A 144,179-nucleotide genomic window follows, 5' to 3' on the forward strand; every position below is an offset into this window, starting at 1 on the left:
TGCTCAATGTCATGAACGACATTGAGCACAGCCTGCCGGGGACACACTAGACGATATCGCTCAGGGAGCATATCGTCTAGTGTGTATGCACCTTAAGTCCTTTTAACAGAATATTACAACTTTCGCACATTTAGTTATTAAAGATTCCACATATATCTCTCTTCTGTGCTCCTGTAACACTTTCATGGGTGCTCTGATGTCCTACAATATGACTTGCAGGATCACGCCACCTATATTAGAGCTTTAAATACTAGGGAAAAAAATACAAAAGAATTGAACAGAGGTACAGGAAAGTGAGAAAGATGTAATTATAAGGCAACCTTGTGAGAAGTAGCGTAAGCCTCCACAACTCTGTGTGTGAGATGTGATGTGTGTAGTGTATGCTATAGTAGATGACTTGGGGGGTGATGTATCAAACATTCTAAAGAGTGGATAAGTTGGGCTTAGCAACCACTCAGCTTCTACCTATCATTTTATAGAATATACTAGATAAATGCTACCTCGGAGCTGATTGGTTGCTATGGGCAACTTCACTTGTCCACTCTTTTTAGAGCAGGGGTTGGCAAAAAAGCGGCCCTCCAGCTGTTGTTACAATGCATGCTGGGATTTGTAGTTTAACAGTTTTAGTAGGGCATGCTGGCATTTGTAGTTCTACAACAGCTGGGGGGCCGCTTATTGCCCACCCCTACTTTAGAGGGTCTGATTCATTTCCCTCTAACAGTCATAAGTCCTCCTTTTTAATTAATTGTATATCAATTTATGTGGTATGAATATTTGCATTTCCTTACAGTGCATAATTGCAGGCTATACAAAGTTGGATGGAAGCGTAAATACAGCTAATTCAGACAATTCTTTTACCCCAAGTATAGGCTGGTGCACGTGTGAGCTGATGTTGATAAGTAATAAGCTACGCATATGGATAGTGGGCAGGGCAGAGCACAGATGCGTACAGCTCTGCTTCCAGGCGAACATACGCATCCTTTTCCATGCACGTAAAGAGGGAGCATCTGCGGTAGAGTTGCGTTCAACTCTGCATTGACCCTGTAGTTTGTGTAGGAGAACTATCTCCTCTATAGACCATGGGGTACATTTAATAAGTGGTGGGTTTGGTTCTGGTTCTGGTTGCGATTGTGGTGGAAAATGAAGGGAAACAACAGATCTGGTATTCTGCCTTTTACAGATACATTTTTCACATAAAAAACACTCACATTTACAACAATAAAATATAGCCCTGCATAAAATCTTTGTTCTCTCCAACCATAGTAGTGCACATCTTCCTACCAGAGAGCAGGGTTATGTCCTGCACCACTAGGAGATTCCTCAGATTCGTTTCCTTTGTCATCCACATAAGTACAAGTAGTGAGATCTGCTTCTACTGTGCTGTCATTCATTTATACTTCAAGTTGGAGGCACTCATGTATATAAAGTGTGGTTTTAAAATTGGATCCTTCTAGTGTGTTAAAGCATAATACTGTGAGTTCTATTCGCTGAAAAACTTACTATGGCTTTCCTTTGTTTACCTCTTTTTCTTGTTTGTTGGGCTTTTAGTATATTATTATTATTTAATATATCATTAAAATTTGTATTGCAGTATATAATTAGTGGGTTACTTATGTACACCACCATAGTATAACTTCCTTTCTCATTTCATTGAACATGATCATGTTGTAGTTATTAGCGGTAGCACCCTATGAGTTGAATATAAATCTGTTATAGTGTCAATGGTGAAGTTATTTAATCGGAGGGGGATATCATTGCCAACAATTATTATTGAAAGATAACAGCAGTGACTACTCCCTCATAGGACTCTAATTCATTTACCCATCCATGCTGAATCCCTCAATTACACTGAAGGACAGTGTTATGAATTGAGCTGTTGGAAAACCTGGGAGTGCTTCATAAAATAACAAGAGGTAATAACTATTGAATATCTCCTGGAACATATAAGAAACAGACCACTATATATAACAATTATCCTGATGAAAATGAGTAACGTGTGCAATTAATAGCAATAGACAGATTTTTGCATTAAGATGTTAATGATTAATTCCCACAGTTCCTCTTAACACATAAAACATTAGATTATCCATCATTTCAAGTTCTCAGCCAAAATGATGTCCGGTAAGCCTCATCCTCTCTCTCATGTAGTAGTAGATTGTAGTAGAGGACCATTAGCCGGTGCTACTAATGGCTGAACAGGCAAAGTACTGTGTGATCTCTGGATCCGTTCCCTAGAACAACAAACAGTGGAATTAGAAAATATAATGGCCGTCAGAATGAGAATTCAAGTCCATCTTCTTGTAGGGCACAACTTACATGTTAAGAGGATGTATAAACAATACACTACTGAGGGGGACATTTCTGAGACTGATGCACAGATAACAGAACACAAAAGTTGCTGTAACTCAGCAACCAATCAGTTTTTCTAGTACAGTTTGAATAAATTAAAGGCAGCATCTAGAGCTCTTTAGCCTCAGTGAGCCCACTGGTTGCTAATCACATGTTAGTATATATTATACTAAGGATGTGGTTCCCAAACTGGGTTCTGTGGTACCTGGGGTGCAAATAAATTACTTGGGCCACCATATTTGTAGGCTGGGCCATGTGCTACCTGTTAGCCTTAGAACGTCAGAGTGCAGCCAATTACACAGGCTGCACTACTTGTGTGTGGCTGTGCTGTACAGCCCCATCTGTCTTCTCATTTCTCCTCCCTCCTTCTCTGTGCAGCAAAGTGAGAAGAGGTTAATGAGCACCAAATATTTGCTGCCAATACAACAAGGGTGAATGAGCGCTCTGCACAGATTCCTGTCCTGATGGGAGAATTCATTGTTGTCTCTTCTTCACCAGTCCAGCCCTGACTTTGGTCCACCCACCCAAGTTTGTCACATCCTCTGTGTGCATCTCTGCTCCCTCTCTGTGTCCCTATCTGTCCCTCTCTATCTCCAAAATGTAATATGTACCTGTTTCTCTGTCAATCCTTTGTGGGTATATCTCCCATTGTCCCTCATCCCAGCTATTCCCCCTATGTTTTTTTGGGGGGAGATTCATTTAAGTATGAAGTTCCAACTGTGCACACAGCAGGTTATTACTGATGAAAAGTCTAGCTTACTCTTGCTTGCACCTCTATGGGGTGCAAGAAAAAACGTGTTAGGAATTCCCGTCATAGGACCCACATTGTATTAGTGCACAAGGTTCCAACAGAACCTCGAAGCTAATGGAGGAGTCTATTTACTAAGCTTTAGATGGAGATAAAGTGGACAAAGCTAAAGTACCAATCAACCAGCTCCTAGCTGTCATTTTTCAAACACAGCAGTTAGGAGCTGATTGGAATGCACTTGATCTTAGTAAATAGCTCCCCCCTGGCCTAGGGATGCTGTGAAAAAAATGCTGAGGACCTAAGGGGACCATGTACCAAACAAAGTTTGGGAACCACTGTACTAGGGTATGTTAACCATTGAATGCAAAAGAACCAAATTGTAACTCACTTGAAAGCTTTTTCTTTTTCCCGATCAGAGAAAGAGCGTGCGGTTTTTGAGAGAAATGCGGATCGGTAAGTTTTGCCACTTGTGGGTTTGTTGATATCGTATCGACCAACGCCGACTGGGTTCTGCAATGTGACAAGTACAGTAGATTAACTGAATGTGAGAAACAAGGGGACTGGATAATCCGGAGGTTCTAATACTCTGTCTAAGACATAAGCTTTCAATTTGAAGACAGTACTAATTCAGGGTCCATATTCATAAACGTGGCGAACAGAAGGAAAATGCTAAAAGTATTTGAAACTATTTTTATACTATAAAGCAAAAAAATAAAAAGCTTGCTGTAAATGTGAGTGCGAAATACCCATAGATCTCAGGGAGTTACTGTGTAAGTTTGTGCAGAGCAACCCAAAATCTTAGGAAGAGCTAACTTAGGCCGAGTCAGCACCAGTAATGCAGAAATAAAAAGAACATCTATATTCTATGCACAATAAACTTACATTACTTCCAAAGAGGACTCTGCATGACTTTCTGTCAAATCGCTTAGCAGAGGTCAGGAAGGGAACCGAGGACTGCCTCACAGAAGCGAACACTGATTTTACATCATAGGAACCAGGACCTGGGGAATGCTATCATGAAAAACAATAGATCAAGATGCAGTGACACACAGTATATTAGTATAACACAGGCATAACAGGCCGCACAGACACTTCCTGTAAGAACTCTTGCTGCGCGTACATAAACATTGCAGATGTTATTGCCTAGGTGTCATTAGTATTGATACTGGAAGCTAGTCACTAGGAGGACTGTCACAGATCACCCCACTAACCATGTGCACTTTATTGCTCCCTCTAGGGACTGATTCTGAGCCAGACAAAGTGGCGTACGTGTTTGCGCTCTTCTGTCACAGTCTCACCTGTGACTTTATGCTAATTCTACAATAAGCACTTGGTGTACAGCCGTGCGCAGGAATGTGCAAGGACTGAGACAGCCACTTTGTGCATCTGTAGGTGCTACATTACTGCTTGGTGCGTCACTGCTAGGTGCAGATTCTCCGTCAGAGTGTGGCCTCCAATGCACGCAATTAAGCATCTGATTCCAAAACCCCTCCTGCGACACACCCGCAAAACTCCCATAACACACCCATAAGATGCATCTTCCTGTGTCAGAAGAGCCACCTCCCAGTTACCGTTCAGGAATGCCCAATACATTTCTGATTCCATGCAAAGGTATCATTGGGTCCTGCGACTTTGTACCCACATACTGTGGGACGCTCAAGCTGAAATTTAAACGCATGCAAAGTTGAAAAAACATTGACCAATGCGAGAATATCGGCATTGGAACATACTCATAATAGGGCTCAATGGGTACATTTACTCAAGTGAGTTTTTAGAAGTGGAGATGTTGCCCATAGCAACCAATCGGATTCTAACTATTAGATTCTAGTTAAATGTTAAGTAGAATCTGATTGGTTGCTATGGGCAACATATCCACCTCTAAAAATTCTCACTTTATTAAATATATCCCCTAGTGTCTTCATTTACCTTTATGTAGCATATGTGGTGTAGCACTTGCATGAAAGTACGTGATCACCAGCCAGCATCAGTGGGCTACTATAATTATATATGAGACGCAAGAGTGGGATGGCCAAGTATAAGCTTCCCCAATATATCATTTCTGCACGATTCATGCTGCCCAATAGACACCAGCACAGCAGTTCCAATGCCTTATTTAGCCCCTCAGTTCCTTCCATCTTTAACATACTGTATGTGCAGTCCTTTTAAATAACCAGCTCTGGAAAGCTGTGTTCTATATGTACAGTACATACATTTTGTATTAAGGAATGTATCAAATTCAGGATTCTGTTGGAGACTTGGATGGACCTTAACAGCAACTCAAACATTTGGGATTCATTTAGATCCATGGGATTCAGCCAACTAAACCCAAATTCTGAGCTTACAGGAATGTTAGTGCACAAAACACTTGTTACAGCCAGGAGTCAAAATACTATTTTATCATGCTAAGTCTTAATATGCAATTAAGTAATGGAAACATATTATATGGCCCATCCATAGTTGTGTACATTTGCATAAAGGGTGCATTTGTATACATTCACACCCATCCAAGTTTCCATGGTAATACAGGCTAGATTTTGAAGCAGACATCCTGCAAATGGTTTGTACTGGATAATCAAATCCTGAATACTGACAAGTGGCCGGGGACAGTGGGCAAGCGAGCTGTAGAATATCCTGTCCGTTGGAGTTTTTGGAAAGCGATGAATTGTTCCAAACTTGCCATGTTTCTTTTTTTGATCATTTTCAAGATCTTCAATGAATGACTTTGCATCAAAGTATCCTAGCTCTGTCTGATAACATTCCTAGGGATATAATGAAACAGACATAAATACACACACAGAATAACCACCATATTCTGGCCACTTGTTTTTGCCTTTTTGGGAGAATGTAGGTGGGTTGAGTCTAGCACGTGATGTTCTGAAACTATATCATGTGCACTGTGAATATATTTCATACACTTCTATTAGCACATTCAGTCATATTTTTAACCTCCATCTGTATTGAATCAGGAATACTAGAAGCAGAATTTAGGGTTGGCCATCGACCATTGATGATTGGCAACCATCGATGGTCTGATGTCGATCATAACTAGTTTTACCGTCAATCGGAGGCCACCAATGGTGAACATCAATGGCAAAATCCAAATGGCTAATGCCGGCTGTGTTCAGCGCATGCGCAGAGTTAAACCATTGATGGCTCAATCATTGATGGTTTCTTACTGATGGTTTGAAACCATTAGCCATGGATAACAGAGCCGTTGTTGGTCGACCCTAGTAGAATTTTGTGCACATGATTGGCGTAGCAGCACTGATAGCAGAAAGGCCGAGTTTTGCATAAAAAAAAAATCCTGTGGATATTCATGTCCCTGATGTCCACTCAAAGCACTAATCTTATAGGTAGGCATGGTATGTAAAACAGTATCTATGCTTATAAAGTAAATGCAAAAAAGATGAGGCAGTTTGTGTCCAGTTCTCCAAAGAACAGGAAACCCAATGTAAGGGCCGATGCAGATTTGAACGTAACTTTGTTTTGCAATTGGCTTCTGAGTGTTTTTGTGCTGTGTATGCTCCATAGCTGAGTCCTATGCAACTCAGTCGCATGACCGCTTCGCAGGCCTATCAACAGAATTGCGTGCTATGCAGAGTAGTGTGTACACAGCGATATGGCTGTTATCAGACTGGTGCATTCATAACAATGGTGTCTATGAAAGCGAGCAAATGCATAGGGACAGTGGGCTGAACAGATGGGACAGCACAGTTGGTATAGTGGTTAGCATTGCAGACTCACAGTTCCAAGATCAGGAGTTCAGTTCCTGACCAAGGCCTTCGGCTCTCCCAGTTTCCTCCCAGACTCCAAAAAACATAGCGTAGATTTACTGACTTCTGATAAAAAAGGACCCTAGTGTGTATGTATGTTCATGGGATACGGACCATAGATTGTAAGAACCATTGGGGCAGTGAAGGACTGAATTGTTCTTTGTAAAGCGTAGCATTATATATTCTAAATGTAAATAAATAAATGCGTACAGCTCTGCAAACAGGTGATCAACCACATTAGTTTCCTGTGCGCACAGTAGCGTATAACTGCATCCAACTTACATTCAACCCCTCATCGGCCCCATAGTGTGAAACTTGTGAGATTATTATATATATAAATAATATAAAATAAGAGATATGGTAAGAACTTACCTTTGATATCTCTATTTCTGCAAGGTCCATAGGGTTCCACAGGGATACCTTGGGTTATAGTCATGGCTTGGCCATCGGGCACCACACAGTTAACTTTGTGCTCCCAGTATGCACTGGGTCCCCCTCCCCCAGGCCAAGGCACCTCAATTCAGTAATAAGCCAAGGCCATAGGAGGAGAGAAAAAGAGAGAAGGAAGTCTGGAATACACAAGAATCACATTCTCACAACAGGGAGACGGAAAATCGGTGACCAGAACCAGACCCATATGAAGCACAGGGCGACAGGGTGGGCTCCTTGTGGAACCCTATGGACCTTGCAGAAATAGTGATAACAAAGGTAAGTTCTTACCATCTCTCTTATTTTCTGCAGCAGGCTCCATAGGGTATCCACAGGGATACCTTGGGAGTTCCCAAAGCAGTATCCTCAACGGTGGGGGCGCTCCTGTGCAGAAAGGAGCTGCCCATGATGGACCCACAGACCTCATAGAATGAGCAGTAACAGAGGGCGGAACAGGAATGCCCTCATGACTGTAAGCCTCAGAAATCGCCATGCGAATCCACCTGGCCAACGCTTGCTTGTTGGCCGGCCAACCCTTCTTATGGAAACCATAGAGGACGAACAAAGTGTCCGACTTCCTAAGGGAACTGGTATGGTAAAACCGTAGAGCTCGTACCACAAGGTCTTGTGAGTTAAAGGCCGGCACTACAATTTCCCCATTAATGTGGAAACTATAGACCACCTTAGGCAGGAACCCAAGGCAAGTCCGAAGCACTGCCCTGCTGCTGTGAAAAACCAGAAAGAGCCCCCAAATCTGACACCCTCCTGGCGGAAGCAATAGCCAGGAGAAACACAGTCTTAGCTGTGAGCCATTTGAGATCCACTGAGCCCAGTAGTTCAAATGGAGGTCAATTCCCAAGGAGCCACAGTAGGCACAAAGGGAGGCTGTATGCGAAGAGCACCCTGCATAAAAGGTGCGAACATCCGAGAGTGGAGCAATCCTCCACTGAAACCACACAGACAGTGCGGAAACATGTACTTTCAATGAGGCTAGACGAAGACCCTTATCTAATCCTGCCTGGAGAAAAGCCAGAACCCTGGATATCCGAAATACCTGGGAATCGTACCCCCTGGGGCGACACCATTCAAAGAAGGTATGCCATACCCTGTGGTAAATCCTGGCAGAAGCAGGTTTCCGAAGCATGGATGTCTCAAGACCCACGCCGTCAAAGACAGACGACTCAAATCCGTGTAAACACAAGGACCCTGAGACAACAGGTCCGGACGTTGAGGAAACAGCAACAGAGCGTCTATGGAGAGACTCTGAAGATCTGAGTACCAGTGACGTCCGACCACACTGGAGCCACCAGCAGGATCATGCCTCCCTCTTGCTTGAACTTCTTCAATACCCGAGGAAGAAGGGAGAAAGGAAGAAACAGGTACGCAAACTGGAAGGTCCACCGAACCGACAGAGCGTCTACCAGGAGAGCCTCTGCGTCTCTTGTTCTGGACCCGTACACTCTTAGCTTGCATTTGTATCTGGAGGCCATGAGATCTATCTCTGGAAAACCCCATTTGTCCACCAGGAGTTGGAAGACCTCCTGGTGAAGTGACCACTTCCCTGGATGTACATCGTGTCGACTGAGGAAGTCCGCTTCAGAGTTGAGTACTCCTGGAATGAACACTGCCGTATGGAATCTCATGCATGAACACCACACATTATGCACAGTTAAGCTGCTAACATGACGCTCAGTAGCGAATGCACAATATCCTGCATGCGAACGCTGTTTATTAGCTGCATGCGTGCACATTTGCCCCAAATCAGATAAACCTAACTAGCGTCTTTACATCAAACCCCACATACTCACACATTACATATTCACATACAAGGTTCCAAAAGCTTTAAGGTATAAGATTCAAGTATGCACATTTACTATAATTGCTATGAAATAAAGATTATTTTGTAACTAAGGTTTTATATGTGATAAGTAAGCCATGTTTGGTATTGTACTGATGCATACTCTCTCAACAGTATTCCGGTAACATCGATGTAGAGATCGCAACAGGCATTCTCAACTAATGGACCGCAGAGACTTCAAGCAACAAAATGAACATTATATGACCAACCATTAGGATTTGCATGAGGTGGGAAACCAGAGACCACCAGTTGTTAGAGGCTGGACTGTGTATATTTGAACCAACCTGTTAAATGCCTTGTAACATATGCCCTCTCCTTTAGGACCAATGGTATTAGCAACAAACTTCTCTATTGTGTTGTCTATTTCTGGAGGGTATAAATATGTGTGCTCTGACCCTGGGTTTCGAGTCTTCGTGCTGAATGCTGATTGACGAGGGGTTTCTTGCTGATGCCTACATCTGGTCCAGAGCGCTGCGTATGTATAACTGTACTTGGGTCTGTATAATTCCTTTGCGCTAAATTTGTACTTATAACTAGCGTGTAACTGACTGTACTTTTGCTTGAATAATATTTTGTGCTTTGGAACCACAGGTTCTAGGTCTGGAGTCTTTATTTACTGTATAACTGCGTACGCAAAATAGCGTCGTCCTTAGAGGTTTATAGGCAGGATATCAGAAGGTATAGGCAGGGGTGTATAGAGGTTCAAAGGCAGAATCCTTAATCCGACCATGTGATCCATCCCATCTGAAGAGGATCAGCCTCTGTAGAGGTCTTGAACGAAACTGGGCATATTCCACCATGTCGAATGTCGACACCATGGAAATCAGTAATCTCAATGCCAAGTGAATGAACACCTGGCGACCCTGGAGACAGGAACGTAACCTGGTATGTAGGGCTGAGATCTTCTCCTCTGTAAAGAAGATTCTCTGCTGCTGAGAGTCCAACAGTGCTCCCAGATGCATCATCCTCTGAGATGGCATCAGTGAGGACTTTTTCCAATCGATCAGCCGTGAGTATGCAACACCGATATTGTCAGTTGCAGATGATTGCGAAGTACCTCCGGAGACCCTGCTAGGAAAAGCAGGTTGTCCATGAAAGGTAACAGGCGAACCCCCTGTAACCGCAGGCGAGCCGCCATGACCGCCATTACCTTGGTGAACACCTGCGGAGCCGCGGAAAGAACAAACGGCAGCGGTTGAAACTGGTAATGGTGATCCAATACAGCAAATCTGAGAATCCTCTGAGGAGCCGTAGCAATGGGGATATGCAGGTAGGCATCCTGAATATTCAGGGACACCATGAAATCCCCAGGTTCCATAGTTAATATAATGGAACGTCGAGTCTCCATACTGAACCGAGGGACCCTCAGAGACTTGTTGAGAGCCTTGAAGTTGAGAATAGGACGGACAGAACCGTTCGGTTTTGGTACCAAAAAGAGATTGGAATAAGAACCCATCCCCCTGAGGGACGGGGGGACTGGAACTATGACCCCGTCTTGGAGCATAGAACTTACCACTTTCTGGATTTCCAGAGCCTTTGTGGAATGAAGGCCTACCTCCGGAGTGTAGGAAACAAAACTGATGGGGAGGCCTTCTGTTGAAGGAGAGGGTGTACCCGTGAGAAACCACTTCTCTGACCCAGGTGTCTGTGATAATCATCCACCAGTGCTGGGCAAACCAAAGAAGTTGGCCTCCCACCCTGGGGTTCCCCAAGGGGAGGCCCAACTCATGCTGAGAGTTTGCCCTAGGCTTGGTGACAAGGCGTCCAGCACTCCAAGGTCGCTTCTTGGACTAGGGTGTCTTCCTGGTGGCTCCTGATGGCCTGGGAAAAGACTGCACCTTCTGCTTACCTTGAGGACGATCGTCTTTTCAGCCTAAGTAGCAGTCCTAGACGGAGCCTGAGGCGATGGCAGACATGCAGACTTTGCAGCTGCCAATGTACTTACAATTTTATCCAGGTCTGGGCCGAAGAGGACCAGACCATTAAACGGCAAGCCTTCCAGGCCCTTCTTTGAATGCAGACGTGGAATCTAAGAACGTAACCACCACGATCGGCAAGCCGAAACTGCTGCTGCTGAAATCCTGGAAGTAAGCAGGCTAACATCCAACGCTGCTTCGCTAATATAAGTAGCAGAATCACGGATACTACCAGCACCGTCTGCTCCTCAGAAGCATCAGAGGAGAATGACGATTAAAAAGCATCAGCCCATTTTTCCATGGCCCAAGCCACCCAACAGACCGCCATGAGCAGTCTGGCGGATCCCCCGGCCAAAGAGTAAATGGATGTTAAGTAAATCTCTACCTTGCGGTCCGAAACGTCCTTAAATGAGGACATAGACGGCATGGGTAAGATTGCACTCTTAATCAGGCGTGTCACATGGGAATCCACCTGAGGAGGGGTGTCCCACTTAGTGAAGTAATCCTCTGCAAAGGGATAAGAATATGAGTCTCTTTTGGGGCTGAAACATTCTGCCTGGGAATTTCCACGCTTCCTCCATATGGTCCACCAGCTGACCAGAGAGGAAAAACTGACGCCTTACCTTTTAAAGTATGCGTAAGACGATGCAGTCTCAGGGAGACAGTCATCCTCCATAACCCTGCGGAAAGCTTTAATTAGCCCGGATACATAAATCCTGCACTTATACTCAACCGCTTAAGTGGGTCGTTCCGAGTCAGACTCCGGGAGCTCCCCTTCATCTGACATCATCATCGTCATAATGTGGTAACAGTGGCGCTACTAATGGTCTCTCAGCAGGCCGTAGAGCGGGCACCTGCAAAACGTCCGTTAAGTTCTGTACTGTGGCGGACCGAGGGCCTGATTCAGAGACGGATGCTCTGAAAGAGCGCTCGCTCTGATTCAGGGCGTTTTTTTTTTTGTGCGGCCTCCAGGCAACTCGCATAGCTGTGGGTGACCACCCACAGCTATTGCGACCGGCCAGGCCATCGCGACCATCGGGGCTTGTGGTAGGGTCTTGTGGACGCAAGCCTCAGAGAGCTTCCGGCTCTAATAGAGCCGGAAGCTCTCCCACTGACATCACTGGTGATGTCAGTGGGGCCACCCACAAACGGCAGGCGTTCGCTTGGGAACGCCTCAGTTTGTGAAGCCACCCCCCCGCCACGCCTCCAAAATGGTGCGAGCTGTCGATCAAAATTGATAGCCGCCCCGTTTTGGTGCAAGACCCGGAGCAACGGAGCGCCCGTCGCTAGCCGGGTCTCACGCGTGCGCACGTCAGAGCCGGCGCTTGCGAGCGGGTCTGAATCAGGTCCAGAGTGCTCACCCAGGCAGGTTCCTCTTGGGACAGCCTCTGAGGAGGAGGACCCTGTGCCACCATCAACTGCCCCGGTGCCCCAAGTACAGGGGAAGGGACTGCCGCCTGATGCGTGAACCCCAATTGATGGAACGCAGGAGGAGCGGACAATCGCCCTACCAAGGCTTTAACAGCTAGTTTAAGCGCCGCCCAAGGAGGCTCCTGGGACGTGCTGGCCACTACAGGGGTGACAGGCAGGGACAAACAAGTGCTGCATATCCCATCCTGCGGAAACTCTCCCTCCCCCACACATGTTACACCTGGAACAGTGAACCGGGGGTAGCACTATGTGCGGAATCCTCACTACCAGATATGTTAGTATATGACCCCTTACAGTAAGTAAAACACTACCCACTGTGAGGTTTAATATCCACCCTGACAGTAGTGTGCACCAATTAGGGTAGAACAGAGCAGAAAACAGGGACAGTAAAAATGGATGACAGAAGAAAATATACAGCTTTGCTAGCATAAAGTCACATACTGTGCAGAAATAAATGCCTGCACTAACAGCGCTATCATCAACCACTCAGATGCTAAGTCTGAAGTGGGAATAGCGCTACCTGACCAAACATTAAGCTGTAGGAGAGGTAGGATGGTGGGGGACCCAGGCTCCACATTCCTACTCAGCGTTGCTGTGCATCCAAGATGGCCACCGTGCGTTCTGTAGGCGGAGCCGTGGGGAAGGATCCCAAGCACCAGCGCGCCAAGCCTCAGTAGAAAGGCAGCTGGTGCAGTGAGAGAGGGGTCTTTCTCATAGTCTAAAACCGGAAAAGCACCCTCTCTGGCAGGCCATTAACCCTCAGGATGCTGGAGCGCTTCCTTAATGCTCCAGCCCCATATCCCTGGTGGTCTAGTGGTAGCGCAGGATGAGTACCTGGCTCCACTAACTGCACCCCTCAGGTAGCCCCCAGCCCTGAGGACACTGGACTGTGCCACAGTGGGCTCCGTCCGCAGACGCCCCCTGTGCTTACCTTGTTGCTCCCTGTGCACCTGACCACAGTCCTGCTAGCTGGGACCCCCAGAAAAGCCTGCAGAGTTCCCTGGTTCAGTACCGGTGGCTCAGCGCCAGCAGGGGTGTAGGTGGGGTAGTGGGGGCTTCCGCTGGACTGTCCCCACTAGCCGCACTTGCAGTCTTCTTAACTTCGGGGCTGTTTTTGCCAGCAGCCCCCATGCAGTGACCCGACTATGGCCGGGTACCAACTGAAACTGAGGTGCCTTGGCCTGGGGGCGGGGTTATAGGAGGGTGGCCCAGTGCATGCTGGGAGCACAAAGTTAACTGTGTGGTGCCCGATGGCCAAGCCAGGACTATAACCCAAGGTAACCCTGTGGATACCCTATGGAGCCTGCTGCATAAATATATTTTAAATAAACAAATTCAAATGTTTTCTGTATTAGTTCCCTAATCGTAAACAATTATAGACATTCCACCCATAACTGCACCAAGTGGGACAATAATAACACCAATTTGACCTACAATGTTACAAGTTTCTCCAGATAAAGTTGGCCAAATCTGGCAATTTCCACATACAATTTATTCATTTACCACCCCTGCAGTGTCTTTGATCAAGAGGTCATAAAATCTTGTGGGTGGCTGTATTTTATTGTACTGTATTGTATAGGGTGCAGTTATTCAACCTCACCTCCTGATGGTCAGATCTGCCTTATTCAGAGATGTACGCAAACCCAATGGTGTGAGATCTGTGCATGTGCAGATCTCGTTCTGAGAGATCGCTAGCAGTGCCCCCTAAGCCACAACATGAATGACAAGCTGCGGCAGTTTGGGGACTGGGTGGTCTTGAAAACAGATGTGTCGGCCCCATTTTTGAGGCACGCCGTGGCCAGTGTCTGCGTCTTGCAACACAGGGTTACTCAGATGGCAGATGTTCCCACAGAGTGAGCCGATGCTGCACCCCTCGGATCTGCAATGCATACAGTAGGCGTCATTTTAAACTAGACGCCACCTGTGGCATAAGCATATTATTGCACAGCCGCTGCATGCAGAGTCGCAGTCTGTGCATTATCACCCATCTCTGATCAGGCCCAGAGTCTTCTGGATTTCCAAGTTGGCCACAGAACAGAGAAGATTGCTTTTTCTTATTTTTTTAAACAAGGGAATATTGTGATCATTACATGGTAGCCATAAATCACAAACAATACTTAAAGAGAAGTATACCATTTATATAATAATTGAAAATAAAAAAGTACAGGCATATACTATTGTATACCTCCTGTACCGTTCGTCATATACTGGTTCCCTAATTTCTTATATTCAGTTTTATACATGTACATACTATATGTGGTCAGCATCTTCCATTCAATGACCTCTAATGGAAGCGTTCCACTTTGTAGCATACTTACAGGTGTAGCAAAGTGTCCGTACAGGATGTGCTGTGATCTTGGCCCGGTGAATAGGTCATAAGGTCCTCTTTTACCCACAACGTGCTTCAAGGTTTCATCTATGGAGCATTTTAGGTTGTAGGTTCCTGGTCCCGGCACACATTCCTGAAATATGAGCAGTGCATTAGGAAAGCAATGACACACGGCCCCTCTCATCCCATAATCACTTACATTGCTGCTTGCTGAGCCACATTTAGTCGTTTCGCTGTCCATTATACCCTTGGAGCTGGCAGACTCTGAAGCCCTCTCTTCTATGAGTGTGTGGATTCCCTGCTTTGCCGTAAGTTCCAGGTCCTGGGGTACAATTCTGTGTGGAGGACAGAAACAGGAATCATGAACAAAATAGATCACATAGCAAACATTCATCTGCATGTGACATCATTCACACACTGCCAGGAAGGGGGTACAGAACTGATTCAGGTGTCTATTTATTAAGATGAGAAAAGTCCTTTCTCTGGTGTTTTCACCAAAGGACTTTTCTGTGCTTTTATTACATTATTAACAGATTGGCACCAGTGAAATCAGTTTGTGAGGCTTACCCCCGCCCCTATAAATCTCTATGGAGATGGCAGCTTACTGTAATTTATTCAGATTGCGTTACACTGTACCCGACAACGGGGACATGCAAAAATGGAAATACTTTGCTTCGCCAGCGTCGGGTCAAGCTACCGTGTAAAACAGAGGGGGCGCTGCCAGGGCATGCTTATATTACTGTGACCGTTCGCCGGCAGCACTAGGCTGGGAATTGGTTAATCGGTCCCATAAATGCACAGTGTGTACCTAGAACTAGCCTACAGTTTGGCTGACCCACAATGTGTAGAGGATCATTGTGCATATTCCTAGAACTCCTCTATCACTGTTTAACATGCTCTACCTTTAATTCGTCCTTGAATCGCACATCTTTAGTGTTACACAGTCCTCGCACGCTGGCAGGTTTCTTTTCCATTAGCTCCAGAAATGACTTTATGTTGTATCGACCCGGCCCCATGTTTTGCTTCTAAAGTAATCAAGCATACAAACGTTTCAGAAAATTGATTCATGTTTCCCAGAGTGTAAATTACAGCTTCACCTCACCAGCAAACGGTTCCTCTCCCATGTTTCCTTGTACAGGACATGTGGCATCACAGTCAGCCGTTCTGTTTCTTCTGCTCTTTTCCATCCAGGCGTAGATGCAACTCACTCCAGAACGAAAGGATTATAGGGATTATAGGTTCCAGGCCCTAAACGTCTTGCCTGGATTAAATCACAGTCTTTTTACAGATACAATTTATGTCCAACATTCACATTCTTACTTAAAAATAAGAAAAAACGTGAAAAATGTTTTCTTTCTCAAGAAAAACATATAGAGAAAACCAGTCTTACCCTATAAAATACAGCCCTGCAATCAACAGAGGCTTAGGTAGATGAGGGACAGAGGGGGTAAGTGGTGTCCTGTGACCTCTAAAAGGACATTATTGTTATTCGGATGTAGCCTTGAACTGTACATCTTTCATAAACTTTCTTGAATCTAAAATCAACTTCATCAACTAGATCTTATTTAATAACATGGTGCAATGAGCATGAACTGTTTCAATCCACAGCAACCAACCAGATATCACTTTACAGGACTCTAGAGACACAAATTAATTTATGTAGTTGCCATTGGCTACTGCATGTTCCCCTCCTAATATTTTATGAAATATGTTCTTTAGAGTTTCTTAGCCAGTGGTGTATCATATATGTACTCACTGTCTCTGAAGTTGCCCTCTTGCAGTAAGGTACTTGTGTGTAGGAACCAGGTTTCTTAAATTCAGGATAAACCGCAGATACATCAAATCTATGGGATAAGATAGAAAATCTAAATGTAACTATTTATGTAAAAAAATGTATTTGTTGTTCACTCATTGGTTCGTGGCTAAAAAGTGTGTAAACATTAAAGAACAGTGGGGCCTGATTCACTACGGATAACTATTGCAATCGCGGCTGCGATTACGCACACAGGTGTGCTGAAACAATATGCTAATGAATGCTATCGCAATGCCGTCGCACAGCCAACATAAAGACGCCCACTACCGCTATGTCACATCCGTAATACCTTGCAGTGCTGTGTATACATCGGGAACATCGAGTAACATCGGCCCCTCACGCACAATTACAGCAGGTATGACCTTACTCATAAATTGCTCGTTGCACGCAGTGAGTACTCAAGCTGTGTATGCCGTCGCAGTGGACAATTTATGCACGTCCATGCAACGGCGTTCAAACGGACAGGCACGCCAACGTTTCTCCAGCCACTCCTCCATCACCACCCCCAAACACCCTCCTGTCCTTCAGTCTGTGATGGCTTTGTATCGATCGCAATGCTAACTCACGTACGCGCACTGCAATGCATACGAAGTACGTACCATCGGCCGATTTGCGATCCGTAATGAATCAGGCCCAGTGACCGCAAACCATGACTGATTCTACATAAGTAACTAATTGCTTCCTGACCATATGATAGAGGTTCCCAAACTCCGCCATACAGTCCATGTTTTAAGGATATCCATGCTTGAGCACAGGTGATCTACCGTATATACTCAAGTATAAGCCGAGTTTTTCAGCACAAAAAATGTGCTGAAAAAGTACCCCCTCGGCTTATACCCGAGTCAAGTGTAGCGCTGACCGGACGGAGTTCGGTCAGCGCTACACACTGCCAAACACACAGCCGCCGGAGCCGGCTGCTGCGTGTTTGGTGTAATCAGCAGCGGCTGAGAGTCTGTCAGACTCTCAGCGGCTGCTGCTGCTCCCACTGCGGGAGCCATCTTCCGGCTCCCGCAGTGGGTGATGGGAGACAAGTCGTCATGACGACGTCTCTCCCATGAAAGCGGCCGGAGGAGCGGACAGCGGCGGGACCAGGAGCGGGATTTTCAGGTAAGTGGTTTTTTTTTTTATTCTTGTTAAGTCTCTCTCTACTGCGGGGGGGGGGGAACTGTATAAATCACCGGGACTCTTGGAAATGGTTGCACCAGTTGTTTAGCAGATTAGAACTTAGATGCTGATTAAGTACCGCCGTGTGTAAAGTGGAATCCAGTTCTGACTTATATATTAAAGTAGGGTCATATGTTAATTTTTCATATACTGCAGTGTCCAAAAGTTGATTATCTAATTCCTGTTTGTACTGGAGAATATTTTGAATATTCAGGATTGAGGATGTTCATGGACACCATTGTTAATACACCGCTATTTAAGGTAAGCTTCCTTATTTGTCACACTTTTACACCCTGATGACAAGACCGCCCAGGTCTTGAAACGTTGGCGAATAAAGTCACTTTTCTTCATTTATAAAGACCGTGGAGTGCCGCCTGTAGCTGTTTTCTGACAGACATCGCATTTTTACATACATACACATATATATATATATATATATATATATATATATATATATACACTGTACAAAAAAAATAGGCAGCACTCGGAGACTGGATAAGACTCGTGAAACCCTCAGCCGAGGGACTTTTAATCAATCATAGGTCGACGTTTCGGGGTCTTGCACCCCTTCCTCAGGACAGCAGAATAACACAATTCAAACAAACAGACATATTTATATCATAACTACTCACCACTAAACAGGCGCCATGCACACCTGAGCTCCGTCCAGCAGCCGCACTTCCGGTCGCGGCAAGTCCGCAAAAACCGGAAGTGACAATTAGATATCAGGTCTAAAAAATTTGAGAGGAGAGGGTATCCGGTGGAAGAATTGATTAAGGCTAGACAAAAAGCATTGTCTGAGTAGGGAAGAGTTATTGAGAATTGATCCTAAGGACAAAAAGCTAAATCAGCTACCATGGGTCCATGAATACGATGTTAAGAGCAAATATACCAACAAAAGAGCTAAGAAGTTATGGCCCATTATTACATCTGATCCAGAGCTAAAGTGTTTGCAGAATACTAAACTATTACCTAGCTATACCAGAGGGAGAAATATCAAAGATCTGGTGGTTAAAACTGATGTGACAAATTTTTTAAAACCTATGCCTAAGCCCAATTTCTTGACACGTAAAGATGGATGTTTTAAGTGCCTAGGGTGCACGACGTGTTCATATCTTGAGACCGGGGATACCATACTCCATCCATACTCGGGGAAAAGATATAAAATTAAGTGGCCTTTGACATGTACCTCTAGATTCATCATCTATGTTATTATATGCCCATGTGGCCTATATTACATAGGCAAAACTGAATGCCAATTTAAAATCAGAATGGCTCAACATAGATCGGCAATTAGAACAGCTATCTCCACTAATGGTAGTGAACAACCGGTAGCACGCCACTTTGCGCATAACAAACACAGTATAGCGACCCTCAGATATAAGATTATTGACCATGTACCCTTGTCACTAAGGGGTGGTGATAGAGGAAGGAAACTCCTGCAATTGGAGACACAGTGGATCTGTAGATTGGATACTCTTTTTCCTCGAGGGTTAAATGACTCTTTGGGTCTTATTAATTTCTTATAAATTTGTGTAATTTTGGATGGCTTTATATGCCAATGTTGTGGATCTTCTATGACATGAATATGTTCATTAAGGATTGTATATGCATTTAAATTTGGTAGTAGTGGTGTTTTTTTGCCCACTAGATGGCTCCATTTCTCCATTATGTAGTATTGATTTTTTACTTGTCATATTGATGACAATAAGAGGCAATGTCATTAGTGGCAAAATGTTTTTTATAGTGTTACTAATGCATTTTTTATCTTTAGTTATATGTCCACGTTAGAATATGTGTATTTTATTTGAGTATTTATATGTATGTGTATTCACTTTACACTTTTTGTAAGTATCACTTTTTATACACAACAAAGTTTGTATAATCCTTTCTGTGCATGATATTTGTACGCAGATCTTATGTTTTTTACACAGTGTACATGTGCTGAGATATATACACTTTATGGATCTATTGCATTATGATAATGACTAAGTTTGTTCACGATCGCACTGTGTATGTTATTGCAGGTTGCCATGGCGCTGGGTCCCGCCCGGGTGACGTCACTTCCGGTTTTTGCGGACTTGCCGCGACCGGAAGTGCGGCTGCTGGACGGAGCTCAGGTGTGCATGGCGCCTGTTTAGTGGTGAGTAGTTATGATATAAATATGTCTGTTTGTTTGTATTGTGTTATTCTGCTGTCCTGAGGAAGGGGTGCAAGACTCCGAAAGGTCGACCTATGATTGATTAAAAGTCCCTCGGCTGAGGGTTTCACGAGTCTTATCCAGTCTCCGAGTGCTGCCTATTTTTTATTTTTTTGTACAGTGTGTATTGGGGGTGCTGTCCTCCTAATAAGGAAGGCACCGGAGCAAGGTGTGGGCTGTTTGTCCAAGTTACACTGCGTGAAGGAGTGCCGGAGTTGTTGCTTATATATATCTATACACACACACACACACACGTATAATACGAGGGCAAATAGCACCCTGCCCTCCAGGAGGGCAAAAAGCGCCCTGCCCTCACAGCCTGCGGGTGCCGTCTTCACCCGCGGGACGCAGTGTCCCGCAGGGGGAGAAATGTGCGGTGACCCAGTCACCGCCGGAGAATAGACGCCGGGTAGCATCTATTCTCCCTCTCTGCAGCGCTTGGGGGCTGCCCGGCGTGTCCGTAAGTGCCGGGCACGCCCCCAAGTATGACGAAAAGGGGACGCGTCTTATACACACACCCCCTTTTTGGGCGCGCGCACAACGTTGCCCTCTCTAGCTCCGGCACCCTGCCTGCCGCCGGAGCTAGAGTGAACACTAGGACACTAATATATATATATATATATATATATATATACACACCCACACAGGACACTATAGAATTATATATATTTCTGCTGGTGCCTACCTGGTGCTGCAGTACTGTACAATAATATTGGGCAGTTTGCTGCTGGGCGCTGGCAGCCTGGCTCAGTGCTGCATTACATCTGCTGCCTGGTCTGAAGTCTGAGGCTGACGGCGCAGGGGCTAGAGACAGAGCAAAGGCTCCGTCAGCCATTTTTTTTTTTTAACTCCATCAAGCATCCAGCTGCCTGATCGCATGGAGGGGGATCAGATATTGAAGGGCGGGCTGAGTGTGAACTGACCTGGCGTCCCGGCAGCCCAATCCACCCCCATCCACCCCCGAAATCAGTCCAGGAGGGGCGCATACATAGCACCAGGACTCAGGGAACATTGAAGACTGGAGGCGGAGCAGCAGACTGGGCCGGCCAATGACATCGCCGGCACAGGACCCAGGCAGCTGCCGCAGCCTCTAGCATTGTGAGCCATATTCAAGTAGAGGTGTAGTTTTCACCTGTCCGACTGTTCGCTTCATTCGCCTGTTTCAGAGGCGAATTTATTCCATGCTCGTCCCCGCTTTTCGCCTAATTCAATTGCAAGACAGGCGAAAACGGAAATAGGCGACTGCGGAACAGGCGAAAAATACTGAAAGAATTGGGGAAATGAGTCTGTACCCCAGAAAAAGATATATTAACCTAGGGAATCAATATAAATGTGTACTAATAGCCCTAATAAGACTATTTTGGGTACTTAAGTTGTGTAAATTGCTTGCTATTAGCGTCTTTGTAAAAGTGGTGAAGAATGGCATAAAGCTGTATTTTTTGGTGAAATTAAGTAAACCAGTCAAATTTGGGGTGCTTGAAAAGGGTGCTAGCATGTTTTTATGTCTCTAAAGTGAACTTTTAAAAAACGTGAAAAATCCACCTGCTGCATGCACCTGCAATCCCAAAACCCCTGACCCATACTTGGGGACCCCCAAGAAGTCTATTTCGATACTTTTAATGTTTATCCCCCCACTTTTTAAATTCTCACCCCAAAAATGACATGTCTTTTTTGGGGTGTTCTTAGGTTTTTGTTTCTGTTTTTTTTGCAGATTTGTCCTTTGGTGGGCTGTCCCAAGGGGTCTGAGTTTTTTCACCACGTTTACACCCCAAAATAAAGATTTTGCATTTCTTTTCACCAGCTATTGATTGGAGAATCATTTTTGGAGAATTGTTTCCACTTAGGCGAAATTGTCCTGGAATTGAATTTGGCGAATTTTTTTTTAGGCAAATTTTTCACAAAAAAACAGGTGAATATGGCTTTTCGCCTCTAATTGAATTCCCCTCTATGTGTGTCTGTTTAGTTTGTCTTCTCCGCGGTTGGGTGGGAGGGAGCGGGTGTAATGGGCGCCGCCACTGGGATTCACCGGGTCTCAGCCTGCAATAGTGGCTTCTAAGAGAGGGAAGGCAATGCCCTCTCTCCAAGACAGCCTCAGCGGGCCGCCCATCAGGTCCCGACGCTCTTAGGCAGCTGCCTAAAGCTGCCTAATGGAAGCGCCGGCCCTGGAAGTGTCAGCTTATAAAACCTGCCACTACGTAAATAAAGCCCCTATAGTGCGAAGTTAGAGTTCAGCTGGAGACTATGGTGTATCCCTTCATGAGTGTTGGTGCAGTATTATATACATCAATTACCAGACCATATTTCAGTTTTTCGGTTATTCCAAAAAAATATATTTTTTAAAATGCTTTTTGTGCCCTGTTGTATGACACCTGACAGGAAGATCTCAACAGAAGGACAGCACTAGAGCATTTCATGGTAAAAAAATATTTTTCTAAGTTGGTTTAATTTCACTTTATTTTTCTATAAACATTTAGTTCTAATTTTAAGTTGCATAACATATCTGCAACTGCACGTTTAAATGTATTAACATGGGTGGGAGCTTTCATACTGCTAATCCTGCCACTAGCTAAAATACACTATAGGATTTGACGGCAGATAGGAACCACTTGGCCCATCTAGTCTGCCCATTTTATTTTGGTAAAAGAACCGTATATGATGATTTAGAAACATAGACTCTAGGGAAATAGATAGTGCACATTTATCAACAACATAAAAAATTATATTTCCATTTAAAATTCGATTCGCTGTTTACCAAACATGAAACTGGCATTTCACCTAAAAATTTTCAAAGTGTATTTTCAAGGTCATCAAGGCAAATTTACATCATTATTGGTAGAGTTCAGTATAAATGGACTGTGTCATTGTGTAATGTCAAAATGCCAAACTATTGGAACAGTGTGGAGGGTCAAAGAGCCTGATTCATTACGGATTGCACAGCGAAAATATGCTAATGTTTGCAATCTCAGTGCCATCGCAGCCTAAAATAAGGATGACCACTTCTCCTTACTCACATCCATAATACTTTGCAAATCTGCATAATCATCGGTAGCAACGAGTACCATCAGACCCTCACGCACACTTGCACAAGGTCAGAATTTGCTAACCTCATCGCACGCAGTGAGATCCCAAGCTGCATATGCCATCGAAGTGGCATTTATGCACGCCACTGTAATGGCGTTCAAATGCACTGGCATGTCTGAGTTTTGCCGACCACCCCCCCAATCACCACTCCCAAACACTCACTCTGTTATAGGCCTGTGTAGTCACTGCGATCGCAGTCCGATCGCAGTGACATTTGCGCACTGCAATGCAAACGCAACAATCGGCCGTCTTCGTGCATAATCGCAGTTGCGATCAGTAACGAATCAGGCCCAAAGTGCAAATAGGGGTGTGTTTACTTAATACAGAGTATTATCCTTTATTTCTTGCGCTGCTTATACATGAATGACTTACACCAATATTGTACCGTGTAAACCTTTTTTTTATCAGGAGACATCTGGGCATTATAGAACAGTTCTCTACTTGAAAGCAACTTCTATTACTATAATTGATGCTGCTATTATTCTGGTGCCATTTCAATTATAATCTATGTGATTCCCACTGTTGTCACATTCTCATTATTGCATATATTTTGCCACATTTTGGACTCAATTACTAAACATTATTTGTCCATATTATCTATTGTAGGCATTATTATTCTTTATAAATGATTGTCTATCTCCCCTTTAAAATACCTTGGGCTCATTTCAGCCATCTACTTAACGCAGGGGTGTATCTAGGGGTCCGAGCACCCCTGGCAAAGTAAAGGACCTGCGCCCCCCCTCCCACTCCCCTCCTTTTTATAGGAATAATTATACTTTCTGGAAGACTGCTGGGCCCTGTCACTGGTAAGCGGGCTGCTGGGCTCCCTGGCTGGTGCTGGCTGCTGGGCTCCCTGGCTGGCAGGTTGCTTGTCTAACCAGATGCAGCATGCAGACTCAGCATAGGGAAGTAGAATCCATGTGCAGGTGGAACGCATAATTCCTTTCTACTTCCCTTCCTGTGTACACACAGCACAAGTCCACTCACCACTATACAGGCAATCATTTGTCCAGTAGCCTGTCATTTAAAGTTTGTCCCACCCCCACCATTGGACCTTATCCAATCAGCGTGGGGTGTAGTGGACGGGTGACAGAGAGGACAGAGACAGAGACAACTTCAAGTACTGTATGTAATTTATGTGTTTAACACTTTGCTGCCAGCCAATTTTATGCGTTGGGGAGGAGGATTTGTGCTATAGAAGCTGCTGCCTGTGACTAAGAGCAGACGCTGCCTCTTGCCTGTCTGCTCTAAATCAGTGATCCCCGCAGCAGCAGTACACACACGATACACAGAGCAGTCAGGGAGGAGGGAGGACGGGCTTAGGCTGCTCAGCTCCAGGACAGCGTGTCCTGTCATGCTGCAGCTACATTGTTTCACATACATGATAGAAGAACTAACCAGCCAGCTGCTGTGTGTGTGTGATAGCGCTGGATGTAGATACGCCCCTGACTTAACGATACATTAAAGAAAGTTAGGCTGTAACATTATAGACCTTCTCATACACCAAGGTGTGCTGTTATGTCTCTGTTTGCTTTAGTTTCCCACTGTCCCAAAAGCATTATATTCCCGCAGCCTGTGCGTCCTGGGCTGGACATTTGTACCTGGCCTCCTGGCTGCCGAAGGGAGCTCCACTAAACTTCTTCTTCTCCGCCATACCTGCGCCTGGTCACCATAACAACGGAGACGCCTGTCTCCTTCCCTGCTACTACCGCATCACGTGATGACACTCACTAGCCAATCAGAGCACTGGCACAGTGGTGTGACGTCAGATGCCATGCAGCGTCCTGTGTGTGTTAGCGCCTGTCTCTTCATAACCTGCAGATGATGTCTCCTCCTGCCCTGGCTAGTGGCTACCTGTCAGTGCATTTTACTGTGATTGCTCTACAGAGAATATGAACTGCTTTATGTACCTTCCCACAAATACTGAGCCGGCCCTAGGCATACTAAGCAAATGCCTAGGGCGACTGAAACGCCTTGGGGCGGGGAGGCATTCCAGGGCTCTGATGCTGCCCCCACACCCTTCGCGACGCTGCCTCACCCCCTCCCCTCCCGTTGCAGCTCCGATCGGGCACTACAGTACGGTAGTCAGCCAGTCAGGTGACTGACTGTGAGCCAGGTCAGAAGAATGAGCGTCTGCATAGAAGCTCATTCTGGCTATTGGCTGCAGTAGGAGAGAAGATGGCCGCGGAGGGTATGCTGCGCATGCCCAGTCACGGCCACTCTTCCCATGTGCCTTTGCGGAGCAGAGCCATGTGTGACCTCACGGCTCTGCTCCCAGACTAACCGCCGGCACTCCACCCGCATTGCCCAGCGCCCAGCCCTTGCCCAGCAGCATTACCTGCATCAAAAAGTAAGTGTAACCTGCGTAGGCAGGCAATGTTGGCAGAGAGGGGGGCTGAGCTGTCATATATATATATATATATATATATATATATATCCCAAAAAAACAACAATGTCATAGATATGTGTGTGTGTATTTATATCTATCTATATATAGATAGATATACATACACACACACAAACATATCTATGATATCTTTGTTTTTTGGGGGATATATATAGATATATATCTATAGATATTTATAATATATATATATGTTGACAATGGATCAGCGGCACTCAGGAGTCTTTAAAAGTTAGTGAAGAAAAGGTGTCTTTATTTCGACGTTTCGGGGGTTAAGTGACCCCGTCTTTAGGAACCTGTGTGTGTTCCTGAAGACGGGGTCACTTGACCCCGAAACGTCGAAATAAAGACACCTTTTCTTCACTAACTTTTAAAGACTCCTGAGTGCCGCTGATCCATTGTCGACTTCATTGAAGGGAGTGATCTCTACCCTCTGAGGGCACCTGGAGCAAGGTATATACCCTGACTAGGGTTTGCAGAGTGCCGGGCCATTTGCATATTATATATATATATCTATATAAATATATATAATGTATCTCAAATAGATATATCTCAAATAGATATATATATATATAGATAGAGATCTCTCTCTCATCTATCTCAAATGAAGTAATTGCAGCACTCTGTGGACTTCAAGGAAATAACCACGGCACAAGGCATAGGGCCGTATTCAATCACCCGATTTTTCGGCGATATTATCGCCATCATGTAAAAATGGAGAAAACTTTCCTTCATTTTTAAAAAGGTGGAAAATGGGCAAAATCCCTATTTTTGTGTAAAAATGTGGGGATTTCTTACAGAGCCCTTTGGACAGCCCCCCCAATGATACTTTGGCAAAACATTTTTACATAAATTGCGTGCTTTGGCGAAAAATGACAGCTGAAATTTATTTATTTTTTGTGAAAAATGCATTTAATGTATTGGGACTGGTATTTTGAAGGGACATAAAGATGCGCCAAGTGTTTTAAACATCGTACGTTGCCGGCACAGGTGGTTTTTTAGTGGTTTTAAAGAACCACCTGCGCCAGCCACGTGCGATGTTTAAAACACTTGGCGCAGCCTTATGGCCCTCCGAAATACCAGACCCGATACGTTAAACACATTTTTTACGGGGAAAAAAAATTTAGACTGAAATTTCAGCGCCTGATTTTTGACAAAGTACGCAATTTACGAAATATGTTTTCGCTAAATTATCATTAGGGGGGCTGTCCAAAGGGTTCTGTAAGAAATCCCCACACTTTTACCCAAAAATAGGGATTTTGTAAATTTTTTCGCCTGCCCTAGGCTGGAGAAAAGGTTTCTCCAGTTTTTAGGTGAAAAATGTCAGTTTTTCGCAGTTTTTCACAAATCGGCCGATTCGCAAACGAAGGCGAAAACGGCCGATTTCGCCTCTGATTGAATACGGCGCTTAATGTTCAGAAAATTATGCATTGTGCTGTGGTCATTTCCTTGAAGTTCATGGAGTGCTGCGCTTCTCTGCGTTTGGGGTCAGCTTTGGTCTCTGGATGTGCACCCTTGCCGTTTATATTTTGTGGCGCCGACCTCTGTCCGTATAGTATATACATACATACATACAATACTGCGCACCGGCACTCCCACTATCCGTGTCATAGGGCAAGAAGCCCAATACTTGCTCTGGTGCCCTCCAAGGAGGACAGCACCCCCAAAATGTAATAGTAACAAAAGTCAGGCGGCACTCAGAGTCTCAGTAAATCCAATACCCTCACCAGAGGGATTTAATGGTCAATGGTCGACGTTTCGAGGTGATCCACCCCTTCCTCAGGACAACATAACAAAGTGAAACACATACAACAAGGCATATAAACACATAAAACAATATGCACTTACCCCACTGTACAACCATGCAACCATGGATTTACTGAGACTCTGAGTGCCACCTGACTTTTGTTACTAATATATATATATATATATATATATATATATATATATATATATATTGTATATGTATATATGTAAATGTGTGTATATATAAAAGATAGCGAGAGCTATAATGACAAACAGCGGTAATCTTTGATTATAACTGTTTTCTCTAGAAAAGATGGCATAACCCCTTTAGCAAGCGCTAAAGGGGTTATACTTCATTGATAAATAGGGGCCTTAGATTGGTGGTGGGATTATTTGATAGGGAGACCAGTCAAAATTTTGCCTAGGGCACCAAATTGGCTAGGGCCAGCTCTATTGTGCAGCCTTAGAAAGTTTACCTTATGTACATATGCTTAGTCTGGGAGCCTCTGTCTGGTCTTTCCTACTGTTAGAATTGCTAGATTACATGTGACAGAGCTAACAGCATCTGACATCTCCTGAGACAGATCTCCCTTGCAGCAGCAATGTCTGTAATAAATCCCTGCTGACAAAAAGTGCTAAAACTCATGGGATAGATGCCTAGTATCGTGTAGAAAGCCCTCTAGACTGGTGAAGTGCAGCAACTCGACATGACATCGATTTCACAAGTGGACGGAAGACTTCTGGAGAGATGTGACCCATGCTGTCTGGATAGCTTCCCACAACTCCCTGATATTTGTAGATGCAGGAATGAACCTCTCCACCACGTCCCATAAATGCTAGATTTGATTTCATGTTGGGAGAACATGGTGGCCACACCATTTGTCAAATCTCTCCAGAATGCTCCTCGAACCAATACTAGACGACTTGGGACCGATGACACGGTGCATTATCCTGCTGGAATATTCCATCATTGTGGGGGTGCATGAAATCCATGAAGTGCTGCAGATGGTCATAAAGCTATGCAACGTAGAGGTTAACGGTCAGTGACATTTTCAGGTGGCCCCAACCCATGCTAGATGAACACACCACACATCATTATGAAACCACCACCAACCTAGACGGTACCTTGTTGACAACTGGGGTCCATGGCCTCATGTTGTTTGCGCCATATCTGAACCCTACTATCAGCCCGAAACAACTGGAACCGTGACTCACCGGACCACGCCACATGTTGCCAGTACTCCAGTGTCAAATTAGCTACAGTCAGGTGGATAAATATTGGGACATTGACAGAATTTTCATATTTTGGCCTCTATTCACCACCACAATGGCTTTGAAATGAAACAAACAAGATGTGCTTTAACTGCAGACTTTCAGATTTAATTTGAGGGTAATTACATCCAAATCATGTGAACGGTGTAGGCATTACAACGGTTTCTATATGTGCCTCCCACTTTTTAAGGGGCCAAAAGTAATGGGACTATCAACTCAAAAGCTATTTCATAGACAGGTGTGGGCTATTCCCTCATTATTTCATTATCAATTAAGGTCTGGAGTTGATTCTAGATGTGACACTTGCATTTGGAATCAGTTGCTGTGGACTCTCAATATGAGATCCAAAGAGCTGTCACTATCAGTGAAGCAAGCCATCATTAGGCTGAAAAATCAAAACAAACCCATCAGAGAGATAGCAAAAACATTAGGTGTGGCCAAATCAACTGTTTAGAACATTCTTAAAAAGAAAGAACGCACCGGAAAGCTCAGCAACACCAAAAGACCCGGAAGACCACGGAAAACAACTGTGGTGGATGACAAAATAATTATTTCCCTGGTGAAGAAAAACCCCTTCACAACAGTTAGCCAAATCAAGAACACTCTCCAGGAGGTAGGTGTATATGTGTCAAAGTCAACAATCAAGAAAAGACTTCACAAGTGTGAATATAGAGGGTTCACCACAAGATGTAAACCATTGGTGAGCCACAAAAACAGGAAGACCAGATTAGAGTTTGCCAAACAACATCTAAAAAAGCCATTACAGTTCTGGAACAACATCCTATGGACAGATGAGACAAAGATCAACTTGTACCAGAGTGATGGGAAGAGAAGAGTATGGAGAAGGAAAGGAACTGCTCATGATCCAAAACATACCACCTCATCAGTGAAGCATGGTGGTGGTAGTGTCATGGCGTGGGCATGTATGGCTGCCAATGGAACTGGTTCCCTTGTATTTATTGATGATGTGACTGCTGCCAAAAGCAGCAGAATGAATTCTGAAGTGTTTCGGGCAATATTATATGCTCATATTCAGTCAAATGCTTCAGAACTCATTGGACGTCTCTTCACAGTGCAGATGGACAATGACCCGAAGCATACTGCAAAAGCAACCAAAGAGTTTTTTAAGGCTAAAAAGTGGAATGTTATGCAATGGCCAAGTCAATCCCCTGACCTGAATCCGATTGAGCATGCATTTCACTTGATGAAGACAAAACTGAAGGTAAAATGCCCCAAGAACAAGCAGGAACTGAAGACATTTGCAGTAGAGGCCTGACAGACCATCACCAGGGATGAAACCCATCGTCTGGTGATGTCTATGCGTTCCAGACTTCAGGCAGTAATTGCCTGCAAAGGATTTGCAACAAAGTATTAAAAGTGAAAGTTAGATTTAGGATTGTTTAGTTTGTCCCATTACTTTTGTCCCCTTAAAAAGTGGGAGGCACATATAGAACCGTTGTAATTCCTACACCATTCACCTGATTTGGATGTAATTACCCTCAAATTAAATCTGAAAGTCTGCAGTTAAAGCACATCTTGTTTGTTTCATTTCAAAGCCATTGTGGTGGTGAATAGAGGCCAAAATATGAAAATTCTGTCAATGTCCCAATATTTATTCACCTGACTGTACGTCAAGAGCCCAGGTGAGGCGCTGTGTCTGGTGTCGTAGTGTTAATGGGCACTCTGGTGGGTCTTTTGCTGCCATATCTCACAGATGCTAAAGATCGCTGCATTGACCTTCTGCATTTGCGTGTCTTCTGCCAGGGGTGGATTGGCTGTTGGAGTCAGCAGGAAGATTCCCGGTGAGCCGAGGCAGCCTGCAGTGGGGCCGGACCACATTAAATTACACACGGCAGGCTAAAGTGTGAGGCCAGGCATATATTACAGTCTGCAGTCATCCTGCGGGGCTGAGGGGCGGGCTGACAAATGAGGTGGGCGGAGCTAAGTGGGCCGGAAAGTGCTCTACAAAGCTCCGTACACACGGACCGATCAGCCAGCGATAACGATATCGCTGGCTGATCGTCCTGGTGTACTGGATGATCGATATCGATCATCCAGCACACCAATGACTATAGCGAGGTCCCTATAGTAACCTGCTCGATATCGAGCAGGTTGGCCAGCATGCATGGCCGATGGACGGTATCGCTATCGTCCATACGTGCCCGCACATCGCTGATCGTTGGTAGGCAAAAAATGATCGATAACGATATGAACGATATCGTTATTGTTCAAATCGTTCATTTAAATTGCTGCGCGTATACGCAGCATACGTCAGTCAGCCGGTTGTGCTGGGAGGCCACGCTGACAGATGAGCTGGGCGGCAGATGGAGCTGAGGGGTATAAAGGAAGGGTAGTGGATAGATCCCTTTCATTATTTGTACCCTGACATTAGTTACTGTCCAATGTCATTCCTTACTGCACTCAATCCACGTCACTTCCATAGTGTTCACTCTAGCTCCGGCGTGACGCAGGGCCGGAGCGAGAAGGGGGCGTGGTCATCAAAAAGGGGGCGTGTCTATAAGACGCGTCCCCTTTTCGTCACTCTTGGGGGCGTGCCCGGCACTTACGGACACGCCGGGCAGCCCCCAAGCCCTGCAGACAGAGAGAATAGATGCTGGGCGCATACGCCCGGCGTCTATTCTCCGGCGGTGACCGGGTCACCGCAAATTTCTTCACCCGCGGGACACTGCGACCCGCGGGTGAAGACGGCTCCGGCAGGCTGTTAGGGCAGGGCGCTTTTTGCCCTCCTTCTGGAGGGCAGGGCGCTTTTTGCCTTCCAGAAGGAGGGCAGGGCGCCGCGCCCCGCTAAAACAGCCTAGCGGGAACGCTACTTCCAAGTACATATATTGAAGGGGATCTAAACACTCCCATAAAGGAAAGTAAAGGAAGCGCCAGGGCACAGATCTGACAGATGGGCTGCTGGTGCTGATGATCGCAGCTGCAGCCTGCCTCTCGCTCACAGCCACATGTCTCTGTCTGTGAGTCAGAAGCCGCTTGGGCTGGGATCGTTAGCACCAGTGGCCCCTCAGTTTTGATCATTAGACCCAGCCAGATTTTAGATGGGGGCATTGGTGGTGTGTGCTCTCCTCCCCCACTCTTGCAGGGGACTTTAGTCTCACTGTCCGGCTGAGTTTCACTTTCCTCTCCCGACTACTCTGCATGATGCCCCACCCCAAGGTCCCCCACAGCTCCTCCTTTCTCCTCCGCCCCCTGCTTCCCCTCGCTGGGCTAAATAGAGGCACTCAGACGTTCCTCACCTGTGCCTCTCCACCTACCCACCCCACGTGTTCCCCTAAACCGCCACCAATGTGTGCCTCTGCCACCGTTATATGCTGTGCCTCTGCCCCTCCCCTTACAGGTATGCCTCATTCCTGTTTCCCATCCTTTGCCACATTTTCCTTCTGTCCTCCTCTATCTGTGCCTCTGATACTTCCCCCTGCTATGTCTCTGCCCCCTTTGTCATCTGTACCTCTGCAACCATCTCCATTTGTCCCTATGCTTCTTTCCCCATCTAGTACCTCTGCTACCTCATCATGTGTGCATATTCCACCTCCCCATGGCTGGTGTCTGCCATCAGAAGTGGTGCAGACCATAGAAATACAGGTGTGTACAGCACCACTTCATTCATCTAAAGGATGGCAGCTAAGCACAATGTTATGTTAATAATAATTTTATATTTCTATTTTATGTATTTAATTATTATTATTATTATTTTATGACCGGACAGGAAAATTAAAGGAAAGGATGGCGGTCCACAGATCAGCCATCCGGGCAGCACTGGTGTTAGTGAACAACCGGTGGCAAGCCACTTTCTAGAATATAATCATTCCCTTACATCGCTAAAATACAGAATGATAGACCACATCCCTCCACTTAAACATAGGGGTGATCTGGGCAAGATGCTGCTTAGACGGGAGGCACAGTGAATTTTAAACTCGATGTTGTCGCTCCTTGGGGCCTAAATGTAAGTATTTCGTACTCATGTTTTCTGTGACAGTTAGACTGGCTTGGACGGCTGGGTTGCAGACCAGAGAGAGGTGCCTATGGATGCAGTCTCCTGGTTCGGTCCCCATACATACTTCTGGCCAATATGTTTCTTCTGGGACTATTCCCTCATTGACATCAATGATAGTGACATGAATATGTGTTGCTTTCCTCATATGGTGTATACTACATACTATACTTTTTGATATTATATTTTTCTTTATGGCTGCTCTATCCTATTGACAGGACCCCCGGCAGGAGGCTGAGCATGGTGAAGGGGAGCACATATAAATGGTGAATACACACTTATTCTTTATTTCTGATGAAAATGTTGGTTTAAACATTGAAACGTTGACATACCAAAGGCTGCTGTTTTATTCTTTTGAGAAACCCTGAGTGCCGCAGTCAATACCTGCATACATCCTCATGTTGGAGACATGACATAATGAGAGCAGCGGGGTGAAGTATAGAATTAGAGAGAGTGCCGGTATGCACTGAAAAAAAACAGCACTTCAAATAACTATGCCAAAATGTAATTTATATATAATGCATGCTCATAAAACAGCCTCCAGTATGATTCTTCAGTCACAAATCAAAGTGCTACATGCAGAAAATACCAGTTAATACTTAACGGACTTCATCTGCCTGGAGCCGATACAACAGCAATTGATCATGATATATAGATAGCCCGACGGCCGCTTCGGTGGCCACTGGCATATTCATCACGGGGCAAATCACAGTTAAACAATAACACACACTACTTGTTTTTAGTGCATACCGGACTTTTTCATTTATCACCTATGACTGAGCACCCATCATTCATTTGATTATTGAGTATGCAGGATTTGACTGTATCTTTATATATATCGTGGTCTGGCGCTTCAAATACCAAACCTTTAACTGCAGACGGTGCCTTCACATAAAATCCAATAAGTATGTCATAGGTGCAGCACTCATCCATAAAGAACCACTCCACTCACAGTTCGTTTCAGTGCTTTAATGCACTATCTTCAGGATGCAAAAGAAGACTAATATAGGGTTAAGGTGCATACACACAGTCAGATCTTCCTTCAGATCTGTACAATAACGATTTTAAAAATCGTTCATATCTGAAGGAAAATCTGACATATCTGACATGTTGGTCAGATGAACGATGCGCGTTCCCGCTTGTCAGATAACGATATCTGACATCTGATGTCTTTGCAGTCAGATTTGGACGATTCCATTCATTTTAATGCAGTCAGAAATCGTTCAAATCATTGGTAAAATCGTTTAATTGTTCATTTGACACATCTGACCGTGTGTATGCACCATTAGAATACCTAGCGTTCCCGCTAGGCTGTTTTAGCGGGGCGCGGCGCCCTGCCCTCCTTCTGGAGGGCAAAAAGCACCCTGCCCTCCAGGAGGAGGGCAAAAAGCACCCTGCCCTAACAGCCTGCGGGAGCCGTTCTCACCCGCGGGACGCAGTGTCCCGCGGGTGGACAAACATGCGGTGACCCGGTCACCGCCGGAGAATAGACGCCGGGCGCATGCGCCCGACGTCTATTCTCCCTTTCTGCAGCGCTTGGGGACTGCCCGGCATGTCCGTAAGCGCCGGGCACGCACCCAAGTATGACGAAAAGGGGACGCGTCTTATAGACACGCCCCCTTTTCGTAACCACGCCCCCTTTTCGGACGCGCGCACCTTCGTCGCGCGCACAACATTGCCCTCTCTAGCTCCGGCGCCCTGCCTGCCGCCGGAGCTAGAGGGAACACTAAATACCATAGATTATTATGGTACCATGATGGGATGGAATTTATCCTTATCTTTTCTCTGACTATTACCCTAACATACAGGTGTATTCAGGGGGTTTCCAATGCCTCACTTCTATAGAACTAAGTATTTGTGAGGTTTGTCACATACAGGAGTTCGTTGCACTGTGCCATATTTGGGCTGTGGGCTCATGCTGCTTAGCCAAGCATAAGACAAGACCAGTATTTTGCATTGCTACTAGTATCCTACAATAACACAGAGGTTGCATTATACCCAGTGCCATATTGTGTGCAATTTACTCTGCAGCTATGTTTAGCAAAGGCAAGAGTAACAACAGGCATCTGCTCACATACTGCTATCTTGCAAGTTATGTGCTGCAGGCTTAAGTGAGGAGGATTTCATACAAGATGGGCTATGTAGTAAGTATTATACTCCACCTGGCCCATCAGACAGAGCCGGTGCTAGGGCCCTCCTGAGCTTAATTTTCTCCAAGGTACTAGCCACTATTGCGGACCGCATAGCGGATCTGGCTGTAATTCCCCCTATGGGGTTATCACAGCAGGCAGTAATGTCCCCTTTGGGGTTGCCTCAACAGGTTCAGGCGATACAAGCCCCCTGTACTGCCACCATGGGTAGATGTACTTTCTAACTCGGTGCAGAGTCTGGTGGCTACATCTAATGGCTTTCACTCCATGTTGCAGGGTAAGAAGCCCCTTCCCAGTAACCCCTTTAAGCGTCCTGTGGTATCGTCACAGTCCACGCAACTTTCAGATTCTGAGGTATCATCCGATGAGGTAAAAGATGCTGATCTCTTTAAACCTGACTCCCTTCTGGAGGAGAATGAGAGTCGGTCAAAAATAATATTCCTGCTTTGGTGCGAGCTGTCAGATCCATCTTATTAATAGAAGATGACGAGCCAGCCCCTAAATCCAAGCACCCGCTGTTTAAATGGCAGAAAGGGACTTCAGCAGATTTCCCTATATCGGATCAGCTAGCTGAACACATGGCTGCAGCCTGGCAATCGGTCTGGTAAGAGGTTTCAACCACAAAAATAGCTAACTTCATGTTACCCTTTTTCTGTGGCTCATTGTGCAAAGTCAGAAACACCCCCTGTGGATTCCCATGTTACGTGTTTAATTAAAATACGTTGCCTATTCCTACAATTACTTCCTTGAACTACATAGGAAGGTGGAAGATTGCCTGAAATCGATATGCTCTCTTTAAGGGACTGTTGCCCGCCCACCCATGGCTATCACATGGGTAGCTAAACCTATAGAGAGCTGGGCTGACGCACTTGAAAACACTTTTCCCTCAGAAGCTTCTAGGAATCAGATGTCTTTTGTTGCTCACATTCGAGATGCAGCTTCCTATATTGGTGAAGCAACCTTAGATGCCAGTCTCCTAACCTCCACAGTTTCGGCCGCCTCTTTGTCTGCCTGCCGTACCCTGTGGCTGTGATCATGGAAGGCAGATGTGGATTCCAGGAAAGGCCTTGAAGGATTACCCTATAATGGGGAGATCTTGTTTGACCCATTGACAAATATCGTAACCACGTTGGTAGTATCAAAAGCGGCATTTCTGCCTTCAGCTACCTCTACTACAAGGCCTCGGACTATGGCCCTGATTCAGAGCCGGACGCTCTTTCAGAGTGCTCGCTCTGAATCAGGGCCTTTTTCTTTTATTTGTGTGTGTTGGCCTCCTGGCCGCTCGCATAGCTGTGGGTGACCACCCACAGCTTTTGCGAGCGGCCAGGTGATGGTTGCGACCATCGGGCTTGTGACGAGACCCTTGAGGTAGGGTCTCGTCCATCGCAAGTCCCAGTGGACTTCCTGCTCTAATAGAGCAGGAAGTCCACCTACTGACATCACTGGTGATGTCAGTAGGGCTGCCTACAAACGGCAGGTGTTCCCTTTGGAACGCCTCCGTTTGTCAAGCCAACCCCCCCTGCCCACCTCCAAAACAGGGCGAGCTGTCAATTATAATCAACAGCCGACCTGTATTGGTACCAGACCCGTAGCGACGGAGCACCCGTCATGCGCAGGGGCCAAACATCGACCCGCTTGTGAGTGCTATGCGCTCGCGAGCGGGTCTGAATCAGGCTCTAAATCTTTTTAAGTCCTTTCCTCCTCAAGGAAAGCCTAAAGGAAATCCTTTTCTAGGCATTTGGCTTCCACGAGGGCTCCCCAAAACCAGAACCAAGCAGACGCCCTGCTTCAAAACCCGAGGATAAACCCCTTAGCCTGGTGGGACGGGCCTCCCTCTAGGGGTTCCCAGAGAAGGAGGCCGACTTCTTCAGTTCGCCCAGTATTGGTGTCAAACCACCACGGATGCTTGGAGACCATGAGAGAAGTGGTCTCTCATGGGTATGCCCTCTACTTTCTCAGACTGCCTCCCCACCAGTTTTTATACAAATCCAGAAGGCCATACAGTACTTGCTGCAAGCAGGGGTAATTGTGCCAGTCCTGCTATCTCAGCGAGGGACTGAATATAATTCTACTCTTTTTGGTTCAGAAGCCGAATAGGTCTCATCGGCTTATCCTCAAATCCCTGAACAAATCCCTAAGGGTGCTAAGGTTCAGGGTGGAAACCATATGCTCCATCATCCTAGCTATGGAGCTGGGAGACTTTATGGTATCGCTGGATATTCAGGACGAGTACATACATGTACCTATAGCGCCCTCTCATTACCGATATCTCCAGTTTTCTGCCCTTTGAACTGTCCACAGCTCCATAGGTGTTTCCAAAAATTATGGCTGTCATAGCAGCCCACCTGCATGGTCAGGGTGTCCGACTGCTACCATATCTGGGCGACTTCCTGCTATTAGCAGAATCCCCAGAGGGGCTTAAAAAGCCATCTATAGCTAATCATTGCTTTCCTTCACAAGCACAGTTGGTTAATCATCTGGAAATAAGGGCCTCCCTGAATCCCTCACATAGAATGATTCATCTGGAGGCCCTGCTGGATTCTCAGGATCAGAGAATCTTTCTGAAATCAGACAAGATCTCCACACTTCGAGTACGAGTGCACAGATGTCTTCACAATCACCGAGTGTCGATCTACTCAGCAATGCAAGTTCTGGGATCCATGTTGTCCACCTTCGACATGGTGGAATATGCTCAGTTCCATTACAGGCCTTTGCAGAGGCTAGTTCTCTCCAGATGGAACAGGTTAAGACATCGGATCAAAGCTCAAACGATGGTGCTCTCTCCGGAGGTGCTTCTGTCTCTATCTTGGTGACTACAGACATCTATTCTAATCAAGGGTTCGCCCCTTTTGGATCCCGGACTGGGTAATCCTAACAACGGACTCTAGTCTCCGGGGCTGGGGCGCAGTGACCAGTCCGCATTCCTTTCAGGGCCGTTGGACATCAGTCCAATCAACCCTGCCAATCAACATATTGGAACTTCGAGGTGTCTACTGGGCCCTCAAACTAGCCCAGCACATACTTCACGGAAAACCTGTACAGGTTCAGTCCGACAATGCCACAACAGTGGCTTACATCACTCACAAGGAGGCACTCAAAGTCGGGCAGCAATGACAGGAGTGTCACACATTCAAACGTGGGCTGAGGGTCACCTTCCAGCCATCTCTGCTGGGTTTCTTCCGGGAGTTCTCAATTGGAAAGCAGACTTCCTCAGCCGTCACGACGTGTATTCCGGGGAATGGTCTCTTCACCAAGTGGCATTTCAACTCCTAGTGAACAGATGGGGCCTCCCAAAGGTGGACCTCATAGCCTCCCGGCACAGTCACAAACTGCCAGTGTACGGGTCCAGAACAAGAGATGCCGAGGCAACCTTTGTAGACGCATTATCAGTGAAGTGGACCTTCCAGTTTGCGTACCTATTCCCTCCAGTCTCTCTTCTTCCTCAAGTTCTTCGCAATTTCAGACAAGACGGAAGCACTGTCCGGCTAGTGGCTCCAGCTTGACCCAGGCGTCATTGGTACTCATATCTTTGGAGTCTCTCCATCAACACAGTTCCTGCTGCCTCAACGACCGGACCTGCTGTCTCAAGGTCCTTGCCTTTACCCGGACCTGGGTCGTCTGTCTTTGACAGCATGGCTCTTGGGACATCCCTCCTAAGGTCCAAAGGATTCTCTAGCTCTGTCATCAACACGATGCTTAGAGCACGTAAGCCAGCTTCTGCTAAGATCTATCACAGAGTGTGGCATAGGTATTTCCAATGGTTTCGTCCCAGAGGTTACGACCTCCAGGTGTTTTGGATTTCCAGAGTCCTGGCCTTCCTTCAAGCTGGATTGGACCCTGGTCTCATTGAAAGTGCTTGTCTCTGCTCTGTCAGTATGGTTCCAACGTAGACTTGCTCCGCTAACGGATATCCACACCTTCCTCCAAGGTGTCTTATGGATTCAACCTCCCTTTGTCCCCCCAGTGGCTCCTTGGGATTTTGCAGTAGTTCTTTGGGCCCTCCATTTGAACCACTAGAGTCGGTGGAATTCAAGTGGTTGACGACTAAGACTCTTTCTCCTAGCAATTGCTTTGGCCAGGAGGGTATAAGAATTGGGGGCGCTTTCCTGTCGTCCTCCCTTTCTGATATTTCACCAGGACGGTGCTTCACACTCATCTTGGTTTTCTACCTAAAGTTGTTTCTAATTTCCATATTAATCAGGAAATTGTTGTACCGGCCTTTCAGTCACCAGACCTCACAGCTGGTGAGGCCTCCTTGGATGTGGTCCGTGCTCTCAAAATTTATGGGACCGGACCGGTTCCCTTCGGAAATCTGATTCCTTATTCGTACTCTTTGGATTTCACAAGAGGGAATGGCCAGAAAACAAACACACTTTGGCTAGATGGCTTCGTTTGGCTATCTCTGAGGCTTATACACAGACGGGCCTGCCTGTTCCAGTTTCTGTTAAGGCTCATTCTACTCGGTCTGTGGGCTCCTCGTGGGCAGCTCGCCGTGGTGCCTCGGCTGTCAGCTGTGTAAGGCGGCTATGTGGTCTTCCATCCAGACCTTCCTGAGGTTCTATGCTTTTGACACCTTCGCCTCTCAGGATGCTTCCTTTGGGCACTGGATTCTACTCTCAGCGCAGGAGCGTCTCCATCCTTAATTGGACTGCTTTGGGACATCCCCAAGGTCAACCCTGTGGACCCCCTATGGACCCTGAAAAAGAAAATGAGAGATATGGTAAGCACTTACCCTTGTTATCTCTCTTTCTTCGAAGTCCATAGGGTCCACAGGGCACCCGCCTTGACGCACCTGGCTTCATATGGGCTGTGTTACTGGTCACTGGTTTTCCATCTCACTTTCTGTGAGTATGGTTCTTGTGTGTTCCAGTCTTCCTTCTTTCTGTTGTTCCTCCGCCGGCCTTGGCTACTTATCAACTGAGGTGCCTGTGGCTCGGGGGCGGGGTAAAAAGGAGGATGGACCAAGTGCATCCTGAGAGCTAAAACTTTTAACTGTGTGGTGCCCGTGGATCCAGATCCAGCTATACCTAAAGGTCAACCCTGTGGACTTCGAAGAAAGAGAGATAACAAGGGTAAGTTCTTACCATATCTCTCAAGCGGGTGTAGCCAGGCTGTATACAAGGTGACTATGCTGGGAGGGTATGGTGAAGGTGTGTAGCCAGGCTGTATACAAGGTGACTCTATGCTGGGAGGGTAGGATGAAGGGGTGTAGCCAGGCTGTATACAAGGTGACTCTAGGCTGGGAGGGTATGATGAAGGGGTGTAGCCAGGCTGTATACAAGGTAGGGTCTTGATCATCGCGACCATCAACCTGGTTGCTCGCTAGAGCTGTGGTGGTCACCCACAGCCCAGCGAGCGGCCAGGAGGCCGGCTCATAAAAAAGTAGCGGCCTCCCTCATTCAGAGCGAACACTCGCATTTTGCGAGCGGCTCTGATTGAGGTCCAGTGTTTCGGTCAGCACTGATCGGGAGGAGGCCCGCCCTCATATCATGTTCCTTAGCTGGAGAGAGGCCTGCCTCCAATGAATTCAGCAGCCTCTGTTCAGACAGCTGCCTTAGACTGACGGCTCGGCAGTCCCACCCCACCGGGCCACAATGCCACCAGTGCTCCCGAGAGGGGGGGGAGCGGGTACTAATTACCCGACCCCTGCCTTGATGGAGGGGCCCGGTGCTGCCTCCCCCTCCCTCTTACATTAAAGCAGCAGCCACAGCAGTCTCCAGTGCCTGTGGGGAGAGCAATCATACTGATTGCACCCCCCTCCACTGGCTATGTGCCGGGTCTCACAAAGCCCACCTCCGTGGCGCTGCAAAACTGTGTTGTTTTTTTCTCTAAGGGGGTGTGGCCATGCCTCCCGCAGTTAGGCCACACCCCTTCCCCATGGCCCGGTGCGGCTCTCCTGACCGCCACACCATGCCATGCCACTCCACTCTCAACTCTGCTCCTGGACCTCAGCTCCTGCCTCCCAAATCCCAGCTGAGGTGCTCTGGAGGCTGCTGTGGCTACGGATGCTGCTCCAGTGAGTTTGCGGGGACCAGGCATGCTCAACAACCCAGGTAAGTACTCCCTTCCCTGTGTCTCCACCCCCCTTCAGCCAAGTGTCTCTCAAACCCCCACCATCTCACTGACCCCTTCACCGTCCCCAATCCCATTGTCTCCCCTTTCCCTCCACAACCATCTCCCCAATCACTGCTCCACCTCTTAAAAAAACCCAGCCAGCCCAGTAACAGTGCCCACCCCATTGAGTCCAGTGTTCCCCTTCCCACCCCCAATCTCACTGCCCTTCATTCCCGTCTAGACAGGTGCACCCCCATCTCACTGTCCCTTCTTCTAGCCCAGTGTCCCTCCCATATATCACTCTCTCTCTCCGCCCCACCCGATCATTAGGACCACTTGGTTGGGCACGGATCCCGGCGGACAAAATCCCAACGCCGGCATCCCGACAGGGTTAGGATACCGACATCGGTTGGTCTGTATCCTAACCCCCCCTTTCCCTACCCCTATACCTCCCCCTCCCACCCCCGCACCCTAAACCTAACCCTCCCCCTAGCGCCTAAACCAACCCCTAACCCTCCCCCAATGCCACTACTTACCTTTGGGATTCCAGCGCCGAGATTCTGTCAGGTGTTGGGATTCCGGCGCCGGCATTCTGACCAGCGGAATACCCACAGTCGGTATTATGACCGCATCCCGGACCGCTGGTAGGATTAGAAAAAAAGGCCAGCGGGTCAATAATCTTCATTAAAACATCAATTCTTAAAACCATATATACAAATGGCACCAAATTAGCAAATATATTTTATTAATATAAAATTGTTAGATCAGAGAAACTCACATTTTGCCCTGCCCCAAAACTTCTGTTATTGTGGGATTATCTGGTTGAATCGCTATTGCATGATGATGATGTTGGCTTTATTCCTAGGCAATCGGGCGGCTTCCGCACCATTTGAACACCTGCATGGATAGTGAATACCGACACTGCCAGTCCAAGAAGGATCTATTCTTCAGAGGTTCCCCCGTTGCAGAGAAACCACAATACAATTAAGGTGTATTTTTATTTAGTACACACAAAAAATAGTTAATTTTTTTTCCTTAAGACATTTCACCCCCTGGCTCTACTTGGTGTAGGCCCGTCCATGCAAGTAGTGAATAGTGCTGGTTGCTATCACTGTTAGCCAACGTGTGCCACTTTATAAAAATTTTCCAGGGTCACTTAAGTTTTCCAATCCGCCCCTGCACTTAGTACACACTAATAGGAATAAACCTATTGTAATAGGTAGCCTATTCAGCTTGTAAGAGTCTGGTAGCATGAACTATAATAATTGTTTTTCTTTTCCTTATGTAGTGCATAACACAGTTCGTGGGCATATATTGTCCTGATGAAAGAATACACCAAATGCCTTTAAACTGAATATTTTATATACTGGCAGAGATTATGGGCTTCATTCAGAGGCGGCCGTACGGTCTACTAGTGATGTCAGTGGAGAGCTTCCGGCTCTGACAGAGCCAGAAGCTCTCCGGGGCTTATGACAAGTGAGACCCTACCCTAGGGTCTCGTCGTAAGCCCCGATGGTCATTACCCTAGCGGTCATTAGAGCTGTGGGTGTAAACCCACAGCCTAACGACCGAAACAGGCGGCCGGTCAGGATGCAAGTGGCCACCCAGTTTCTGAACGACCGCTTGCATCCTCCGACCGCCTCTGAATGAGGGCCTATATGTTTAGATTTTGAGGATATACAATGTTACATTGTGTTACATTCTAATTGCTATGCTGCGTACACACGGTACGACAGCAACGATCAGATAACGATCAGACGATCGTCTGAATGTTCTGCATGTGCTGGGTCGGGCATCCAGCACATGCAGCAGACCCTCCACTACTATAATGACCCCCGATCAACAATCACTGGTCCCTATAGTAAACAGGCTTACCTGGTCGATATCGGCCAGGTCTGCCTGCTTGCACAGACGACGGTAGTTCGTCGTCAACTAACATATGTGGACGCGCATCGTCCATCGTATGGTCGTTAGCAGGGCCCAGAAACTGTCAGATTTTAACAATAACGATAGGATCGTTATCATTGAAATCTGACATGTTATCGTACTGTGTGTACAGGAGATTACTCATAGGTCATCCTTAATGTAAAGCTGGCCATACTCTAGTGCGATTTCAAGCCGATTGCCCGATATGCGACACGTCGTACGATGAATCGTGTGGAAATCGTGTAGTTTTTAAGGTAGGATACGATGCGATGCGCGCTCCCGCTACTCTTAAAATGTATCGTATGATCAGATGTGCAGCCCATATTATCCGTCGTATGCTGATCGTGCTGTGCTTTTCAGTATGCGGTGCATCATGCGTTCGAGCTGCGTCATTTGTTAAAAAAAAAATAGACACGGGGAGATCCATGATGCATGCATCTGTCTTTAATAAAATAAACACAGTTGCAGGGATGGTTCAGTGAGAAGGTACAAGTTTTTGTACCTTCTGGGAAATACTTGAGGGATTTTCTTGCCTCAATGTGCTTTTTTTTTTTTTTTTTAAACAAATATTTTTAATAAATTTTCTTTTATCAATAGAAAAGAAAAACAAAGTACATATAATAAAGAAATAAACGATCAGTATTGTACAGCATTACATACAAATCAGTACAGTAGCAGAGTATCTGACATTCCGGCAAACATCTAAATAATATTTCTATAGTACATACTTTAAAGCAGAGGGTGAACAATTACAATCACTCAATTTTTACATTATCACTCTTGCATGTATGACTTACAAAAATACTGTGTGAAAAGCACTTATAAATAAACGGCTGACGAGGCACTCCAAACACAAAAACTAATAAATCATAATCACTATTAATTAGAGAGGGCGTGACGGGATCTCTGCCACAAAGACCAGACTTTATTAAATTTACTCGGACAGCCACGTTTCTGATACAAATAGCGTTCATGGGATGTTGTAAAATTAACCAAGGCGACCCAGGATGCAAAGGTGGGCGGATCAGGGGCCATCCACATGAGGGGAATACAAACCCTTGCCACAATTAAAAGGTTATTGACATATAATTTATGGGAACCAGAGAGTGAATCCTCCAAGTCCAGGCCAAATAAACAGATACGTGGAGTTAATAGAGGTACATGAATACCCGTATCTCGCACACCAGTAACCACACTAGTCCAAAACAAAGCAATACAGGGGCATGACCAGAGGAGATGCCAGAAATCAGCAGACGGAGCAAGGCGCTTGGGACAGGAGTCCACGGCAGAACCTCCAAACTCAAAAAGTGTAAGTGGGGTCCAATGAACCCTTTGCAGAATATACAATTGTATCTGCTGAAATATTGTATATGCCGTAGCCACCTGAGGAGACCCGATAACAATCTTCCAGTCATCATCAGACAGTACCCAGATCATTGTCCCAACGGGCTCTAAGGCCAGCCAAACTCCCTCCTCCCCCAGAAGACAAAAGTAAGGAATAGCCTACCGAAACTGTTCTACTAGAGGGCAGAGTACGCACCAATAGGCGCTTTGGGGCTTCACTAAAGTTAGGAACTGCATCCCTCCACTGCACAGAGAGCATGTTGAATCTGGAGGTATCTATAAAAGAAGTGAGCTGGGAGACCATATTTGGAGGACAAATACGTAAATGAATAAAGAACCCCATCTTGGTACAGCTGCCCAATAGCTACCACTTCATATGACCTCGAAGCCTCTCTACCCTGTAATCCCCTGACCTCAGAAATAGAGAGATTATCCCAAAGTGGGGAACATAGATCAATTGGAGTCTCCCCCAATAGCTTCTCCCGGCCAGCCACACTCTACGAGCCTGTTGCAGCAATGGTGGACACCGTGAGAGAGGTGTACAAGCCAACAAAAATTGTAAGGGGGAAAGCTTCAGGCCCGCTTTTGCAAGGAGAGCCAAGGGAAGATCTCCCCGATCCACCGGAGTAACCCACTCCCTCATCTGGGACATCTGAGCTGCTAGGTAGTAAAGATATAAATCAGGCAACGCTAGTCCACCTTCCCCTCGAGGTCGACAGTGTCTTATAAGCTATACGTTGAGCATTATTTCCCCAAATAAATGAAGTTATACAGCTGGTAATCATCTTAAATTGGGACAAAGGGATGTACACCGGAGAATTTTGTAATATACAGTCAGGTGCATAAATATTGGGACATTGACAGAATTATCATATTTTGGCCTCTATTCTCAGCAGGTCTGCTGATTCAATGTGGGTCGGCGCTTCGGCCGCCTCTTAGGGGTTCCCAGCAGGTCCCCCTCTGCTGATTCAATGTGGGTCGGCGCTTCGGCCGCCTCTTAGGGGTTCCCAGCAGGTCCCCCTCTGCTGTTTCATTGATTGTCGGCGCTACGGCTGCCTCTTAGGGGTTCCCAGCAGGTCCCCCTCTGCTGTTTCAATGTTTGTCGGCGCTTCGGCCGCCTCTTAGGGGTTCTCAGCAGGTCCCCCTCTGCTGTTTCTATGTTTGTCGGCGCTTCGGCCGCCTCTTAGGGGTTCTCAGCAGGTCCCCCTCTGCTGTTTCAATGTTTGTCGGCGCTTCGGCCGCCTCTTAGGGGTTCTCAGCAGGTCCCCCTCTGCTGTTTCAATGTTTGTCGGCGCTTCGGCCGCCTCTTAGGGGTTCTCAGCAGGTCCCCCTCTGCTGTTTCAATGTTTGTCGGCGCTTCGGCCGCCTCTTAGGGGTTCTCAGCAGGTCCCCCTCTGCTGTTTCAATGTTTGTCGGCGCTTCGGCCGCCTCTTAGGGGTTCTCAGCAGGTCCCCCTCTGCTGTTTCAATGTTTGTCGGCGCTTCGGCCGCCTCTTAGGGGTTCTCAGCAGGTCCCCCTCTGCTGTTTCAATGTTTGTCGGCGCTTCGGCCGCCTCTTAGGGGTTCTCAGCAGGTCCCCCTCTGCTGTTTCAATGTTTGTCGGCGCTACGGCCGCCTCTTAGGGGTTCTCAGCAGGTCCCCCTCTGCTGTTTCAATGTTTGTCGGCGCTACGGCCGCCTCTTAGGGGTTCTCAGCAGGTCCCCCTCTGCTGTTTCAATGTTTGTCGGCGCTTCGGCCGCCTCTTAGGGGTTCTCAGCAGGTCCCCCTCTGCTGTTTCAATGTTTGTCGGCGCTTCGGCCGCCTCTTAGGGGTTCTCAGCAGGTCCCCCTCTGCTGTTTCAATGTTTGTCGGCGCTTAGGCCGCCTCTTAGGGGTTCTCAGCAGGTCCCCCTCTGCTGTTTCAATGTTTGTCGGCGCTTCGGCCGCCTCTTAGGGGTTCTCAGCAGGTCCCCCTCTGCTGTTTCAATGTTTGTCGGCGCTTCGGCCGCCTCTTAGGGATTCTCAGCAGGTCCCCCTCTGCTGTTTCAATGTTTGTCGGCGCTACGGCCGCCTCTTAGGGGTTCTCAGCAGGTCCCCCTCTGCTGTTTCAATGTTTGTCGGCGCTTCGGCCGCCTCTTAGGGGTTCTCAGCAGGTCCCCCTCTGCTGTTTCAATGTTTGTCGGCGCTACGGCCGCCTCTTAGGGGTTCTCAGCAGGTCCCCCTCTGCTGTTTCAATGTTTGTCGGCGCTACGGCCGCCTCTTAGGGGTTCTCAGCAGGTCCCCCTCTGCTGTTTCAATGTTTGTCGGCGCTACGGCCGCCTCTTAGGGGTTCTCAGCAGGTCCCCCTCTGCTGTTTCAATGTTTGTCGGCGCTACGGCCGCCTCTTAGGGGTTCTCAGCAGGTCCCCCTCTGCTGTTTCAATGTTTGTCGGCGCTACGGCCGCCTCTTAGGGGTTCTCAGCAGGTCCCCCTCTGCTGTTTCAATGTTTGTCGGCGCTTCGGCCGCCTCTTAGGGGTTCTTAGGGGTTCTCAGCAGGTCCCCCTCTGCTGTTTCAATGTTTGTCGGCGCTTTGGCCGCCTCTTAGGGGTTCTCAGCAGGTCCCCCTCTGCTGTTTCAATGTTTGTCGGCGCTTTGGCCGCCTCTTAGGGGTTCTCAGCAGGTCCCCTCTGCTGTTTCAATGTTTGTCGGCGCTTTGGCCGCCTCTTAGGGGTTCTCAGCAGGTCCCCTCTGCTGTTTCAATGTTTGTCGGCGCTTCGGCCGCCTCTTAGGGGTTCTCAGCAAGTCCCCCTCTGCTGTTTCAATGTTTGTCGGCGCTTCGGCCGCCTCTTAGGGGTTCTCAGCAGGTCCCCCTCTGCTGTTTCAATGTTTGTCGGCGCTTCGGCCGCCTCTTAGGGGTTCTCAGCAGGTCCCCCTCTGCTGTTTCAATGTTTGTCGGCGCTTCGGACGCCTCTTAGGGGTTCTCAGCAGGTCCCCCTCTGCTGTTTCAATGTTTGTCGGCGCTTCGGACGCCTCTTAGGGGTTCTCAGCAGGTCCCCCTCTGCTGTTTCAATGTTTGTCGGCGCTTCGGCCGCCTCTTAGGGGTTCTCAGCAGGTCCCCCTCTGCTGTTTCAATGTTTGTCGGCGCTTCGGCCGCCTCTTAGGGGTTCTCAGCAGGTCCCCCTCTGCTGTTTCAATGTTTGTCGGCGCTTCGGCCGCCTCTTAGGGGTTCTCAGCAGGTCCCCCTCTGCTGTTTCAATGTTTGTCGGCGCTTCGGCCGCCTCTTAGGGGTTCTCAGCAGGTCCCCCTCTGCTGTTTCAATGTTTGTCGGCGCTTCGGCCGCCTCTTAGGGGTTCTCAGCAGGTCCCCCTCTGCTGTTTCAATGTTTGTCGGCGCTTCGGCCGCCTCTTAGGGGTTCTCAGCAGGTCCCCCTCTGCTGTTTCAATGTTTGTCGGTGCTTCGGCCGCCTCTTAGGGGTTCTCAGCAGGTCCCCCTCTGCTGTTTCAATGTTTGTCGGCGCTACGGCCGCCTCTTAGGGGTTCTCAGCAGGTCCCCCTCTGCTGTTTTAATGTTTGTCGGCGCTACGGCCGCCTCTTAGGGGTTCTCAGCAGGTCCCCCTCTGCTGTTTCAATGTTTGTCGGCGCTACGGCCGCCTCTTAGGGGTTCTCAGCAGGTCCCCCTCTGCTGTTTCAATGTTTGTCGGCGCTACGGCCGCCTCTTAGGGGTTCTCAGCAGGTCCCCCTCTGCTGTTTCAATGTTTGTCGGCGCTTCGGCCGCCTCTTAGGGGTTCTTAGGGGTTCTCAGCAGGTCCCCCTCTGCTGTTTCAATGTTTGTCGGCGCTTTGGCCGCCTCTTAGGGGTTCTCAGCAGGTCCCCCTCTGCTGTTTCAATGTTTGTCGGCGCTTTGGCCGCCTCTTAGGGGTTCTCAGCAGGTCCCCTCTGCTGTTTCAATGTTTGTCGGCGCTTTGGCCGCCTCTTAGGGGTTCTCAGCAGGTCCCCTCTGCTGTTTCAATGTTTGTCGGCGCTTCGGCCGCCTCTTAGGGGTTCTCAGCAAGTCCCCCTCTGCTGTTTCAATGTTTGTCGGCGCTTCGGCCGCCTCTTAGGGGTTCTCAGCAGGTCCCCCTCTGCTGTTTCAATGTTTGTCGGCGCTTCGGCCGCCTCTTAGGGGTTCTCAGCAGGTCCCCCTCTGCTGTTTCAATGTTTGTCGGCGCTTCGGCCGCCTCTTAGGGGTTCTCAGCAGGTCCCCCTCTGCTGTTTCAATGTTTGTCGGCGCTTCGGACGCCTCTTAGGGGTTCTCAGCAGGTCCCCCTCTGCTGTTTCAATGTTTGTCGGCGCTTCGGCCGCCTCTTAGGGGTTCTCAGCAGGTCCCCCTCTGCTGTTTCAATGTTTGTCGGCGCTTCGGCCGCCTCTTAGGGGTTCTCAGCAGGTCCCCCTCTGCTGTTTCAATGTTTGTCGGCGCTTCGGCCGCCTCTTAGGGGTTCTCAGCAGGTCCCCCTCTGCTGTTTCAATGTTTGTCGGCGCTTTGGCCGCCTCTTAGGGGTTCTCAGCAGGTCCCCCTCTGCTGTTTCAATGTTTGTCGGCGCTTCGGCCGCCTCTTAGGGGTTCTCAGCAGGTCCCCCTCTGCTGTTTCAATGTTTGTCGGCGCTTCGGCCGCCTCTTAGGGGTTCTCAGCAGGTCCCCCTCTGCTGTTTCAATGTTTGTCGGCGCTTCGGCCGCCTCTTAGGGGTTCTCAGCAGGTCCCCCTCTGCTGTTTCAATGTTTGTCGGCGCTTCGGCCGCCTCTTAGGGGTTCTCAGCAGGTCCCCCTCTGCTGTTTCAATGTTTGTCGGCGCTTCGGCCGCCTCTTAGGGGTTCTCAGCAGGTCCCCCTCTGCTGTTTCAATGTTTGTCGGCGCTTCAGCCGCCTCTTAGGGGTTCTCAGCAGGTCCCCCTCTGCTGTTTCAATGTTTGTCGGCGCTTCGGCCGCCTCTTAGGGGTTCTCAGCAGGTCCCCCTCTGCTGTTTCAATGTTTGTCGGCGCTTCGGCCGCCTCTTAGGGGTTCTCAGCAGGTCCCCCTCTGCTGTTTCAATGTTTGTCGGCGCTTCGGCCGCCTCTTAGGGGTTCTCAGCAGGTCCCCCTCTGCTGTTTCAATGTTTGTCGGCGCTTCGGTTGCCTCTTAGGGGTTCTCAGCAGGTCCCCCTCTGCTGTTTCAACATTTGTCGGCGCTTCGGCCGCCTCTTAGGGGTTCTCAGCAGGTCCCCCTCTGCTGTTTCAACGTTTGTCGGCGCTTTGGCCGCCTCTTAGGGGTTCTCAGCAGGTCCCCCTCTGCTGTTTCAACGTTTGTCGGCGCTTCGGCCGCCTCTTAGGGGTACTCAGCAGGTCCCCCTCTGCTGTTTCAACGTTTGTCGGCGCTTCGGCCGCCTCTTAGGGGTTCTCAGCAGGTCCCCCTCTGCTGTTTCAACGTTTGTCGGCGCTTCGGCCGCCTCTTAGGGGTTCTCAGCAGGTCCCCCTCTGCTGTTTCAACGTTTGTCGGCGCTTCGGCCGCCTCTTAGGGGTTCTCAGAAGGTCCCCCTCTGCTGTTTCAACGTTTGTCGGCGCTTCGGCCGCCTCTTAGGGGTTCTCAGCAGGTCCCCCTCTGCTGTTTCAACGTTTGTCGGCGCTTCGGCCGCCTCTTAGGGGTTCTCAGCAGGTCCCCCTCTGCTGTTTCAATGTTTGTCGGCGCTTCGGCCGCCTCTTAGGGGTTCTCAGCAGGTCCCCCTCTGCTGTTTCAACGTTTGTCGGCGCTTCGGCCGCCTCTTAAGGGTTCTCAGCAGGTCCCCCTCTGCTGTTTCAACGTTTGTCGGCGCTACGGCCGCCTCTTAGGGGTTCTCAGCAGGTCCCCCTCTGCTGTTTCAACGTTTGTCGGCGCTACGGCCGCCTCTTAGGGGTTCTCAGCAGGTCCCCCTCTGCTGTTTCATTGTTTGTCGGCGCTACGGACGCCTCTTAGGGGTTCTCAGCAGGTCCCCCTCTGCTGTTTCAATGTTTGTCGGCGCTTCGGCCGCCTCTTAGGGGTTCTCAGCAGGTCCCCCTCTGCTGTTTCAATGTTTGTCGGCGCTTCGGCCGCCTCTTAGGGGTTCTCAGCAGGTCCCCCTCTGCTGTTTCAATGTTTGTCGGCGCTACGGCCGCCTCTTAGGGGTTCTCAGCAGGTCCCCCTCTGCTGTTTCAATGTTTGTCGGCGCTTCGGCCGCCTCTTAGGGGTTCTCAGCAGGTCCCTCTCTGCTGTTTCAATGTTTGTCGGCGCTACGGCCGCCTCTTAGGGGTTCTCAGCAGGTCCCACTCTGCTGTTTCAATGTTTGTCGGCGCTTCGGCCGCCTCTTAGGGGTTCTCAGCAGGTCCCCCTCTGCTGTTTCAATGTTTGTCGGCGCTTCGGCCGCCTCTTAGGGGTTCTCAGCAGGTCCCCCTCTGCTCTTTCAATGTTTGTCGGCGCTTCGGCCGCCTCTTAGGGGTTCTCAGCAGGTCCCCCTCTGCTGTTTCAATGTTTGTCGGCGCTTCGGCCGCCTCTTAGGGGTTCTCAGCAGGTCCCCCTCTGCTGTTTCAATGTTTGTCGGCTCTTCGGCCGCCTCTTAGGGGTTCTCAGCAGGTCCCCCTCTGCTGTTTCTTTGTTTGTCGGCGCTACGGCCGCCTCTTATGGGTTCTCAGCAGGTCCCCCTCTGCTGTTTCAATGTTTGTCGGCGCTACGGCCGCCTCTTAGGGGTTCTCAGCAGGTCCCCCTCTGCTGTTTCAATGTTTGTCGGCGCTTCGGCCGCCTCTTAGGGGTTCTCAGCAGGTCCCCCTCTGCTGTTTCAATGTTTGTCGGCGCTTCGGACGCCTCTTAGGGGTTCTCAGCAGGTCCCCCTCTGCTGTTTCAATGTTTGTCGGCGCTTTGGCTGCCTCTTAGGGGTTCTCAGCAGGTCCCCCTCTGCTGTTTCAATGTTTGTCGGCGCTTTGGCCGCCTCTTAGGGGTTCTCAGCAGGTCCCCCTCTGCTGTTTCAATGTTAGTCGGCGCTTCGGCCGACGCTTCGGCCGCCTCTTAGGGGTTCTCAGCAGGTCCCCCTCTGCTGTTTCAATGTTTGTCGGCGCTTCGGCCGCCTCTTAGGGGTTCTCAGCAGGTCCCCCTCTGCTGTTTCAATGTTTGTCGGCGCTTCGGCCGCCTCTTAGGGGTTCTCAGCAGGTCCCCCTCTGCTGTTTCAATGTTTGTCGGCGCTTCGGCCGCCTCTTAGGGGTTCTCAGCAGGTCCCCCTCTGCTGTTTCAATGTTTGTCGGCGCTTCGGCCGCCTCTTAGGGGTTCTCAGCAGGTCCCCCTCTGCTGTTTCAACGTTTGTCGGCGCTTCGGCCGCCTCTTAGGGGTTCTCAGCAGGTCCCCCTCTGCTGTTTCAACGTTTGTCGGCGCTTCGGCCGCCTCTTAGGGGTTCTAGCAGGTCCCCCTCTGCTGTTTCAACGTTTGTCGGCGCTTTCGGCCGCCTCTTAGGGGTTCTCAGCAGGTCCCCCTCTGCTGTTTCAACGTTTGTCGGCGCTTCGGCCGCCTCTTAGGGGTTCTCAGCAGGTCCCCCTCTGCTGTTTCAACGTTTGTCGGCGCTTCGGCCGCCTCTTAGGGGTTCTCAGCAGGTCCCCCTCTGCTGTTTCAACGTTTGTCGGCGCTTCGGCCGCCTCTTAGGGGTTCTCAGCAGGTCCCCCTCTGCTGTTTCAACATTTGTCGGCGCTACGGCCGCCTCTTAGGGGTTCTCAGCAGGTCCCCCTCTGCTGTTTCAACGTTTGTCGGCGCTTCGGCCGCCTCTTAGGGGTTCTCAGCAGGTCCCCCTCTGCTGTTTCAACGTTTGTCGGCGCTTCGGCCGCCTCTTAGGGGTTCTCAGCAGGTCCCCCTCTGCTGTTTCAACGTTTGTCGGCGCTACGGCCGCCTCTTAGGGGTTCTCAGCAGGTCCCCCCTCTGCTGTTTCAACGTTTGTCGGCGCTTCGGCCGCCTCTTAGGGGTTCTCAGCAGGTCCCCCTCTGCTGTTTCAACGTTTGTCGGCGCTTCGGCCGCCTCTTAGGGGTTCTCAGCAGGTCCCCCTCTGCTGTTTCAACGTTTGTCGGCGCTTCGGCCGCCTCTTAGGGGTTCTCAGCAGGTCCCCCTCTGCTGTTTCAACGTTTGTCGGCGCTTCGGCCGCCTCTTAGGGGTTCTCAGCAGGTCCCCCTCTGCTGTTTCAACGTTTGTCGGCGCTTCGGCCGCCTCTTAGGGGTTCTCAGCAGGTCCCCCTCTGCTGTTTCAACGTTTGTCGGCGCTTCGGCCGCCTCTTAGGGGTTCTCAGCAGGTCCCCCTCTGCTGTTTCAACGTTTGTCGGCGCTTCGGCCGCCTCTTAGGGGTTCTCAGCAGGTCCCCCTCTGCTGTTTCAACGTTTGTCGGCGCTTCGGCCGCCTCTTAGGGGTTCTCAGCAGGTCCCCCTCTGCTGTTTCAACGTTTGTCGGCGCTTCGGCCGCCTCTTAGGGGTTCTCAGCAGGTCCCCCTCTGCTGTTTCAACGTTTGACGGCGCTTCGGCCGCCTCTTAGGGGTTCTCAGCAGGTCCCCCTCTGCTGTTTCAACGTTTGTCGGCGCTTCGGCCGCCTCTTAGGGGTTCTCAGCAGGTCCCCCTCTGCTGTTTCAACGTTTGTCGGCGCTTCGGCCGCCTCTTAGGGGTTCTCAGCAGGTCCCGCTCTGCTGTTTCAACGTTTGTCGGCGCTACGGCCGCCTCTTAGGGGTTCTCAGCAGGTCCCCCTCTGCTGTTTCAACGTTTGTCGGCGCTTCGGCCGCCTCTTAGGGGTTCTCAGCAGGTCCCCCTCTGCTGTTTCAACGTTTGTTGGCGCTTCGGCCGCCTCTTAGGGGTTCTCAGCAGGTCCCCCTCTGCTGTTTCAACGTTTGTCGGCGCTACGGCCGCCTCTTAGGGGTTCTCAGCAGGTCCCCCTCTGCTGTTTCAACGTTTGTCGGCGCTTCGGCCGCCTCTTAGGGGTTCTCAGCAGGTCCCCCTCTGCTGTTTCAACGTTTGTCGGCGCTACGGCCGCCTCTTAGGGGTTCTCAGCAGGTCCCCCTCTGCTGTTTCAACGTTTGTCGGCGCTACGGCCGCCTCTTAGGGGTTCTCAGCAGGTCCCCCTCTGCTGTTTCAACGTTTGTCGGCGCTACGGCCGCCTCTTAGGGGTTCTCAGCAGGTCCCCCTCTGCTGTTTCAACGTTTGTCGGCGCTTCGGCCGCCTCTTAGGGGTTCTCAGCAGGTCCCCCTCTGCTGTTTCAACGTTTGTCGGCGCTTCGGCCGCCTCTTAGGGGTTCTCAGCAGGTCCCCCTCTGCTGTTTCAACGTTTGTCGGCGCTTCGGCCGCCTCTTAGGGGTTCTCAGCAGGTCCCCCTCTGCTGTTTCAACGTTTGTCGGCGCTTCGGCCGCCTCTTAGAGGTTCTCAGCAGGTCCCCCTCTGCTGTTTCAACGTTTGTCGGCGCTTCGGCCGCCTCTTAGGGGTTCTCAGCAGGTCCCCCTCTGCTGTTTCATTGTTTGTCGGCGCTACGGCCGCCTCTTAGGGGTTCTCAGCAGGTCCCCCTCTGCTGTTTCAATGTTTGTCGGCCCTACGGCCGCCTCTTAGGGGTTCTCAGCAGGTCCCCCTCTGCTGTTTCAATGTTTGTCGGCGCTTCGGACGCCTCTTAGGGGTTCTCAGCAGGTCCCCCTCTGCTGTTTCAATGTTTGTCGGCGCTTCGGACGCCTCTTAGGGGTTCTCAGCAGGTCCCCCTCTGCTGTTTCAATGTTTGTCGGCGCTTCGGCCGCCTCTTAGGGGTTCTCAGCAGGTCCCCCTCTGCTGTTTCAACGTTTGTCGGCGCTTCGGCCGCCTCTTAGGGGTTCTCAGCAGGTCCCCCTCTGCTGTTTCAACGTTTGTCGGCGCTTCGGCCGCCTCTTAGGGGTTCTCAGCAGGTCCCCCTCTGCTGTTTCAACGTTTGTCGGCGCTACGGCCGCCTCTTAGGGGTTCTCAGCAGGTCCCCCTCTGCTGTTTCAACGTTTGTCGGCGCTTCGGCCGCCTCATAGGGGTTCTCAGCACGTCCCCCTCTGCTGTTTCAACGTTTGTCGGCGCTTCGGCCGCCTCTTAGGGGTTCTCAGCACGTCCCCCTCTGCTGTTTCAACGTTTGTCGGCGCTTCGGCCGCCTCTTAGGGGTTCTCAGCAGGTCCCCCTCTGCTGTTTCAACGTTTGTCGGCGCTACGGCCGCCTCTTAGGGGTTCTCAGCAGGTCCCCCTCTGCTGTTTCAACGTTTGTCGGCGCTACGGCCGCCTCTTAGGGGTTCTCAGCAGGTCCCCCTCTGCTGTTTCAACGTTTGTCGGCGCTTCGGCCGCCTCTTAGGGGTTCTCAGCAGGTCCCCCTCTGCTGTTTCAACGTTTGTCGGCGCTTCGGCCGCCTCTTAGGGGTTCTCAGCAGGTCCCCCTCTGCTGTTTCAACATTTGTCGGCGCTTCGGCCGCCTCTTAGGGGTTCTCAGCAGGTCCCCCTCTGCTGTTTCAACGTTTGTCGGCGCTTCGGCCGCCTCTTAGGGGTTCTCAACAGGTCCCCCTCTGCTGTTTCAACGTTTGTCGGCGCTTCGGCCGCCTCTTAGGGGTTCTCAGCAGGTCCCCCTCTGCTGTTTCAACGTTTGTCGGCGCTTCGGCCGCCTCTTAGGGGTTCTCAGCAGGTCCCCCTCTGCTGTTTCAACGTTTGTCGGCGCTTCGGCCGCCTCTTAGGGGTTCTCAGCAGGTCCCCCTCTGCTGTTTCAACGTTTGTCGGCGCTACGGCCGCCTCTTAGGGGTTCTCAGCAGGTCCCCCTCTGCTGTTTCAACGTTTGTCGGCGCTTCGGCCGCCTCTTAGGGGTTCTCAGCAGGTCCCCCTCTGCTGTTTCAACGTTTGTCGGTGCTTCGGCCGCCTCTTAGGGGTTCTCAGCAGGTCCCCCTCTGCTGTTTCAACGTTTGTCGGCGCTACGGCCGCCTCTTAGGGGTTCTCAGCAGGTCCCCCTCTGCTGTTTCAACGTTTGTCGGCGTTACGGCCGCCTCTTAGGGGTTCTCAGCAGGTCCCCCTCTGCTGTTTCAACGTTTGTCGGCGCTTCGGCCGCCTCTTAGGGGTTCTCAGCAGGTCCCCCTCTGCTGTTTCAACGTTTGTCGGCGCTACGGCCGCCTCTTAGGGGTTCTCAGCAGGTCCCCCTCTGCTGTTTCAACGTTTGTCGGCGCTACGGCCGCCTCTTAGGGGTTCTCAGCAGGTCCCCCTCTGCTGTTTCAACGTTTGTCGGCGCTTCGGCCGCCTCTTAGGGGTTCTCAGCAGGTCCCCCCTCTGCTGTTTCAACGTTTGTCGGCGCTTCGGCCGCCTCTTAGGGGTTCTCAGCAGGTCCCCCTCTGCTGTTTCAACGTTTGTCGGCGCTTCGGCCGCCTCTTAGGGGTTCTCAGCAGGTCCCCCTCTGCTGTTTCAACGTTTGTCGGCGCTTCGGCCGCCTCTTAGGGGTTCTCAGCAGGTCCCCCTCTGCTGTTTCATTGTTTGTCGGCGCTACGGCCGCCTCTTAGGGGTTCTCAGCAGGTCCCCCTCTGCTGTTTCAATGTTTGTCGGCGCTACAGCCGCCTCTTAGGGGTTCTCAGCAGGTCCCCCTCTGCTGTTTCAATGTTTGTCGGCGCTTCGGACGCCTCTTAGGGGTTCTCAGCAGGTCCCCCTCTGCTGTCTCAATGTTTGTCGGCGCTTCGGCCGCCTCTTAGGGGTTCTCAGCAGGTCCCCCTCTGCTGTTTCAATGTTTGTCGGCGCTTCGGCCGCCTCTTAGGGGTTCTCAGCAGGTCCCCCTCTGCTGTTTCAATGTTTGTCGGCGCTTCGGCCGCCTCTTAGGGGTTCTCAGCAGGTCCCCCTCTGCTGTTTCAATGTTTGTCGGCGCTTCGGCCGCCTCTTAGGGGTTCTCAGCAGGTCCCCCTCTGCTGTTTCAACGTTTGTCAGCGCTTCGGCCGCCTCTTAGGGGTTCTCAGCAGGTCCCCCTCTGCTGTTTCAACGTTTGTCGGCGCTTCGGCCGCCTCTTAGGGGTTCTCAGCAGGTCCCCCTCTGCTGTTTCAACGTTTGTCGGCGCTTCGGCCGCCTCTTAGGGGTTCTCAGCAGGTCCCCCTCTGCTGTTTCAACGTTTGTTGGCGCTTCGGCCGCCTCTTAGGGGTTCTCAGCAGGTCCCCCTCTGCTGTTTCAACGTTTGTCGGCGCTTCGGCCGCCTCTTAGGGGTTCTCAGCAGGTCCCCCCTCTGCTGTTTCAACGTTTGTCGGCGCTTCGGCCGCCTCTTAGGGGTTCTCAGCAGGTCCCCCTCTGCTGTTTCAACGTTTGTCGGCGCTACGGCCGCCTCTTAGGGGTTCTCAGCAGGTCCCCCTCTGCTGTTTCAACGTTTGTCGGCGCTACGGCCGCCTCTTAGGGGTTCTCAGCAGGTCCCCCTCTGCTGTTTCAACGTTTGTCGGCGCTTCGGCCGCCTCTTAGGGGTTCTCAGCAGGTCCCCCTCTGCTGTTTCAACGTTTGTCGGCGCTTCGGCCGCCTCTTAGGGGTTCTCAGCAGGTCCCCCTCTGCTGTTTCAACGTTTGTCGGCGCTTCGGCCGCCTCTTAGGGGTTCTCAGCAGGTCCCCCTCTGCTGTTTCAACGTTTGTCGGCGCTACGGCCGCCTCTTAGGGGTTTTCAGCAGGTCCCCCTCTGCTGTTTCAACGTTTGTCGGCGCTACGGCCGCCTCTTAGGGGTTCTCAGCAGGTCCCCCTCTGCTGTTTCAACGTTTGTCGGCGCTTCGGCCGCCTCTTAGGGGTTCTCAGCAGGTCCCCCTCTGCTGTTTCAACGTTTGTCGGCGCTACGGCCGCCTCTTAGGGGTTCTCAGCAGGTCCCCCTCTGCTGTTTCAACGTTTGTCGGCGCTTCGGCCGCCTCTTAGGGGTTCTCAGCAGGTCCCCCTCTGCTGTTTCAACGTTTGTCGGCGCTTCGGCCGCCTCTTAGGGGTTCTCAGCAGGTCCCCCTCTGCTGTTTCAACGTTTGTCGGCGCTTCGGCCGCCTCTTAGGGGTTCTCAGCAGGTCCCCCTCTGCTGTTTCAACGTTTGTCGGCGCTTCGGCCGCCTCTTAGGGGTTCTCAGCAGGTCCCCCTCTGCTGTTTCATTGTTTGTCGGCGCTACGGCCGCCTCTTAGGGGTTCTCAGCAGGTCCCCCTCTGCTGTTTCAATGTTTGTCGGCGCTACGGCCGCCTCTTAGGGGTTCTCAGCAGGTCCCCCTCTGCTGTTTCAATGTTTGTCGGTGCTTCGGACGCCTCTTAGGGGTTCTCAGCAGGTCCCCCTCTGCTGTTTCAATGTTTGTCGGCGCTTCGGCCGCCTCTTAGGGGTTCTCAGCAGGTCCCCCTCTGCTGTTTCAATGTTTGTCGGCGCTTCGGCCGCCTCTTAGGGGTTCTCAGCAGGTCCCCCTCTGCTGTTTCAATGTTTGTCGGCGCTTCGGCCGCCTCTTAGGGGTTCTCAGCAGGTCCCCCTCTGCTGTTTCAATGTTTGTCGGCGCTTCGGCCGCCTCTTAGGGGTTCTCAGCAGGTCCCCCTCTGCTGTTTCAATGTTTGTCGGCGCTTCGGCCGCCTCTTAGGGGTTCTCAGCAGGTCCCCCTCTGCTGTTTCAATGTTTGTCGGCGCTTCGGCCGCCTCTTAGGGGTTCTCAGCAGGTCCCCCTCTGCTGTTTCAATGTTTGTCGGCGCTTTGGCTGCCTCTTAGGGGTTCTCAGCAGGTCCCCCTCTGCTGTTTCAATGTTTGTCGGCGCTTCGGCCGCCTCTTAGGGGTTCTCAGCAGGTCCCCCTCTGCTGTTTCAATGTTTATCGGCGCTTCGGCCGCCTCTTAGGGGTTCTCAGCAGGTCCCCCTCTGCTGTTTCAACGTTTGTCGGCGCTACGGCCGCCTCTTAGGGGTTCTCAGCAGGTCCCCCTCTGCTGTTTCAACGTTTGTCGGCGCTTCGGCCGCCTCTTAGGGGTTCTCAGCAGGTCCCCCTCTGCTGTTTCAACGTTTGTCGGCGCTTCGGCCGCCTCTTAGGGGTTCTCAGCAGGTCCCCCTCTGCTGTTTCAACGTTTGTCGGCGCCACGGCCGCCTCTTAGGGGTTCTCAGCAGGTCCCCCTCTGCTGTTTCAACGTTTGTCGGCGCTACGGCCGCCTCTTAGGGGTTCTCAGCAGGTCCCCTCTGCTGTTTCAACGTTTGTCGGCGCTTCGGCCGCCTCTTAGGGGTTCTCAGCAGGTCCCCCTCTGCTGTTTCAACGTTTGTCGGCGCTACGGCCGCCTCTTAGGGGTTCTCAGCAGGTCCCCCTCTGCTGTTTCAACGTTTGTCGGCGCTTCGGCCGCCTCTTAGGGGTTCTCAGCAGGTCCCCCTCTGCTGTTTCAACGTTTGTCGGCGCTTCGGCCGCCTCTTAGGGGTTCTCAGCAGGTCCCCCTCTGCTGTTTCATTGTTTGTCGGCGCTACGGCCGCCTCTTAGGGGTTCTCAGCAGGTCCCCCTCTGCTGTTTCAATGTTTGTCGGCGCTACGGCCGCCTCTTAGGGGTTCTCAGCAGGTCCCCCTCTGCTGTTTCAATGTTTGTCGGCGCTTCGGACGCCTCTTAGGGGTTCTCAGCAGGTCCCCCTCTGCTGTTTCAATGTTTGTCGGCGCTTCGGCCGCCTCTTAGGGGTTCTCAGCAGGTCCCCCTCTGCTGTTTCAATGTTTGTCGGCGCTTCGGCCGCCTCTTAGGGGTTCTCAGCAGGTCCCCCTCTGCTGTTTCAATGTTTGTCGGCGCTTCGGCCGCCTCTTAGGGGTTCTCAGCAGGTCCCCCTCTGCTGTTTCAATGTTTGTCGGCGCTTCGGCCGCCTCTTAGGGGTTCTCAGCAGGTCCCCCTCTGCTGTTTCAATGTTTGTCGGCGCTTCGGCCGCCTCTTAGGGGTTCTCAGCAGGTCCCCCTCTGCTGTTTCAATGTTTGTCGGCGCTTCGGCCGCCTCTTAGGGGTTCTCAGCAGGTCCCCCTCTGCTGTTTCAATGTTTGTCGGCGCTTCGGCCGCCTCTTAGGGGTTCTCAGCAGGTCCCCCTCTGCTGTTTCAATGTTTGTCGGCGCTTCGGCCGCCTCTTAGGGGTTCTCAGCAGGTCCCCCTCTGCTGTTTCAATGTTTGTCGGCGCTTCGGCCGCCTCTTAGGGGTTCTCAGCAGGTCCCCCTCTGCTGTTTCAATGTTTGTCGGCGCTTCGGCCGCCTCTTAGGGGTTCTCAGCAGGTCCCCCTCTGCTGTTTCAATGTTTGTCGGCGCTTTGGCCGCCTCTTAGGGGTTCTCAGCAGGTCCCCCTCTGCTTTTTCAATGTTTGTCGGCGCTTCGGCCGCCTCTTAGGGGTTCTCAGCAGGTCCCCCTCTGCTGTTTCAATGTTTGTCGGCGCTTCGGCCGCCTCTTAGGGGTTCTCAGCAGGTCCCCCTCTGCTGTTTCAATGTTTGTCGGCGCTTCGGCCGCCTCTTAGGGGTTCTCAGCAGGTCCCCCTCTGCTGTTTCAATGTTTGTCGGCGCTACGGACGCCTCTTAGGGGTTCTCAGCAGGTCCCCCACTGCTGTTTCAATGTTTGTCGGTGCTACGGACGCCTCTTAGGGGTTCTCAGCAGGTCCCCCTCTGCTGTTTCATTGTTTGTCGGCGCTACGGCCGCCTCTTAGGGGTTCTCAGCAGGTCCCCCTCTGCTGTTTCATTGTTTGTCGGCGCTACGGCCGCCTCTTAGGGGTTCTCAGCAGGTCCCCCTCTGCTGTTTCAATGTTTGTCGGCGCTTCGGCCGCCTCTTAGGGGTTCTCAGCAGGTCCCCCTCTGCCGTTTCAATGTTTCTCGGCGCTACGGCCGCCTCTTAGGGGTTCTCAGCAGGTCCCCCTCTGCCGTTTCAATGTTTGTCGGCGCTTCGGCCGCCTCTTAGGGGTTCTCAGCAGGTCCCCCTCTGCCGTTTCAATGTTTGTCGGCGCTACGGCCGCCTCTTAGGGGTTCTCAGCAGGTCCCCCTCTGCCGTTTCAATGTTTGTCGGCGCTACGGCCGCCTCTTAGGGGTTCTCAGCTGGTCCCCCTCTGCCGTTTCAATGTTTGTCGGCGCTTCGGCCGCCTCTTAGGGGTTCTCAGCAGGTCCCCCTCTGCTGTTTCAATGTGTGTCGGCGCTTTGGCCGCCTCTTTGGGGTTCTCAGCAGGTCCCCCCTCTGCTTTTTTTCTGCGTGATTATTATTGTTTTATTCATAAGTACAGTGTATAAAGTAATGTGTTACTGTACAAATAGATTATTTGTCACTGTCATCAGTTTACTGCCTAATTGGAGCTTGCACTCTACATTCCCTCTCTCAGAATGTATACACACTAAGGTTTTGAGTCCCATCTCCAGTACACAGGAACCTCATCAGCGCATGTTTTACAGATATTTTCAGTATCACAAGTGAAATAATTTGCACCTTTTGTGTGAGCCAGTAATTAATACACCTGTGCACCATCTAGAAGATCCATAAAACATGCACTGTCAGGGGCCACTGAGGAATGGAGGTGGGAAACAGTGCCATGGGGTACATTTATAAAATAGCAGTATGTTTTTGGTATGTGGGAAGAAACCAGAACAGCCACAGGAAACCCTTATATAAACACCGGGAGAATATACAAACTCCACACAGATAGGGCCCTGGTCATCATATATATATATCGTATATACTAACTATATTTTGCAATATTTATAGCAGATAGAAATTCTGTCTTACAGTCATTTTTTAAGACTATAAATTGTAATGCAAAAGTTCACATATTATTAAACGCCCTCTGAAATGGCAAATCAGTCAGGAATGTGAGTGCAAGCTCTTGGTTCTTGGACCCGAATAAGGGTTTGAGACAATTAGTTTCCCTGTAAGAGGTCACATATTACAATGATGAAAATACAGAAGGATAATTATGATACACATAGTAATAGCTGCATTACAATTGTAATTCTTATTCTGTCCGATTACAAGATATACTCAGGATATCAAAGATAAATATTAGAGATGAGGGGTTCGGTTATGGATCGGATCATCCCCCCAAAATCAAATCTCAGAACGAGGCAAAATGTCATCTTTCACGGACATCTTGGCACAGAAGATAATGTTTTGCCTCGTTCTGGACTCAGCGGAAAGACACTAGCAGATGTACCCAGTTTTGCTCAGGTAGCTATTTACTGTTTCCATTTCCAAGATGGAAACAGACCTCTCCAGTAACACATTAATCCTAAATGTGCGGATCGGTTTTACTCGGATTTTAAAAACGGCATGATATTGGCTATCCGGCTGTGACGTGTTTTTGATAGTCAATAAGATAAATCCAAACTAATCCGAACTTGCGGTAATGTGGCAAAAAGAACCGAGTAAATCCGAACCCGCACATCTCTAATAGTTATGCATCATTGCCATAGTAAGACATTACCCTCCCTCACCTATGTACTAACACATTCCACTCCCTCACCTCTATAGTAAAACACATTACCCCTGCTCACCCCTTTAGTAACACATTCTCCACCGTCATCCATGTTGTAACTCATTCCCTTCCTTCACCCCGTAGTACACATTTGACATTTCCTCTCTCACCTCTGTAGTAACGCAATCCCTTCCCTCACTGTTGACGTAGGGGAGCCACACCAACTGCCAGTGTTGAGTGGCAGCAGTTGGAGTGACAGTTGGTGTTTGAATTCTGAACTGTGCTGCATGCATGATGCAATATACTGTGTGTGTATAGTATATATATATATATATATATATATATATATATAAATAAATGTTTAAAAAATGTGTATCGTATCACATATATGCGGTAACCTTCCCGAATTACCCCAGCCTTTCAAGAAGAAATTCCCATACTGGTCACTAGGTTTAGGCAACTTATTTTTTGTAAAGTGTTGTCACCGTGACGCAACAGTTAATTTTGCACTAAAGGTATTTTGTAACTTAAGTGTAATTTTTTTACATTGATTTTTGTAATTGTATTGATATGTGCATTGCACTATATGTACTAATCTTTTAGTTGATTGATACAACAATTTACCTCAATACCAATAAATGAATGTATGGTTTATACAATGAGGATAAGTAACTGAGTTTGGGCACTGTACCTCAGGGTGCGTCTCACAGCCGGAAGCCGTCCTCTTCTGTCTGACCACTCATCAGCGTTGATAGGGCCCAGTGTAACTTCCAGCCCCGCCCCCTCAGTTGCCAGATATCTCTGCCCACAGCCTGTCACTCTCACTGGCTCCACCTTAAATCCTACCCTCACATCTCTGACACAGCCTTCTCCTGCGGGTGACCTCTGGAAGGAGACGCTCAGGATGGTGGTTCCCTATACAGCAGCGCATGCAGCTGCCAACTGCCGCCCGTGTGCTGAGAGTTCCGGCTCCTGCCTGCCCACTCAGGTCTCCTGCAGCTGCTGCAGCACTTGCACAATAATGTAAAAGGAGCATTGGGCACTACCATTAATAGTATGGGGCAGCTCTCATAAGTCCTAGCCATATGAACCTCTTTTTAGTACAATTATATTATATACTACGGCTATTGGGTCATGATTCCAGCCGCAGGACAGATTAGATCTACATTTGTGTATTTGTAAATTCATTTAGACAGAGAAAAATGCAAACAGACCGACTCTTTTTTTGCCAGGTTATCACCCCCCCCCCCCCAACGTAATTTAGGCCGTGCTTTGTCTGGTCCAGTGAGGGCAAGTTGAGGGTTTTGTTGGCGAGTCTCTGGTAGAAAGCCGTCTTTTTGAAGGACCCACCATCTGAAGCATGGCCATTCTTGCCGACATCCACAAACAGAAATTCGTAGTTGGCATTTACCACTGCCATGAGAACGATGCTGAAGAATCCTTTGTAGTTGTAGTAGTATGATCCCGTGTTGGCAGGTGGGTTGATGCGGATGTGTTTCACATCGATGGCTCCTCCGCAATTAGGGAAATTCCAACATTGTTCAAAATCTTCCGCGATGCTGGTCCACTCCTCCACGATGTTAAGAAACTGTAAAAATAGTAAAAAAGGGGTTAAAACATGACTATAATTTTTTTTCATATCTTTTTTTCCTATATAGACTCCCACCCAACACCCTGATTTAGCATCCACACCGGACCTCAGTCTGCTCGGTGGTGACAGTGATCCGGAGAATAGCACACAAGTGAAAACTCCACTTCCACCTGGACCCTCATCTTCTCAACAACCCCAAAAAAAGAAAAAAAAACAAGGGAGAAAGGAAAATCTTACTGAACGTGAGGACAATATTTTACAAAACGCAGAACGGCTTCTGCAGAAACCCCCAGATGCAATAGATGATTTCACAGCTCATGTGAACAGCACATTGAGAAATATGGATACAGATATCCAAAGAAATTTTCTAAAGTTAACCCACGACCTATTGAGTCGCTATATGAGCAAAAATCTCACAAATTCTACATACATTGCAGATCCAATGCTATTTTCCCCTGCCCCAAATAGGTATGTCCGCCCCCTCCCCCCTGCCCAGTTAGATATTACTCCCCCACCAAGCACCATCACGACCTTGTATAATGCTCTGCTGGATGCAGATGAGTCGCCCCAATATACAGAGATGTCAATTTATTTGATAAGTAATTTGGTTGTTTTTTCTGTCTTGCTTTTAATGTCACCAAATTTTATGAATTCTAATAGGTGCTTGCTGCATGGGATAGGGTGGTGATGACGCTATTTGGACAAGGTCACTACGCACATGGCACAAGTACACATTGCTGGAAGCTGGGGCCACAATGTACACTTGTGCCATATGTGTATTGGCCTGTTCAAACTGGCGTCTGACCCACCCTATCACATACAGCCGGCTACCTATTGGGATTCATAAAATTTGGTGATAATGTTCTTTTGTGAACTTGTTACAAAAAAAGTATATTGCACACAGTTTAGTGCACACTTTCAGTTGCCTGCAGGTCAGTGCACATTGTACTAAAAGAAGGCAATTTTTTGCTTTATGTTGAGTAAAAAATAAAAATAAAAATTATTCTTTGCACAAGAAACCAATGTGTGGTGTTTTTTTTTAACTTACCTTGCAATACTGGTACTGTAGCACTTTTACGATGGCTTTGCAGGTCTCCGGAATGATGACGCCCAAAGACTGAGGTGAGATGAGTGTCCCAAACTTAGGTCTTCCAGTGATCTTCCTGTAGCCAGGTACCTTAGGGTAGCCACCAGTCTGTCTTCAGCAGGGATTGCCCTCCGCCACCTTGTGTCCTGTCTCTGGATGTGGGGGGTCACCAGATGCAGCAATTCTTGGAAGCTGGCGTCATCCATGCGCAGGTAGTTCCGATAGTCGTCCGGGTTATTCTCCTTGATTTCCATCAGCAGGGACATGTGAGAGCGGGTATCCCTTTGTAGCAGCCACTCCTTGGTCCAGCATGCTCTCGTCCTTCTTCGCTGGGCCCTCTTCCTAATCTCCAGGACGCCAGCTTCAGCGACCAACACTCTATACCGATAGGGATGCATCAGTACAGAATTCAGGAACAGGTTAGAATGCAGGTAGGTACCTCACACTTGCAGGTAGAATAACCTTTATAAAAGGCAAGCCAAATACAAAGAGCACAGTAGCAATGTACAGGATTCAGCAGGAATACACCTAGCCTCATCTAGTAGCAGAGCAGAATGTACACAGAGTTTAAAGGATGCCTGCTTTTTATACTCCCTAGATAGCCCCTCCCATTGTTATGGCTATTTAAATTTCCCACTAATAGTCAAGAGCCTGTTTTTTTGTTTTTTTTTAACTCACGATTTGTTATGGCCAATCTCACGATGTGTACGATCCGATAGATCGTGAGATCGCAACACAGATTGGGTGTCTTCTTTCCAAAATAGTGATCACGACGGCAAGGGAGCTTCCGTGAAAGTTCATGAGGAAATTGGCCATAAAATCGTATCGTGAGGACATCGGTATGTGTGTGGGCACCTTAAGTCGCAATGCGATGCGACTAGGGTGCACCAGGAGACAGTGTGCTGATTAGTCTGATATGTGACACTTGTATTTCTGTGTGCGACTGGCTGTCTCAATCAGCGCGCAAAGTGCGACAATGCAGCGACCACTGATTTTTCCCACGCCAAGCACCGTTTACATTCTCAGTCGCAGACACAGATATACAAGTGTCACATATTATATTAATCAGCACAGTCTCCTGGTGCTTCCTAGTGACATTGCATTGCGACTTAGGGCCATATTCAATTTGAGGCGAAAAGTCAGTTGCCGGTCTTTTCGGAGCCAAAGGATGTTTTGGAAGTGAAAAGTTATCGCGCTCGTCCACGCGATTCCTCGTATTCCGTTGCATTTTGGCGAAAACGGGACCCGGCGAAAAGGAAATCTGCGATAAGTGCTGTAATTTTAGGGGAAATCAGCCTGACACCCTCCAAAAGATGCTCTGACATGTGGGTTCACTATGAGTACCCCCAAATAGCCCTGCTAAAGGTATGTGGGGTCTTTAAACGGTCTCTACAGGTGCTTTTATGCGTCTTTGACAAACATTTTTTGGGAAAAATAACTAGTCCCATCAAATTTGGGGTACATGAAAATGGATGCAAGCATATTTTTAAGTCCCTAAAGTGAAAAAATCCACCTGCCGCAACAAACCGCAATCAAAAAACACCTGGGGCAAACTTAGGGACCCCCGCACAGTCTATTTTGCTAGTTTAAAAGGTTTGTCACCCCAATTTTTATTTTTTGCTCCCAAAAATAAATACATTTTGCATTTTGTGGAGTGTCCTGTCCTGTGGAACTCTTTTTTTTTTTTTTTTACACAGAATACTTTTGGGGGGACAGTGCAAGGGGTGCAGGGTACTTTTTTTTAGTTTGTACCCCAAAACCCCGATTCTGTACTTTTTTTCGCCACCTATTCTATTGTGAAAACTTATCCCTAGATTTTGCCAAAGACTTTTCGCACCTGTGAAAAGTCTTTGAAATTGAATACGGGGAAAAGTGAAAACTGAGAAAATGACGTCATCGGCGATAAAGTATCGCCAATAACGGGTTTTTCGCAGCCTAATTGAATACGGCCCTTAGATGCATTTTCCTACCCTCCAACATGACCCCTTCCACCCGGTACAAATGCTCTGCTCCTGGATTTCTCTCTTAATTAATGATTACAGACACCTGTGTAGAGCTAGCTAAAAGATGAGGCAGGTGTTTCACCACAAGTAGCTGCAGTCATCAATTAAGAGAGAAATCCAGGAGCAGAGCTTTTTGTACCAGGTGGAAGGGGTCACATTGTAGGATCTGCATTTTCGGCACAAAAAGACTACCGATGCGACCAGTGCTGCACAGGACCTGACGGCTCCCTCACATCAGGCATGTCGCGCTGCATGGCGTATTGAGGATAGATTTAGGAGGACACATCTATCTCCCTGAAGCCTTTTTATATTGGCTGTAAGGGACAGACTTGGCTCAGGCCTGACGTGTCATCCAAATAAAAACATTGAAACACACTTTATTAGTAGGAGAAGTTTTGTAGTATTTTGAAGGCTCTTCAAGCAATTGTTTGAACATCATCTTTGTAGAGCACAGGTTCTCAAACTCGGTCCTCAGGACCCCAAACGGGTCATGTTTGCCAGGTCTCCTGACAGAATCACAAGTGAAATAATTAGCTCCAACTGTGGCTCGTTTAAAGTGTGTCAGTGAGTAATGAGTACACCTGTGCACCTGCTGGGTGACCTGGAAATCGGGAACTGTTTGAAAACCTCTGTTGTAGACTGATCACAAAAAGACAAATTTCAGTGCAAAGTACCCAGTAATATAGTATAGAAAAGGGGTCTTCAACCTTGGCCCTCCAGCTGCTGTGGAACTACACATCCCAGCATGCACTGCCACCTTTTTGATATAACAGCATGCTAAAACTATGGCAGTGCATGCTGGGATGTGTAGTTCCACAGCAGCTGGAGGGCCAAGGTTGAAGACCCCTGGTATAGAACCTTACACCAACCATTAATAGCCAATTTCTGTAACTGTATCTTTGTCTCTCCTCCATCATTAATAAAAATGGGCCAAAGGCTTCTGTACTTTTATTACTCTTTTTTTGGACTGAAATTAAACTTGGCATATTCTCAGTTTAAAAACTGGGTATAAAATCTGGAGGTGCCGGTATATTTATGCGTATTCTGTTGAAGTCTGATCAATCATTTGACGATCTAGAAGAGGCAACAGAGCGGCAAGGGTTTCTGAGGCTTGATCTATTTGGCTTTTGTAAGGATGGCACATAAAACATTATTGTGTTTTCGTTAACAACATTTCAGAAGGTGTATAATTTTATTACGATATAATGAGCTCCCTACTTCTGACTCGGTAATGGAATGATAAATTCGGTTTCAGAAGGGTATCGTGCAGTGCCATTAACGTCTTTTTTGCCAATCGAGTTTTATGCTCTCTCATCTCCCTTGGGTAGAATTTTATTTTATTTTGTTATGACCTAATCAGGAGGGCATCTGAAGACTCTGAGTGACACAAGTAGATCTGCTTACAGCATGAGCGTGTAGGACAAACCTCCAAGCTGAGAATTAATGAGCTGTCGTCTATTTTACCAAAGTTGTATCCGTAAGAAAAATATTTAAAAGAACTGTAACCCTATAATTTGTCTAATATAAACTGAAATGATTAATAATAATAATAATTATTCATGCTATTGAACAACTTCTGTTGGTGCTAGTATAATCTGCTTGCTGAGCTCTCGTTCAGGAGAGGTGCCATTGTTTGCCTTCTCTTCCCTATGCTCAGTTTACAGTAAATCCTGCTGCTGTACTGCCTTCTTTGTGATCATCGCCTCTTCATACAATAGCTTGAAGGAATGGCCTAGTTATATGATTTTTGTAATATAATTTTTGGGGGGAAGGTGGGGGGAGAATTATTTGGGCATTGCAAGGTACATAAATGACAGAAAAAACACAACTTAGGCCAGATAAAGAGGTGGCAGATCCTCACAGATTATATATTATAGTATTCAGGACCATGTGTGAGAATAGAACAGGGCCATGTGCCCCTTGGGTATACCCAGAGTTTCCAAAGTGCTGGGTCACTCCCAGTCCTCTCTATACTGCTCTACAAACACCCTTGCTGTGCCCACCCACCTGTCCCTCACACACACAGCATTGAGGGGAATCCATTAGTGGGGCACAGTTCTCCTGGAATTGGGACAATAGTCCTGATGTGCGGGACAGTCCCCTAAATCGGGTGCATTGGGATGCTGGGTACATGACTGATGCAGCTATGGAGGTTACATCGACCATTCTATAGGCCATATTCACTTAGGTGCGAAAAACTTTTTCGCAGAAAACTGCATCGCGAGTGACATTTCGCCATGCGAAAAGTTTCCTCCGTATTCAATTTTGGAGACTTTTTCTCCGGTGCGGAAACTCCAATGTATTTGAACCTGTGAAAAGTTTTGCCTATGAATAGGTGTCAAAAAAAAGTACAGAATTGGGGTTTTGGGGTGCAAACCTCGGAAAACCTCCCTGCACCCTTGGGACAGTCCCCCAAAGGTAAACTGCGTAAAAAAAGTTTAAAAAATACTTTAGATCACCCCAAAAAAGTGTTTTCATTTTGGGGGCGAAAAAGTCCAAAGTTGAGTTACAAACTTAATAACTAGCAAAATAGACTCCAGGGGGTCCCCAAGTATGCCCCAGGTGTTCTTAAGTTTGCAGGTGGTCGCGGCAGGTGGATTTTTTACGTTTATTAAAAGTTCACTTTAGCAACTTTAAAATATGCTAGCACCCATTTTCATGTACCCCAAATTTGCTGGGACTACTTATTTTCACCAAAAAAACCTGCTAAATAATTTTCTTCACCACTAATGCAAAGACACTAAATAGCAGCTATTGAGACCATTTAAGAACCCCAAATACCTTCAGCAGAGCTATTCGGGGGTATCTATAGTGATCCCCAATGTCGATGCATCTTTTGGGGGGTGTCAGGCTGATTTCCCCAAATCTGACAGCACTTTTCGCATGTTACAGTTTCGCCGGGTCCCGTTTTCGCTGATTTCTTTTTGATTACGGGGATAAACGGGGACGAGCACGATACTTCTTCGCACTGAAAACCAGTGATGTCAGCGAAAAGTACGGGACTTTTTGCATCTAATTGAATATGCCCCTATACCGGTGATACACTGTAGGGGCCAATTTTGGAAACTGTTGAAAAAAAAAAAAAAGTTGTTATTGACAATAAGAAACAATGGGTCTCATTCAGACCCGGTCGCAAGCGCCGATGCGCTCGCAACCTGGTCGATGGTTAGCCCTGCGCATGCGCAGCATGTGCCGCGCTGTGCGTGCGCAAGCCCCGGAGCGAGAGAGAATCTCTCTCACTCCGGAGCTCTCTACAAAAGGGGCGGCTGTCGATGTTGATCGACAGCTCACCCTGTTTTTTGGGGGCGAGGGGTTATTTCACAAATGGAGGCGTTCCTTAAGGAACTCCTGCCGTTTTGTGGGCGGCCGCACTGACCTCAATCAGAGCAGGAAGCTCCCTGGGGCTTGCGTTTGCCAAGACCCAACCTTAGGGTCTCGTTGCAGGTCGCGATGGTGTTCACCATCGCGACCATCACCCTGGTCGGTTGCTAAGCTGTGGGTGGTAACCCACAGCTTAGCTAGCGACCAGGAGGCCACACTAAAAAAAAAAGGAAGCGGCCGCCCTCATTCAGAGAGAGCGATCGCTTCTTGCGACCGCCTCTGAATGAGGGCCAATGTTTTTCTAGTGCAGTTTATTAGCGGACTGGCTGCCCTGTTCTAGCCCCTATTGTAGTAATCTCCCTTGGGAGCAGATAGTGGACTGGTGAAGGTGATAATCAGGGCTGGCAGGAAAGTGAAGCAGATCTCGTAGATCCTGATCGATCACACAGAAAGAGACAGAACAAAGCCTTTGCTTAAATTCTGGAATTGGACCATAAATAATAACACAAGACCCTTATGGTAAAGGTACCTGAAATCCCATGGGTCTCCTATGTAGGTGGCAAAAATTAGGGTTGACCATCAATGGTTAGCTGGCAAAGGTAGATGGTTTTACCCATGGGCGTAACTACCATAGGTGTAAAGGATGCAGCTGCAGTGGGGCCCAGAGCTGAGGGGGGCTCATCTTCCTTCTCAAAGTTAAGTGTGTTATATATTTTTCACCATTGGGTGGTACAAAGGGCCCCTTACAAACTCTTGCTATGGAGCCTTCAATTACCATTTTAACACCCCTAGTTTTACCATTGGTTTCAGAGGCTTGCGCATGTGTGGCTGCGAACTATTGATGTTTCAGCCATAAATTGTTGTCCGACTATAGTTCAAAACCTTCAGCTATTGATGGCAGAGCACTCAATGGGATGACACCCTTTCATTGCCAGTATTGACCTTCCTGTGAGTTTTATACTAGGGATACTCATCACAGTCATAGTTTAGGCTTGCTCTGACCCTGGAAGCGCCCACACAAGCACAATATACCCCCTCACTATTGCATTCAATGGAAATCCCTACCGAAGGTACAGCTTGCCTTATGTCATACTTCCTAACATTTATCCAGGAGAAATCAGGACAAAATAATCTGTGGAAACCATTTATTTATTTCATTTATTTATTTATTTCCAGCCCCAGTGGAGCTTACACTCTATTTTCCCTATCACATGTACACACACATATACACACTAGAATTAATTTTTTGTTGGGAACCAATTAACCTACCAGTATATTTTTGGAATGTGGGAGGAAAGCAGAGTACCCGGAGGAAACCCAGACAAGCACAGGGAGAATATACAAACTCCACACAGTTAGGGCTGTAGTGGGAATCGAACCCATGACCTCAGTGCTGTGAGGCAGTAACGCTAACCATTACACTGTCTGTGCCTCTTATTCACCCTAGTGCACAATAGCCACACCCACCCTCTGAAGCCCCATCCCTTTTTGGGTCCGCGTACAATGGTCCTGCCGGAATTTAAATGTATATTTGTGATAAAGAGCTGCATTGAACATTCACAGGTGTGTGTGTGTATATATGTATATGTGTGTATATATGTATATGTGTGTATATATATGTGTATATATGTGTGTGTGTATATATATATCTATATCCCAATGGAGGCACTCACCAGTCAGATGTAGCAAAAAGATGATTTTTTCCAATATTATCAAAAAGTTGAAATAGCATAGCGATGTTTCGGTCATATCCAGACCTTTTTCAAGCCAATAGCACATATCAACGATAGCGACAATCAGACATATCAACAATGTACAGCCACAGCTCCAAGATATGTATATATATAAAAATATATTATATATAGACTTTGCACTTGGCTGTCTTGCTATTGGGAACTGCTGTTATGTCTCGATAAAGATCCTTAAATGGGATCGAAACGTCGACTGATCTTATGCACCTTATTGTTTTAATGGTAAATTAAACCTCTCTATGCCTCTTTACCTGGTGAGTGCCGATAATTTTTATATATATACATATATATATATATATATATATATATATATATAAAATAGACTTTTTGGCAAACCCCGGCACTCACGTATCCAAATGAATATCCTGCTCAGGTGCCTTCCTGGAGGGACAGCACCCCCAACACGTCTCCAAGTGACGCCTGTCAGTGGAACTTGCTGTACACAATGTCCGGACCCATTCAGACTGCCAGAGTAATGTAAATGATCTTGGTGTGCAGAATATTACAATGAACTTGGGGAGATGCAGCAGCAAATACTGGAAGCATGAGGCTTATTGTGCGTCATACAGAATAAATGGTGTAAAGTAGGGGGTTATCAGGCATAAAATAAATATTTGGCTTTGGGTCTATGGCGTGATGTAGTATTAATCTGCCCCTAAGTACAGTATGCACAGTTGGTATAAATAGGGCACGTTAACTATTCATCCTTTCAGTGTAATCTTTATTTTTCCTCCCTACATTACTGCATCAACTTTTACTGAATCACTGTGCATCATTATTAGTTCAAACAGAATTTCCTTTATTAAAATTACTGTACCAATCTTTGTCCACCTACTTTAAAATGAGGGTACTCCATTTGCAGCAAAATGACTATTGGAGAGTTACTGAAATGAAACATTTTTTTAAAAAAGTTGCACATTTAGGGCCATATTCAATTTGAGGCGAAAACCCGTTATCATTTTCGCCTGTTTGCATTATCCCTGTATTCAATTTCAAAGACTTTTCATAGGTGCGAAAAGTCTTTGTAAAAAAACAGGGATAAGTTTTCTCCTTCCTTTAGCTGGTGAAAAAAAGTGCAGAATTGGGGTTTAGGGGTGCAGGCTTTAAAAAAAAAATAGCCTGCACCACTGGGAATGGCCCCTCAAATTAATGTATGTAAAAAAAAAAAAAAAGGGGCACCCCAAAAAATGAAGTTTTAATTTTGGTTGTAAAAAAATAGGGAACACACTTCTAAAATAGCGATAATAAATCCACAGGGGTTCCCTTATATGCGGAAGGTGTTTTCTGCATTGCGGGTGGTAGCGGCAGGTATATTATTGAAGAATGTTTAAAAAATCATTTTAGGGAGTTAAAAATATGCTTGCACCCATTTTCATGTACCCCAAATTTGATGGGCATAGTTATTTTTTCCCCCAAAAAAATTGCTAAATCCTCTTCTGTATCACCTTCTTCAAAGCCGCATTTATGCACCTGCCGCGGCTATTTAAAAACCCGACTTCCCTTCAGCAGGCAAAAACGGGGGTACCCATAGTGAACCCCCATGTCTTCATCTTTAGGTGGGTCCAAGGATGTTTTCCCGAAAATTCCCATTTTTTTTGCCGCTCCCAGTTTTGCCGGGTCTCGTTTTCGCGTCCTTTGAATACGGGGAATAGTGGGCACGCGCGCAATACTTTTCTGCCTGGAAAACAGGTGAAGGAGGCGAAAAGTCCAGCAGGCGAAAAGTCTGGACTTTTCGCCTCAAATTGAATACGGGCCTTAGTTGTAATTTGTTGGCTCTTTAGTCTCCTCTAGGTGGTGCTGTCTGCCTTGCCTTCTCTAGAATGCATTTCTGATACAGGCTGAGTATCCCATATCCAAATATTCCGAAATACGGAATATTTTAAGCATGACTGAGATAGTGAAAACTTTGATTTTTGATGGTTCAATGCACACAAACTTTGTTTAAGGCACAAAATTATTAAAAATAAAGTATAAATTGACCAATAGGCTGTGTGTATAAGGTGTATATGACACATAAATAAATTTCATGTATGTACACAAACTTTGTTTGAGCCACAAAATTATTGAAAATATGGTATAAAATGACCTTCAGGCTGTGTGTATAAGGTGTATATAAATCATAAATGCATTCTGTGTTTAGATTTGGGCCCTATAGCTAAGATATTTTAATATGGCATGCAATTATTCCAAAATACAGAATGTTCCGATATCCAAAATACCCCTGGTCCCAAGCATTTTGGATATGGGAGACTCAACCTGTATTGCTCCTGGCTCTATCTAGATATCTAATAAACGGTTATACATTCAGGCAAATACAGTAGGTGTCACACTTAATAATATATTGGGCATGATCGCATTAAATGTTAAAGCTGTGAGACTGCGTCTTTGATTCAATTTTGTTTAACATAGATAGATGTAGAGTTTTGTTGTAATTTTGCTTCCTGTTAGTATTTTGGAAGTTTTTTTTTCTGTAGTAGCAGCGTTAATTCCTTGTCATGGTTAATAATGTTGCCTGTACTGTGCATTTTTTAATGTCGCTTACACACTTGCAGGGCGCCTGGAACATTTTGCATGAAGAGCCCATATTTGATTTAGCTATTTCCTAATGATCAGTGACATCACTGAGGCACAAGGCACTTTTTTGCCTATTGCCTCGGTGATGAATATTGCCCCAAAATTGTCGGTCTTCACTGTGTGTAGACGAAGGGGGGGCACTTTAACGGTCCCATATCGCAGGTACCAATAGTGATTAGCCAAAGGCTGCACAGTTACTCTTCCCAGGTTTTCATTGGAAGTCTAATAACTTATTTTACGAGCCAGCAGTTAATATGAAGTTATTTTCTCCATTATATTCACTGTACGAACTTTGTAAGAAGCACCAAATGTGTTCTCCTCTGTGTCTCTTTAAAGCAGGATAATAACTTGTCTGGACATTACGTTAATGATGGTACAGTGCCTTTAATGTTGTATTACCGTATATACGCCGAGTATAAGCCGACCCGAATATAAGCCGAGGTACCTACTTTTACCCGAAAAAACTGGGAAAACTTATTGACTCGAGTATAAGCCTAGTGTGGGAAATGGCAACAGCTGGTAGTGCCCCCTATAGTAATTCCCCCTGGTTGTGCCCCCAGTAGTAATCCCTCCTGGTAGTGCACCCAGTAGTAATCCCCCCTTTCAGTGCCTCCAGTGGTAATCCCCCCCTTTTAGTGCCCCCAGTAGTAATCCCCCCCTGGCAGTACCCCCAGTGGTAATCACCCCTTATAGTGCCCCCTGTAGTAATCCCCCCCTTGTAGTGCCCCCAGTGGTAATCCCCCCTTTTAGTGCCCCCTGTAGTAATCGCCCCCTGGTAGTGCCCCCTGTAGTAATCGCCCCCTTGTAGTGCCCCCTGTAGTAATCGCCCCCTGGTAGTGCCCCCTGTAGTAAACGCCCCCTGGTAGTGCCCCCTGTAGTCCCCCCCCCAATAGAGAGAGACGTGATAAGAATTAAAAAAAAAAATCACTTACCTGAAACTCCCACTCCTGGTCCCGCCGCTATCCACTCCTCCGGCCGCTTTGCATGGTAGAGACGTCATCATGACGACGTGTCTCCCATTACCCACTGCGGGAGCCGGAAGATGGCTCCCGCAGTGGGAGCAGCAGCAGCCACTGAGAGTCTGACAGACTCTCAGCCGCTGCTGATTACACCAAACACGCAGCTGCCGGCTCCGGCGGCTGTGTGTTTGGCAGTGTGTAGCACTTACCGAACTCCGTCCGGTCAGCGCTACACTTCACTCGAGTATAAGCCGAGGGGGTACTTTTTCAGCACAAAAAATGTGCTGAAAAAGTCGGCTTATACTCGAGTATATACGGTTGTATCCTTCTTTTCCAGTAGTATACGATAGCTCATGTAGCCTATAGCCGTGCTATGCAGAACAGCACAAAACGATGGAAGTCAGTTAGTGGCCACTTCAAAAAATTCCTGTGATGCCCAGTGCTCTCTATCTTCCCAGCTTCGCCCCAGGTGCAGGGCATGGATGTACTGGTACATGGTACTTGCATGGCAGTAATGGCATTTGCAGTAAGATGCACTGCTGTCTTGTACTCTGTATTACATTTGTCACTTTTATTCTATCTATAGGAAACTACCTGAACGGGAAGAAGGGGAAGGAGAGGAGACCCCAACATTCAGCCACTGGAGCGCCCCACGTGTGTATGTCATAGCTGTCAGTGTGCGTCCCTGTCTTTAACCACTTCCAATAACTGCATTACTGTTGTCCAACCATCTCCTGTTTTCTGATCTCCTTTCAGGGTAGAAATTTGGAGAGAGCCTGAAGTTTCCCTTGGAATCAGCATTGTTGGTGGGCAAACCGTTATAAAACGCCTCAAAAATGGGGAGGAGCTGAAAGGGATTTTTATTAAGCAGGTCCTGGAAGACAGTCCCGCGGGGAGAACCAATGCCTTGAAGACTGGAGATAAAGTTCTAGAAGTAAGTGTAATAGCAAATACAAACAATACAGTCTTACCGACCAATTGAATTGGAGACGCTGTGCCGCTGTACACATCCCGCAATGTTTGGCTGCGCTCCTATTTGCCTATTAGGGTAGGCTGAGCATCGCTAGTTTTCTATGGGGTGCAAGGAGAAACTAGCGATGTTGCTGGTCGCGATGTAACTTTCCTGGACAGCACTTCACGGCCAGGCCGCTAATTGAATTGCCCCATTATCCAGCTTTTTCCTTTTCAATTCTGCACTGTATTTGTAAATTTGCAGTATGGTTTGCAGAACTGCCACGATCATTTCATTCTACCGGGTGATGTGGTTGGATTGGGAATAGGAGAATTTAAGAGTAAATTCCAAAATTGAAATGTTCAAAACTTACAGCTACAGTTCATCCGGAAAGTATTCACAACGCTTCACTTTTTCCACATTTTGTTATGTTCACCCTTATCCCAAAATGGAATAAATTAATTTTTGTCCTCAAAATTCTACACACAATACCCCATAATGACAACGTGCAATAAGTTTTTTTGAGATTTTTTTGCAAATTTCATTAAAAAAAAAACACTGATGGAGCATACACACGGTCAGACTTTTCTTCAGATCTGAACGATAATGATTTAAAAAATCGTTCAATCGGTCATATCTGAAGGAAAATCTGACATATCTGTCAGATGAACGATTTGAATGATGCGCGTTCCCGATGGTCAGATAACTATATCTGACATCTGATGTGTTTGCAGTCAGACTTGGACGATTCCATTCATTTTAATGCGGTCAAAAATCGTTCAATCGTTCATCTGACAGATCTGACAAATCTGACCATGTGTATGCTCCATAAGAAATCACATGTACATAAGTATTCACAGCCTTTGCCATGAAGCTCAAAATTGAGCTCAAGTGCACCCTGTTTCCACTGATCATCCTTGAGATGTTCCTACAGCTTAATTGGAGTCCACCTGTGGTAAATTCAGTTGATTGGACATGATTTTGAAAGGCATACACCTGTCTATATAAGGTCCCACACTTGACAGTGCATGTCAGAGCACAAACCAAGCATGAAGTCCAAGGAATTGTCTGTAGACCTCCGAGACAGGATTGTCTCGAGGCAAAAATCTGGGGAAGGGTACAGAAAAATATTTGCTGCTTTGAAGGTCCCAATGAGCAGTGGCCTCCATCATCCATAAAAAGAAGAAGTTCGGAGCCACAAGAACTCTTCCTATAGTTGGCCGGTCATCTAAACTGAGCGATCGGGGGATCGGGGGATCTTGGTCACCTCCCTAGTCAGGGAGGTGACCAAGAACCCGATGGTCACTCTGTCAGAGCTACAGCATTCCTCTATGGAGAGAGGAGAACCTTCCAGAAGGACAACCATCTCTGCAGCAATCCACCAATCAGGCTTACATGGTAGAGTGGCCAGACGGAAGCCACTCCTTAGTAAAAAGCACATGGCAGCCCGCCTGGAGTTTGCCAAAATGCACCTGAAGGACTCTCAGACCATGAGACACAAAGATTGTACTCTTTGGCATGAATGCCAGGCGTTATGTTTGGAGGAAACCAGGCACTGCTCATCTCCAGGCCAATACCATCACTACAGTGAAGGATGGTGGTGGCAGCATCATGCTGTGGGGATGTTTTTCAGCAGCAGGAACTCGGAGACTAGTCAGGATAGAGGGAAAGATGAATGCAGCAATGTACAGAGACATCCTGGATGAAAACCTGCTTCAGAGCGCTCTTGACCTCAGACTGGGACGACGATTCATCTTTCAGCAGGACAACGACCCTAAGCACACAGCCAAGATATCAAAGGAGTGGCTTCAGGACAACTCTGTGAATGTCCTTGAGTGGCCCATCCAGAGCCCAGACTTGAATCCGATTGAACATCTCTGGAGAGATCTGAAAATGGCTGTGCACTGACGCTTCCCATCCAACCTGATGGAGCTTGAGAGGTGCTGCAAAGAGGAATGGGCGAAACTGCCCAAAGTTAGGTTGCCAAGCTTGCGGCATCATATTCAAAAAAGACTTGAGGCTGTAATTGCTACCAAAGGTGCATCAACAAAGTATTGAGCAATGGTTGTGAATACTTATGTACATGTGATTTCTTAGTTTTTTTTATTTTAAATAAATTTGCAAAAATCTCGAAAAACTTTTTACATGTTGTCATTATGGGGTATTGTGTGTAGAATTTTGAGGACAAAAATGAATTTATTCCATTTTGGAATAAGGCTGTAATGTAACAAAATGTGGAAAAAGTGAAGCGTGGTGAATACTTTCCGGATGCACTGTAAATGCACCATGGGACTAATAGTTTGTGGAACAGTTCTGTAAATTTTGTTCCTCCTGGTGACGTCGCCTTCCCGTCTTATTCCACTGAGCTGGACGCCTACCGGTTCCTCACCCCTGGGACTTCCATGGCATAGTTACCAACTTACCCTAAGTTTCAAGGCTTTAAAGATTTGTTCCTGTAGAGTTTCTGTATTTTTCAATCTAACCATTTGTACAGTACAATTTGTGGAGCCTATGATCTAATCCCCCGACCATAGGCACACAAGTGCGCACAAACAATAGGGAAAAATTAGTCAGAAGCGAAGCCCAATAACCCAACAATATATTTTTGACTTGTGGGAGGACCTTTTAGAATATGATGAATATACAAACTTCATTTAGGTAGCATCTTGCATTGCAAGGAAGCTTAATCGTGTAGTGCAGGACTCTATAGGGTGTGGTTACATGCATCTGCTTAGCAGCGAAGTTTGAAAATATCTGTAAATATTAAAGTATTACATATGTCAATTGAGACGTTTACCAGGTTCAATGTTCTTCATGTGTCTCTTGCCAGGAGTATAAGGACCTGTCGGATGACTTATGTTCTGATACAGGGCTCTTTTAGTCTGCTGCGGCCCTTCAAAGCTTTTTTTTGCAACCCCCAATATTTGTGACGATCTCCATAATCTTCTGTATGACATAATTGTATTGTTAGCATTTAGCATAGTCATAGCAGAGACCGTAGGAGAGGTAACCAAGTTGTTGGATAATAGTTGCAATTACATAAATTATCTGCCTCTATCGCCGCTGGTGTTACTTACAGGTGCTAACCATTCTGTTACCATTCTAACCATTCTGTTACCATTCTAACCATTCTGTTACCATTCTAACCATTCTGTTACCATTCTAACCATTCTGTTACCAGTCTCACCATTCTGTTACCAATCTAACCATTCTGTTACCATTCTCACCATTCTGTTACCATTCTAACCATTCTGTTACCAATCTAACTATTCTGTTACCATTTTACCCATTCTGTTACCATTACAACCATCCTGTTACCATCATGTTACCATTCTCACCATTCTTTTACCCCAGACAAGTGTGGGAATTGCATCCCACGAACACAGAGTACCGTAAAACCTCTGCCTTCGTTATCAACTAGTGAATTTAAATATTAGTTTAAGCTATGGTATCTAGAATTATTGCATTTTATTATTGTACTCCCTGTCTGGCCATTATGTAGATCATTCCCCCCTTCCAGTTGCATTGTTTTAAATGTTGGTACTAATTTGTACATTACTAAATTTGCAATAAAACTGATTATGTGTTTCAGTTGTTAAAAATGTTTCCTATGATAGAATAGTGACACAGAACCTGTATTTGAGGTGTATAATTTGCCTCTGAATATAATTTCCAGGTGTCGGGTGTAGATCTGAGAGAAACCAGACACGATGAAGCTGTGGAGGCCATTAAAAATGCTGGAATTCCCGTCGTCTTCGTCATCCAGAGTTTATCGGCTGCCCTACGGGTGAGAAAGCGCCAAATGCTGAGAGATCATTGTATCAAATGGCGTATTAGTTATTCGTCCCTGAGCAAGGGAGCTCTATATTTTGTTGGGTTGCTGTGCATACGTAACAGACCTGGCCGTGAGAGGAACACTGGTGGGAAGTACATAAAATAATGTGTAACAGACCTGGCCGTGAGAGGAACACTGGTGGGAAGTACATAAAATAATGTGTAACAGACCTGGCCGTGAGAGGAACACTGGTGGGAAGTACATAGAATAATGTGTAACAGACCTGGCCATGAGAGGAACACTGGTGGGAAGTACATAAAATAATGCGTAACAGACCTGGCCGTGAGAGGGACACTGGTGGGAAGTACATAAAATAATGCGTAACAGACCTGGCCGTGAGAGGAACACTGGTGGGAAGTACATAAAATAATGCGTAACATACCTGGCCGTGAGAGGAACACTGGTGGGTAGTACATAAAATAATGCGTAACAGACCTGGCCGTGAGAGGAACACTGGTGGGAAGTACATAAAATAATGTGTAAAAGACCTGGCCGTGAGAGGAACACTGGTGGGAAGTACATAAAATAATGCGTAACAGACCTGGCCGTGAGAGGAACACTGGTGTGAAGTACATAAAATAAATAGTTGTAACCTAGCTGCCTCCACACGTTAATGAGTGATAGTTTGCACAGAAATAGTCTTTTAAATTATATACATGGTAAATGGTCCTACCATTATAGGTGGGAGTGTGTCCCACCCTGTACTCTTTCTGTGGCTCACAACCAGTGAGAGAAGGGTCAAGGATGAAATGAATGTGACTGAGGCTACTCCCAAAATCTGGTCCTGCACGTGTATTGTATACCATACATGCTAAACTGCTATCTGGTCCTGCACGTGTATTGAATGCCATACATGCTAAACTGCTATCTGGTCCTGCACGTGTATTGTACACCATACATGCTAAACGGCTATCTGATCCTGCAAGTGTATTGTATGCCATACATGCTAAACTGCTATCTGGTCCTGCACGTGTATTGTATACCATACATGCTAAACTGCTATCTGGTCCTGCAAGTGTATTGTATACCATACATGCTAAATGGCTATATGGTCCTGCACGTGTATTGTACACCATGCATACTAAATGGCTATCTGGTCCTGCACGTGTATTGTACACCATACATGCTAAATGGCTATCTGGTCCTGCACGTGTATTGTATACCATACATGCTAAACTATCTGGTCTTGCACGTGTATTGTATACCATACCTGCTAAAATGCTATCTGGTCCTTCACGTGTATTGTATACCATACATGCTAAACTGCTATCTGATCCTGCACGTGTATCGTATACCATACATGTTAAACAGCTATCTGGTCCTGCACGTGTATTGTATACCATACATGCTAAACTGCTATCTGGTCCTGCACGTGTATTGTATACCATACATGCTAAACTGCTATCTGGTCCTGCACGTGTATTGTATACCATACATGCTAAACGGCTTTCTGGTCCTGTACGTGTATTGTGTACCATACATGCTAAACGGCTACTATTGTCTGAACATATGAATTGAGATGTGTAGGTAACAGAATTAAAAAATTTTAACCGGGGAAACCAGGATTAGGGGTTTCAGATAAGGAATGCGCTTGGATTGGTCATCTCCATGATACAAACCCAACATTGGGCCTGATTCATTACCGTACGCAACGGCGATTACGCACGCAGTCGCCTGATTGTTGCGTCCGCGCATGCATATGCTTTGCAGTGCGCAAACTAGCTTTTGTGATCGGGACTGCGATCGCAGAGGCTACGCAGACTGACAGGAAGCACCGTTTCTGGGTGGTGACTGGGGGTGGTGGTCAGGGAAACGCAGGTGTGCCAGTTCGCACGCCGTTGCAGGGGCGTGCATAAATTGTCCATTACCATACATGGTCTCAAAGTGTGCGTGGTTGTTAGCAATTTCTGAGTAAGGTCAGGGCTTGTTCAAATGTGCATGAGTCTGCGATGGTACTCGATTGTACCGATGGTTTCGCTATTCTGCTAAGTATTACGCATGTGTGCAATGTAAAGTTGGCGTCCTTATATAGTGCTGAGTTTGCATTGCGATTGCAATGGATTTGCATGTTATCGCAGTTGAACTGCATGCATGAGTGCGCAATATTGCGATCCGTAATGAATCAGGCCTGTTATCTCTTGTCTGGACTTGGCATTTTCTAACACTGACCACTAGATGGCATCAAAACAACCATTAGTGCAGATATTGATACTTTTTTTTTTTTTAACTTAAAATAAATAAAATTAACTTCTACACCCTAGAATGCAATTATCGGAGCGACCCACCCGATATCCACTAAACGCCCCGATAATTGTAGTGTGTGATTTCTTGAAAATGCGCAGGGCCTCTGATTTGAAAATACCTGGAAGCGACCTATATCTCGTGATAATGATTACTTGACTTTGGTTTCTTTCAGCTGCTATCCATCGTGGCTCCTAAACCCTCAAAGTTTGACAAAGCGAGCACAGACCCTGCAGAAAAGGTGAGATCCGCAGCGAGATAGGATTATAGCATAGAGTAACTTGTGCACAAAAGCACAGTCTCATTCCTTACATGTAGTGCTATCTGTGGGTCATTGCGTGGTGCTTTGTAGACACTACCAAAAGAGTGTTACAGGTACAATACGGGATAGCTGTGAAGTTCCTCAGTGGTGTCGCTGGTTCTGTAACGGCGTTCTTGTGTATCGGTTGACAAAATAGCTGCTACAGTTGCTTGTAGGTGACTGCTGCAAAAACAATTTATTTTAAGTATTGGTTATTTATAATTTGTTTTAGAAGTTTTCAGAAAAATTAGTAGAATCGTGAGCAACAAAACTGAAGTTGTTGGTATGGAGAAAGAATTGCGAGGGATGAAGTTGATGGGTTGGAGAAGGTAGAATTGTGAGGGACAATGTTGAAGTTGATGGGTTGGAGTAGGTAGAATCGCGAGGGACAAAATTAAGGTTGATGGAGTCTATGGGTTGAAGAAGGTAGAATCGTAAGAGGCAAAGGTGATGATGATGGGTTGGAGAAGGTAAAATCCTAAGTGACAAAACTAAGGTTGATGGGTTGGAGAAAGTAGAAATGTGAAGGATGAAGTCGATGGATGGAGAAAGTAGAATAATAGTGAAGGACAAAGCTGAAGTCGATTGATGGAGAAGGTAGAATAGTGAGGGACAAAGCTGAAGTCGATTGATGGAGAAGGTAGAATAGTGAGGGACAAAGTTGATGGATGGAGAAGGTAGAATAGCGAGGAGGAAAGCTGAAGTCGATGGATGGAGAAGATAGAATAGTGAGGGACAAAGCTAAAGTCAGTGGATGGAGAAAGTAGAATAGTGAGGGACAAAGTTGATTGATGGAGAAGGTAGAATAATGAGGAAGAAAGCTGAAGTCTATGGATGGAGAAGGTAGAATAATGAGGCAGAGAGCTGAAGTCTATGGATGGAGAAGGTAGAATAATGAGGGACAAAGCTGAAGTCGATGGACGGAGAAGGTAGAATAGTGAGGGACAAAGCTGAAGTCGATGGATGGAAAAGGTAGAATGGTGAGGGTCAAAGATGAAGTCGATGAATGGAGAAGGTAGAATAGCGTGGAAGAAAGCTGAAGTTGATGGATGGAGAAGATAGAATAGTGAGGCACATTGTCGATGGAGAAGGTAGAATAGTGAGGGACAAAGTCGATGGATGGAGAAGGTAGAATAGTGAGGGACAAAGTCGATTGATGGAGAAGGTAGAATAATGATTTATAATGAAGGAAAGGGAAGAATAATGAGGCAGAAAGCTGAAGTCTATGGATGGAGAAGGTAGAATAGTGAGGGACAAAGCTGAAGTCGATGGATGGAGAAGGTAGAATAGTGCGGGACAAAGTCAATGGATGGAGAAGGTAGAATAATGAGGCAGAAAGCTGAAGTCGATGGATGGAGAAGGTAGAATAATGAGGCAGAAAGCTGAAGTCTATGGATGGAGAAGATAGAATAGTGAGGGACAAAGCTGAAGTCGATGGATGGAGAAGGTAGAATAGTGAGGGACAAAATCGATGAGACCCCCATTCACACTACACCAAAACCCGGGAAATTCCAGGGTCGGATACATTAACACTAAACCCGGGTCTGCCCTGAAATTTGGTATGGATTTAAAAGGAACATTTTTATTTTTATTTTTTTTATTCACAGTAATGACATAGTATAAAAATTACCATTTTTAGAGTAAAGGCCACAAACTTTGTTTCCAATGTGTTTTTTTTTTTTATTGAAAACCAATAAATGTTTACATTACAATATAAGATAATTATGAATATAAGTCTTGGTCTATACAAAGACAAAATTTTCACATAAAAAAGTTAAACGTAAAATAATACACACTTAAATTAATTTGCTCCCCTGTCGTGGTCCGGGTGACTGCAGTTGATGTCATCTGCAGGTGCACGGAACAGCCAATGAGAAAGATTTCTTAAAACCCGGGTCTAGAAACCTGAGTTGGATGTATTCACACTACAGCCTACCAGGGGTTCACCCGGGAAAACCCTGGTACAGAGCAGGGTCATGGACCCAGGACTTCGACCCGGGTCATTTCTGTTCACATATAGCGAAAACCCGGGTTTTTGGTGTATGCCTGAAAGGGGTATGAGAATGCTGTGCAGTTGTTACATAACCTCATGACAAATGCAGCTATTTTGCATGCTGATCTACTTGTTCACTGAATATTAGGCAGGCCTCATGAATATTAGGCAGGCCTCATGAATACTAGGCAGGCCTCATGAATATTAGGCAGGCCTCATGAATATTAGGCAGGCCTCATGAATATTAGGCAGTGCCTTTATGATGTCACTGGTTCCTAGTAAATGATTAGGTACATACTGGTCCAGCCAGCATGGTTGCCCCCATAATCTGTATATGTCCATTCCACTACCAGACCCAGATATGCAATGTTGTCCACGCCTTATTTTCACGTAGAGTGCAAGCGTGGACTTCATCCTTCTGTTTAATGCCAAATTAATCATTAGAGCAGATGGGCATGCTTTATAGCTTGGTGCATCATGTTTTGCTGTAGTTTGCAGCTATTTTACTAATAGCCTTAATCATTAGTATAATTATATTGCTTTATTTACTCAGACAAATCGCTCACATCTATTCATTTTTTTGTGACTAAGCGTTTTCGAGGCGTCTCCAGATGGCGCTTACTTTTAAGTAAACCATGACTTATTCAATTAATATTTCCCAAAGAGTAGCATTGATATTCAGAAACCTGTAATTATCTTCTCTAATCAGGCTTCCTGATTGCATGTCACTCGTTAGTTAGCGGACGTGTTTACTTGCAGGATATTCATTATTAATAATAATAATAAAAAATAATATTATGTATTTGTGCTCTGGTGTTATATTCTTGTTCAGCTAATGTCAAACGGAATATCTCAAAGTGAAAGCCGTCTGCTAGACTGCAGCCTAATTCACTAGGTACCAGTGACCTCACGCAAATGTATGCAACTAATACCTCTGACTTCTGTTATCATGTAGGATTCAAGTATTTTTGCCAATATTGCTGCAGTGTGCTGGAGGGAATATCCCTTTTTTTTCTCTGGTTCAGTGTAAACCCCGCCCTTTACAAGCACCTGGGCAATATCATTAAGCTGATTTGAGCGACCACCATACTTTCTATTTGTAGATATGTCAGATTTTCCTTCAGATATGAGCGATTGAACGATTTTTTAAATAAAGAAAAATCTGACAGTGTGTATGCACCATTAGGCACTAGAAGGGACTGTTAGGCTCAGGCACCTACCCTGACGGTTAGGGTTAAGCACCAGGAGGGAGGGTTAGGGTGAAGATTATGGCTAAAATAAATATTAAAAAATCATGTGGCGACAATTTTTGTCGCCGATTTGTACATGTCGACCTTCTTACATGTCGACATTTAGTGTCGACCTATTGACTGTCTAACATCTGGTGTCTATCTAGACACTGTCGACCTTTTTACTGTCTATCTGTTAATCCACACCAATGGCCGCCAATGTGAGCGATTAAGCATCTGTGTGTGCAATCAGTTCAGTGGCACGCCCCTGACACTCCCATAACACGCCCACAAGATGGACCATCTCCGTGTCTGTGAATAGCCGCCTCACAGTCACCGCCCAGCAAATTTCCAGTACAATTCTGATACCTTGCTTCTCCGTGTCATCTGCCCCTCTCTGAGTACACACAGTGGAACGCATGCACTGTAAGAGTTCTTAGGGTTTTTTTTTGCGTATGCACAGTAGCAGAAAATCACTGTACTCCGGGAACATCGGCGTGGAGTGCGGCTCAGAATCAGACCCCATGGCTCGATGGCATACGGTACTTTTGCGTGCACTTTTACTAACTGATCGGCCATTGGCTTTTAACTGGTGCAAGTTGCAATTGCCTTTTTGGTTTCTTATAGAGCAGTGCAAACGCTGATTCCTAAATTCAGGCTTAGCAAGTTATCTGTCCAGAATATAGCCATATAATTGGCCGGAACGTCAGAGGAACATCTGTCCATTCAGTTGTAGGTTATCCTCCACAGCAGCCATTTTGTTGTTGCTGTGAGATGAGGAGATGAGATCCAACCTCCCTCTGCCTATCAGTAACAACCAGAAGGAGAATTGTGGGATAGGAGAAAATAAGAGAGCTGGCACCGCAGGCAGTCTTTATTTGAAGAGCGAAGACAGACCGTCTGCAACTGGCAGTACAGCAGTATACGCGTCAGATATCCATAAATCGTTGCTGTGATATCATTGGTGACGAACGTATATCTAAGCGGAAGGAGGTATCTGAAGTTGTTCCCTGGTGGGAAGCCCTGAAGCTGATTGTTTAATGCTGTCCATCCACTACACGATGCGGGGATGACGGCACGATTACGACGTCGTCGTCTCCCGCGGGGTGAAGTGCATACACTGAACATTCAGTGTATGCAGATCAATTGTCCCCGAACATGGCAACATGATGGCGGTCGTCAGATTGACCGTCATGTTCGGGCGATGACTGATGTTAAAAACGACCAGCGGGCGTGCGTATCGCTGGTCGTTTTAACATTTTACTGCCCGATTTGCAGGCGATTACCAAGCGACAGAGCGATAACGACCGTCGTTATCGATCCATCACTAGGTTTAATCGCCTAGTGGATGGGCAGCATTAGATTTGCTTTATATGCTTAACTGACAAGTGTATACATGGCATGCACAGTGGCGTATCTATAATGGGTGCAGTGTGTGCGGGGCACAAGGGCCCCCGGGTCCAGGGGGGCCCCGCACCGCACACACTGCACCCACATTTTTTTTTAAACTTACCTGTCCGAGGTCCCACATCGGGTGTCACTGCTGCTCTGAACACCGTAAAAATGGCCACCGTGGCCATTTTTCCGGTGTTCTGCGCATGCGCAGTAGACTCCGGGCACACTCTAGTGCCCGGAGTCTACTAATGCTCCAGTGGCTGGCCAGCCGCGTCAGTCGGCTGCCAGCCACCAGGGAGAGAGGAGGGGGCCCCGCACGAGGAGTGCACACGGGCCCCCTCCTCTCTTAAAACGCCCCTGGGCACGCATATACATCGGAATACCTAATTTGGACTAATTGTTACTTAATACTGTATATTACACTATCAGGCGCTTGTCCTTCTCCCCCTTTTTTCCGGAGGTTATCCGTTATTTGTAAGGAGACACAAAACTTCTCAGTGACGGACGGTCGGTTTAACAAATCATACATTAAAAAAAAAAAATCCTACAGCAGAACCACAACATATGAGGCAGCTAAAGAAGGAGCAGAACTGAGACAGAGGGTAGAGAGGGCCCTGCTCATGAGAGCTTACAATCTAGCGTATTAGCCAGTTCTGCCTGAGATTGGCCTGGTACCCATCTTCGTCTGCTCTGTTTGGGTCTAATTTAGGTGCTGAATAGATGGCGTGATTTACATGCAGGCAGCAGCAGAACACTTTGTCAGCCCCGTCTACTACCGCAATGTCCAAGTCCCGTCGAGATCAGTTTTAGCCCTGGGCTGGGAATATAGGCGGTGGAAGCAGTGGTGGTTTGGCACAAGGGGGTCTATTCACTAAGCCAGGGGTTCCCAACCACGGTCCTCAAGGCACACTAACAGTCCTGGTTTTAATGATAGCCATACTTGAGCACAGGTGACTTAATTAGTATCCCAGTTAATTTGATTTAACCATCTGTGCTGCAGCATGGCTCACTGGCGGATCCAGGGGGGGGGCGATTGTGGCGATCGCCCCACCCTAGAAGTCACCTCCTAGCAGCACAGACTCCGCTGCCGCTGGACAGCGCTCCGCGTCCCCATAGAATCCAGCAGCTGGTCATGTCACGCTGAAGCAGGCACTAGGGGGAGGTCTGGGCACTAGAGTGTGAATATGTATAGTAACAGGTGTGTGTGCAAGAGTTAAGGAGTGGCAGCCATTTTCCCGAGGACCATCTCCCATCAGGATAGCATGCCCGGCTCCCGAGTCCCGCATGCTGAATACACCCCCACCCCCCCTTTCCTTCCTCTCTGTTAGGTGAGGTCCAGGAGCTGTGGGGATCGAGCTATTAGTGAGACTGTAAGAGGGAACTGATTGGGGAGAGTGCTGAGGTGGAGACAGGCAGAGTGCAGGCTGTGGAGGTAGTTGTTAAGTACATCACAGGAGAGCACCCGGCTCAGGGATAACGTGGTACCATAACAAGGTAATAATAGCACATATGTTCCTTATATTTCAGTGTTGGTATAAATGTGGCTGTGTGTATATATATATATATATATATGGTTATCTGTGTATATATGTGGCTATGTGTGTATATATATATATATATATATATATATGGTTATCTCCGTTTATATGTGGCTGTGTGTGTATATATATATATATATATTAGGGGTGAGCAGGTTCGGATTTCTGAAATCCGAACCCCTCCCGATCCGAGTCAGACTCGACTTTTCCCGCCTGACTCAGATCTGAAATCGAGGTAATACGTCATCGTCCCGCCTTCCGGGTCTTGCGGGTTTTGGATCCTATATAAGGTACCCACGTCGGCGCCATTTTCTCACTCGGCTGTGGATAGTCAAGAGGGAGGGTGGGAGTTAGGGCTGGCTGGGCTGTGTAGTGTAGTGTAGTATAGTGCAGTGTAGTGTTGTGCTGTGCTGCGCTGTGCTGCTGTTGTCCATAGGGGCTGTGTCCACTCCTCCAAAGTCCATAGGGGCTGGCTGTGTTGTGCTGTGCTGCTGTTGTCCATAGGGGCTGTGTCCACTCCTCCAAAGTCCATAGGGGCTGGCTGTGTTGTGCTGTGCTGCTGTTGTCCATAGGGGCTGTGTCCACTCCTCCAAAGTCCATAGGGGCTGGCTGGACTGTGTTGTGCAGTCAGTTGTCCATAGGGGCTGTGTCCACTCCAAAGTCCTGTGCAGAGTCCCAGTCCTAAAGGGGTGCTGTAGTGTTGTCCAGGGGGTGCTCTGTCCATCAGGGGTGCTCCCCCCAAGTGCAAAAAAAATAAAAATTTTCTGTGTTTGTGAATTGTGTGCGCAGTAGCTGCACGTGCATCGACAAAGTAGTGCCAAGCGTGCGCCTGTGTCATAAGTAAAGGGCCGGCTGGCTTGACCGTTAAAGGGTGCTGTAACCCCCAAAGTACACTCCAAACAAAATAAAAAAATATTTTCTGTGTTTGTGAATTGTGTGCGCAGTAGCCGCACGTGCATCAACAAAGTAGTGCCAAGCGTGCGCCTGTGTCATAAGTAAAGGGCCGGCTGGCTTGACCGTTAAAGGGTTCTGTAACCCCCAAAGTACACTCCAAACAAAATAAAAAAATATTTTCTGTGTTTGTGAATTGTGTGCGCAGTAGCTGCACGTGCATCAACAAAGTAGTGCCAAGCGTGCGCCTGTGTCATAAGTAAAGGGCCGGCTGGCTTGACCGTTAAAGGGTGCTGTAACCCCCAAAGTACACTCCAAGCAAAATAAAAAAATATTTTCTGTGTTTGTGAATTGTGTGCGCTGTAGCCGCACGTGCATCAACAAAGTAGTGCCAAGCGTGCGCCTGTGTCATAAGTAAAGGGCCGGCTGGCTTGACCGTTAAAGGGTGCTGTAACCCCCAAAGTACACTCCAAACAAAATAAAAAAATATTTTCTGTGTTTGTGAATTGTGTGCGCAGTAGCCGCACGTGCATCAACAAAGTAGTGCCAAGCGTGCGCCTGTGTCATAAGTAAAGGGCCGGCTGGCTTGACCGTTAAAGGGTTCTGTAACCCCCAAAGTACACTCCAAACAAAATAAAAAAATATTTTCTGTGTTTGTGAATTGTGTGCGCAGTAGCTGCACGTGCATCAACAAAGTAGTGCCAAGCGTGCGCCTGTGTCATAAGTAAAGGGCCGGCTGGCTTGACCGTTAAAGGGTGCTGTAACCCCCAAAGTACACTCCAAGCAAAATAAAAAAATATTTTCTGTGTTTGTGAATTGTGTGCGCAGTAGCCGCATGTGCATCAACAAAGTAGTGCCAAGCGTGCGCCTGTGTCATAAGTAAAGGGCCGGCTGGCTTGACCGTTAAAGGGTGCTGTAACCCCCAAAGTACACTCCAAACAAAATAAAACATTTTTTTCTGTGTTTGTGAATTGTGTGCACTGTGGTTGCACGTGCATCAACAAAGGAGCAGCGCCAAGCGTGCGCCTGTGTCCCATAAGTAAAGGGCTGGCTGGCTCATTTCTTAAAGGGTGGTGTAACCCTCAAAGTGCGCTCCACAAAAAATAAAAAATTCTTCTTTTTTTTCTGTCTTTGTGAATTGTGTCTGTCTGTTAAAGGATTACATCGGTGACAGCATCCAAGTAGGCATGTCAGTCCTGTACCTGTACTGGCAGGAAAAAGAGGCAATTTGGAGGTCCCTGTACAAACTGGCTCTATTTTACCTGAGTTGCCCCCCCTCCAGTGTGTACTCCGAAAGAGTGTTTAGTGCAGCCGGGAACCTTGTCAGCGAAAGGCGTAGGAGGTTGCTTCCACAAAATGTGGAGAAGAAGATGTTCATAAAATGAATTATCAACTCTTCCAGGGAGACCAGCCTCCAGAACGTACAGAGGGACCTGTGGTTGTGGATTCCAGCGGGGACGAATTAATACTCTGTGAGGATGAGGATGTACATAACACTGAAGAGGGTGAGGAATCGGTGGATGAGGAGGATGAGGACGACATCTTGCCTCCGTAGAGCCAGTTTGTGCAGGGACAGATTAATTGCCAGCTTGTTTTGTGGGGGCCCAAACGAACCAATCATTTCAGCCACAGTCTTGTGGCAGACCCTGGCGCTGAAATGATTGGTTTGTTAAAGTATGCATGTCCTGTTTATACAACATAAGGGTGGGTGGGAGGGCCCAAGGGCAATTCCATCTTGCACCTCTTTTTTTTCTTTGCATTATGTACTGTTTTGGGCCTAGTTTTTCAAACTGCCATCCTGTCTGCCACTGCAGTGTCACTCCTAGATGAACTATGTGTTTGTGCCGCCCACTCGTGTCGCTTAGCATAGTCATCCAGCTACCTCGGTGCAACCTTTTGGACATAAAAACACTATTGTGAGATATGAGGTGTTCAGAATAGACTGGAAATGAGTGGAAATTAAGGTTATTGAGGTTAATAATAGCATAGGCGCAGAAAAACCAACAATGTACTAGTTAAATGATAGCTACACTCTTAATTGGTTGCTACAGGCAACACCTGCACTTTTTAGAAGTTTTAGTAAATCTACCCCCAAGTTTCTGCCTCTGCTTTCTTAGTAAATCCTACATGTCAATGCAGAGAGAGCATTACAATTATTAAAGGGTATTCTGACAATTTAAAGCCGCTTATAGAATTGCTTTACAATGACTATTTGTGAGATCCAATGACTATGAATGGGTTACCATTATGTACTTGTTAAATGTACTCACTGTGGACTTGTTTTAGAGTTAATGTTAGTTGGTTGCAAGTGCAGCTGCATTGTGTGCCCGGAGATAAATCCGGATCTTGTCCCATATTCAGAGTTGGGCGCATCTATACGACTGCACCTATCCATCCTACCGTGAACGTAGCCGTCATCACTATCAGCGTCAGTCCTATAAATGGTGTAAAAGATCCGTCTGCTATCAGATGGACCTCTGCAAATGCTCAACACTGCTTAGATCACAATTCTGCATATACGCCAACGACACGCCCCTCTGTAAACCTCGTCTACATGCGAATGCCCAATTGCTACCCAGTTACACCCATTCAACCTCTAGTAAAACGTGACTGAGATTTGCATGGCCCAGAATCACCTATAGATACATTTCAGCTCCTGTTGCTAAAAATTGTAAGATCTGTCTGTGAAACTGACTCACATTTAATTCTGAATCGGGTCCTGTCTACTTCAACATTGGAGAGGTGTAATACCAGCATATTGTAATGTTTTGCTTAGGGATTTCCCATATCTAATATTCTTTTATAAATTGTCTTATTTTTTGACCCAAACCTAATCCTTAACTTTTTTTTATTTCATTTTAAAGATCAATAATATTGGAAATTATTGGAAACCTTGGTTTTTCCAACATGTTAAGTCTTATTTGAAGAGTAACCGAAGTGGAACAGAGTACATCCCCCTACGGCATTACTATCACAGACACACACGGAGTATCTTCTGGGAGTTGCAGGTAGGTGTCCAGCTCCGCCAGTGCACAAGTGCTCTAGAAAGATAGGATTGTACCAGTGCTGCTAGTAGGACTAGATTTGTAATATCATGTCGATAAACATCGCCTGTTCCAAAACGTTACAGAAGTATTAAGAGCTTTATCGTTTATTAATAAATTATTTATTAACCGTGTGTCAAAAAATTTGTAATAAACTTTTCTTTTTGTTCTCCCTTTGTTTTAGGACATAGGGCCTGATTCAGACCCACTCGCGAGTGGCTGTCCGCTCGCAAGTGGGTCGATGGTGTGCACTGCGCATGCGCACGACGGAGGGAGCTCCATTGTGCGCATGCGCGAGACGCGACGAGCGAAGGACTTTCCTTCGCTCGTAGTGTCTGATCAAAGGGGGCGTGCTGTCGATGTTGATTGACAGCACGCCCCCTTTGTTGGGCGTGCCAGGGGCATGCCTGCCAGACGGAGGCGTTCCCAAGGGGACGCCTACCGTCAGAAGCCGGCCCCACTGACATCACTAGTGATGTCAGTGGGAGTGATTTTGGCTCTGATAGAGCCAAAATCACTCCTGGCCTTGCGGTTGAGAAACTCAACCACAGGCTTCTGGTCGCACTGGCGATGGTCACGATGGTCAAGACCATCGCAACCATCATCCTGCACGCTTGTATAGGCTGTGGGTGGTGACCCACAGCTATGCGAGAGTCCAGGAGGACGCTCCATAATTATGGAGGTGGGCCCTGATTCAGAGCGAGCGCTCTGGTCAGAGCGTCCGGCTCTGAATCAGGGCCATAATTCCTTTTGGTAATCACCCAGTGTTCCGGTACCTGTTTGGTTGGATGGTTCCTCCAAAAATCTCCTTATTAAAGCTCACCCAGGGCGAGACCATCCGAAGGCTGTATGAGCAGCACCACGTGGTTCAGGATATGCTTGTTCCCATGAAATGCCTACAAAAATCCATCACTGCTTTCCACAAGGAGATTAATGTGAGTTCTAAACAATTATTACTGCAATGTACAGAGAATATGGCAAGCTTCAAAAAAAATACATTTTTGTTATTGATAAATGATTTCCTCTGTGTCCTTTTTTTTTATTGTTTTGCAAAAAATTTTTTTTTAAATGTTCAGACTACTGGATCTGATTTGGATGCTTTTCTTGCCCCAAAACGTTATGTCCCACAATCCTTGAAACAGTCTTCCATGATTATTCCCTACCAGTTAGGAATTGGTAATCAGGGGTGTTCGAGGAGTTTAGGCGCCCAGTGCAAATCGAAAAATGGCGCCCCCTCCAAAAAAATTTGTGGCCTGGTCCTATTGCCCAAGGTCACTTACAGGAGCATGGGCCTGATGCCCACTAATCAGTGCCACAGACCTAAGGCCTGATTACAACCACGGGTCTAGTGCCCGACAACCTGGTGGTCTAGGGAGGGGTTAATGACGGGAAGGCCTCATAGAAGGCTTACCTGTCTGGTGGGAGAGGCTGCAGTGGAGAGCTTCGTTAGCTCTTTTACTTTCCCACTCTCCAGTCCTCTGCTGCATTCTTCTGCTAAATCAGCCACGGCGATTGCATATGCAGCTTGAGAGCCCACTGTGTGCTAAGACACTTGCAGTGTCTGCATCAGGTCAGACCAGCTGTAAATGCTGCGTGAGTGGTCGATGTGCATCAATGGTACCGATGTTTATACAGAAGACCGACAGTGGACGGATGTGAGATAGCAGCAGTGGGAGTCTTTATGTCGGCGGTGCTTTGGCAAGCATTAGCCAAATGCTTGCCAATTAGCGTTCACAGCTGTGATCGCCCGCTGAATCAGGTCCACTGTCCCAGCGCCGGCCACTGATGTGTCCCACTGGGGACACCTCTCACTGGACTGCTGGTGCTGGAATCACACACTCGATCCCAGTGTGTAGCACATCTACACACTCTACATTGCCCTGGCCGGCGGCGCTCCTCTCTTCCGGGCCTGTCATGGCACCCAGGGCACGTGCCCCGCTCACCCTGGCCTCGTTACGCCACTGTTGGTAATGGCTCACCTGTAGACAGATGGTGCCCCTCCTGCTACCACAGGAAGGAATACTTAATATTTTGTGAGAAAGTGAGGCTAGTAAGGAATGGACATTGGAGGTCAGCTGAAACCTGGGTTTTGACAACCCTCATGCACTGAAAACCTGAAATATATCGGATCCCAGAGTCTGAACCCTTTCCAGAAAGAAAAAAAAATTGTGTGCGACACCCCTAATGTGGACAGTGGTGGAACTTGCACCCCACCACCCAGAGATGGAATTACCTCCACCTTTTAAACACACGTCCAATTTTCGCTGGGAGTTCTGCTTGCCCTGTCTACTAGGCCCCAATAGAGCCACACTCTGTAGCCTGTTAGCTGTTGGAGAAGACTCTCTGCTAAATCATTCCCTTATCTATAGTAGGAAGGCAGGTTGCCCTGGGTTGCTATCCAGGACTGCAGGAGGATACAGGCAGGACAAAGTCCTGATTAATCTGCAGGTAGTTTACTCTGACATTTGTCACAGCCATTATCTGCATCAAGCAAGGATTAAGGCTCAAGACAATCCTGTAGATCACTAAAATGATTTAGGCTTTCTAGTTGTCAGAGTAAAAGGACAAAACCCTTCCCTGAGTAGGTAAGAAACAAACAGGAGACCATCCTCATTGGGTAGTTACCATTGGTCCGGTCCATATGCAGGCTGATGTGGCAGGACAATTGGGAGGAAGAAGCACTGGGAGACTGGTTATAGATAGTAGGCACATGCATCTGTAAAGTGCAAGGTCCCCGACCAGTCCGAAACTGCTTCTATAACTCCTGTCGCATTGGCGGGTCGGGTAATGTGTACCTGGCTTTAGTGTCAAGAATTCTAGACTAAGGGCCTGATTCCCTACGGATCGCTATTGCGATTACACACACATGTCTGCTGTGAAAATATGCTAATGAATGCAATCGCAAAGCCGTCGTACAGCCAGCATAGAGATGCCCACTACCACTATCTCACATCTGTAATACCTTGCAGTCCTGTGTCTACATTGGGAACATCGAGTAACATCGGCCCCTCACGCACAATTACAGCAGGTCTGACCTTACTCGGAAATTGCTATCCGCATTGCACGCAGTGAGTACTCAAGTTGCGTATGCTTTCGCAGTGGCTAATTTATGCACGCCCATGCAACGGCGTTCAAAAGGACTGGCACGCCTGCGTTTCTCCGACCACTCCCACGTCACCACCCCCAAACACTGACCTCCATCACTCACTCTGCGATGGCTTTCTTTCTGCGTGGGTGATCACTGTGCGATCACAATGCTATCACGCACACGGCGTTTCATACGCAAGTGCAGTACGCCCCATCGACCAATCTGCGCACGTGGTTGCAATTGCGATTCGTGATCAATCAGGCCCTATGAGTTGAGCTTGATGCAGCTATGTCCAGGAGCAATTTTGTTTTTACACTGGAATTTAAATTTGAGCTAGCACGTGCTCTTCCCAACTAGGGGATAAAGGGCCTGGTTCAGAGCTGAACGCTCTGAATCAGGGCCCTCCTACCTGTTTTAGGAGCATCCTCATGGACGCTCGCATAGCTGTGGGTTACCACCCACAGCTTATGCGAGCGTCCATGATGATGGTCGCGATGGTCAAGACCATCGCGACCATCGGGCTTGCGACAGAGACCCTGCAGTAGGGTCTCGCTGCCGCAAGCCCTGGAGTGATTTTGGCTCTATCAGAGCCAAAATCGCTTCCACTGACATCACTAGTGATGTCAGTGGGGCCGGCTTCAGACGGTAGGCGTTCCCATGGGAACGCCTCCGTCTGGCAGCCACGCCCCCGGCACGCCCACCAAAGGGGGCGTGCTGTCAATCAACATCGACAGCACGCCCCCTTTGGTGCGAGACCCGGAGCGATGGAGAGCCCGTCGCTCTCCGGGTCTCGCGCATGCGCACGACGGAGCTCCCTCCATCGTGCGCATGCGCAGTGGGGCAACATCGACTCGTTTGCGAGCGTCCTTTGCTCGCGAACGGGTCTGAATGACCCCCAAAGTTACTTATGGTCGTTTTTAATCTATTAAAAAAATCGATCAATATCGATGTTGTGTTTCAGAGACTAAATCACATATTTACTAACAGACAATTTTTTATATACATTTTTCAGTGTTAGTAGATGTGTGATTTAGCCCCTAAAATCAATCTTGATTGATTTAGAATTAAAATCGACCTTTAGTACATTTTACCCCTAAATCTCTCTGCAGATTAAGGGCCTGATTCAGAGCCGCTCGTAAGCGGCCGGTCGTTCGCTCCGAGCGATGTTTGCCCAACTGCGCATGCGTACGGATCGTTATATGCATGCGCGAACCAGTCAGTGCGGCTGAAAATCGTTTGTTCGCTAAATAGCGAATGCCTGCTAATGAGTGACAGGAGGAGGCGTTTGTGGGTGGTAACAGGGGAAGGTGCTTGAAAACGGGGAGTGGAGATCCGAACGCAGGCGTGCTTAAAGGTCAAAACGGGTGTTTTAAGGGTGTGCATAATTAATACTGGAGCGTCATTGACCACGTCACTGGGTTATTTTATAGCCAGAACTGCTCGCAAATTTGTGGTAGCAAACACCAGCCACAAGAATAGCAAGCAGTTCATACGCTGGTCGATGTACTCGATTAATCTAATAAATAGCAGACATGACGTATGATGCGAGCGGCCAGGGGGCGTCTCTTTCAAAATTACAACCGCAAGTTTTGTTCGCTCGTTCAGACATAGAGGCGTGAACAGACCGCAAAGAGCGAACGGTTCATTTGAATAGCCACCCCTTTTTGTTGAACGAACGACCGCAAATAGCGACCGGCTCTGAATCAGGCCCTAAATCTGCCCTGTCTGCAGTGCAATGTGGTTTTCCAAGGCTCAAATTCCTTTTTTTGCTTTGTTCCTAACCCTGTATCAGCCCCTTTGTTGGGTTTTAAATCATGTAAATCTTGGGTAATAAACCGTGGTTCTTGGGCTTTTGTCAGGACTCCTGAGTCCCAGGTTGCAGCACATTTATCTTTCTGCTCTGTAACTGTATATTACATTTTGAGGCATATGTTCTTTTCTTTATTACAGGTTTACCCACTTTGGGCCTGATTCAGACCCACTCGCGAGCGGCTGTCCGCTCGCAAGTGGGTCGATGGTCTGCACTGAGCATGCGCACGACGGAGGGAGCTCCGTCGTGCGCATGCGCCAGACACGACGAGCGAAGGACTTTCCTTCGCTCGTTGTGTCCGATCAAAGGGGGCGTGCTGTCAATGTTGATTGACAGCACGCCCCCTTTGGTGGGCGTGCCGGGGGCGTGCCTCCCTGACGGGGGCGTTCCCACGGGAACGCCTCTCGTCAGAAACCGGCCCACTGACATCACTAGTGATGTCAGTGGGAGTGATTTTGGCTCTGATAGAGCCAAAATCACTCCGGAGCTTGCGGTTGAAAACCTCAACCGCAGGCTCCGGCTCGCAATTTCGATGGTCGCGATGGTCACGACCATCGCGGCCATCAAAATGCACGCTCGTATAGCCTGTGGGTGGTGACCCACAGCTATACGAGCGTCCAGGAGGACGCTCCATGAAAATGGAGCCCGGCCCTCATGCAGAGCGTGCGCTCTGCTCAGAGCGTACGGCTCTGAATGAGGGCCTTTGGCTTTGTCCATTCATATTACCAAGTCAGCCAGGCATGGTACATCCCAAGGGCAATGAGGCTGAGCCTATGTAGATATTGGAGCATATGGGGAACCCAAGACAAAGCACTTTGATGCCAAGGCTTCAATGCGCCAGTTAGAAATGTTTGTCAGAGATGCTCATGGGTAAGTTACCGATATAAATTCCAGTTGTAGCCTCATTGGGCAGTTACTTTACCTGTATTATTTGCCTGACTTATTTGGTCAGTATCACAAAAAACTATATTATTCCAGTACAAATGTGCAATACTACACTATTTTACCCTTAATCACTGATCTGCCTATTGAGGAAATGGATAGAATTTTGGGGCCTATTCATCATCGATAAATGGCCCGGTAATCATGTGGAAACGCTAGTTTCCGCATATTTTAGTTACCGGGCCATTCATCATTAGGGGTCCCAAATGGGCCACCTGATATTCAGCAAACTCCGAAAACTTTTTGGAGCTTGCTTGCAAGAACAAGCGCCATGTTCAGATGGCGCTAGTTTTCTGATCCCCCGCTCCTTCATATGGGTTCCTATGGGAAGGAGTTCCGGGGATGCGAAGAGGGATCCAAGCGGATCCCTCTGCCGCCTTCTCGCTACCTTTGCACATGCGTAGCCGCGCCAACGTGGAGGAGGTAAGTAATGCAGCTACTTCTCTAGTTGCGATACTAACCGAGGGGACAGTTGCCTTTCAGAGCAGTTGTCCCCGCACCGAAGAAATGATGAATTAAGTTTTCCCCGCTGCGAGTTGGATACTTAAGTATCCCTTGCAGCGAGATCAATACTTAATCATCAGGGGCCATGCGGCCTCCGATGATGAATTGGCCCCTAATTGCTGTAGCATCTGTTGTACAGCTGCCGGAAGCATAGAGTGTGATTTGTTTATTATAACCCTCCTGTGGTTGCTTTAACTGGTGCTTTAACTGATGTTGCAACATTAATTTACTTGGGGTCTGATTCATGAGATGTACGGAAACCCGTTTACATACATCTCTGATGTTTTTAGATCTGCACAGAGACCGCACTACGCATGCGCAGATCTGGGGCTGTGATGTTGCTTGCAGTGCCCCACATGCTGCAGCATGATTGACTTGCTGCTGGCATTTGGGGGTGGCAACAGGTAACGTCCTCGGATGCATCAGCGAATCAGAGAAGCCTACAGGTGACGTCTATTTACAGAAGACGCCTCCTGTGGCATTAGTCTATTATCACACAGCTGCTGAGTACAAAGACGCGGCAACTGTATGATTTCCATCCGTTTCTGACACAGGCCATTGGTGCGCATATACAAGCAGACCAAATGCATATTTACATCCTGTAGTTGTTTATTTGCCTCCAAATGATAATTATTTCTTTCTCTGTTCAGCTTCCAAATGTTGTATGCAGACTGTTACATGAGCCGTGATGAATTCTGGGAGATGTTTGACTCTTCTTTGTATCAGAAGCTGCGAGAGAAACTGAACTGCAAAAACGCTTTTCCAGAGGTGTATAATAAAATCTGTAAAGCCGCACGTCATTGATGGCAAAAGACATAAGCTACAGAAATGGACTGTATACAAAAACCCATACTACAAGCCTTTTCCCAGCCGCTTGTAGGGGCTCTGAGCCTAATATTGTGCCATCACTGACGCAAAGACTCTTTAGAAGCTGCACCTTGTACAACCTTGTGCAATTACACCTTGGCAGTCCCAGAGTAACCTATTGTTGTCCAACGCCACAGATTTTTAGGACCCATGTAATTCAGACATAATAATTGTGATAAGAGGTCCAAAACGGAACACAAGTTTGGGAAATGAAGACCGAATTTCTATCCGGGGCTGAATGTGAGTTTTTTTTTTTCAGAAATGTGAAACCAAATAATGGTAATGTTTGTGTATTGGGAAGTGCCAACAAGCATAATGGTTTAATCAAGTGCTTTGTTTGTTTCTCTATATTTTATTATGTCTTAATAAATATTGAGTTGTGTGTAGCCACCTATGACTATTTATGAAATGCATATGAGCAATGCTCGTACACCAATATACTTACAGCATCTGCCTGTACAAATCATTCCGTGGGCCCGATTCAGAGCAAAGCATTGGGCACAATTGCGCATGCGTCCGAGAAGCACTACACGTGTGTCCTGATGGTTACCAGTAGGGATCGCAGATCAATATTGCATAAAGATCCATGCAATTGCAGTGGGGCTCTTGGGCGATGACTGTGGGGTGGGGGCTCACGGCAGCGGTCATGCCCGTGACACTGGCAGCCATGGACCCACTGCAGGTCCAATGGTGCGGCCATGGATTCGCGTTGCAGCCGGTGAGCTTCTCTATAAAACACACATCCGCCGCAGCATTACCCTACAGCCGCTACCTTCCTGCCTCCACCTCGGAGTAAGGCCCGTTACCTCTGTTTGTTATGTTTAGTAACTTCCATAATTATAGAATCTCTCATTGTGCAGTGAGAGAAACATTTCATTGGGTGATCTTCTCGCATCTACATCTATATCTGCCTGTTATCTGCGTACAGCTCAGTCTTTCCATATGACTTTCCATGCAGTTGCTCATCATCTTAAAGTGAGATTAAACTGCTAATTATCTTTGCTTTGCTCTAGAGCTGTGGTGTTTAACTTCTGGGAAGTAATTTGGGGGGAATTCAGGGCCTGATTCAGACCCGGTCGCTCTGAAAGCGCTCGCTCTGAATCAGGGCCGGGGTTTTTTTTTTTTTTAGAACGGCCTCCTGGCCGCTCGCATAGCTGTGGGTGTCCACCCACAGCTACAGCGAGCGGCCATGATGAGGGTCGCGATGGTCAAGACCATCACGACCATCGGGCTTGCGATGAGACCCTTGTGGTAGGGTCTCGTGGCCGCAAGCCCCAGAGAGATTTCGGCTCTAACAGAGACGGAATCTCTCCACTGACATCACAAGTGATGTCAGTGGGGCTGCCCCCAAACGACAGGCGTTCTCATGGGAACGCCTCCGTTTGGGCAGCCACCCCCCCGGCCCGCCCACCAAAGGGGGCGAGCTGTCACTCAACATTGACAGCTCGCCCCCTTTGTTGCAAGACCCTTAGCGACGGAATGCCTGTCACTAGCCGGGTCTCGTGCATGCGCACGACGGAGCTGGCTCCGTTGTGCGCATGCGCTGTGGGCCACCATCGACCCCGTTGCGAGCGCTCAGCGCTTGCGACCAGATCTGAATCAGGCCCTCAGTTCTATGCGATGTGATATCAGGCAGTTACAGGAGTGCCCACATCACAAGTATCCTCTCATCTCTATCTGGTGGAAGAAGAGATTTACGATGCAGGCGGATGCTATATGCCGTTTTGCGACGGTAAAGCGCATGGATGGTGGATAATTTTATTTATTAAATGAAATAACCTCTCTCTTATTGACAGTACCAAGCCTGGCATTCCTGCAGGTCTCGCTGTATTCCATCTCGTCTCTGATGATTACCGGTCATTACTCCATGTATTGGCTCCCCGGAGATCTATGAATGAATGCTGACTCAGAGCTGTGCGCTATTGCTGCCACAGATGAGATTTTCACAGTTGAGGATTTGTGAGAATATGCTAATGGCACAGCGGCCGGGACTTGTACTGAGATGCCCACCTGAGCCATCACACCTGCCGCAATTGCGTGCACATTCGCTGCATCGGACACAGATAATGCAAACATCGACTCCCTGAGTGAGTCTTTGGCCAATCAGAATGTCCACCAGAGCCATGTTATCTGCGTACTGGATCACAGACACAGCTGGAGAACCGCCCGGAACATACCTCCATTTTAGTTGACACTCCCAGTTACCTCCCACAAAATGTTCGCTTCCTGTCCATCACTTGCAAATCACTGCACCGTAATCGCAATTCAATCGCCACGTGTGCTCATTGTGGCTGTGACGCATGCGTAGATCATCGATAATCGCTCAATTGTGTGAACATCAGATTAGCGTACAACTTTGAACCCTACACTTGCTAATGACTGACCTTTGGTTTGTGTACTGATTCCCAGTGCTGTGCTGCCAGCTCCTGACCCCCGGCCTATCCCTAACAACATGTCTCATGATTCTATTGTCACCTCGGCCCAAACTTCTCAGTTGCTGCCTGGAGGAGCCAGGGGGCCACAGAATGTGCATAGCTCACAACAAAGCAAATTATGTCCTTAGGGTGGCCCTGTTCCATACTGGGGTATTCACTAGACCCATCCCCCATGTGAGCCAGCACAAACTACTAGTAGAAAGTGGGTATATTGCTGGTGCTGTGACAGCAGGTGTTTACTTGGTTCCATCAAAGACCACATCAAACTGTAAGTCCTTTTAACAGAATATTACAACTTTCGCACATTTAGTTATTAAAGATTCCACATATATCTCTCTTCTGTGCTCCTGTAACACTTTCATGGGTGCTCTGATGTCCTACAATATGACTTGCAGGATCACGCCACCTATATTAGAGCTTTAAATACTAGGGAAAAAAATACAAAAGAATTGAACAGAGGTACAGGAAAGTGAGAAAGATGTAATTATAAGGCAACCTTGTGAGAAGTAGCGTAAGCCTCCACAACTCTGTGTGTGAGATGTGATGTGTGTAGTGTATGCTATAGTAGATGACTTGGGGGGTGATGTATCAAACATTCTAAAGAGTGGATAAGTTGGGCTTAGCAACCACTCAGCTTCTACCTATCATTTTATAGAATATACTAGATAAATGCTACCTCGGAGCTGATTGGTTGCTATGGGCAACTTCACTTGTCCACTCTTTTTAGAGCAGGGGTTGGCAAAAAAGCGGCCCTCCAGCTGTTGTTAAACTACAAATCCCAGCATGCATTGTAACAGTTTTAGTAGGGCATGCTGGCATTTGTAGTTCTACAACAGCTGGGGGGCCGCTTATTGCCCACCCCTACTTTAGAGGGTCTGATTCATTTCCCTCTAACAGTCATAAGTCCTCCTTTTTAATTAATTGTATATCAATTTATGTGGTATGAATATTTGCATTTCCTTACAGTGCATAATTGCAGGCTATACAAAGTTGAATGGAAGCGTAAATACAGCTAATTCAGACAATTCTTTTACCCCAAGTATAGGCTGGTGCACGTGTGAGCTGATGTTGATAAGTAATAAGCTACGCATATGGATAGTGGGCAGGGCAGAGCACAGATGCGTACAGCTCTGCTTCCAGGCGAACATACGCATCCTTTTCCATGCACGTAAAGAGGGAGCATCTGCGGTAAAGTTGCGTTCAACTCTGCATTGACCCTGTAGTTTGTGTAGGAGAACTATCTCCTCTATAGACCATGGGGTACATTTAATAAGTGGTGGGTTTGGTTCTGGTTCTGGCTGCGATTGTGGTGGAAAATGAAGGGAAACAACAGATCTGGTATTCTGCCTTTTACAGATACATTTTTCACATAAAAAACACTCACATTTACAACAATAAAATATAGCCCTGCATAAAATCTTTGTTCTCTCCAACCATAGTAGTGCACATCTTCCTACCAGAGAGCAGGGTTATGTCCTGCACCACTAGGAGATTCCTCAGATTCGTTTCCTTTGTCATCCACATAAGTACAAGTAGTGAGATCTGCTTCTACTGTGCTGTCGTTCATTTATACTTCAAGTTGGAGGCACTCATGTATATAAAGTGTGGTTTTAAAATTGGATCCTTCTAGTGTGTTAAAGCATAATACTGTGAGTTCTATTCGCTGAAAAACTTACTATGGCTTTCCTTTGTTTACCTCTTTTTCTTGTTTGTTGGGCTTTTAGTATATTATTATTTAATATATCATTAAAATTTGTATTGCAGTATATAATTAGTGGGTTACTTATGTACACCACCATAGTATAACTTCCTTTCTACTTCAGGGTCCATAGGGTATCCACAGGATACCTTGGGGTATAGGTGTGACGTCAGTCGCAGGGCACCAAAGAGTTAAGCTTTCAGCCTCCCAGGATGCACTAGGTCCCCCTCCTATACCCCGCCCCCAGGCCAAGGCACCTCAGTTTAGTTTGGTGCCCGGCCGGAGTCGGGTGCACCTGTTGGAGTGGGGGCTAGAAGAGCCCCTGAAGCTTTTTCTTCATGCAGCTGTGGCTGCACATCTGGATGAACAGCATGGACAGTCAGTCCTGACGTCCATGCTGTCTTCCCTACACCCCGCCGGTACCAGAACGCCGGTACTGATCCGGGGATGCTGGTGGGCGTCTGGGGTCACAGCTAGCGGTGACCCCAGATGCTCCGGACCATGGCCGGATTCAAGGGGGACAGAGGTAAGCAGCGTGGGTCCCGCGGTGGGTCCCCGCTGATCACATGGTCCTAAGTCCCCAGGCAGGGGGCTCCCTGGGGACTGGCTGCAGCGTGGAGCCAGGCGACCAACCTGCGCTTCCACTACCCCCTGGGACAGCGGACCGCAGCAGAGCGGTAGCGCTGCGGCGTCCCAGGGGTTAAATGCATGCCAGGGGAGCGCGCCTTCCCTGTCTCACAGCCGGCGCCTCCCCCGCTGCACACAGCCCTCTCTGCACTGTGCTGACTGGTCCTGTGTCAGCGCTCCTCCCCCAGGCCAGCTTCTCTCTGCTCCTCGGCGGCCATCTTCTCTGCAACGCATGGTGAACGCTGCTGGAAGTCTGGAAGGAAGCATCGTGGTCTGGGTCCCCCCGCATACCTCTCCTCCGCTGTGGCTCAGGTCTGTGTATGCAGCGCTGTGTCCTACCAGGCCCTGTGTCTGTGTAGTTGAGTGATCAGCGCTGTTAGTGCAGGAATTGTTATTTCTCTGCATTGTATGTGACTGTGCTAGCGCTGCCTGTAACTTTTCTTCTCTAAACTGTCAGCTTTATTACTGTCCCTGTTCTTTCTGCTAAAGCCCTTGCGGTGCGGTGCTGCAGGGTGGTCTCTCGCCTATTTAATACTCAATTGGTGAGAGAGGTCACATACGTGGTGCCATCATTTCTGAAAGTGATTTTCCCCTCCGGCTACAGTGTACCACGTGCAAAGTACCGTTAGCGGAGGGGGAGGGTAGCGCGGAGGGCCTTGGCCGGCAGTGTTTGTCCATGGCGCGGCCTATTACGGTTACAGCACCGGTACAGGAGCCGCCCTGGGCTTGTTTCGCTCAGGCGTTAACAGCTTTAGTGGGCCAGTTAGCTCCGCAGCCCGCGTTTACTCCGATGGGTTTGTCCCAGCAGTCTGTGGTGTCGTCACCCATGCAGGGGTTCCCACGACAATTGGTGGTACCCCACAGTCTCCCTATTTCCCCGCTCCCGGGTTCTCAGGAGCCAGCGTGGGTTAACTCCCTGACGAGTTCTGTACAGCACTTGTCGGATGTGTTGCAAGGGGAGTCTGTGATGCGGCCTCATAAAAGGCCGGTGGCGTCTCTGTCCGCTCCTTAGGAGGATGACGAAGGGACGTCTGATGATGGGGAGATTCTGGATCCTTACGATCAGGAACCTTTCCATACTAAGGACGCTGATGCTAAGTCCAAAGTATATATTCCTGGACTTATTCGGGCGGTCCGCACAGCCTTGGTGATTGAGGATGAAGTTCCCCCAGCGGCTAAATCTAAGTATGCCTTTTTCAAAGATGTGAAGGGCGATGCCACAGTCTTTCCTCTTTCGGGTCAGTTGGTGGACCATTTAGAGGAGGCGTGGAAACAACCTGGCAAAAGATACCAGCCGCAGAGACGCCTGGCGGTGGCTTATCCGTTCGCGGATAATTATTTTGCTAAGTGTGAATCCCCTCCACAGGTGGATTCTCACGTGACCAGTCTTGTCCGTAGTGCCACATTGCCGATGCCATCCATGTCCTCCCTTAAGGATGCTACGGACCGCAAGGTAGAAATCTGCCTGAAGTCCGCTTATTCCCTTGCAGGGGGGGCAGCACGGCCGGCTATGGCCATTTGCTGGGTTGCCAGAGCGATGGAGCGCTGGGCGGATTCATTAGAGGCTTCTTTTGAATCCGACTGTCCGGCCGAACAGGCGGAGTTGATTGGCAATCTCCGTGATTCGGCCACCTACATCAACGAGGCGGCTCTAGACATTAGTACTCTGGTGTCTAGAATTTCTTCAGCAGCGGTAGCTGCTCGTCGCACCTTGTGGCTGCGATCCTGGAAGGCGGATGCAGATCCAAGAAAGGTCTGGAAGCGTTGCCGTTTACCGGAGAAGTTCTCTTCGGTCCGGATCTGGATAAGATTGTGGACACGCTGGCGGCAGCCAAATCTGCTTGTCTCCCGTCGGCCGCTGCTCCTTCTGGTTCTGGACCATCGTCCTTTCGGTCATCTAGGGCCCAGGGCAGGCTCAAACCACAGTCGTTTCCTCGACAGGCTGGCCCTAAGAAATCGGTCAAGCCCCGGAAACAGGCATGGAGTACCAGACGTCCGGCCCCCAAGCCAGATGACAAGCCTGCGGCCTGACGGTCCGGGTCTCCCCTTGGGGGATCCCAGGGTGGGAGGCCGCCTGCTGCAGTTCTCCCGGTGTTGGTCGTTCACTACGACAGACACTTGGGTTCTGGAGGTGGTCTCTCACGGGTACGCCCTCTCCTTCCGGCACAGACCCCCGGCTCGATTCTTCACCACGGGTCTACCATCAGACCGGAACAAGGCTACGGAGCTGCGGAAGGTATTGCACACTATGCTCCAGGCTGGAGTTATAGTGCCTGTTCCATTCTCCCAGAGGGGCCAGGGTTTCTATTCAAATCTATTTTTGGTACAGAAACCCAATGGGTCATATCGTCCGATTCTCAACCTCAAAGCACTCAACAAGTCTTTGCGGGTCCCGAAGTTTCGGATGGAGACCCTACGGTCCATCATTCTGGCGCTGGAACCTGGGGACTACATGGTGTCATTGGACATACAGGACGCTATGGCGGTCATGGCGGCTTCTCTGCGGCTGCAAGGAGTCCGCATGTTGCCGTACTTGGACGACCTGTTATTGGTGGCAGGATCTCCAGAGCTCCTGTTACACCACTTGGACCTGACCATTGCACTGCTGCAACGGCACGGCTGGCTAATCAACTGGCAGAAGTCCACTCTAATCCCGTCTCGGAGGATTCTGCATCTTGGAGCCTTATTGGACTCGGGACAGCAAAGGATCTTTGTGACGGAGGACAAGATCTCTGCTTTACAGTCAAGGGTGCGCAGTTGTCTGCACAGCCGCCGGGTGTCCTTACACTCGGCGATGAGGTTACTGGGCTCCATGGTGTCGGTGTTCGACATGGTGGAATACGCCCAGTTTCACTCCAGACCTCTGCAGCACCTGATCCTGTCCAAGTGGAACGGGCTGCCTCAGTCTCTGAAGTTCCAGACGATTGTGCTCACCCCGGAGGTTCGCCTGTCCCTTGCGTGGTGGTTAAAGACGACCCACCTCAACAAGGGACGTCCGTTCTGGGTTCCAAATTGGGTCCTGTTGACAACGGACGCCAGTCTTCGGGGCTGGGGAGCAGTTTCGGGTCCACACTTGTTCCAGGGCAGGTGGACACCGACAGAAGCGGAGTTTCCAATAAATATCTTGGAACTCCGTGCGGTCTTCAATGCTCTCCTGCAGGCACAGCGGTTTCTCCAGGGTCACCCGGTGCAGGTCCAGTCGGACAATGCTACCACCGTGGCCTACATAAACAGGCAAGGAGGAACTCGCAGTCGGGCGGCTCTCGTAGAGGTCTCTCGGATCCTGGTTTGGGCGGAGCGCAATCTTCCGGCCATATCAGCGGTCTTCATCCCGGGAGTGCTAAATTGGGAGGCGGACTTTCTAAGTCGCCAGGACGTTCATCCAGGGGAATGGTCCCTGCACCCGGACGTTTTTCAACTACTGGTGGACAGGTGGGGTCTTCCAGAAATCGACCTCATGGCGTCCTGGCACAACAACAAGTTGCCGGTGTACGGGTCTCGCACAAGAGACGAAGGGGCGTCTCTGGTGGATGCTCTGTCCGTCCGGTGGACGTTCAGGTTCGCATACCTGTTCCCTCCGGTCTCCCTTCTTCCACGGGTAATCCGGAAATTCAAACAGGAAGGAGGGACGCTCCTGTTGATAGCTCCCTCGTGGCCCAGACGGCACTGGTTCTCAGACCTTCAGGGTCTGTCCGTGGACAGTCCTCTGCGGTTGCCGCTACGACCGGACCTTCTGTCTCAGGGTCCTTGTCTTCACCCGGACCTGACTCGGCTGTCTTTGGCGGCGTGGCTGTTGAGACGGCCATGCTGAGGTCCTGGGGGTTTTCCAGCTCTGTGGTGCGTACCATGTTACGAGCTCGGAAACAGTCTTCCGCGAGGATATACCATCGCGTGTGGCATACGTTCTTCCAGTGGTGTCGACCGAGAGGTTATGCACCGCGGGAGTTTCGTCTGTCTCGGATTCTCGCCTTCCTGCAAGCGGGACTAGATCATGGGCTTCGCCTTGCTTCTTTGAAGGTACAGGTTTCGGCCCTATCTGTCTGGTTTCACCGTAGGATTGCTACAATCCCGGATGTGCGCACCTTTATGCAAGGTGTTCTCCGTATTCAGCCGCCCTTTGTTCCACCTGTGGCGCCTTGGGATTTGGCTGTGGTCCTGAGGGCTCTCCAAGGACCGCCGTTTGAACCACTGGGCTCAGTGGATATTAAATGGCTAACAGCTAAGACTGTTTTCCTTCTGGCCGTTGCTTCAGCCAGACGTGTTTCTGAGTTAGGGGCTCTTTCTTGTAGACCCCCTTTCTTGGTTTTTCATGGGAACAGGGCAGTGCTCCGCACTCGGCCCAAGTTGTTTCCCAGTTTCATGTTAACGAGGAAATAGTTGTTCCGGCCTTTAACTCACCGGGTCTTTCCGTGGGTGAGGCCTCTTTGGATGTTGTACGGGCCTTAAGGACTTATGTTGACCGCACTTCTTTGTTTAGGAAGTCGGACGCTTTGTTGTCCTCTATGGCTTCTGTAAAAAGGGTTGGCCTGCTTCAAAGCAAACTTTGGCAGCCTGGATCCGTATGGCTATTTCTGAAGCTTATCTTCATGAAGGCCTACCGGTCCCTCCTTCTCTGAAGGCTCATTCCACTAGGTCTGTGGGTCCTTCGTGGGCAGCTCGACGTGGTGCCTCGGCAGTTCAGATCTGCAAGGCTGCTACGTGGTCTTCTGTCCATACCTTCGTGAGGTATTACAGGTTTGACACCTTCGCCTCTCAGGATGCTTCCTTCGGGCGGCGGATTCTCCTTTCTGCACAGGAGCGTCCCCACCCTTATAGGATACTGCTTTGGGACATCCCCAAGGTATCCTGTGGATACCCTATGGACCCTGAAGTAGAAAATATGAGATATGGTAAGAACTTACCCTTGTTATCTCTATTTCTACGAAGTCCATAGGGTTCCACAGGACTCCCGCCCTGTCGCACCTGTGCTGCAGATGGGCTTTGCTCTGGTCACCGGTTTTCCGTCTCCCTCTGGTGAGAATGTGATTCTTGTATGTGTCCAGATCTTTGTTCTCTCTCTTCCTTCTCCTCCTCCGGCCTATGGCTTGGTAACTAACTGAGGTGCCTTGGCCCGGGGGCGGGGTATAGGAGGGGGACCTAGTGCATCCTGGGAGGCTGAAAGCTTAACTCTTTGGTGCCCTGCGACTGACGTCACACCTATACCCCAAGGTATCCTGTGGAACCCTATGGACTTCGTAGAAATAGAGATAACAAGGGTAAGTTCTTACCATATCTCATATTTTCTCATTTCATTGAACATGATCATGTTGTAGTTATTAGCGGTAGCACCCTATGAGTTGAATATAAATCTGTTATAGTGTCAATGGTGAAGTTATTTAATCGGAGGGGGATATCATTGCCAACAATTATTATTGAAAGATAACAGCAGTGACTACTCCCTCATAGGACTCTAATTCATTTACCCATCCATGCTGAATCCCTCAATTACACTGAAGGACAGTGTTATGAATTGAGCTGTTGGAAAACCTGGGAGTGCTTCATAAAATAACAAGAGGTAATAACTATTGAATATCTCCTGGAACATATAAGAAACAGACCACTATATATAACAATTATCCTGATGAAAATGAGTAACGTGTGCAATTAATAGCAATAGACAGATTTTTGCATTAAGATGTTAATGATTAATTCCCACAGTTCCTCTTAACACATAAAACATTAGATTATCCATCATTTCAAGTTCTCAGCCAAAATGATGTCCGGTAAGCCTCATCCTCTCTCTCATGTAGTAGTAGATTGTAGTAGAGGACCATTAGCCGGTGCTACTAATGGCTGAACAGGCAAAGTACTGTGTGATCTCTGGATCCGTTCCCTAGAACAACAAACAGTGGAATTAGAAAATATAATGGCCGTCAGAATGAGAATTCAAGTCCATCTTCTTGTAGGGCACAACTTACATGTTAAGAGGATGTATAAACAATACACTACTGAGGGGGACATTTCTGAGACTGATGCACAGATAACAGAACACAAAAGTTGCTGTAACTCAGCAACCAATCAGTTTTTCTAGTACAGTTTGAATAAATTAAAGGCAGCATCTAGAGCTCTTTAGCCTCAGTGAGCCCACTGGTTGCTAATCACATGTTAGTATATATTATACTAAGGATGTGGTTCCCAAACTGGGTTCTGTGGTACCTGGGGTGCAAATAAATTACTTGGGCCACCATATTTGTAGGCTGGGCCATGTGCTACCTGTTAGCCTTAGAACGTCAGAGTGCAGCCAATTACACAGGCTGCACTACTTGTGTGTGGCTGTGCTGTACAGCCCCATCTGTCTTCTCATTTCTCCTCCCTCCTTCTCTGTGCAGCAAAGTGAGAAGAGGTTAATGAGCACCAAATATTTGCTGCCAATACAACAAGGGTGAATGAGCGCTCTGCACAGATTCCTGTCCTGATGGGAGAATTCATTGTTGTCTCTTCTTCACCAGTCCAGCCCCGACTTTGGTCCACCCACCCAAGTTTGTCACATCCTCTGTGTGCATCTCTGCTCCCTCTCTGTGTCCCTATCTATCTCCAAAATTTAATATGTACCTGTTTCTCTGTCAATCCTTTGTGGGTATATCTCCCATTGTCCCTCATCCCAGCTATTCCCCCTATGTTTTTTGGGGGGGAGATTCATTTAAGTATGAAGTTCCAACTGTGCACACAGCAGGTTATTACTGATGAAAAGTCTAGCTTACTCTTGCTTGCACCTCTATGGGGTGCAAGAAAAAACGTGTTAGGAATTCCCGTCATAGGACCCACATTGTATTAGTGCACAAGGTTCCAACAGAACCTCGAAGCTAATGGAGGAGTCTATTTACTAAGCTTTAGATGGAGATAAAGTGGACAAAGCTAAAGTACCAATCAACCAGCTCCTAGCTGTCATTTTTCAAACACAGCAGTTAGGAGCTGATTGGAATGCACTTGATCTTAGTAAATAGCTCCCCCCTGGCCTAGGGATGCTGTGAAAAAAATGCTGAGGACCTAAGGGGACCATGTACCAAACAAAGTTTGGGAACCACTGTACTAGGGTATGTTAACCATTGAATGCAAAAGAACCAAATTGTAACTCACTTGAAAGCTTTTTCTTTTTCCCGATCAGAGAAAGAGCGTGCGGTTTTTGAGAGAAATGCGGATCGGTAAGTTTTGCCACTTGTGGGTTTGTTGATATCGTATCGACCAACGCCGACTGGGTTCTGCAATGTGACAAGTACAGTAGATTAACTGAATGTGAGAAACAAGGGGACTGGATAATCCGGAGGTTCTAATACTCTGTCTAAGACATAAGCTTTCAATTTGAAGACAGTACTAATTCAGGGTCCATATTCATAAACGTGGCGAACAGAAGGAAAATGCTAAAAGTATTTGAAACTATTTTTATACTATAAAGCAAAAAAATAAAAAGCTTGCTGTAAATGTGAGTGCGAAATACCCATAGATCTCAGGGAGTTACTGTGTAAGTTTGTGCAGAGCAACCCAAAATCTTAGGAAGAGCTAACTTAGGCCGAGTCAGCACCAGTAATGCAGAAATAAAAAGAACATCTATATTCTATGCACAATAAACTTACATTACTTCCAAAGAGGACTCTGCATGACTTTCTGTCAAATCGCTTAGCAGAGGTCAGGAAGGGAACCGAGGACTGCCTCACAGAAGCGAACACTGATTTTACATCATAGGAACCAGGACCTGGGGAATGCTATCATGAAAAACAATAGATCAAGATGCAGTGACACACAGTATATTAGTATAACACAGGCATAACAGGCCGCACAGACACTTCCTGTAAGAACTCTTGCTGCGCGTACATAAACATTGCAGATGTTATTGCCTAGGTGTCATTAGTATTGATACTGGAAGCTAGTCACTAGGAGGACTGTCACAGATCACCCCACTAACCATGTGCACTTTATTGCTCCCTCTAGGGACTGATTCTGAGCCAGACAAAGTGGCGTACGTGTTTGCGCTCTTCTGTCACAGTCTCACCTGTGACTTTATGCTAATTCTACAATAAGCACTTGGTGTACAGCCGTGCGCAGGAATGTGCAAGGACTGAGACAGCCACTTTGTGCATCTGTAGGTGCTACATTACTGCTTGGTGCGTCACTGCTAGGTGCAGATTCTCCGTCAGAGTGTGGCCTCCAATGCACGCAATTAAGCATCTGATTCCAAAACCCCTCCTGCGACACACCCGCAAAACTCCCATAACACACCCATAAGATGCATCTTCCTGTGTCAGAAGAGCCACCTCCCAGTTACCGTTCAGGAATGCCCAATACATTTCTGATTCCATGCAAAGGTATCATTGGGTCCTGCGACTTTGTACCCACATACTGTGGGACGCTCAAGCTGAAATTTAAACGCATGCAAAGTTGAAAAAACATTGACCAATGCGAGAATATCGGCATTGGAACATACTCATAATAGGGCTCAATGGGTACATTTACTCAAGTGAGTTTTTAGAAGTGGAGATGTTGCCCATAGCAACCAATCGGATTCTAACTATTAGATTCTAGTTAAATGTTAAGTAGAATCTGATTGGTTGCTATGGGCAACATATCCACCTCTAAAAATTCTCACTTTATTAAATATATCCCCTAGTGTCTTCATTTACCTTTATGTAGCATATGTGGTGTAGCACTTGCATAAAAGTACGTGATCACCAGCCAGCATCAGTGGGCTACTATAATTATATATGAGACGCAAGAGTGGGATGGCCAAGTATAAGCTTCCCCAATATATCATTTCTGCACGATTCATGCTGCCCAATAGACACCAGCACAGCAGTTCCAATGCCTTATTTAGCCCCTCAGTTCCTTCCATCTTTAACATACTGTATGTGCAGTCCTTTTAAATAACCAGCTCTGGAAAGCTGTGTTCTATATGTACAGTACATACATTTTGTATTAAGGAATGTATCAAATTCAGGATTCTGTTGGAGACTTGGATGGACCTTAACAGCAACTCAAACATTTGGGATTCATTTAGATCCATGGGATTCAGCCAACTAAACCCAAATTCTGAGCTTACAGGAATGTTAGTGCACAAAACACTTGTTACAGCCAGGAGTCAAAATACTATTTTATCATGCTAAGTCTTAATATGCAATTAAGTAATGGAAACATATTATATGGCCCATCCATAGTTGTGTACATTTGCATAAAGGGTGCATTTGTATACATTCACACCCATCCAAGTTTCCATGGTAATACAGGCTAGATTTTGAAGCAGACATCCTGCAAATGGTTTGTACTGGATAATCAAATCCTGAATACTGACAAGTGGCCGGGGACAGTGGGCAAGCGAGCTGTAGAATATCCTGTCCGTTGGAGTTTTTGGAAAGCGATGAATTGTTCCAAACTTGCCATGTTTCTTTTTTTGATCATTTTCAAGATCTTCAATGAATGACTTTGCATCAAAGTATCCTAGCTCTGTCTGATAACATTCCTAGGGATATAATGAAACAGACATAAATACACACACAGAATAACCACCATATTCTGGCCACTTGTTTTTGCCTTTTTGGGAGAATGTAGGTGGGTTGAGTCTAGCACGTGATGTTCTGAAGCTATATCATGTGCACTGTGAATATATTTCATACACTTCTATTAGCACATTCAGTCATATTTTTAACCTCCATCTGTATTGAATCAGGAATACTAGAAGCAGAATTTAGGGTTGGCCATCGACCATTGATGATTGGCAACCATCGATGGTCTGATGTCGATCATAACTAGTTTTACCGTCAATCGGAGGCCACCAATGGTGAACATCAATGGCAAAATCCAAATGGCTAATGCCGGCTGTGTTCAGCGCATGCGCAGAGTTAAACCATTGATGGCTCAATCATTGATGGTTTCTTACTGATGGTTTGAAACCATTAGCCATGGATAACAGAGCCGTTGTTGGTCGACCCTAGTAGAATTTTGTGCACATGATTGGCGTAGCAGCACTGATAGCAGAAAGGCCGAGTTTTGCATAAAAAAAAAATCCTGTGGATATTCATGTCCCTGATGTCCACTCAAAGCACTAATCTTATAGGTAGGCATGGTATGTAAAACAGTATCTATGCTTATAAAGTAAATGCAAAAAAGATGAGGCAGTTTGTGTCCAGTTCTCCAAAGAACAGGAAACCCAATGTAAGGGCCGATGCAGATTTGAACGTAACTTTGTTTTGCAATTGGCTTCTGAGTGTTTTTGTGCTGTGTATGCTCCATAGCTGAGTCCTATGCAACTCAGTCGCATGACCGCTTCGCAGGCCTATCAACAGAATTGCGTGCTATGCAGAGTAGTGTGTACACAGCGATATGGCTGTTATCAGACTGGTGCATTCATAACAATGGTGTCTATGAAAGCGAGCAAATGCATAGGGACAGTGGGCTGAACAGATGGGACAGCACAGTTGGTATAGTGGTTAGCATTGCAGACTCACAGTTCCAAGATCAGGAGTTCAGTTCCTGACCAAGGCCTTCGGCTCTCCCAGTTTCCTCCCAGACTCCAAAAAACATAGCGTAGATTTACTGACTTCTGATAAAAAAGGACCCTAGTGTGTATGTATGTTCATGGGATACGGACCATAGATTGTAAGAACCATTGGGGCAGTGAAGGACTGAATTGTTCTTTGTAAAGCGTAGCATTATATATTCTAAATGTAAATAAATAAATGCGTACAGCTCTGCAAACAGGTGATCAACCACATTAGTTTCCTGTGCGCACAGTAGCGTATAACTGCATCCAACTTACATTCAACCCCTCATCGGCCCCATAGTGTGAAACTTGTGAGATTATTATATATATAAATAATATAAAATAAGAGATATGGTAAGAACTTACCTTTGATATCTCTATTTCTGCAAGGTCCATAGGGTTCCACAGGGATACCTTGGGTTATAGTCATGGCTTGGCCATCGGGCACCACACAGTTAACTTTGTGCTCCCAGTATGCACTGGGTCCCCCTCCCCCAGGCCAAGGCACCTCAATTCAGTAATAAGCCAAGGCCATAGGAGGAGAGAAAAAGAGAGAAGGAAGTCTGGAATACACAAGAATCACATTCTCACAACAGGGAGACGGAAAATCGGTGACCAGAACCAGACCCATATGAAGCACAGGGCGACAGGGTGGGCTCCTTGTGGAACCCTATGGACCTTGCAGAAATAGTGATAACAAAGGTAAGTTCTTACCATCTCTCTTATTTTCTGCAGCAGGCTCCATAGGGTATCCACAGGGATACCTTGGGAGTTCCCAAAGCAGTATCCTCAACGGTGGGGGCGCTCCTGTGCAGAAAGGAGCTGCCCATGATGGACCCACAGACCTCATAGAATGAGCAGTAACAGAGGGCGGAACAGGAATGCCCTCATGACTGTAAGCCTCAGAAATCGCCATGCGAATCCACCTGGCCAACGCTTGCTTGTTGGCCGGCCAACCCTTCTTATGGAAACCATAGGGGACGAACAAAGTGTCCGACTTCCTAAGGGAACTGGTATGGTAAAACCGTAGAGCTCGTACCACAAGGTCTTGTGAGTTAAAGGCCGGCACTACAATTTCCCCATTAATGTGGAAACTATAGACCACCTTAGGCAGGAACCCAAGGCAAGTCCGAAGCACTGCCCTGCTGCTGTGAAAAACCAGAAGAGCCCCCAAATCTGACACCCTCCTGGCGGAAGCAATAGCCAGGAGAAACACAGTCTTAGCTGTGAGCCATTTGAGATCCACTGAGCCCAGTAGTTCAAATGGATGTCAATTCCCAAGGAGCCACAGTAGGCACAAAGGGAGGCTGTATGCGAAGAGCACCCTGCATAAAAGGTGCGAACATCCGAGAGTGGAGCAATCCTCCACTGAAACCACACACACAGTGCGGAAACATGTACTTTCAATGAGGCTAGACGAAGACCCTTATCTAATCCTGCCTGGAGAAAAGCCAGAACCCTGGATATCCGAAATACCTGGGAATCGTACCCCCTGGGGCGACACCATTCAAAGAAGGTATGCCATACCCTGTGGTAAATCCTGGCAGAAGCAGGTTTCCGAAGCATGGATGTCTCAAGACCCACGCCGTCAAAGACAGACGACTCAAATCCGTGTAAACACAAGGACCCTGAGACAACAGGTCCGGACGTTGAGGAAACAGCAACAGAGCGTCTATGGAGAGACTCTGAAGATCTGAGTACCAGTGACGTCCGACCACACTGGAGCCACCAGCAGGATCATGCCTCCCTCTTGCTTGAACTTCTTCAATACCCGAGGAAGAAGGGAGAAAGGAAGAAACAGGTACGCAAACTGGAAGGTCCACCGAACCGACAGAGCGTCTACCAGGAGAGCCTCTGTGTCTCTTGTTCTGGACCCGTACACTCTTAGCTTGCATTTGTATCTGGAGGCCATGAGATCTATCTCTGGAAAACCCCATTTGTCCACCAGGAGTTGGAAGACCTCCTGGTGAAGTGACCACTTCCCTGGATGTACATCGTGTCGACTGAGGAAGTCCGCTTCAGAGTTGAGTACTCCTGGAATGAACACTGCCGTATGGAATCTCATGCATGAACACCACACATTATGCACAGTTAAGCTGCTAACATGACGCTCAGTAGCGAATGCACAATATCCTGCATGCGAACGCTGTTTATTAGCTGCATGCGTGCACATCTGCCCCAAATCAGATAAACCTAACTAGCGTCTTTACATCAAACCCCACATACTCACACATTACATATTCACATACAAGGTTCCAAAAGCTTTAAAGGTATAAGATTCAAGTATGCACATTTACTATAATTGCTATGAAATAAAGATTATTTTGTAACTAAGGTTTTATATGTGATAAGTAAGCCATGTTTGGTATTGTACTGATGCATACTCTCTCAACAGTATTCCGGTAACATCGATGTAGAGATCGCAACAGGCATTCTCAACTTATGGACCGCAGAGACTTCAAGCAACAAAATGAACATTATATGACCAACCATTAGGATTTGCATGAGGTGGGAAACCAGAGACCACCAGTTGTTAGAGGCTGGACTGTGTATATTTGAACCAACCTGTTAAATGCCTTGTAACATATGCCCTCTCCTTTAGGACCAATGGTATTAGCAACAAACTTCTCTATTGTGTTGTCTATTTCTGGAGGGTATAAATATGTGTGCTCTGACCCTGGGTTTCGAGTCTTCGTGCTGAATGCTGATTGACGAGGGGTTTCTTGCTGATGCCTACATCTGGTCCAGAGCGCTGCGTATGTATAACTGTACTTGGGTCTGTATAATTCCTTTGCGCTAAATTTGTACTTATAACTAGCGTGTAACTGACTGTACTTTTGCTTGAATAATATTTTGTGCTTTGGAACCACAGGTTCTAGGTCTGGAGTCTTTATTTACTGTATAACTGCGTACGCAAAATAGCGTCGTCCTTAGAGGTTTATAGGCAGGATATCAGAAGGTATAGGCAGGGGTGTATAGAGGTTCAAAGGCAGAATCCTTAATCCGACCATGTGATCCATCCCATCTGAAGAGGATCAGCCTCTGTAGAGGTCTTGAACGAAACTGGGCATATTCCACCATGTCGAATGTCGACACCATGGAAATCAGTAATCTCAATGCCAAGTGAATGAACACCTGGCGACCCTGGAGACAAGAACGTAACCTGGTATGTAGGGCTGAGATCTTCTCCTCTGTAAAGAAGATTCTCTGCTGCTGAGAGTCCAACAGTGCTCCCAGATGCATCATCCTCTGAGATGGCATCAGTGAGGACTTTTTCCAATCGATCAGCCGTGAGTATGCAACACCGATATTGTCAGTTGCAGATGATTGCGAAGTACCTCCGGAGACCCTGCTAGGAAAAGCAGGTTGTCCATGAAAGGTAACAGGCGAACCCCCTGTAACCGCAGGCGAGCCACCATGACCGCCATTACCTTGGTGAACACCTGCGGAGCCGCGGAAAGAACAAACGGCAGCGGTTGAAACTGGTAATGGTGATCCAATACAGCAAATCTGAGAAACCTCTGAGGAGCCGTAGCAATGGGGATATGCAGGTAGGCATCCTGAATATTCAGGGACACCATGAAATCCCCAGGTTCCATAGCTAATATAATGGAACGTCGAGTCTCCATACTGAACCGAGGGACCCTCAGAGACTTGTTGAGAGCCTTGAAGTTGAGAATAGGACGGACAGAACCGTTCGGTTTTGGTACCAAAAAGAGATTGGAATAAGAACCCATCCCCCTGAGGGACGGGGGGACTGGAACTATGACCCCATCTTGGAGCATAGAACTTACCACTTTCTGGATTTCCAGAGCCTTTGTGGAATGAAGGCCTACCTCCGGAGTGTAGGAAACAAAACTGATGGGGAGGCCTTCTGTTGAAGGAGAGGGCGTACCCGTGAGAAACCACTTCTCTGACCCAGGTGTCTGTGATAATCATCCACCAGTGCTGGGCAAACCAAAGAAGTCGGCCTCCCACCCTGGGGTTCCCCAAGGGGAGGCCCAACTCATGCTGAGAGTTTGCCCTAGGCTTGGTGACAAGGCGTCTAGCACTCCAAGGTCGCTTCTTGGACTAGGGTGTCTTCCTGGTGGCTCCTGATGGCCTGGGAAAAGACTGCACCTTCTGCTTACCTTGAGGACGATCGTCTTTTCAGCCTAAGTAGCAGTCCTAGACGGAGCCTGAGGCGATGGCAGACATGCAGACTTTGCAGCTGCCAATGTACTTACAATTTTATCCAGGTCTGGGCCGAAGAGGACCAGACCATTAAACGGCAAGCCTTCCAGGCCCTTCTTTGAATGCAGACGTGGAATCTAAGAACGTAACCACCACGATCGGCAAGCCGAAACTGCTGCTGCTGAAATCCTGGAAGTAAGCAGGCTAACATCCAACGCTGCTTCGCTAATATAAGTAGCAGAATCACGGATACTACCAGCACCGTCTGCTCCTCAGAAGCATCAGAGGAGAATGACGATTAAAAAGCATCAGCCCATTTTTCCATGGCCCAAGCCACCCAACAGACCGCCATGAGCAGTCTGGCGGATCCCCCGGCCAAAGAGTAAATGGATGTTAAGTAAATCTCTACCTTGCGGTCCGAAACGTCCTTAAATGAGGACATAGACGGCATGGGTAAGATTGCACTCTTAATCAGGCGTGTCACATGGGAATCCACCTGAGGAGGGGTGTCCCACTTAGTGAAGTAATCCTCTGCAAAGGGATAAGAATATGAGTCTCTTTTGGGGCTGAAACATTCTGCCTGGGAATTTCCACGCTTCCTCCATATGGTCCACCAGCTGACCAGAGAGGAAAAACTGACGCCTTACCTTTTAAAGTATGCGTAAGACGATGCAGTCTCAGGGAGACAGTCATCCTCCATAACCCTGCGGAAAGCTTTAATTAGCCCGGATACATAAATCCTGCACTTATACTCAACCGCTTAAGTGGGTCGTTCAGAGTCAGATTCCGGGAGCTCCCCTTCATCTGACATCATCATCGTCATAATGTGGTAACAGTGGCGCTACTAATGGTCTCTCAGCAGGCCGTAGAGCGGGCACCTGCAAAACGTCCGTTAAGTTCTGTACTGTGGCGGACCGAGGGCCTGATTCAGAGACGGATGCTCTGAAAGAGCGCTCGCTCTGATTCAGGGCGTTTTTTTTTTTGTGCGGCCTCCAGGCAACTCGCATAGCTGTGGGTGACCACCCACAGCTATTGCGACCGGCCAGGCCATCGCGACCATCGGGGCTTGTGGTAGGGTCTTGTGGACGCAAGCCTCAGAGAGCTTCCGGCTCTAATAGAGCCGGAAGCTCTCCCACTGACATCACTGGTGATGTCAGTGGGGCCACCCACAAACGGCAGGCGTTCGCTTGGGAACGCCTCAGTTTGTGAAGCCACCCCCCCGCCACGCCTCCAAAATGGTGCGAGCTGTCGATCAAAATTGATAGCCGCCCCGTTTTGGTGCAAGACCCGGAGCAACGGAGCGCCCGTCGCTAGCCGGGTCTCACGTGTGCGCACGTCAGAGCCGGCGCTTGCCTGCACTAACAGCGCTATCATCAACCACTCAGATGCTAAGTCTGAAGTGGGAATAGCGCTACCTGACCAAACATTAAGCTGTAGGAGAGGTAGGATGGTGGGGGACCCAGGCTCCACATTCCTACTCAGCGTTGCTGTGCATCCAAGATGGCCACCGTGCGTTCTGTAGGCGGAGCCGTGGGGAAGGATCCCAAGCACCAGCGCGCCAAGCCTCAGTAGAAAGGCAGCTGGTGCAGTGAGAGAGGGGTCTTTCCCATAGTCTAAAACCGGAAAAGCACCCTCTCTGGCAGGCCATTAACCCTCAGGATGCTGGAGCGCTTCCTTAATGCTCCAGCCCCATATCCCTGGTGGTCTAGTGGTAGCGCAGGATGAGTACCTGGCTCCACTAACTGCACCCCTCAGGTAGCCCCCAGCCCTGAGGACACTGGATTGTGCCACAGTGGGCTCCGTCCGCAGACGCCCCCTGTGCTTACCTTGTTGCTCCCTGTGCACCTGACCACAGTCCTGCTAGCTGGGACCCCCAGAAAAGCCTGCCGAGTTCCCTGGTTCAGTACCGGTGGCTCAGCGCCAGCAGGGGTGTAGGTGGGGGTAGTGGGGGCTTCCGCTGGACTGTCCCCACTAGCCGCACTTGCAGTCTTCTTAACTTCGGGGCTGTTTTTGCCAGCAGCCCCCATGCAGTGACCCGACTATGGCCGGGTACCAACTGAAACTGAGGTGCCTTGGCCTGGGGGCGGGGTTATAGGAGGGGGGCCCAGTGCATGCTGGGAGCACAAAGTTAACTGTGTGGTGCCCGATGGCCAAGCCAGGACTATAACCCAAGGTAACCCTGTGGATACCCTATGGAGCCTGCTGCATAAATATATTTTAAATAAACAAATTCAAATGTTTTCTGTATTAGTTCCCTAATCGTAAACAATTATAGACATTCCACCCATAACTGCACCAAGTGGGACAATAATAACACCAATTTGACCTACAATGTTACAAGTTTCTCCAGATAAAGTTGGCCAAATCTGGCAATTTCCACATACAATTTATTCATTTACCACCCCTGCAGTGTCTTTGATCAAGAGGTCATAAAATCTTGTGGGTGGCTGTATTTTATTGTACTGTATTGTATTGTATAGGGTGCAGTTATTCAACCTCACCTCCTGATGGTCAGATCTGCCTTATTCAGAGATGTACGCAAACCCAATGGTGTGAGATCTGTGCATGTGCAGATCTCGTTCTGAGAGATCGCTAGCAGTGCCCCCTAAGCCACAACATGAATGACAAGCTGCGGCAGTTTGGGGACTGGGTGGTCTTGAAAACAGATGTGTCGGCCCCGTTTTTGAGGCACGCCGTGGCCAGTGTCTGCGTCTTGCAACACAGGGTTACTCAGATGGCAGATGTTCCCACAGAGTGAGCCGATGCTGCACCCCTCGGATCTGCAATGCATACAGTAGGCGTCATTTTAAACTAGACGCCACCTGTGGCATAAGCATATTATTGCACAGCCGCTGCATGCAGAGTCGCAGTCTGTGCATTATCACCCATCTCTGATCAGGCCCAGAGTCTTCTGGATTTCCAAGTTGGCCACAGAACAGAGAAGATTGCTTTTTCTTATTTTTTTAAACAAGGGAATATTGTGATCATTACATGGTAGCCATAAATCACAAACAATACTTAAAGAGAAGTATACCATTTATATAATAATTGAAAATAAAAAAGTACAGGCATATACTATTGTATACCTCCTGTACCGTTTGTCATATACTGGTTCCCTAATTTCTTATATTCAGTTTTATACATGTACATACTATATGTGGTCAGCATCTTCCATTCAATGACCTCTAATGGAAGCGTTCCACTTTGTAGCATACTTACAGGTGTAGCAAAGTGTCCGTACAGGATGTGCTGTGATCTTGGCCCGGTGAATAGGTCATAAGGTCCTCTTTTACCCACAACGTGCTTCAAGGTTTCATCTATGGAGCATTTTAGGTTGTAGGTTCCTGGTCCCGGCACACATTCCTGAAATATGAGCAGTGCATTAGGAAAGCAATGACACACGGCCCCTCTCATCCCATAATCACTTACATTGCTGCTTGCTGAGCCACATTTAGTCGTTTCGCTGTCCATTATACCCTTGGAGCTGGCAGACTCTGAAGCCCTCTCTTCTATGAGTGTGTGGATTCCCTGCTTTGCCGTAAGTTCCAGGTCCTGGGGTACAATTCTGTGTGGAGGACAGAAACAGGAATCATGAACAAAATAGATCACATAGCAAACATTCATCTGCATGTGACATCATTCACACACTGCCAGGAAGGGGGTACAGAACTGATTCAGGTGTCTATTTATTAAGATGAGAAAAGTCCTTTCTCTGGTGTTTTCACCAAAGGGCTTTTCTGTGCTTTTATTACATTATTAACAGATTAGCACCAGTGAAATCAGTTTGTGAGGCTTACCCCCGCCCCTATAAATCTCTATGGAGATGGCAGCTTACTGTAATTTATTCAGATTGCGTTACACTGTACCCGACAACGGGGACATGCAAAAATGGAAATACTTTGCTTCGCCAGCGTCGGGTCAAGCTACCGTGTAAAACAGAGGGGGCGCTGCCAGGGCATGCTTATATTACTGTGACCGTTCGCCGGCAGCACTAGGCTGGGAATTGGTTAATCGGTCCCATAAATGCACAGTGTGTACCTAGAACTAGCCTACAGTTTGGCTGACCCACAATGTGTAGAGGATCATTGTGCATATTCCTAGAACTCCTCTATCACTGTTTAACATGCTCTACCTTTAATTCGTCCTTGAATCGCACATCTTTAGTGTTACACAGTCCTCGCACGCTGGCAGGTTTCTTTTCCATTAGCTCCAGAAATGACTTTATGTTTTATCGACCCGGCCCCATGTTTTGCTTCTAAAGTAATCAAGCATACAAACGTTTCAGAAAATTGATTCATGTTTCCCAGAGTGTAAATTACAGCTTCACCTCACCAGCAAACGGTTCCTCTCCCATGTTTCCTTGTACAGGACATGTGGCATCACAGTCAGCCGTTCTGTTTCTTCTGCTCTTTTCCATCCAGGCGTAGATGCAACTCGCTCCAGAACGAAAGGATTATAGGGATTATAGGTTCCAGGCCCTAAACGTCTTGCCTGGATTAAATCACAGTCTTTTTACAGATACAATTTATGTCCAACATTCACATTCTTACTTAAAAATAAGAAAAAACGTGAAAAATGTTTTCTTTCTCAAGAAAAACATATAGAGAAAACCAGTCTTACCCTATAAAATACAGCCCTGCAATCAACAGAGGCTTAGGTAGATGAGGGACAGAGGGGGTAAGTGGTGTCCTGTGACCTCTAAAAGGACATTATTGTTATTCGGATGTAGCCTTGAACTGTACATCTTTCATAAACTTTCTTGAATCTAAAATCAACTTCATCAACTAGATCTTATTTAATAACATGGTGCAATGAGCATGAACTGTTTCAATCCACAGCAACCAACCAGATATCACTTTACAGGACTCTAGAGACACAAATTAATTTATGTAGTTGCCATTGGCTACTGCATGTTCCCCTCCTAATATTTTATGAAATATGTTCTTTAGAGTTTCTTAGCCAGTGGTGTATCATATATGTACTCACTGTCTCTGAAGTTGCCCTCTTGCAGGAAGGTACTTGTGTGTAGGAACCAGGTTTCTTAAATTCAGGATAAACCGCAGATACATCAAATCTATGGGATAAGATAGAAAATCTAAATGTAACTATTTATGTAAAAAAATGTATTTGTTGTTCACTCATTGGTTTGTGGCTAAAAAGTGTGTAAACATTAAAGAACAGTGGGGCCTGATTCACTACGGATAACTATTGCAATCGCGGCTGCGATTACGCACACAGGTGTGCTGAAACAATATGCTAATGAATGCTATCGCAATGCCGTCGCACAGCCAACATAAAGACGCCCACTACCGCTATGTCACATCCGTAATACCTTGCAGTGCTGTGTATACATCGGGAACATCGAGTAACATCGGCCCCTCACGCACAATTACAGCAGGTATGACCTTACTCATAAATTGCTCGTTGCACGCAGTGAGTACTCAAGCTGTGTATGCCGTCGCAGTGGACAATTTATGCACGTCCATGCAACGGCGTTCAAACGGACAGGCACGCCAACGTTTCTCCAGCCACTCCTCCATCACCACCCCCAAACACCCTCCTGTCCTTCAGTCTGTGATGGCTTTGTATCGATCGCAATGCTAACTCACGTACGCGCACTGCAATGCATACGAAGTACGTACCATCGGCCGATTTGCGATCCGTAATGAATCAGGCCCAGTGACCGCAAGCCATGACTGATTCTACATAAGTAACTAATTGCTTCCTGACCATATGATAGAGGTTCCCAAACTCCGCCATACAGTCCATGTTTTAAGGATATCCATGCTTGAGCACAGGTGATCTACCGTATATACTCGAGTATAAGCCGAGTTTTTCAGCACAAAAAATGTGCTGAAAAAGTACCCCCTCGGCTTATACCCGAGTCAAGTGTAGCGCTGACCGGACGGAGTTCGGTCAGCGCTACACACTGCCAAACACACAGCCGCCGGAGCCGGCTGCTGCGTGTTTGGTGTAATCAGCAGCGGCTGAGAGTCTGTCAGACTCTCAGCGGCTGCTGCTGCTCCCACTGCGGGAGCCATCTTCCGGCTCCCGCAGTGGGTGATGGGAGACAAGTCGTCATGACGACGTCTCTCCCATGAAAGTGGCCGGAGGAGCGGACAGCGGCGGGACCAGGAGCGGGATTTTCAGGTAAGTGTTTTTTTTTTTAATTCTTGTTAAGTCTCTCTCTACTGCGGGGGGGGGGGGACTGTATAAATCACCGGGACTCTTGGAAATGGTTGCACCAGTTGTTTAGCAGATTAGAACTTAGATGCTGATTAAGTACCGCCGTGTGTAAAGTGGAATCCAGTTCCGACTTATATATTAAAGTAGGGTCATATGTTAATTTTTCATATACTGCAGTGTCCAAAAGTTGATTATCTAATTCCTGTTTGTACTGGAGAATATTTTGAATATTCAGGATTGAGGATGTTCATGGACACCATTGTTAATACACCGCTATTTAAGGTAAGCTTCCTTATTTGTCACACTTTTACACCCTGATGACAAGACCGCCCAGGTCTTGAAACGTTGGCGAATAAAGTCACTTTTCTTCATTTATAAAGACCGTGGAGTGCCGCCTGTAGCTGTTTTCTGACAGACATCGCATTTTTACATACATACACATATATATATATATATATATATATACACTGTACAAAAAAAATAGGCAGCACTCGGAGACTGGATAAGACTCGTGAAACCCTCAGCCGAGGGACTTTTAATCAATCATAGGTCGACGTTTCGGGGTCTTGCACCCCTTCCTCAGGACAGCAGAATAACACAATTCAAACAAACAGACATATTTATATCATAACTACTCACCACTAAACAGGCGCCATGCACACCTGAGCTCCGTCCAGCAGCCGCACTTCCGGTCGCGGCAAGTCCGCAAAAACCGGAAGTGACAATTAGATATCAGGTCTAAAAAATTTGAGAGGAGAGGGTATCCGGTGGAAGAATTGATTAAGGCTAGACAAAAAGCATTGTCTGAGTAGGGAAGAGTTATTGAGAATTGATCCTAAGGACAAAAAGCTAAATCAGCTACCATGGGTCCATGAATACGATGTTAAGAGCAAATATACCAACAAAAGAGCTAAGAAGTTATGGCCCATTATTACATCTGATCCAGAGCTAAAGTGTTTGCACAATACTAAACTATTACCTAGCTATACCAGAGGGAGAAATATCAAAGATCTGGTGGTTAAAACTGATGTGACAAATTTTTTAAAACCTATGCCTAAGCCCAATTTCTTGACACGTAAAGATGGATGTTTTAAGTGCCTAGGGTGCACGACGTGTTCATATCTTGAGACCGGGGATACCATACTCCATCCATACTCGGGGAAAAGATATAAAATTAAGTGGCCTTTGACATGTACCTCTAGATTCATCATCTATGTTATTATATGCCCATGTGGCCTATATTACATAGGCAAAACTGAATGCCAATTTAAAATCAGAATGGCTCAACATAGATCGGCAATTAGAACAGCTATCTCCACTAATGGTAGTGAACAACCGGTAGCACGCCACTTTGCGCATAACAAACACAGTATAGCGACCCTCAGATATAAGATTATTGACCATGTACCCTTGTCACTAAGGGGTGGTGATAGAGGAAGGAAACTCCTGCAATTGGAGACACAGTGGATCTGTAGATTGGATACTCTTTTTCCTCGAGGGTTAAATGACTCTTTGGGTCTTATTAATTTCTTATAAATTTGTGTAATTTTGGATGGCTTTATATGCCAATGTTGTGGATCTTCTATGACATGAATATGTTCATTAAGGATTGTATATGCATTTAAATTTGGTAGTAGTGGTGTTTTTTTGCCCACTAGATGGCTCCATTTCTCCATTATGTAGTATTGATTTTTTACTTGTCATATTGATGACAATAAGAGGCAATGTCATTAGTGGCAAAATGTTTTTTATAGTGTTACTAATGCATTTTTTATCTTTAGTTATATGTCCACGTTAGAATATGTGTATTTTATTTGAGTATTTATATGTATGTGTATTCACTTTACACTTTTTGTAAGTATCACTTTTTATACACAACAAAGTTTGTATAATCCTTTCTGTGCATGATATTTGTACGCAGATCTTATGTTTTTTACACAGTGTACATGTGCTGAGATATATACACTTTATGGATCTATTGCATTATGATAATGACTAAGTTTGTTCACGATCGCACTGTGTATGTTATTGCAGGTTGCCATGGCGCTGGGTCCCGCCCGGGTGACGTCACTTCCGGTTTTTGCGGACTTGCCGCGACCGGAAGTGCGGCTGCTGGACGGAGCTCAGGTGTGCATGGCGCCTGTTTAGTGGTGAGTAGTTATGATATAAATATGTCTGTTTGTTTGTATTGTGTTATTCTGCTGTCCTGAGGAAGGGGTGCAAGACTCCGAAAGGTCGACCTATGATTGATTAAAAGTCCCTCGGCTGAGGGTTTCACGAGTCTTATCCAGTCTCCGAGTGCTGCCTATTTTTTTGTACAGTGTGTATTGGGGGTGCTGTCCTCCTAATAAGGAAGGCACCGGAGCAAGGTGTGGGCTGTTTGTCCAAGTTACACTGCGTGAAGGAGTGCCGGAGTTGTTGCTTATATATATATCTATACACACACACGTATAATACGAGGGCAAATAGCACCCTGCCCTCCAGGAGGGCAAAAAGCGCCCTGCCCTCACAGCCTGCGGGTGCCGTCTTCACCCGCGGGACGCAGTGTCCCGCAGGGGGAGAAATGTGCGGTGACCCAGTCACCGCCGGAGAATAGACGCCGGGTAGCATCTATTCTCCCTCTCTGCAGCGCTTGGGGGCTGCCCGGCGTGTCCGTAAGTGCCGGGCACGCCCCCAAGTATGACGAAAAGGGGACGCGTCTTATACACACACCCCCTTTTTGGGCGCGCGCACAACGTTGCCCTCTCTAGCTCCGGCACCCTGCCTGCCGCCGGAGCTAGAGTGAACACTAGGACACTAATATATATATATATATATATATATATATATATATATATATATATATACACACCCACACAGGACACTATAGAATTATATATATTTCTGCTGGTGCCTACCTGGTGCTGCAGTACTGTACAATAATATTGGGCAGTTTGCTGCTGGGCGCTGGCAGCCTGGCTCAGTGCTGCATTACATCTGCTGCCTGGTCTGAAGTCTGAGGCTGACGGCGCAGGGGCTAGAGACAGAGCAAAGGCTCCGTCAGCCATTTTTTTTTTTAACTCCATCAAGCATCCAGCTGCCTGATCGCATGGAGGGGGATCAGATATTGAAGGGCGGGCTGAGTGTGAACTGACCTGGCGTCCCGGCAGCCCAATCCACCCCCATCCACCCCCGGAATCAGTCCAGGAGGGGCGCAAACATAGCACCAGGACTCAGGGAACATTGAAGACTGGAGGCGGAGCAGCAGACTGGGCCGGCCAATGACATCGCCGGCACAGGACCCAGGCAGCTGCCGCAGCCTCTAGCATTGTGAGCCATATTCAAGTAGAGGTGTAGTTTTCACCTGTCCGACTGTTCGCTTCATTCGCCTGTTTCAGAGGCGAATTTATTCCATGCTCGTCCCCGCTTTTCGCCTAATTCAATTGCAAGACAGGCGAAAACGGAAATAGGCGACTGCGGAACAGGCGAAAAATACTGAAAGAATTGGGGAAATGAGTCTGTACCCCAGAAAAATATATATTAACCTAGGGAATCAATATAAATGTGTACTAATAGCCCTAATAAGACTATTTTGGGTACTTAAGTTGTGTAAATTGCTTGCTATTAGCGTCTTTGTAAAAGTGGTGAAGAATGGCATAAAGCTGTATTTTTTGGTGAAATTAAGTAAACCAGTCAAATTTGGGGTGCTTGAAAAGGGTTCTAGCATGTTTTTATGTCTCTAAAGTGAACTTTTAAAAAACGTGAAAAATCCACCTGCTGCATGCACCTGCAATCCCAAAAACCCCTGACCCATACTTGGGGACCCCCAAGAAGTCTATTTCGATACTTTTAATGTTTATCCCCCCACTTTTTAAATTCTCACCCCAAAAATGACATGTCTTTTTTGGGGTGTTCTTAGGTTTTTGTTTCTGTTTTTTTTGCAGATTTGTCCTTTGGTGGGCTGTCCCAAGGGGTCAGAGTTTTTTCACCACGTTTACACCCCAAAATAAAGATTTTGCATTTCTTTTCACCAGCTATTGATTGGAGAATCATTTTTGGAGAATTGTTTCCACTTAGGCGAAATTGTCCTGGAATTGAATTTGGCTAATTTTTTTTTAGGCAAATTTTTCACAAAAAAACAGGTGAATATGGCTTTTCGCCTCTAATTGAATTCCCCTCTATGTGTGTCTGTTTAGTTTGTCTTCTCCGCGGTTGGGTGGGAGGGAGCGGGTGTAATGGGCGCCGCCACTGGGATTCACCGGGTCTCAGCCTGCAATAGTGGCTTCTAAGAGAGGGAAGGCAATGCCCTCTCTCCAAGACAGCCTCAGCGGGCCGCCCATCAGGTTCCGACGCTCTTAGGCAGCTGCCTAAAGCTGCCTAATGGAAGCGCCGGCCCTGGAAGTGTCAGCTTATAAAACCTGCCACTACGTAAATAAAGCCCCTATAGTGCGAAGTTAGAGTTCAGCTGGAGACTATGGTGTATCCCTTCATGAGTGTTGGTGCAGTATTATATACATCAATTACCAGACCATATTTCAGTTTTTCGGTTATTCCAAAAAAATATATTTTTTAAAATGCTTTTTGTGCCCTGTTGTATGACACCTGACAGGAAGATCTCAACAGAAGGACAGCACTAGAGCATTTCATGGTAAAAACATATTTTTCTAAGTTGGTTTAATTTCACTTTATTTTTCTATAAACATTTAGTTCTAATTTTAAGTTGCATAACATATCTGCAACTGCACGTTTAAATGTATTAACATGGGTGGGAGCTTTCATACTGCTAATCCTGCCACTAGCTAAAATACACTATAGGATTTGACGGCAGATAGGAACCACTTGGCCCATCTAGTCTGCCCATTTTATTTTGGTAAAAGAACCGTATATGATGCTTTAGAAACATAGACTCTAGGGAAATAGTGCACATTTATCAACAACATAAAAAATTATATTTCCATTTAAAATTCGATTCGCTGTTTACCAAACATGAAACTGGCATTTCACCTAAAAATTTTCAAAGTGTCTTTTCAAGGTCATCAAGGCAAATTTACATCATTATTGGTAGAGTTCAGTATAAATGGACTTTGTCATTGTGTAATGTCAAAATGCCAAACTATTGGAACAGCGTGGAGGGTCAAAGAGCCTGATTCATTACGGATTGCACAGCGAAAATATGCTAATGTTTGCAATCTCAGTGCCATCGCAGCCTAAAATAAGGATGACCACTTCTCCTTACTCACATCCATAATACTTTGCAAATCTGCATAATCATCGGTAGCAACGAGTACCATCAGACCCTCACGCACACTTGCACAAGGTCAGAATTTGCTAACCTCATCGCACGCAGTGAGATCCCAAGCTGCATATGCCATCGAAGTGGCATTTATGCACGCCACTGTAATGGCGTTCAAATGCACTGGCATGTCTGAGTTTTGCCGACCACCCCCCCAATCACCACTCCCAAACACTCACTCTGTTATAGGCCTGTGTAGTCACTGCGATCGCAGTCCGATCGCAGTGACATTTGCGCACTGCAATGCAAACGCAACAATCGGCCGACTTCGTGCATAATCGCAGTTGCGATCAGTAACGAATCAGGCCCAAAGTGCAAATAGGGGTGTGTTTACTTAATACAGAGTATTATCCTTTATTTCTTGCGCTGCTTATACATGAATGACTTACACCAATATTGTACCGTGTAAACCTTTTTTTTATCAGGAGACATCTGGGCATTATAGAACAGTTCTCTACTTGAAAGCAACTTCTATTACTATAATTGATGCTGCTATTATTCTGGTGCCATTTCAATTATAATCTATGTGATTCCCACTGTTGTCACATTCTCATTATTGCATATATTTTGCCACATTTTGGACTCAATTACTAAACATTATTTGTCCATATTATCTATTGTAGGCATTATTATTCTTTATAAATGATTGTCTATCTCCCCTTTAAAATACCTTGGGCTCATTTCAGCCATCTACTTAACGCAGGGGTGTATCTAGGGGTCCGAGCACCCCTGGCAAAGTAAAGGACCTGCGCCCCCCCTCCCGCTCCCCTCCTTTTTATAGGAATAATTATACTTTCTAATTATAACTTAAATATTTGCAAATAAAAACAAAATTAATCAGTTTTAAAAGAACTAAAAAACTCTTTATGAAGCTATCTGGGGCTGCTATGAATAACAGGCACACAGGAAATTAACTACTGCACAAACTTCTTACCCAGTTACCCTCCTGCTCATCCCCCTTACTACACTATGGGTGGTATTCAATTGTTATAGTGCTCCCAATCTCCCGTCTAAAGTGACAGGAGATCGCAGGGCGCTTTTCAATTGTTGCAGTTTTTCGCGCTGATCGCGCCCAAAGTGTTCAGGTTTAGCCGTGTAAAGCAGCTTCCCCCGACCAAAGTGCTGGGCGCGACCGCGAAAAGTGATGTTTGGGTGCCCAAACAGGTCACTTTTCGCACATTTCAGCTCGCAACCCGCTGGGGCTGCGAGGGGCGTAACAATTGAATACCGCCCTATAAGGACAAAGCTATCATTGGCTACCCACTCCACTTACTTGGGTTGCAGATTGCTGGCAGGTCTCTGGTGGGCTGGAAGACTGCTGGGCCCTGTCACTGGTAAGCGGGCTGCTGGGCTCCCTGGCTGGTGCTGGCTGCTGGGCTCCCTGGCTGGCAGGTTGCTTGTCTAACCAGATGCAGCATGCAGACTCAGCATAGGGAAGTAGAATCCATGTGCAGGTGGAACGCATAATTCCTTTCTACTTCCCTTCCTGTGTACACACAGCACAAGTCCACTCACCACTATACAGGCAATCATTTGTCCAGTAGCCTGTCATTTAAAGTTTGTCCCACCCCCACCATTGGACCTTATCCAATCAGCGTGGGGTGTAGTGGACGGGTGACAGAGAGGACAGAGACAGAGACAACTTCAAGTACTGTATGTAATTTATGTGTTTAACACTTTGCTGCCAGCCAATTTTATGCGTTGGGGAGGAGGATTTGTGCTATAGAAGCTGCTGCCTGTGACTAAGAGCAGACGCTGCCTCTTGCCTGTCTGCTCTAAATCAGTGATCCCCGCAGCAGCAGTACACACACGATACACAGAGCAGTCAGGGAGGAGGGAGGACGGGCTTAGGCTGCTCAGCTCCAGGACAGCGTGTCCTGTCATGCTGCAGCTACATTGTTTCACATACATGATAGAAGAACTAACCAGCCAGCTGCTGTGTGTGTGTGATAGCGCTGGATGTAGATACGCCCCTGACTTAACGATACATTAAAGAAAGTTAGGCTGTAACATTATAGACCTTCTCATACACCAAGGTGTGCTGTTATGTCTCTGTTTGCTTTAGTTTCCCACTGTCCCAAAAGCATTATATTCCCGCAGCCTGTGCGTCCTGGGCTGGACATTTGTACCTGGCCTCCTGGCTGCCGAAGGGAGCTCCACTAAACTTCTTCTTCTCCGCCATACCTGCGCCTGGTCACCATAACAACGGAGACGCCTGTCTCCTTCCCTGCTACTACCGCATCACGTGATGACACTCACTAGCCAATCAGAGCACTGGCACAGTGGTGTGACGTCAGATGCCATGCAGCGTCCTGTGTGTGTTAGCGCCTGTCTCCTCATAACCTGCAGATGATGTCTCCTCCTGCCCTGGCTAGTGGCTACCTGTCAGTGCATTTTACTGTGATTGCTCTACAGAGAATATGAACTGCTTTATGTACCTTCCCACAAATACTGAGCCGGCCCTAGGCATACTAAGCAAATGCCTAGGGCGACTGAAACGCCTTGGGGCGGGGAGGCATTCCAGGGCTCTGATGCTGCCCCCACACCCTTCGCGACGCTGCCTCACCCCCTCCCCTCCCGTTGCAGCTCCGATCGGGCACTACAGTACGGTAGTCAGCCAGTCAGGTGACTGACTGTGAGCCAGGTCAGAAGAATGAGCGTCTGCATAGAAGCTCATTCTGGCTATTGGCTGCAGTAGGAGAGAAGATGGCCGCGGAGGGTATGCTGCGCATGCCCAGTCACGGCCACTCTTCCCATGTGCCTTTGCGGAGCAGAGCCATGTGTGACCTCACGGCTCTGCTCCCAGACTAACCGCCGGCGCTCCACCCGCATTGCCCAGCGCCCAGCCCTTGCCCAGCAGCATTACCTGCATCAAAAAGTAAGTGTAACCTGCGTAGGCAGGCAATGTTGGCAGAGAGGGGGGCTGAGCTGTCATATATATATATCTATATATATATATATATATATATATCCCCCCCCAAAAAAAACTGTCATAGATATGTGTGTGTGTATTTATATCTATCTATATATAGATAGATATACATACACACACACAAACATGTCTATGATATCTTTGTTTTTTTGGGGATATATATAGATATATATCTATAGATATTTATAATATATATATATATGTTGACAATGGATCAGCGGCACTCAGGAGTCTTTAAAAGTTAGTGAAGAAAAGGTGTCTTTATTTCGACGTTTCGGGGGTTAAGTGACCCCGTCTTTAGGAACCTGTGTGTGTTCCTGAAGACGGGGTCACTTGACCCCGAAACGTCGAAATAAAGACACCTTTTCTTCACTAACTTTTAAAGACTCCTGAGTGCCGCTGATCCATTGTCGACTTCATTGAGGGGAGTGATCTCTACCCTCTGAGGGCACCTGGAGCAAGTTATATACCGTGACTAGGGTTTGCAGAGTGCTGGGCCATTTGCATATTATATATATATATATATATATATATAATGTATCTCAAATAGATATATCTCAAATACATATATATATATATATATATATATATATATAGATAGAGATCTCTCTCTCATCTATCTCAAATTAAGTAATTGCAGCACTCTGTGGACTTCAAGGAAATAACCACGGCACAAGGCATAGGGCCGTATTCAATCACCCGATTTTTCGGCGATATTATCGCCATCATGTAAAAATGGAGAAAACTTTCCTTCATTTTTAAAAAGGTGGAAAATGGGCAAAATCCCTATTTTTGTGTAAAAATGTGGGGATTTCTTACAGAGCCCTTTGGACAGCCCCCCCAATGATACTTTGGCAAAACATTTTTACATAAATTGCGTGCTTTGGCGAAAAATGACAGCTGAAATTTATTTATTTTTTGTGAAAAATGCATTTAATGTATTGGGACTGGTATTTTGAAGGGACATAAAGATGCGCCAAGTGTTTTAAACATCGTACGTTGCCGGCACAGGTGGTTTTTTAGTGGTTTTAAAGAACCACCTGCGCCAGCCACGTGCGATGTTTAAAACACTTGGCGCAGCCTTATGGCCCTCCGAAATACCAGACCCGATACGTTAAACACATTTTTTACGGGGAAAAAAAATTTAGACTGAAATTTCAGCGCCTGATTTTTGACAAAGTACGCAATTTACGAAATATGTTTTCGCTAAATTATCATTAGGGGGGCTGTCCAAAGGGTTCTGTAAGAAATCCCCACATTTTTACCCCAAAATAGGGATTTTGTAAATTTTTTCGCCTGCCCTAGGCTGGAGAAAAGGTTTCTCCAGTTTTTAGGTGAAAAATGTCAGTTTTTCGCAGTTTTTCACAAATCGGCCGATTCGCAAACGAAGGCGAAAACGGCCGATTTCGCCTCTGATTGAATACGGCGCTTAATGTTCGTAAAATTATGCATTGTGCTGTGGTCATTTCCTTGAAGTTCATGGAGTGCTGCGCTTCTCTGCGTTTGGGGTCAGCTTTGGTCTCTGGATGTGCACCCTTGTCGTTTATATTTTGTGGCGCCGACCTCTGTCCGTATAGTATATACATACATACATACATACAATACTGCGCACCGGCACTCCCACTATCCGTGTCATAGGGCAAGAAGCCCAATACTTGCTCTGGTGCCCTCCAAGGAGGACAGCACCCCCAAAATGTAATAGTAACAAAAGTCAGGCGGCACTCAGAGTCTCAGTAAATCCAATACCCTCACCAGAGGGATTTAATGGTCAATGGTCGACGTTTCAAGGTGATCCACCCCTTCCTCAGGACAACATAACAAAGTGAAACACATACAACAAGGCATATAAACACATAAAACAATATGCACTTACCCCACTGTTCAACCATGCAACCATGGATTTACTGAGACTCTGAGTGCCACCTGACTTTTGTTACTAATATATATATATATATATATATATATATATATATATATATATATATATATTGTATATGTATATATGTAAATGTGTGTATATATAAAACATAGCGAGAGCTATAATGGCAAACAGCGGTAATCTTTGATTATAACTGTTTTCTCTAGAAAAGATGGCATAACCCCTTTAGCAAGCGCTAAAGGGGTTATACTTCATTGATAAATAGGGGCCTTAGATTGGTGGTGGGATTATTTGATAGGGAGACCAGTCAAAATTTTGCCTAGGGCACCAAATTGGCTAGGGCCAGCTCTATTGTGCAGCCTTAGAAAGTTTACCTTATGTACATATGCTTAGTCTGGGAGCCTCTGTCTGGTCTTTCCTACTGTTAGAATTGCTAGATTACATGTGACAGAGCTAACAGCATCTGACATCTCCTGAGACAGATCTCCCTTGCAGCAGCAATGTCTGTAATAAATCCCTGCTGACAAAAAGTGCTAAAACTCATGGGATAGATGCCTAGTATCGTGTAGAAAGCCCTCTAGACTGGTGAAGTGCAGCAACTCGACATGACATCGATTTCACAAGTGGACGGAAGACTTCTGGAGAGATGTGACCCATGCTGTCTGGATAGCTTCCCACAACTCCCTGATATTTGTAGATGCAGGAATGAACCTCTCCACCACGTCCCATAAATGCTAGATTTGATTTCATGTTGGGAGAACATGGTGGCCACACCATTTGTCAAATCTCTCCAGAATGCTCCTCGAACCAATACTAGACAACTTGGGACCGATGACACGGTGCATTATCCTGCTGGAATATTCCATCATGGTGGGGGTGCATGAAATCCATGAAGGGCTGCAGATGGTCATAAAGCTATGCAACGTAGAGGTTAACGGTCAGTGACATTTTCAGGTGGCCCCAACCCATGCTAGATGAACACACCCCACATCATTATGAAACCACCACCAACCTAGACGGTACCTTGTTGACAACTGGGGTCCATGGCCTCATGTTGTTTGCGCCATATCTGAACCCTACTATCAGCCCGAAACAACTGGAACCGTGACTCACCGGACCACGCCACATGTTGCCAGTACTCCAGTGTCAAATTAGCTACAGTCAGGTGGATAAATATTGGGACATTGACAGAATTTTCATATTTTGGCCTCTATTCACCACCACAATGGCTTTGAAATGAAACAAACAAAATGTGCTTTAACTGCAGACTTTCAGATTTAATTTGAGGGTAATTACATCCAAATCATGTGAACGGTGTAGGCATTACAACGGTTTCTATATGTGCCTCCCACTTTTTAAGGGGCCAAAAGTAATGGGACTATCAACTCAAAAGCTATTTCATAGACAGGTGTGGGCTATTCCCTCATTATTTCATTATCAATTAAGGTCTGGAGTTGATTCTAGATGTGACACTTGCATTTGGAATCAGTTGCTGTGGACTCTCAATATGAGATCCAAAGAGCTGTCACTATCAGTGAAGCAAGCCATCATTAGGCTGAAAAATCAAAACAACCCCATCAGAGAGATAGCAAAAACATTAGGTGTGGCCAAATCAACTGTTTAGAACATTCTTAAAAAGAAAGAACGCACCGGAGAGCTCAGCAACACCAAAAGACCCGGAAGACCACGGAAAACAACTGTGGTGGATGACAAAATAATTATTTCCCTGGTGAAGAAAAACCCCTTCACAACAGTTAGCCAAATCAAGAACACTCTCCAGGAGGTAGGTGTATATGTGTCAAAGTCAACAATCAAGAAAAGACTTCACAAGTGTGAATATAGAGGGTTCACCACAAGATGTAAACCATTGGTGAGCCACAAAAACAGGAAGACCAGATTAGAGTTTGCCAAACAACATCTAAAAAAGCCATTACAGTTCTGGAACAACATCCTATGGACAGATGAGACAAAGATCAACTTGTACCAGAGTGATGGGAAGAGAAGAGTATGGAGAAGGAAAGGAACTGCTCATGATCCAAAACATACCACCTCATCAGTGAAGCATGGTGGTGGTAGTGTCATGGCGTGGGCATGTATGGCTGCCAATGGAACTGGTTCCCTTGTATTTATTGATGATGTGACTGCTGCCAAAAGCAGCAGAATGAATTCTGAAGTGTTTCGGGCATTATTATATGCTCATATTCAGTCAAATGCTTCAGAACTCATTGGACGTCTCTTCACAGTGCAGATGGACAATGACCCGAAGCATACTGCAAAAGCAACCAAAGAGTTTTTTAAGGCTAAAAAGTGGAATGTTATGCAATGGCCAAGTCAATCCCCTGACCTGAATCCGATTGAGCATGCATTTCACTTGATGAAGACAAAACTGAAGGTAAAATGCCCCAAGAACAAGCAGGAACTGAAGACATTTGCAGTAGAGGCCTGACAGACCATCACCAGGGATGAAACCCATCGTCTGGTGATGTCTATGCGTTCCAGACTTCAGGCAGTAATTGCCTGCAAAGGATTTGCAACAAAGTATTAAAAGTGAAAGTTAGATTTAGGATTGTTTAGTTTGTCCCATTACTTTTGTCCCCTTAAAAAGTGGGAGGCACATATAGAACCGTTGTAATTCCTACACCATTCACCTGATTTGGATGTAATTACCCTCAAATTAAATCTGAAAGTCTGCAGTTAAAGCACATCTTGTTTGTTTCATTTCAAAGCCATTGTGGTGGTGAATAGAGGCCAAAATATGAAAATTCTGTCAATGTCCCAATATTTATTCACCTGACTGTACGTCAAGAGCCCAGGTGAGGCGCTGTGTCTGGTGTCGTAGTGTTAATGGGCACTCTGGTGGGTCTTTTGCTGCCATATCTCACAGATGCTAAAGATCGCTGCATTGACCTTCTGCATTTGCGTGTCTTCTGCCAGGGGTGGATTGGCTGTTGGAGTCAGCAGGAAGATTCCCGGTGAGCCGAGGCAGCCTGCAGTGGGGCCGGACCACATTAAATTACACACGGCAGGCTAAAGTGTGAGGCCAGGCATATATTACAGTCTGCAGTCATCCTGCGGGGCTGAGGGGCGGGCTGACAAATGAGGTGGGCGGAGCTAAGTGGGCCGGAAAGTGCTCTACAAAGCTCCGTACACACGGACCGATCAGCCAGCGATAACGATATCGCTGGCTGATCGTCCTGGTGTACTGGATGATCGATATCGATCATCCAGCACACCAATGACTATTGCGAGGTCCCTATAGTAACCTGCTCGATATCGAGCAGGTTGGCCAGCATGCATGGCCGATGGACGGTATCGCTATCGTCCATACGTGCCCGCACATCGCTGATCGTTGGTAGGCAAAAAATGATCGATAACGATATGAACGATATCGTTATTGTTCAAATCGTTCATTTAAATTGCTGCGCGTATACGCAGCATACGTCAGCCGGTTGTGCTGGGAGGCCACGCTGACAGATGAGCTGGGCGGCAGATGGAGCTGAGGGGTATAAAGGAAGGGTAGTGGATAGATCCCTTTCATTATTTGTACCCTGACATTAGTTACTGTCCAATGTCATTCCTTACTGCACTCAATCCACGTCACTTCCATAGTGTTCACTCTAGCTCCGGCGTGACGCAGGGCCGGAGCGAGAAGGGGGCGTGGTCATCAAAAAGGGGGCGTGTCTATAAGACGCGTCCCCTTTTCGTCACTCTTGGGGGCGTGCCCGGCACTTACGGACACGCCGGGCAGCCCCCAAGCCCTGCAGACAGAGAGAATAGATGCTGGGCGCATACGCCCGGCGTCTATTCTCCGGCGGTGACCGGGTCACCGCAAATTTCTTCACCCACGGGACACTGCGACCCGCGGGTGAAGACGGCTCCGGCAGGCTGTTAGGGCAGGGCGCTTTTTGCCCTCCTTCTGGAGGGCAGGGCGCTTTTTGCCTTCCAGAAGGAGGGCAGGGCGCCGCGCCCCGCTAAAACAGCCTAGCGGGAACGCTACTTCCAAGTACATATATTGAAGGGGATCTAAACACTCCCATAAAGGAAAGTAAAGGAAGCGCCAGGGCACAGATCTGACAGATGGGCTGCTGGTGCTGATGATCGCAGCTGCAGCCTGCCTCTCGCTCACAGCCACATGTCTCTGTCTGTGAGTCAGAAGCCGCTTGGGCTGGGATCGTTAGCACCAGTGGCCCCTCAGTTTTGATCATTAGACCCAGCCAGATTTTAGATGGGGGCATTGGTGGTGTGTGCTCTCCTCCCCCACTCTTGCAGGGGACTTTAGTCTCACTGTCCGGCTGAGTTTCACTTTCCTCTCCCGACTACTCTGCATGATGCCCCACCCCAAGGTCCCCCACAGCTCCTCCTTTCTCCGCCCCCTGCTTCCCCTCGCTGGGCTAAATAGAGGCACTCAGACGTTCCTCACCTGTGCCTCTCCACCTACCCACCCCACGTGTTCCCCTAAACCGCCACCAATGTGTGCCTCTGCCACCGTTATATGCTGTGCCTCTGCCCCTCCCCTTACAGGTATGCCTCATTCCTGTTTCCCATCCTTTGCCACATTTTCCTTCTGTCCTCCTCTATCTGTGCCTCTGATACTTCCCCCTGCTATGTCTCTGCCCCCTTTGTCATCTGTACCTCTGCAACCATCTCCATTTGTCCCTATGCTTCTTTCCCCATCTAGTACCTCTGCTACCTCATCATGTGTGCATATTCCACCTCCCCATGGCTGGTGTCTGCCATCAGAAGTGGTGCAGACCATAGAAATACAGGTGTGTACAGCACCACTTCATTCATCTAAAGGATGGCAGCTAAGCACAATGTTATGTTAATAATAATTTTATATTTCTATTTTATGTATTTTATTATTATTATTATTATTATTTTATGACCGGACAGGAAAATTAAAGGAAAGGATGGCGGTCCACAGATCAGCCATCCGGGCAGCACTGGTGTTAGTGAACAACCGGTGGCAAGCCACTTTTCTAGAATATAATCATCCCCTTACATCGCTAAAATACAGAATGATAGACCACATCCCTCCACTTAAACATAGGGGTGATCTGGGCAAGATGCTGCTTAGACGGGAGGCACAGTGAATTTTAAACTCGATGTTGTCGCTCCTTGGGGCCTAAATGTAAGATATGTTTTCTGTGACAGTTAGACTGGCTTGGACGGCTGGGTTGCAGACCAGAGAGAGGTGCCTATGGATGCAGTCTCCTGGTTCGGTCCCCATACATACTTCTGGCCAATATGTTTCTTCTGGGACTATTCCCTCATTGACATCAATGATAGTGACATGAATATGTGTTGCTTTCCTCATATGGTGTATACTACATACTATACTTTTTGATATTATATTTTTCTTTATGGCTGCTCTATCCTATTGACAGGACCCCCGGCAGGAGGCTGAGCATGGTGAAGGGGAGCACATATAAATGATGAATACACACTTATTCTTTATTTCTGATGAAAATGTTGGTTTAAACATTGAAACGTTGACATACCAAAGGCTGCTGTTTTATTCTTTTGAGAAACCCTGAGTGCCGCAGTCAATACCTGCATACATCCTCATGTTGGAGACATGACATAATGAGAGCAGCGGGGTGAAGTATAGAATTAGAGAGAGTGCCGGTATGCACTGAAAAAAAACAGCACTTCAAATAACTATGCCAAAATGTAATTTATATATAATGCATGCTCATAAAACAGCCTCCAGGATAATTCTTCAGTCACAAATCAAAGTGCTACATGCAGAAAATAGCAGTTAATACTTAACGGACTTCATCTGCCTGGAGCCGATACAACAGCAATTGATCATGATATATAGATAGCCCGACGGCCGCTTCGGTGGCCACTGGCATATTCATCACGGGGCAAATCACAGTTAAACAATAACACACACTACTTGTTTTTAGTGCATACCGGACTTTTTCATTTATCACCTATGACTGAGCACCCATCATTCATTTGATTATTGAGTATGCAGGATTTGACTGTATCTTTATATATATCGTGGTCTGGCGCTTCAAATACCAAACCTTTAACTGCAGACGGTGCCTTCACATAAAATCCAATAAGTATGTCATAGGTGCAGCACTCATCCATAAAGAACCACTCCACTCACAGTTCGTTTCAGTGCTTTAATGCACTATCTTCAGGATGCAAAAGAAGACTAATATAGGGTTAAGGTGCATACACACAGTCAGATCTTCCTTCAGATCTGTACAATAACGATTTTAAAAATCGTTCATATCTGAAGGAAAATCTGACATATCTGACATGTTGGTCAGATGAACGATGCGCGTTCCCGCTTGTCAGATAACGATATCTGACATCTGATGTCTTTGCAGTCAGATTTGGACGATTCCATTCATTTTAATGCAGTCAGAAATCGTTCAAATCATTGGTAAAATCGTTTAATTGTTCATTTGACACATCTGACCGTGTGTATGCACCATTAGAATACCTAGCGTTCCCGCTAGGCTGTTTTAGCGGGGCGCGGCGCCCTGCCCTCCTTCTGGAGGGCAAAAAGCACCCTGCCCTAACAGCCTGCGGGAGCCGTTCTCACCCGCGGGACGCAGTGTCCCGCGGGTGGACAAACATGCGGTGACCCGGTCACCGCCGGAGAATAGACGCCGGGCGCATGCGCCCGACGTCTATTCTCCCTTTCTGCAGCGCTTGGGGACTGCCCGGCATGTCCGTAAGCGCCGGGCACGCCCCCAAGTATGACGAAAAGGGGACGCGTCTTATAGACACGCCCCCTTTTCGTAACCACGCCCCCTTTTCGGACGCGCGCACCTTCGTCGCGCGCACAACATTGCCCTCTCTAGCTCCGGCGCCCTGCCTGCCGCCGGAGCTAGAGGGAACACTAAATACCATAGATTATTATGGTACCATGATGGGATGGAATTTATCCTTATCTTTTCTCTGACTATTACCCTAACATACAGGTGTATTCAGGGGGTTTCCAATGCCTCACTTCTATAGAACTAAGTATTTGTGAGGTTTGTCACATACAGGAGTTCGTTGCACTGTGCCATATTTGGGCTGTGGGCTCAAGCTGCTTAGCCAAGCATAAGACAAGACCAGTATTTTGCATTGCTACTAGTATCCTACAATAACACAGAGGTTGCATTATACCCAGTGCCATATTGTGTGCAATTTACTCTGCAGCTATGTTTAGCAAAGGCAAGAGTAACAACAGGCATCTGCTCACATACTGCTATCTTGCAAGTTATGTGCTGCAGGCTTAAGTGAGGAGGATTTCATACAAGATGGGCTATGTAGTAAGTATTATACTCCACCTGGCCCATCAGACAGAGCCGGTGCTAGGGCCCTCCTGAGCTTAATTTTCTCCAAGGTACTAGCCACTATTGCGGACCGCATAGCGGATCTGGCTGTAATTCCCCCTATGGGGTTATCACAGCAGGCAGTAATGTCCCCTTTGGGGTTGCCTCAACAGGTTCAGGCGATACAAGCCCCCTGTACTGCCACCATGGGTAGATGTACTTTCTAACTCGGTGCAGAGTCTGGTGGCTACATCTAATGGCTTTCACTCCATGTTGCAGGGTAAGAAGCCCCTTCCCAGTAACCCCTTTAAGCGTCCTGTGGTATCGTCACAGTCCACGCAACTTTCAGATTCTGAGGTATCATCCGATGAGGTAAAAGATGCTGATCTCTTTAAACCTGACTCCCTTCTGGAGGAGAATGAGAGTCGGTCAAAAATAATATTCCTGCTTTGGTGCGAGCTGTCAGATCCATCTTATTAATAGAAGATGACGAGCCAGCCCCTAAATCCAAGCACCCGCTGTTTAAATGGCAGAAAGGGACTTCAGCAGATTTCCCTATATCGGATCAGCTAGCTGAACACATGGCTGCAGCCTGGCAATCGGTCTGGTAAGAGGTTTCAACCACAAAAATAGCTAACTTCATGTTACCCTTTTTCTGTGGCTCATTGTGCAAAGTCAGAAACACCCCCTGTGGATTCCCATGTTACGTGTTTAATTAAAATACGTTGCCTATTCCTACAATTACTTCCTTGAACTACATAGGAAGGTGGAAGATTGCCTGAAATCGATATGCTCTCTTTAAGGGACTGTCGCCCGCCCACCCATGGCTATCACATGGGTAGCTAAACCTATAGAGAGCTGGGCTGACGCACTTGAAAACACTTTTCCCTCAGAAGCTTCTAGGAATCAGATGTCTTTTGTTGCTCACATTCGAGATGCAGCTTCCTATATTGGTGAAGCAACCTTAGATGCCAGTCTCCTAACCTCCACAGTTTCGGCCGCCTCTTTGTCTGCCTGCCGTACCCTGTGGCTGTGATCATGGAAGGCAGATGTGGATTCCAGGAAAGGCCTTGAAGGATTACCCTATAATGGGGAGATCTTGTTTGACCCATTGACAAATATCGTAACCACGTTGGTAGTATCAAAAGCGGCATTTCTGCCTTCAGCTACCTCTACTACAAGGCCTCGGACTATGGCCCTGATTCAGAGCCGGACGCTCTTTCAGAGTGCTCGCTCTGAATCAGGGCCTTTTTCTTTTATTTGTGTGTGTTGGCCTCCTGGCTGCTCGCATAGCTGTGGGTGACCACCCACAGCTTTTGCGAGCGGCCAGGTGATGGTCGCGACCATCGGGCTTGTGACGAGACCCTTGAGGTAGGGTCTCGTCCATCGCAAGTCCCAGTGGACTTCCTGCTCTAATAGAGCAGGAAGTCCACCTACTGACATCACTGGTGATGTCAGTAGGGCTGCCTACAAACGGCAGGTGTTCCCTTTGGAACGCCTCCGTTTGTCAAGCCAACCCCCCCTGCCCACCTCCAAAACAGGGCGAGCTGTCAATTATAATCAACAGCCGACCTGTATTGGTACCAGACCCGTAGCGACGGAGCACCCGTCATGCGCAGGGGCCAAACATCGACCCGCTTGTGAGTGCTATGCGCTCGCGAGCGGGTCTGAATCAGGCTCTAAATCTTTTTAAGTCCTTTCCTCCTCAAGGAAAGCCTAAAGGAAATCCTTTTCTAGGCATTTGGCTTCCACGAGGGCTCCCCAAAACCAGAACCAAGCAGACGCCCTGCTTCAAAACCCGAGGATAAACCCCTTAGCCTGGTGGGACGGGCCTCCCTCTAGGGGTTCCCAGAGAAGGAGGCCGACTTCTTCAGTTCGCCCAGTATTGGTGTCAAACCACCACGGATGCTTGGAGACCATGAGAGAAGTGGTCTCTCATGGGTATGCCCTCTACTTTCTCAGACTGCCTCCCCACCAGTTTTT

General features: G+C 47.4%; 3 long non-coding RNA genes across 3 annotated transcripts; 1 reads left to right on the plus strand and 2 right to left on the minus strand.

The window, feature by feature from the left end:
- Positions 1-15,122: 15,122 nt before the first annotated feature.
- Positions 15,123-24,012, minus strand: LOC148442260 (uncharacterized). Its single transcript, XR_015875834.1, has 5 exons — positions 23,868-24,012; positions 16,590-16,677; positions 15,936-16,094; positions 15,736-15,858; positions 15,123-15,168 (listed from the first exon to the last, which is right to left on the minus strand). It is a non-coding gene; the product is annotated as an uncharacterized LOC148442260 (long non-coding RNA).
- A 170-nt stretch (positions 24,013-24,182) lies between these two features.
- On the plus strand, positions 24,183-75,229 carry LOC148442261 (uncharacterized). The gene is made up of 4 exons (XR_015875837.1): positions 24,183-24,216; positions 32,744-32,791; positions 41,595-41,718; positions 75,157-75,229. It is a non-coding gene; the product is annotated as an uncharacterized LOC148442261 (long non-coding RNA).
- Positions 75,230-121,990: 46,761 nt separating this feature from the next.
- On the minus strand, positions 121,991-123,709 carry LOC148442262 (uncharacterized). The gene is made up of 4 exons (XR_015875835.1): positions 123,628-123,709; positions 122,774-123,132; positions 122,071-122,206; positions 121,991-122,004 (listed from the first exon to the last, which is right to left on the minus strand). It is a non-coding gene; the product is annotated as an uncharacterized LOC148442262 (long non-coding RNA).
- Positions 123,710-144,179: the final 20,470 nt, after the last annotated feature.

Source organism: Taudactylus pleione, unplaced genomic scaffold (assembly GCF_031769625.1).
Source record: "Taudactylus pleione unplaced genomic scaffold, aTauple2 ptg001590l, whole genome shotgun sequence".
Classification (NCBI taxonomy): domain Eukaryota; kingdom Metazoa; phylum Chordata; class Amphibia; order Anura; family Myobatrachidae; genus Taudactylus; species Taudactylus pleione.